Source organism: Oncorhynchus clarkii, chromosome 6 (genome assembly GCF_045791955.1).
Source record: "Oncorhynchus clarkii lewisi isolate Uvic-CL-2024 chromosome 6, UVic_Ocla_1.0, whole genome shotgun sequence".
In the NCBI taxonomy this organism is placed as follows: domain Eukaryota; kingdom Metazoa; phylum Chordata; class Actinopteri; order Salmoniformes; family Salmonidae; genus Oncorhynchus; species Oncorhynchus clarkii.
Window position 1 is genome coordinate 66,108,466 of NC_092152.1, and position 121,108 is coordinate 66,229,573.

Genomic DNA, 121,108 nt, shown 5'->3' on the forward strand with positions numbered 1-121,108 from the left:
CTTGGCGCCAATGTCTTCCGTGTGCGAGGGAAGGGTGTGCGAGGGAAGGGTAGGGAGAGGGCAGGGAAGGGTATTTTACAGGGGAAGAGGAGTGTAGAGCAGGCACCCACCTCTCTGACTGGATGCCGTTCTTCAGGACACCAACGTAACTCTTCTTCTTATCCAGGGCCAGGACGTCCACGTAGCCTCCACCGGCTTGGATCACCCCGGCATGGATGGCTGCCCGGCAGATACTGGAGCGCTGAGGGAGGGGAGATCAGAAGAGAGGGTTCAATATACCTCTCATGATATCAGATACAGCACTCATGGCTTATTATTCCATTTCACTATATCAGTAAAGCTTCTTGTATTAGGTACAGTACAGGCACATACAGTGCACAGAGCTACACGAAATACAGTCAATGTATTCGTTTCCAGAGCATTCCATTTGTACAAATCCTGTACATGTACATTAGCAAGGCCGAAGCCAGGCACATTATTATCAGGATGTAAACTGCTGCCCCACTCTGGATTACAGATGACAGACAGCAGCAGAGAGCTGTACACTCCACACATGGTTCTGAGGCAGGGCATGGTGCCTCCTGTCCCCCAGTCCGAAGCACTGAGTCTGGCTCCAGCATGTCAGACCCTGGGTCCTTATCACTAACCCGGAAGCTCATTCATCATACTCCATCACACTAGTCTAGCCTAACACAGGCCACATTCCCTAGTGTCTGGTGAACCGGACAGGTGTCTGGGGACTTCTGTCATGTCAATATAGGCCTGTACTTCTCCTTCTGCTGTGTTTTTCTCAGTGTTAGTTGGCGCTGTGAGTGTTTAAGTGTTAGAATCAGGCTCTGCCCTGACAAAATACAGTCATTGGGCTCTGTTTGAGATCTCTGGGAAACTGCTGTGTCCAGTTGGACTACATCTAAGTGAAATAATGTTGGTGGAAAACAAGAGTCGTCAAGTTCAATCGAGGCAAGAACACGTAAAACATCAACTTCATGTAACTGGGTCCAAAATGGTTCCCAGGGGAGCATCATTATTTGTTTCACTCCTTTCACCCAATGCAGTCTCACATTAGCTTACACATGCAATTTGCAACTTGATTTTAGAATGACATGGCGTCTCTCCAATGGCATATTATTCTCTATATAGTGCACTCCTTGTCACTAGAGTTGTATGTGTCTCTGGCCAAAGGTAGCGCTCTGTATGGAGTATAGTGTATCACTTGAAATTTGTCCTCGGGTCATTAGGAAGTGATAGAGGTGATCTGACAGGAACTGAGGCGATGTGACAATAATGGAGGTGACAGTGTGTCCCACTGCTCCTCCCTCTCTGAGACTGGTCCTAAAGCCCTCTCCTGACACAGTCCCATGCCTCAGGCCTCAGGCATGCAATCTCTGGGCCAGTTAAGAGTCAGTTAGTCAGCCAGCCAGGACTGAGCAGCTGTGTGTGGTCGAACTCAGCACTGGGAGAGACATTACTGGCGACCATTACCAGGCCTGCATCACCAGTGCTCCCATTCCAACTATGTTCACACCGCTATTCAGAAGTTGCTCGTGGTCGCCTCAGGCCACAGTCTCTTAAGTGCTCAACGGGGCTAGACCGCTCTCATCTGCTGTCCAACATAAATCAGGTCAGTGTTCCAGTCAGATACAGTTCTCTGGGGAACAGACACACTGAGGTGTATCTGTCTGGCAGGCCCAGTGGGGACAAACTTTTTGTCCTCTGTCAGTATGACCTCTCAGCATGGTCAGGAGGATAGGACAGGCATGGTGAGGCCCTTCTGGTATACCCAGTGACTAGGTCCAGTACTTACCTCTGTGTAGAAGCTGTTCCCAACCACCGGAGCCCAGTAGGATGGCTCATTCTTGCAGTTGGCCGGACAGAACACTCTGAGGGAGAGACACATTGAGATTGCACTATTACTGACAAATACAATTGAATGGGCAGACCCATGGTTTATGTTGCAACAATGAGAAATGCAGGATTTATGCACGAATTTGCCATTTAGCTAAATGTAATGTATGTCATGTTATGAATAACCCTGACACATTTTCCATAGAACTTCTGTAGAACAGAGGAAAGACTGACGCTTCCTTCTAGCAGAGTCTGCATGTTTAGGAGATTCCAGTGGTTTTGTTCTGAAGGTTTAAAGAATTTGGCCCAGAGCAGGAATCTGACTCTAATTAGATTTGGCTTACAAAGCAAAGCCCTTAATTCACAAGTCATCACTTCTTGTTGTGCGTGTGAAACATGGTGGGGGGAGAGGAGCTAGGCACCTTGGGCAGTTGGAGTAGGGCTTCTTGAAGGGGCAGATCTCCGCCACTGTTGCATAGCAGTCCACTGATTGTCCTGTGGTACAGAGAGGAGACATATGCCATCAACAGCTGCAAAAGTCATCAGGTGAAGAAGCTAAAAACAAGGGTGTGCATGCTCCACTTATTCTGGAAAAAGTTTGACTTACTTTCCACTTTGGACACCACAAATGCATTGCCGGCTTTGTATTTACTGTGAAGATATCAAAGTCAGGCATTAGAAGACCATTACATTTCAGGAAATCATTCATTTCACAAACCATGAATGAGCATAGCAGGCAGAATGACGACAGAAAAGAAAGACTGCCAGAAATATCTACCTGAATGACTCAATGCCGTTCTTTGTTGCCTTGACGAAGAATGGCAACTTGTCTTTCCTCGTAGTGTCCACCAGACCACCATTGTTATTGATGATGCCATAGTGCATAGCAGCACGACAGATACTTGATTGCTGGAAAAATAGAAACAGAATCCTTAGAAACACATTCAGGCATACTAACTGTAGTATGAAATGTTGGACTTCAGTGTGAGACTCACCACATCATAGAAGAGCGTCCCCCACACTTTCCCTTTCTTGTTCTGGCAGTTAGCAGGGCAGTTGAATCTGTTGCAGGTTGCTCCCTTGCACTTGTCACGCATTTTGGTCTCACACTTGATGTTTTGGGCTGTGGACGACAAATCAATTACTGGTCAATTAGGGATCTCAGTGGCATTCCTTCCCAAACAGTACATTCAAACAGTCAACTCTTAAAGTCCCCACCACGATTCCCACTAGTCAAACTCACCCAGGAAAGTGCTGGTGGGAGCCTTGGGAGTGGAAGGCTTGGGAGCGGAGGGCTTCTTGGGAGCAGCAGGCTTGGGTTGGGGTCTGTGGACAGGCTTGGTGGTGGTGCGGGGTGACATGGGAATCTGAGCTTTCTCCACCTCGTTCATGTCCTCAGTCTCAGAACGCTGAGAGTCCCCCTTGAAGCAAAGGTTGTCCCTGCAGCTTCCTCCATAGCTAGGAGGGCACTGGGAGCATGGGCGGCCATGTTGGTAAGGGGCCTCTCCGATCCAGTTTCCCCTGGGGAGGAGGAAGGAGCACAGTGGTCAGGATGACTGTCTGGAAACTAATCAGCACTCAGCCGTCACGGCACATGGCCTAGTAATTATTCACGTGTTCTTTGCACATTATCACACACTCTTAAAATCTTGAGTCCAGCTGGATAATGAAAACACACACGCTGTCCCTCTGGAAATGAAACGAAGTCTGTCTGGAACATTCTGCTTAGGACCTGTTTCTCTTTCCCCTTCCTTTATTATTTGTATATTTGAACTTCTGCTGGAATTTCAGAATTGGCCTCAATGTGTCATGAAATACTTCTTAGACAGACACTTTAACTGTAACATTAGACAGAACAATTCATACCCTGACATGTGCCCTCAAAAGCGTTTGGTATTAGGTAAACACCCCATGTGGTGGTAAGAAGTGTGTAAAACTGAACACTGGAGACGTGATGTGTGAATGAGTGGGGAAATGAGAGTAACGTTAGTGAGTTGGTCTTACTTGGGGGAGTAGTTACAGACGAGGTAAACAGCGTTCTCCCAGATCTCCCCCCACACGTTCATCCTGGGACACACGTGCACTGCACACCCCACACGACTAGTGGTGGCCCAGACCAGCTGCAGAGAAGACAACACTTCCATTAACATTGTTATTATAAAAGGATATTTGCATTGCTGACTCGTTGTTCTTTCTATGACCACACATCCATCTCCACTGATACAGTTCCTCAGCTCCACATAAAAGTGCAGACAACTCTACGAGCTGAAATTATTTGATCTGGAGCCCTGCAGCCTTTGAAAGGGCCTGACATGGGTGGCTATGGAGGTCAGAGACAGAGCCTCAGGCACATTAGTAGGAAGCACCATGTCACTGTAGACCTCTCTCCTTTTCTCACTCATCACTCTCGACCCTCATAGATCCCTCATTCCTGCCACAGGAAGTGGCTCCCATGCTGGGGTGTTGGAGGCAGATTGATGGGGCCACAGGGGCCCTTAGGAGAGGCTGCTCTTTCATTCGGCCCCAGTCAGAGGGAGATAGAAGTCGAATGTGACCACAGTTTGTTTCCTGCAACATTCTGTGATCATTCACATGATCCAGTTTAATAATGTAAATAAATGATACTGGCAGTGGCTCGGACTGAACAAAGACAACTCTGGACAGGCCCACTTCCTCTGTCAATATGGAGAGGTAGTTCAATCAAATCAAACTTCATTGGTCACATGCACAAGGTACAGTGAAATGCTTGCTAGCTAACTCTCCTCAACAATGCAGTACAATAACAGTATCAATCAAAATTCAAACGCCAAATACAAAAGTGAAAAATAACAAGCATTATAGTAATAGAGTTTTTAAAAACTACTTAAATGTAAAGCTACAGGCTATGGATTTGACAGCCAGGCAGTCCTACTACTGAGAGCTTGTTACATGACTCCAATACCACACTTTCCCCCTGTACCCCTAATTCTCCTTCCTCCTTCTCTCTCTCTGACTCTCACTCCTCTCCCCTCTCTTTCAGGAATGTGTTTCCCTTTCCTGGGCCAGTGAGAGGCCACAGGCAGTATAGACTTAGAGACAATGACTCAGCATAGACACCACACTGCTACACCACTACAGCATACACAGAGATGTGATGATGAGGGCTGGAGCCTGTGGTAAAGCTCTGTGTCATCCCAGAGAGAGACTGTGAGGATACTGACCCGGAGGGGCTAGCATAACCTAGCTTAGCAGTGTTATGGTAGGGATTGGACCCCAACTATGCTACGCTACGCTAGTATGTCTAAAAAAAGAAAGGCAGAAACAAGGAGAGGGTGTTTAGACTTGGCATTGTTCCCCCCATTCCATCTTCAAAGGAATCCAGGTCAAGCACAGAGACGATTGGTGTGTCTGGGAAGTGTTTCCAGATGCTAGCGACCTGGTTTCCCATGTGAAGTATGCAGATGCAGGAGGATGAGTCGGGCTGTTTTCACAAACCCATCCCAGCTACAAAGTAAAGTCTATGAGGAGAGGAGGCCAATTCTCCCTCTTCATCCCCCTCTTGTCCCTCTCTTCCCCTCTGTATATTCCTCTTTCTACCACTTTGTTGCGCCCTTTCTGATGTGATGGTTTAATGGTCCTGAGGCAAGCACATATCTTCCCCCCTGTTTTTAGTTAATGGACACCCAGTGAAGAGGCTGCAGGCAACGCGTTGTTTTACACAGGACCTGAATGCCTGCAGTGGCATCCCCTTTAAAAGTAATGTGCTGTCCATTAGATACTGATGGTAGAAAGGAGACTTATGATCTTGAACACTGCACAGGCTCATGAACTCAAAGCTCCAAATTCAGAACCCCCACCCCCTTTCTCCCCCAGCCAAGACTCACCTGGGTGTAGTGGGTGCACATGGGCCCTGAGCAGCGGTCGGGACACCAGGGATTGCACTCATGTTGGTAGGGGTAGGTGTAGTCCTTCACCTCATCATACCAGGCCTGGACGTGGTAGGCCGGGGAGCGGTACCTGCAGACACAGAGGGAGCAGCATCAGCCTCAGCAGCACAGAGAGCTCATACAGGAGGACCTCCAGCTGCCAGGGCCACATGAGGGATATCTGAGGGGGTTGCCAGGTGCTTTGGCTGGGCTTGAGACGCACTGCACCAGCCTCCCCTCAGGCCTCCACTGATTAGTCCGGTTCTGACCCAGCAGACACACAGACACACTCACAGTCTGTTTCCCACCAACATCGGGGAACATGAGCCATGCTGAGAAAAAATTACAAAAACTAAACACGGCTCCACAGCCTGTCGAATCAATTATGGCCCTTTATTGTAAACATCTCTTTTTACGGTATTGAAAAGTGCTGAGACTACAAAAGCGCAGTGGAGAAGGAGAAAAACAGCCCTAACCGGTGCTGGCATCAGAAGAGAGAGGGGGAGAGAGGGAGAGAGAGAGAGAGGGGGGAGAGAGGGAGAGAGAGAGGGAGAGAGGGGGGCTGTGAGAGAGAGGGGGAGAGGGGGAGAGAGAGAGGGAGAGAGGGGGGATGTGAGAGAGGGGGGAGAGAGGGAGAGAGAGAGAGAGAGAGAGAGGGAGAGAGGGAGGGTGTGAGATAGGGAGAGAGGGGGGCTGTGAGAGAGGGGGGGAGAGGGAGAGAGGGAAGAGAGGGAGGGAGGGGGGCTGTGAGAGAGGGGGGAGAGAGAGAGAGAGAGAGAGGGAGAGAGGGGGGATGAGAGAGAGAGAGAGAGAGAGAGGGAGAGAGGGGGGCTGTGAGAGAGAGGGGGAGAGAGAGAGGGAGAGAGGGGGGCTGTGAGAGAGAGGGAGAGAGGGGGGCTGTGAGAGAGAGGGAGAGAGAGAGGGAGAGAGAGAGGGGCTGTGTGTGTGTGTGTGGGGGAGGGGGGGGGGGCGAGGTGAGGAAGAGGATTATTTAAGATACTGTTTGGAGAGCCTAAAATAATATTTTGTGTCAGCCCAATTGAGACCTAGACAACATCAGTGGATTTATTTCTCTCTTAAGACATGGTTTAAGGTAGTTAAGCAAAATCATTTAGACAGAGGTCAAATTGCTGAGTTGGCCCACATTCGACCCCAGCTTCATCCCTGCAACTCAGGACAGCAGATTTAAACAGTGGATGCAGAAAGGCATCACATCATTCAGTACAATTATAAGGAATGGGGACCTAGAGAACTTCCAGGACATAAGTAAAAAAACATGGCTTGGATAAACAAGATTTTTACAGTTATCTACAAGTTCGGCACTATTTCTTACGGGAGATAAAAGTGATTGACCCTCAAACACCTCAAAACTGTATCCAAGTATTCACTAACGCTTACAAATTGGGGAGTATCAAAAAAACTATTTCCAATCTTTACTTGGGTAATCAATCCTCAAAGAAACAATCTACAAACTATATTAAACAGAAATGGGAGGAGGAACTTAACATTGAAATAACTGATGAAACATGGTTGAACATATTTGAGTCTTAAAAAAGCTCCACCAACTCAAGGTCATGGAGAGAATTCTGTTGGAAGAATGTTATACGTTTCTTCATAACACCTAAACTGAAATCAAAACAGACTGGTTCCCTACACCCTTGATAGTATGCGGACTATGAAGGGTGGATCACTCTCATAGATTTTGGTCCTGCCCCGCAATCAAAACAAACTGGGGAGAGATAAGATCTAACATTGGAAAGATAATGGGTTTTGACATAGAACAAACATTCATTTCTTTGTACTTGGGTGAAATACCTGATAACTTACATACTAGAGAAACGTACCTCTTGAAGGTCCTACTGGCAGCCAGTAAAAAGGCTATCACTAGGAAATGGCTGCAAAAAGACCCTCCCACCGTGACACAATGGATAGACATTGTAGAAATGTATGACCTTTGCTTTAAGAACTCAACAGGAGAGAGGTCAGGAATACTGGGAAAAATGGGTTTCGTACTTGAAAATTGTCTAATTCAAGAATGATGTCAATGTAACTACTCTGATGGACGTATGATGCGCACTGTAACTGACAGATCTTTTTTGTTGTTCTTTTACTTCATTTGTACTTTCTTTGTGTTCCTCAATAAAAACAAAATAACATTTGAAAAAATATACTGTTTGAAGAGGTAGGGTTTCAGATGTTTTCGGAAGATGGGCAGGGACTCCACCATTGGGGTGCCAAGATAGAGAAGGTTGGAGTGGGCTGAGCGGGAGATGCCCTCCCGTAGGCATCCAAAAGTTGGCTAGATGTGATTTGGATGATGGACCATTCTTGATACACACGATAAACTGTTGAGCATGAAAAAAACAGCAGTGATGCAGTTCTTGACACAAACCGGTGCGCCTGGCTCCTACTACCCTACCCCTTTCAAAGTCACTTAAACCTTTTGCCTTGCTCATTCACCCTCTGAATGGCATACATACACAATCTATGTCTTAATTGTCTCAAGGCTTAAAAATACTTCTTTAACTTGTCTTCTCCCTTTCATCTACGCCGATTGAAGTTGATTTAACAAGTGACATAAATAAGGGATCATAGTTTTCACCTGGTCAGTCTATCATGGACAGAGCAGATGTTCGTAATGTTTTGTTCACTCAGTGTACATCCACACACAACAGCCACACTACAGACTCACATACACATACACATACAAGTGTGCATTCGTGTGTGTGTCACATTGTCTTACCTGCCCCAATGAACGGCGAGGTTCTGACCGATGGACATGAGCAGGTCATTAGGTCCATGTTCCCACTGGCATGCCTCTGCCCAGTGAGTGGCTGACCTCTCCAGCTCATCATCCCAGACCTGGAAACACACAAATAACACTGTTAGAACAAAGTTGTAACACTAAAACGCACACATTTCAGTAACATTAATGACAGCAAAGGGGTCCACACTGTGACACACTCCAACATATGATCAGTGAACAGTGAGACAGACCCATCAAAACTACCTGCATCCATGACCATCTCCACAGCTAGACTTACCCCAGCTGCTTTAATATCAGGCCACTAGGTAGATCCCCTTCATATAATAACTCCTCCTCCTGTCTCCTCATAGCTACCTACCTAACCACTAGCTACCTTTGTAGGCCTCTGCTCTCCCTCTTCCTTCCCAGGGAGCTGAAATTGATCTGCATACAAGTAAAACATTAGCTTTAGCCCAGGAAATGTGAGTGGAGCAGCGCCTGGCCCCACTCCACTACAAATCCCCAACAATCACAGCTGAATTAGGCATATTTCCTGAGCGGGTTTCTCTCTCTACCTGTGGAAAAGAGGGTGGAAAGGGGGGGATGCACCTCATCTCTGCCACCACTCTCACCACTAGGATATGGGGGAGGAGGGGGAGGAGGGGACTGGTACAGTGTGGCGCCTCACAGTGTCTCTCCTCAGTATATTTCCAGGCCCTTGGTGGTCACCACCACCACACATACAAATACACACACATACATATGCATGCCCATGACTATGCCAGCTCGGCTATACCCCCAGTCCTGTCCTCAGAACCAAGCTTGTTGGCTGAGGCCTGGCAGAGAACAGAAGAGCAGGGCAGAGGGAGACTTCATGGCCCTTCCTCTCCTGCCAGACCACACCACAGTCACACAGACAAGACATCACACTGTCAGTACTACATCTGTACTACCCCCCCCCCCCCCCCCCCGAGTCTGTCCATCTAAACTATATTAACCTTAAACTCAGCACACCATCTTACCCCGTCACCACATTCCATAAACACTATCCCTCTCAATAACATTCAGTGCTCTCTCTTCTCCACAGTCCCCTTCCCACTCTATCCATCCCTCCATCATGTAGCACTCTGTTTCTTCTCCACTGGCCACTCTGGCCTCCCTCATTCTCTCTGTCCTCCCCTGGCCTACCCTGTCCTCATTCACCCCTCTCTGCAGTGTCTGACTCCCAGCAGGTAGTGTAGAGTCAGTGTAATTATCCTCCCAGTAAGCCAGCTCCTCTCCAGGCTGCCAGCAGTTGACTACCATGAGCTCATCTTTTCCAGGAGAGAAGATTGTTGTCGTGTTGGGCTCTAGCTTGAAAAATATTTATTAATGTTACCATACTAGAACTTATTGATGACTTTACTTGTTTAATTAATGTATATGTTGGGGTCAATGTAGGGTGGATAGAACCTAGGAGTAGGGGAAGTTACTGAGTGAGACAAGGGGGAGTGCAGAAAGTTTACATTCTGTCAAAATATGGTATTGTTAAATATCATGGAGCCTAAGGAGGAAGGCAAAGGGAAAACAGTCTAGTTTCAGTCACTGATAAGGTAGGACAGTTGCGGACCAGGGTGAGGAAGACGGCCCGAGGTCAGGTCAGATGAAGTGAGAAGGAAACAGTCCTATTACACACACATATACTTCCACACCCAGGAAGGTTCTTTCACCAGGCAGGGCCATGGCTACATCAGTGAGAGGAACCAATTAAGTTCCTGACTAGCAACAGAGATGTATTGGCTGTCTAGATGTGCAAGGAGTTGACTGCGCCTAGTAGGAAAGCATAAATATTTGTTCTTGTGTAATCACGTCTTTGTCTTTGCAGCTGTATGAACCAGTGGGTGAATAAACTTGGTTTGAGCTTTTTCTAGATGTCCATGAGTTTTTACTCTGTTTGTTCAGAACCTAACAGTAGTAAAAACCAAAACCCTCCCACTGAAAGCGGAGCCTATAAACACTCACCTACATTATATCCCTGTCGCATAAACATAAGACCTTGGTATTTCCTGAGCAACAGAGACTGATGCTGATGTTTACCTACATCTCTCTGTACTATCTAGTAATAACACATTGGTGGGTGCTTATATTTGTCCTATTTCACACGTGTGAATTGGAAATGTGCTTTTTGCCTATCCCAACTGGGGGGGAGTCACGGCCAGGGTCAGCCAATATCAATGGCAACCCTAGAGAAATTAGGGATTTTTCACCTTAGTACCCGCAAAACACCAGTCTCAACGTCAACAGTGAAGAGGTGACTCTTGGATGCTGGCCTTCTAGGTAGAGTTCCTCTGTCCAGTGTCGGTGTTCTTCTGTCCATCTTAATTTTTTATTGGCCAGTCTGAGATATGGCTTTTTCTTTGCAACTCTGCCTAGAAGGCCAGCATCCCAGAGTCGCCTCTTCACTGCTGACGTTGAGACGAGTGTTTTGCGGGTACTATTTAATGAAGCTGCCAGTTAAGGACTTGTTCTGTGAAGGGATTAGTTCACAGCGTTGTACGAGATCTTCAGTTTCTTGGCAATTTCTCGCATGGAATAGCCTTACTTTCTCAGAACATGAATAGACTGACAAGTTTCAGAAAAGAAAGTCCTTTGTTTCTGGCCATTTTGAGCCTATAATTGAACCCACAAATGCTGATGCTTCAGATACCCAACTAGTCTAAAGGACAGTTTTATTGCTTCTTTAATTAGAACAACAGTTTTCAGCTGTGCTAACATAATTGAAAAAGGCTTTTCTAATGATCAATTAGCCTTTTAAAATGATAAACTTGGATTAGCTGACACAACATGCCATTGGAACACAGGAGTGATGGTTGCTGATAATGGGCCTCTATACGCCTATGTAGATATTGCATTAAAAAAAATCATCAGTTTCCAGCTACAACAGTCATTTACAACATTAACAATATCTACACTGTATTTCTGATCAATTTGATGTTATTTTAAATGGACAAAAAAATGTGCTTTTCTTTAAAAAACAAAGGACATTTCTAAGTGACCCCAAACTTTTGAACGGTAGTGTACATTTCAGGATTGCATGTCTCACCATGTACTCCATGTTGGATGCGGTGGGGTAGACTTGTCCTCTCAGTTTGTTATGCAGTTGTAGAATCTCCCCGCGGTCTGTCCACTGGATGGCCCGTCGGGTCCTACTACCCGCTGTGTTATCGGTGCTGTTCTGGTCATCCTGGTACCGGCTCAGTAGCTGCCGCAGCTCATTGGAGTCAGGCAGGAAAAGGGCAGCTCCTTCCCTGGCAGAGAGGACCAGGAGGTTGAGGGCAAGGGTGAGGGCTGAGAGCCAGAAAGGCATGGCAGCAGTCATCTCCGGTCTCTGGGATGGGTTTCTGGGCATCTGTGTCTAAGGCTCTGGGTAGGCAGACTAAAGTGGGCAGCCTTGTGTGAGCTCTGGTTCTGAGCGCAGCAGAGACAATGCTGTTGGGAGAAAACACATTGTGAGCCAGCCAGCCAACAAAGCAGGCTACAGAGCAAAGCACATGGCCAGACAGACGACTGAGCTAACGCAAGAGAACCCTGGGTTTTGCAATAGAAAACTGTACTAGAGGTATTGATTCATTTTAATTGAGGCATTTTCACTGGTTGCAATACATCAGTCCGGAAATGATATCACAGCAGATCTCACCACATTGAGAACAAGTTGCATAACTATTACCACAAGAACAAGGTGGAGTCCCGAGAGATTTTGCAACAATTATCCACAGTACTGTATTATTCACAGGTGAGGCAATTAAATGAGTGGTATTACTCCATATCCAAGGATACACTCTCTCTACAAGGCTTTCAGTAGTCAAACAATATCTCATCAGTTTAATCTCCACATTGTACCTGATCATCTTCAGCTTGGCCAAATCCTTTCAAAGCTATTTTCAGCTCTATCATAATTCAGCAATTAGCTGGGGATATCCTTTCAGATCCATAATAATGACACATTGTAATCTTACATCGATTGCTCAACACAGTGACTAAGGAAATTCACATTGTTAATTAGTTTCTTCTTTTGTCGGAGTCTTACTCAGCCCCTTTGGAACTATGATCTATCGCTAAACATGACTGCAGATGTTTCATTAAAGCCATCAATTGTCCTTAATGACCCTGTATTCCAGAGTGATATATAATCTGGGTGGAAAGAGAGTAATCAGTCAGGTTCACTCTCCCAGGCAAAGAAGTCCATCATCTCAGTGACCTCTCTCTGATCCTCCTCTGGCTGACCTGCAAAATCACATCCTAAAACAGTAGAGGGGGAGAGGGAGTAGGGAAGAACTACAACAGAAAAGATTATTAGTTAATGAGAAAATGATGGATAGAGAGATGAAAATAGAGTGAGAGAAAGCCAAATAAAGAGAGAGGGGGGAAGAGTCAGATGCAGAGAACATTTTAGTATGAATATGAGGTAGTGTGTGGTTCTCATCCTCCTTTGCCACAGCACACAGGGCTCACAGGGCACAAGGCAGGCTCCCAGCCTCAGCCCCATTGGCCAGGAGAAGACAAACAGCAGGGCTACTAAATCAGCCGGCAGGAGAAGGCATGGCAGAGATGGAGAGAAGTAAAGAGAGAGAGCAGTCATACCACTGCTCCATGCATCCTTCAATTCCTCCTCTCTCTCTCTCAGCCTGGAACGGCGGCTTGAGGTCTGACGGCCGGTCTGTGTCAACACACTGTCACAGAGCCAAGCAGCCACAGCCAGTAATGGGAGCCAGCCGGCAGCCCAACCATCCCACCACACCCCTCCTCTGGCCCTCTCTTTGTGTCCCTGCCTACCTTCTCACACCAAACCTACACCAGCCTTTATTTCTGGGCCTTTCTCATCATTCTCATGAATGTTATACCTGAGTGACAGACAGACAGAGCAGCCAGCCACACACGCCACCCTGCCTACATATACAGGAGCTGGTGAGCTTCCACCTGGTGGCTCTGCAGTAGCTCTTCTGTCCTATACTGCCACCAATGTCAAACCTAGAAGTCTCACACATCAACACAACTCCCATTGGACAAGTTGACAACACATGCTCTGAGGTAAACCTGACTCAAAACAGCTATATTGTTGATATAAGCCATGTTGCACAGTTTTCATTTGACACCTGGGATGACATTATAGCACAGAAGCAGAAATGTGGACAGTGATGATGGCTGGAGCACTGCATGTGTTACAACAATGTTCAAGACAATATTGAAACGTTTAGTATTTCATGACCAGCTAATTCATTTACAACAGCATTGATGAAAGAACATCTATTTAAACAAACAAATGTTAACATATTATCAAATCTGAACATTATAAAAAACGTTTGAACTCAGTGGCACACAAAATCATAGAATTACATGGTGAATAGATGGTGCAGAATACATGTGATTAAATGTAGAAAAACATGCTAACCTCAATCACTGGCAATTATCGGCAATTATCCAAAAGCTTCTGCGCCGGTTGAGTATTTCCCGTTTGCTAAATTGGTGCTGAAGTGGAGCTGTACTCGTTGGCTGCGGTCCTAGAGGGCAGAGTAACTTTGTGACTTTTGATTAACTTTACCACGGCATCGCAGTGCTTTATATAGAGACCCCGCTGAACGGGGGATGAGGGAAACAAATCTTAACTCCTCTTTCTTTAGTCACTCCCACAGCTCCCTCCTCAAGAAGGCTATGTTCTTGGCAAGCATCCTGCGCTCTGACGATTGATGTCGAAAGGAAAACACAAAGTATGTAATTCACTACGAACCAGAGCAATCGAAATGCGTAATAGAGTTTTGTATAACTTTTCTGTTTCTTTTCCAATCCAAAAGCTTTGCCAGAGTTTCTTCAAGACAGTTAATCGATAATTACCATTAGCCTACCAAAGATTATTGCATGATTGTATATCATTATGAGTCAGATACATGCAAATATAATTAATAATTCCACATACGATATTATAATTTGGTTTATTTTGATAGTGATAATGTAATATGTGTAGAACTATTAGTATTAATAATTCTCTATAGCTGTATTATAATATATCCTTCATATGATATGATAGCTGGTATGATATCAGTTTATGGTTGAACAACTATTCACTTGTTGGCTTTTTACTTTGATGCCTTGCTTTGATGCCACTCAAGGTATGTCATGACAGAATGTCCTATTTCCATAGCAGAGTGGAGGGGCAGTTTGGTTCTGAAACAGAACCGTTGTAAATCAAACAGGAATAAAGAATAGGTGGTGCTCTTACTACGCTCTTCTCTTGTCACATGTGCAAACACTCCATACACCTATGTACCAAGTACCCAGTTTGTCAGAGCAGTCTCTTCATCTCCCTCTGGTACAGCTCAGCATGGTCTCCGTGACGATGACCTAACCCATGGGGAACTCACATTTCTACCCCCAGGTATGGAGACCAAGGTGGAACTTTACACACACTGTGATTCACACACTGCATCACTGGCACACCAACCTCTACATCACGCTCCACATGTGAAGTATAACATACATGCCTACATCTTCTGTACTGACCCAGACCTGTGGACGTAAAGGCATGGCACTTGGCATGGTAGTACTCCATCATGATCTGACTATCATCTAAACACACAACCACATGGGACCACAGAGGGAGATGAAAAAGAGATGTCAGCTGGCCTTCATTTGACTCAGCAGCAGCACATGAAAGATGCACTAACAAACATGTTACATAGAAGAAACACAAGTTTATGACACTTGGCACGGGGGGACATGAGGGGTGTTGACCCGCCAGACATGGATTAGGATTGGCACGGTAACACAGAGAAGCAGAGACTTCATGTGCTGCTGAGAAGATGGTTCATCATGTTGTCTCTGTTATTTACCTAGCAGAAGAAAAGCCAGCTGCACAGTGACCTAAATAGATAAAAATGTTCTACCCATAATTTCTCCATTAAGTTGATATTGCTCTGAAAATGTAGGTTGTGAATTTCACAAGGAATGAATCTTCTCAAAAGGGATTTGGAAATGACTTGAGAATTCTGCTCCATTTAACAAAGTCTCTCTCCAATCCTCCACCAGAGCCAAGACAAAGCAAAAGTCATCAGATCAAACCCAGACCACTGATAAACTACCATTTGTAAATGATCTCTGACTGAGAAACGATTTGTTCAAAATACTTTTACCAGAATCCACATTGTATTGCATACAGGTATAATAAACCAGTGAGAGACATCAGAAAGCTGTTGCAGTGGCTTTGTGTTTCTGGGCTTGTCAGTCTTGCACATACACTGAGTAGACAAAACATTAAGAATACCTTCCTAATGTTGAGTGGCACCCCCTTTTGCCATCAGAACAGCCTTAATTTGTCAGGGCATGGACTCTACAAGGGGTAGAAAGCGTTCCACAGGGATGCTGGGCCATGTCGATTCCAATGCTTACCACAGCTGTTCAGTTGGCTGGATGTTCTTTGGGTGGTGGACCATTCTTGATACACACGAGAAACTGTTGAGCGTTAAAAAACCCAGCAGCATTGCAGTTCTTTACACAAATCAGTGCGCCTGGCTCCTACTACCATACCCCTTTCAAAGGCACTTAAATATTTTGTCTTGCTCATTCACCCTCTGAATGGCACACAATTATCTCAATTACCTCATGGCTTAAAAAAAACGCTTCTTTAACTTGTCTCCTCCCCTTCATCTACACTGATGTAAGTGGATTTAACAAGTGACATCAATAAGGGGTTATAGCTTCCACCTAGATTCACTTGGTCATTCTATGTCATGGAAAGAGCAGGTGTTCTTAGTGTTTTGTATACTCAATGTACATGTAAGTATTATGCCCATATGAACAAATCTCCCGTCATTATAGTAGTTCTGGGACGCTTGCCTATAATAAAAGTCATGGGTTTCAGGTGTTCCATGTTTGATGTAGGAGCTCCATGGACTAATATTCTGTCTGGAGACGGACCTGCTTTCATTTCCTCGATGGTTTTTAAAAACAAATAATTCCCTCACCTGTCCTGAAAGAATTTCCCAAAGAGGGTAGGTACCCTGTCCTACCTCTTCTACCCTTCAGAGGGTACCCTGTCCTACCCTTCAGAGGGAAGCCTCGACCTCCTAGCCTCCCATGATTGGCCTGCAGTGCCAGTGCTGCAAAGCTGGAAATATCTACATCCTCCACCACCCTCTTGCTAAGAAACCAGCACATATACTGTATTTACATTACTCCTCAATCATACAAATGTTTGCTTTACCGCTCTGATAAGGCCAAAATAAACAACATTAAGGTAACCAAAGTAACATTACTGGTAAGCAGCAGTGAGAGACGGAACGCTTAATCCGGTGATTGACTTTTTTCTGTGTGAAACCCCTCTGTTGGCCTTTAAGAGGCCACAGTGTGTGCAACTGGCTGAAGGCCTCTTCTTTTTTACTCAAATCACCCGAGAAACCCTCAGTGAAACTCAGCAGTTTAAACACTGTGCCCAGGTGCCCAAGCACTACCACTCGTGTCAACAGACAGCTAGGACAGAGTATGAGAAAATATCTCCCCGCCCCCCCTTCTCTCAGGCATGGGTCCAGTGCTTGGTAAAGATACCAACATGCTACAGGAAATACAGTTAGGATTAATATCATTTATAGTCCTGAGAATAGGCTCACATGTTATGAGAGGCAGAACGACCATTTACACTCAAACCCAGTGTCAGAGGGTTCTTTTTACCATAATGAATGGTGGCATGAAGAAGGCAAAGGCTAAATCTGTTGAAACAATCTCTACAGGCTTGATGGTTGTGTGATATGTCCACCAGAGGGCACTGTTCCCTGAGACCTGTGGGAAGAGATGAGGACAAAGGAAGATCACTTTCAGAATCAAACTTCAGATATAATTTAGGCCTTACAGATTTAATTTAGGGGATTATTCACATCCTAGACTATCTGGGGGTTCAAAGCAAAATGAGAAAGGTGACTCAAACATCCTCCCATCTGTGTCAGTTCGAGCCCTGCTCTTCATTATCATGCAATCCACCATGGACCAGATGATGTCCAGTGTTAACCTAAGCAGTATTTCAGAACACCCTCCCTGCTCCGCTCGTACCCCTACTTTGGAGTTTATTTGTGGGTGAATGAGGGTAATGGGGTACAGACAGTGACTGAAGCCAATGAGACTGGGTGAATATGGGTTGTTCTAATAGAACATGAAAAATGCTCCACATACAGTAAATAGGAAATAAGACATCCATGATAGTTTAGGCTGGGAAATGAAGAACTGGAGCATATAGGACTTGACGGTGAACAAGAGGGTGAGAGTATCACAGAGGGCAAAGTGGCAAGTCTCCTGGGGCTCAGCCATTGGAGAAAGGAGCCAAGGGGGTAATAGGGTGAGGTCTGCGTAGCTGGAGGGCACAGGGACCATCACAGCACCAGAGGGAGTGCATGCCTGGGATTCCAGTCAAGGGCTACAGTTTGTTTGACTGGGCCAGGATAGTCCTGTGCCAACACAGTGGGGGGGGGGGGCGGAAGTAACTGTTACTGCTCATTACCATTCTAACGCAAACTACTTCATTGTGTTTGCCAAACCACGGAAAAATGTTGTAAGGGAAACTATGTGATTCCCCCTCTGAGTTCGCTGGTTACTACAGACAGGAAATGGTTCTCAAATTGCATAGTTTTCTAGAGCCAAGAAAAATGATTCTGAAAATAAGGATTGAGGTGGTTTTGGGAGGCTATGGTGATGATATGGATGTATATAACCACACACATTTTGTCTAGGGGTAGATCAGGTTTCTCTCCTGCAGTGAATCTCTCCATCCACATGCTTCATAAAGAATGGGTGAGTTTGCACTCAGCTGCCATTTAGGAGAGTTCTGAACTTCATGTTCACAATGTTCTAAGCACTTCTGATTCAGCCATCCCTCAATAGACCATCTCTCTCTGACGCGTCAAACCTCTGTGGCACAGGCAATAGTGCTAGTTTTCAAATCGTCACAGGTAATATTAAAGTATCTCCTAGAAGGTTGAAAAGTTACTTTAAAACCCCTACCGACATGTTAAGAGTAGCCCCTGTTTTCAGTGTACATTCATGCCAGGGTTTGCACAGCAACATGCCCATTACAAATTACTGGCTTTTAAAAAATGTGTTCTGGCTATAAACATTCACTCATGCCTTAAAAATGGAAGAATTAAAACAAGCTCCCTTACAACCTATAATTTTCTCAGTGTGGCTAAAAGAGACACTTCTCTGAGTATATAGGTGGTCCATCACTGGGTGCCCCGGGCTGTAATTATCCCCCCAGGCCACGGGCCTATAAAGAGGATCTTTAGCTGTGCTGTGATATTAACAAGAAAAATACCACACCTAATTACATGTTCAAGTCTGAGAGCAAAACCTGAACCCCGCATCCCTGCAAAAGGCCAAATTACAGCAAGAAATACAGAGGGGGGAAAATCCATCACTGGCAAAAATCTGAAATGATGGGCCTGCTTGCATAAATCAAACAGAAGCAAGCTCACTTCCCTGAACCAGGCTGTAGTCCCGACACAGAGGCAGCCAGCTTGACCACAGTCCTGGTCAGGGGGAGAACAGCTACAGCATACTGTAAATACTGCACATCATATACTGTAGGTGAAAACTAAATGAGGAATGAGACCATGGGTGGTTATTTCTAGATACTGGTAGGCTACAATACAGGTGATTATTTCTAGATTGGCTACAATACATGCAATATATACTGTGAGGATCGGTTTCTACTTTATTTCATGTTTTTGTTTGTCCACCTGATCTCAGAGGACTTTGTTTTATTCTGTACTTGAATCAGATACAATCAATTTAGATGAATGTTACGTTAGATATGGTACATAATTTGTGGATGTCCATCACTAATTTCCTATGATATGTTACGAATTTGCAAAATGTTCAATATGCTACGCATTTGCAAAACGTGTTCTAGCTAGGTGGCTAACGTTAGCTAGGCTAGGGGTTAGAGTTAAGTTTATAAGTTAAGGTTAGGGTTGGTTAAAGGGTTAAGCTTAGCTAAAAGGGTTACGTTACGGGTAGGGTTAGCTAACATGCTGCGTAGTTGAAAAGTTGCTTATTAGCTAAATTGAAAAAGTTGTCCATGATGACATTCAAAATCGCAACCTTTGGGTTACTAGATGTACGCGTTACATGCCCACCTATCCACACCGACCAAGCACCCTATTTTCGTTTTTGCCTTAAGTAAACCATCTGTCTTACATAACCATACCAAACATAACATAACATTTTGAGTGTCCCGGATTCACATTTACTATGTTACGTCTAGTCTGTGAGAGCAGGCTGTTATTGTGACATTGTCTGTACTAGGGCAGTTAAAGGTGTGTAGGAGTACTAGAAGAAAGCTAAGCAGTCTTCTGACTACACCATTAGCAAACGGCTTCGGTTTAACACAATCTTTTATTTGAACAATAAACAAAAAGAGTAGAATGCTGGAGGATTGAGATTAAAAGACAGCATATAGTTTTCAGCTTGATATCCCAACACAAGCCCTCAGCAGACATTGAAGCGATACGCCAGCACATATCCTGACCATAATCATAAAAAAAGACTCAGGGATAAAATGTGTACAACAGAAAGCTTTCTGACAGCTTTAGTGTCTGTTTCAAACCATCTTCCAAACATTCTTCAGGGTCTGTTTCAAACCAACATTGTCACAATGAGTGTATCAGATATGACCACATAGCCATCAACACAATTGAACTAACACTTACAAGGAGTTTTATAATGATCTGTACAGATCAGCTCAATTTCCTCATATGGAATGACTGAGCCATGCTGATTAAATGAATCATGAGCTGTGGCAACAGAACTTATGATGCAGAGGTGAAACCCTAAATTAGACAGAAGCATTAGCGCAATTATGAAAGGCAACAGGGTCAATGTGAAGTATCCTTTGGTTTCACTTGGGGGTTAAAAAATGTAAAAAAAACTTTACATACCCATAAGTAATAAGCAAATGACTTGAGGGAACCAAATTCTGCATGGTTTAGATTACGAAATTGCAGTCACTTTAACATAACACATTTTCAGGACAAAATATACAACACTAATTCATGGAAGGGAATTGTATGGGCAATTTAAATGACATTGCTCCAAACTCAAAGTATGCAACACAGAAAATGCACATGGTAAGATAACTGAGTAATGGACAAAGTTTCCAGTCACTTTAAATAAAAGGGGATACAGGTATATTGAATTAGTCTCTGCTACCATCAGTGAGAGAACTACAAAGTGAGAAATGGGATAAAATAAGCTCTTCCTGTAAGATCTAAAATACATGCCCTGCTATTCTGATGTGGGAAAAATGATTTCACACTGCCCCAACCTTCCAGTGGTCAGAAATGGGAAAGTGTGAGAGCCGCCTTACAAAAGGACCCATTCCCAGTTGTGTACCTCGCTTTATCCAATGGCCAAGTGTGTGTGCACGTGAGAAAGTGTATACTGTATGTGAAATATATCTTTAGAAAATAGTCTGCTTTGCCCATTAAGGACAGAGTATACAAAGGTAAACCACAATGCACCAAGCCTTCAGCAAAGTAATGTACCAGTTGTGATTTTTGTAAAGGATTAAATACTGACAGATTTTGACATTGGTTTGCTTGAAATGTCCCTTAAGATTAGACTACGGATCAAACTTAGTGGAGGAAAAATAAAAAATAACAAGAAAATAAAATATGATCAAGCAAACAACTTGTCCAATTTTATTCATTGGTGTGCTTTACCTTGGGTAATTTTGCTCAAATAGTAATTTAGATGCCATGTAGTATAATTCTGGGGAAACGGTCATGGTGTTAATGAACAAATTAAAAACAACAAAATAACATTTAAGCGAAACTCAAAAACACAATCAATGAATAATAATGACGCAAAAAGCAAAGTCTCAAACAAAACATGATTTCCTTTTGTGCGCATTTATTGTGGGGGATTTCATTTCTAGAGCCAAGCAGCAGATGTGATCCCACTTCCCCTCAACATGGACAGTCTCTCTCACTGGAGAGGAACTGCACTCAGCCACAAAAGTTGAAATGCAAATTTAAGGTACATTCCCATAAAACTTTACAGACATTTGACTTACAGTTGTCACACTCACTGGGTTGGACTCGTACATCGAGTGGAGATTTGGATTAGAAAGCCTCGCATAGCGAACCTAAGGCAGCCCCCTTTTTCTGGTGAGTTGGTGGGGTAATGGGTCATGTGGCTGTTGTAACTCTACAAAGGCAGGCCGCCTATACATAGATGGAACCCTTAGACCAGAACAGGGAAAAAATTATAAATGAAGGACGAGGGGGGAAAGGATAGGTATAAAATTAACACGGGCCGGTGCTTGCGGTGGAATCTCAGTCTTCATTGGCATCTCTCCAGTGCTCCAGAGTACTCAAAAAGCCTTAGAACTAACAGCCACCCAGGGAGCCAAACAAGGTGACACTCAACTAGATTCAGATGTCATGTTTTTTTTTTTCTTTTACAGTTTTAAATCTTAAAATATCTGCAAGTGTGCATTAGCACATCCACATCTTGTTATTGATCAGATATATTATACGTGCACAGAAGCTTATTTTTTTAAATCATCATTTAAATCCTAAAGCACATTAAAATTGTTTTAGATCGTCATTCTAATTCCACACCCAGAAACCACAAGGTTCTTTCAAACAAAGCTGTTCAGTTTCAGCACACTGTAGCAGCACCTCTTCTCCTGTCATTTTTTCTATTTTTTGATGGCTCAAGTTTTACCTAGATTTGAAAGCATCAGAAATGTGAGGAAGGTGGAGAAGTAAGAAGAGATGGTGGCCATGAAGAGCATCTTGCCTCTGGAGTTAGAGACTCATCCAATAACGTTTTGTCGTTTGCTGGTGCTGTGCCTTTTTCCGACGAACTCCGGCAAAATTTCAACAGGTGTTTAAACTGCTGCAAATTCATTAGGACAACAACTCCCCTTGCTAAAAGGCAAAACTGATTATTTTATGCCATTTTCAAAAAAAACAAAAAAACATTTGAGTAGATAAACAAAATTACAACTTCTCTCCAGCAGGCCAACCGTCCATCTGCAGCCTCGTGTTGTAGATAGATACTTTACCCACAGGACGAACTACCCACTGTTCCCAGTCTGAACGAGGCTGTAGGTTCAGAGGCGAGTCTCAAAGTCCCCTCCCCTCAGTCCATTCAACAGTCTCTCCTCGCAGCATTAAAAAAAACAGCAGTGGCGCACAGAGAAGAGGAAGCCATCACAGGGAAATTATTTTACAACGCGTCCTTTCCCCCTAATTCTTTCAAAAAAGATAAAAGGAAAAAAGGCATTGTTGGAAAAGCTGGCTCTCTGGAAAAGCAGGGATGAGGGGGAGGAAGAAGAAAATCTTGCAATAGAAGAAGTTGGGCAGTGTTCCTGTTTATTAGTTTGTGTGTGTGTGTGTGTGTGTTTGAATGTATGCATGTGCACTTGAGTGTGTATGTCTGTAGTGGGAGTGTGTATGTGTAGTTGAATGTGTAAAATGAGTGTTCCTCTGTGTGCGTGTGCATGTACGCGTGTGTGGTGTCTACAGCAGGTCGACGCGACGGTAGTACAGCAGGTAGGCAGTGCGCTCAGCAGTCTGCTTCACCACCTGGTACTGGTTGATGACTTTCACTGCCTGGTCGTCAATGCGCAGCCAGCCGTTCAGACCGATGTGGAAGACATCCGTGGTGTAATGGCCGCCTGTAGCGCTGTTCCCATGGTGATAGACAACTGCGAGGGAGACATAAAATAGAAGCTTTTCAGAGGCGGAATTCAAACTGAAATTTGAAGGAAACTATTTGAGACAACCACATGTGCATTTATCTTAAGAGGAATGCACAAACTGGATAAGAGTGTCTGCTAAATAACTAAAATGTCCAAATGAAAAGGCCATTCTGTTATCTGGTTCTGGCTACACAAGGTCAGAGCCAGTAACTAACTACTGATATTAGCAACTTTCTGGAGCAACCTAGGCATGTAGACCAGGGTTGCTAGCCTTACAGAGAGGCCTCCATTTCAGTGTGTAATTGATGTAGGCATTGAATATCATGTTGTACGCATATAGTTCAAACTTATATTACACTTTCACATATCTGATCAAGTGTCATAAGAATTCTTCGCAATGCATCAATCATGACCAAATGTAAAAACCTAAGTAACTACAGCAGGAGAATGTGAAAAGAAAATAACATTGTTCATTCTGTGCCCGTATTTACAAGCTGGCAACATGTATTCCAAATGGACTTAATGCCCTTAAAGTGAAACACTACAATACCATGAAGACCATTTAAGACCGTTTAAAAGTGGGCTTCGGATTTAAGCCACAGTGACAGTTATTACCAGGCAGAAATAAATCATTAAGTTGAGTAAACATGGCAATCTTGTTAGATCCGTTTGATTTGGACACAGAACTAGATGCAGGCGGTAACTCATTCTTTGTATGGAAACCATAAGCTACTATAGGCAAGGAGTAACATCATTACCCCCTCATCTGACAACAGATATGTGCAAACACAACTGAACGGTTGGTTTAACTGGAGGGAAACAAGAAATACCTGTGTGTAGTTGAGACAACTTTTCCCCTAAGTGCTTGATTGCATAGGTTCACCTTTTCACTGGCGCCAGAACATTAAAATTGCATGATTGAAGCTTCCAAAGGCGCTTGCTTATATTACATATTTACTAAACTGTTATCACATTACACGCTGAGTAGCATGTGTAGCATCAAGACTTTCTCCATCCCATGGGCCAGATGGTCAAAGAGAATTTGAAAACTTCTACCTTCAGGATCTTACAGTAAAAGATGAACTGCACCGCTATAGCAACAGTTGCCAGGGGTTACTCTACTAACTGATTTTTGAAAAGTGAGGAAAGCCTTTTTCTGCTCTGAAAGGAAAATAAACGGCTGAAGACAATTTACTTCCAAACTACGGGGAGATTAACAGGACCCCCATATCCAGTGGAGGTTGTCTTTGTTTGAACTTGTCAGTCAGGCGTGAAGGGAGGGGAGGAGGGGGCAGGAGAACTACATGCTGAATGAGCTGCTGGAAATAACAGTTAGCTGAACACTGGCCACTCACACCTACACCAGCACAGTGGAGATGTTTTCATTGAGCATGCAGAGCTTCCTAATGAAGGCCCACTTTTATTCCCTTTGGCCCTGCCAGGGAGGAGGTTATAGGGGTGGAGGGGAGGGGGGATCAGGGCTGTGGTAAAGTCTGGGGTAAGTGAGATCAACACTAGCTACCTCAGGCATCATTCCACAAGGAGCCCACTGGAATCATAGCAACTGAACTCTTCACTGTGCTTTTCCACTGTACCTTTCTCCATAGACAAGTCATAATACTGTCCAGTACATTAAACAGGTATGTTCACACTCTAGAATTTGGTAGAGAATAGAGCAGTTCGCAGAAACAGCATTTTGCACCCACTAAAAGTTTCAAAAACATGATTTGACCAGTTGCTAAGCCCCGCGCCTCTTGTTTACTGTTGCAACCTCGGATAACATTTTCCCAGGAAGCCCAATTCCCCATTAAACCACTGGTGAAATCCCCTCACAATGATCTCAAACTGTGTTTCTAATACACAATGAAATGTAAAAAAAACAGACTACCCCTTGCTAGTCAGGAAACTCTTGGGTCGACTATGTTGTGGTGGACTGTCATTACAATTTCTTCACAGGAACCTGGTAAAATTATGTTTGTAGTGTAGCTAGCCACTAAATGGCTCTGAATTCACTGTCAGCAAGTAGTCAAAGCTATAACCATTTTTGGAGGTAACTAGTGATTTAAAATCTTATCCTGATGTCGACAGCAGATTAGAGGTCGACCGATTATGATTTTTCAACGCCGATACCGATTATTGGGGGGGGGGGGGGGAGCCGATACCGATTAAATCGGCCGATTTTGTTTATTTATTTGTAATAATGACAATTACAACAATAAACACTTAACTTAATATAATACATCAATAAAATCAATTTAGCCTCAAGTAAATAATGAAACATGTTCAATTTGTTTTAAATAATGCAAAAACAAAGTGTTGGAGAAGAAAGTAAAAGTGCAATATGTGCCATGTAAAAAAAGCTAACGTTTAAGTTCTTTGCTCAGAACATGAGAACATATGAAAGCTGGTGGTTCCTTTTAACTTAAGTCTTCAATATTCCAAGGTAAGACGTTTTAGGTTGTAGTTATAGGATTTATAGGACTATTTCCCTCTATACCATTTGTATTTCATTAGACTTTGACTATTTGATGTTCATATAGGCACTTTAGTATTGCTAGTAATAGTATAGCTTCCGTCCCTCTCCTCGTTGTGTTCCTGGTTCGAGCCCTGGGAGGAGCAACAGCCACCCTCGAAGCAGCGTTACCCATGCAGAGCAAGGGGAACAACCACTCCAAGTCTCAGAGCGAGTGACGTTTGAAACGCTATTAGCGCACACCCCGCTAACTAGCTAGCCATTTCACATCGGTTACACCAGCCTCATCTTGGGAGTTGATAGGCTTGAAATCATAAACAGCGCAATGCTTGACGCACAACGAAGAGCTGCTGGCAAAACGCACGAAAGTGCTGTTTGAATGAATGCTTACGAGCCTGCTGCTACCTACCACCGCTCAGTCAGATACTTGTATGCTCAGTCAGATTATATGCAACGCCGGACACGCTTGATAAACCAGTAATATCATCAACCATGTATAGTTAACTAGTGATTATGATTGATTGTTTTTTTATAAGATAAATGTAATGCTAGCTAGCAACTTACCTTGGCTTATTGCATTCGCGTAACAGGCATTCTCCTTGTGGAGTGCAACGAGAGGCAGGTGGTTATAGCGTTGGACTAGTTAACTGCAAGGTTGCAAGATTCGATCCCCCGAGCTGACAAGGTGAACATCTGTCGTTATGCCCCTGAACGAGGCAGTTTACCCACCGTTCCTAGGCTGTCATTGAAAATAAGAATGTGTTCTTAACTGACTTGCCTAGTTAAATAAAGGTGTACATTTATTACAAAAAATATTTAAAATTAAAAATCGGCCAAATCGTTGTCCAAAAATACCGGTTTCCGATTGTTATGAAAACTTGAAATCGGCCCTAATTAAAATCGGCCATTCCGATTAATCGGTCGACCTCTACAGCAGATTCATAACATTGCTAACAAACATACATTAAGTGCCTAGCTAGCTAGCATTAGCAACGTTTGGTGGTCAATGAGACAGAGCTACCCAACCAGCTGAGCAAGCAAACAATGTATCAAAAGCATAATTTCAGATTTGAAAAATAGGCTCTGTATTTCAGGAATCAAAGTACCAAGTATTACTGGTACACTGTTCTATTATTTAGCCATTGTATAAAATAATTAAATTAAAAACTCAATTTTTGCTATAGCACTCACTGGTTTCATGAGATTTAAGCGTGAACTTGTCCAAGGAGTCGGATTTGACAACAATTGCTTTCCAATGGAGTGCTGCAATTGGTTGCAGAAAATTCTGAGGTGTGGCTTAGCGAAGGGTCAATTGAGATTTGTAAAAAAAAAAAATTTAATTCCAGGAGCAAAGCCATGGCTCTGAGAAGTTCAATCGGCTTCTTTTCAAAAACACCGTTTCCGAAGCAAGCCTTCCAAGGTAGCTCAACTCAAGAGTATCAATTTTAATAGTCACTGACTGAGATAGCATGTGGAGTAAACAGAGTATGAAAGGAAACTAGAGGTCGACCGATTAATTAGGGCCGATTTCAAGTTTTCATAAATCGGTCATATTATTAGCAGACGAGGATAGAAAATACTGAAGTTTCTAAAACTGTTTGAATCATGTCTGTGAATATAACAGAGCTTATGTAGCAGGCAAAACCCTGAGGACTAACTGTTCAGAATTATTATTATTATTTTTGCCTCTGACTGCTCCTCAGTTGTCTTTGCCAAGGGATATTTGATAAGAACTATTTTTCAGTTCCTACCACTTCCACTGGATGTCACCAGTCTTTGGAATTTGGTTGAGGTTATTCATTTGTGCAACGAAGAAGAAGCACATCCTGGAACAACGTTACACTATTGAGAGTTGCGCAAGACGTAAAAAGGAGCATGGTTTGTTTACGTGCTGTATTGAATACAGATTGCCCCGTCTACAATTTGATCGATTATTAACGTTTAAAAATACCTAAAGTTGTATTACAAAAGTAGTTTGAAATATTTCGGCAAAGTTTATAGGCAACTTTTGAAATGTTTTGTAGTGAGGTTGTGTTTTTGTAAGCCGTTTTTTTCTGGATCCAACGTGCTTCATAAATGTACATTTTGGGTATATGGATGGAATTAATCGGGAAAAAAGAACCAATTGTGATGTTTATGGGAGATATTGGAGTGCCAACAAAAGAAGCTCGTCAAAGGTAATGCATGTTTTATATTTTATTTCAGCGTTTTGTGTAGCGCCTGCAGGTTTGAAATATGCTACCCTCTTTATTGACATTGTGCTATCATCAGATAATAGCTTCTTAATGCTTTCGCCGAAAAGCTTTTTTAAATCTGACATGTTGGCTTTAATTGAGTATCTTACGTGTGATTTAATGAATGTTTGATTTGACATCATTATTTGATTTTGCCGCGCTGCATTTCTCCTTTTTTTTCCCCAAGTGGGACGCAAGCTTCCCCAAAGAATCGCATTTCTGTGTTAATTATATTATAATTCATTGATGATTTGATAGCGGTGGTAGGCAGAAGCAGGCTCGTAAGCATTAATTCAAACAGCAATTGACTTTGTTTTGCCAGCAGCTCTTTACAATGCTTGAAGCACAGCGCTGTTTGACTTGAAGCCTATCAACTCCCAAGATGAGGCTGGCAATACTAAAGTGCCTATAAGAACATCCAATAGTCAAAGGTCTATGTAATACAAATGGTATAGAAAGAAGTAGTCGACACGTCATAATTCCTATAATAACGACATCCTAAAACAAACTAACTGGGAATTTTGAAGAATCGTGTTAAAAGGAACCACCAGCATTCATATGTTCTCATGTTTTGAGCAAGGAACTTAAAAACGTTAGCTTTTATTTTTTTACATGGCACATATTGCACTTTTACTTCCACTGTTTTTGCATTACTTAACCTCTTGGTGTTAGGGGGCAGTAATTTTCATTTTTGGAAAACAAAACGTTCCCATTTAAAACGGGATATTTTGTCAGGAAAAGATGCTAGAATATGCATATAATTGACAGCTTTGGATAGAAAACACTAACGTTTCCAAAATTGTAAAGATATTGTCTGTGAGTATAACAGAACTGATGTTGCAGGCGAAAGCCTGAGAAAAATCCAATCCGGAAGTGCCCCAGGTTTTGAAAGCGCTGCGTTCCAATGACTCCCTATTCAGCTGTGAATGTACCATCAACGAGCTTACGCTTTCTACGTATTCCCCCAAGGTGTCTACAGCATTGTGACGTAGTTTTACGCATTTCTGTTGAAAAATAGCCATAGGCTATTAGCCACATTGCGTAAGTGGTCACATGGTGGCTCCGAGAGAGATTCTCGCGTAAAATACAGAGGTAGCCATTATTCCAATCGGTCCTAGTGAAAAACGAATTGTCCGGACGGATATATTATCGAATAGATATTAGAAAAACACCTTGAGGATGGATTCTAAACAACGTTTGCCATGTTTGTCGATATTATGGAGCTAATTTGGAATATTTTTCTGCGTTGTGGTGACCGCAATTTCAGGGCGATTTCTCAGCCAAACGTGAAGAACAAACGGAGCTATTTCGCCTACAAAAATAATCTTCTGGGAAAAAATTAACTTTGGCTGTCTACCTGGGAGTCTCGTGAGTGAAAATATCCGAAGTTCAAAGGTAAACGATTTAATTTGATTGCTTTTCTGATTTCCATGACAAGGTTGCCTGCTGCTAGCAAGGCATAATGCTTTGGTAGGCTATGATAAAATTCCACAAATGCTTGTCTAGCGTTGGCTGTAAAGCATATTTTGAAAATCTGAGATGACAAGGTGATTAACAAAAGGCTAAGCTGTGTTCCAATATATTTCACTTGTGATTTTCATGAATAGGAATATTTTCTAGGAAGATTTATGTCCGTTGCGTTATGCTAATTAGTGTCAGATGATGACAACGGTCCCGTTCACGGGATGTCACTACAGGTTAACCTGTTGCGACGAGCAATCCCGTATCCGGAAGCGTAATTATAGCCTCAAGCTCATTAGCATAAGGCAAAGTTAACTATTCATGAAATTCGCAAATGAAATGAAATAAATATATTGGCTCACAAGCTTAGCCTTTTGTTAACAACACTGTCATCTCAGATTTTCAAAAAATGCTTTTCAACCATAGCTACACAAGCATTTGTGTAAGAGTATTGATAGCTAGCATAGCATTAAGCCTAGCATTCAGCAGGCAACATTTTCACAAAAACAAGAAAAGCATTCAAATAAAATAATTCACCTTTGAAGAACTTCGGATGTTTTCAATGAGGAGACTGTTAGATAGCAAATGTTCAGTTTTTCCAAAAATATTATTTGTGTAGGAGAAATCGCTCCGTTTTGTTCATCACGTTTGGCTAAGAAAAAACCCAGAAAATTGTCATTACAGCGGCGAACTTTTTTCCAAATTAACTCCATAATATCGACAGAAACATGGCAAATGTTGTTTAGAATCAATCCTCAAGGTGTTTTTCACATATCTATTCGATGATAAATCACTCGTGGCAGTTTGGTTTCTCCTCTGTTCAAAATGGAAAAATGCACGCACCTGGAGATTACGCAATAGTTGACGGAGGACACCGAGCGGACACCTGGTAAATGTAGTCTCTTATGGTCAATTTTCCAATGATATGCCTACAAATACGTCACAATGCTGCAAACACCTTGGGGAAACGACAGAAAGTGTAGGCTCATTCCTTGCACATTCACAGCCATATAAGGAGACATTGGAACACAGCCAGATTTTGAATGCGCTATCTTCCTGTATGAAATGTCATCTTTGGTTTCGCCTGTAGCATTAGTTCTGTGGCACTCACAGACAATATCTTTGCAGTTTTGGAAACGTCAGGGTTTTCTTTCCAAAGCTGTCAATTATATGCATAGTCGAGCATCTTTTCGTGACAAAATATATTTTTTAAAAAGGGAACATTTCATACAAAAATGAAATACTGCCCCCAGAGGTTCAAGAGGTTAAACCAAATTGAACATGTTTCATTATTTATTTTGTTTATGTATTATATTAAGATAAAACATTTTTTTTAAAGTGTTCATTGTTCATTCAGTATTGTTGTAATTGTCATTACACACACACACAGAAGTCGGAAGTTTACATACACCTTAGCCAAATACATTTAAACTCAGTTTTTCACAATTCCTGACATTTAATCCTAGTAAAAATTCCCTTTTTTAAGTTAGTTAGAATCACCACTTTATTTTAAGAATGTGAAATGTCAGAATAATAGTAGAGGGAATGACTTATTTCAGCTTTTATTTCTTTCATCACATTCCCAGTGGGTCAGAAGTTTACATACACTCAATTAGTATTTGGTAGCATTGCCTTTAAATTGTTTAACTTGGGTCAAATATTTCGGGTAGCCTTCCACAAACTTCCCACAATAAGTTGGGTGAATTTTGGCCCATTCCTCCTGACAGAGCTGGTGTAACCGAGTCAGGTTTGTAGGCCTCCTTGCTCACACACGCCTTTTCAGTTCTGCCCACAAATCTTCTATAGGATTGAGGTCAGGGCTTTGTGATGGTTACTCCAATACCTTGACTTTGTTGTCCTTAAGACATTTTTTATGTTTTGGGTCATTGTCCATTTGGAAGACCCATTTGCGACCAAGCTTTAACTTCCTGACTGATGCCTTGAGATGTTGCTTCAATAAAACCACAATGTTCCTGCCTCATGATGCCATCTATTTTGTGAAGTGCACCAGTCCCTCCTGCAGCAAAGCACCCCCACAACATGCTGCCACCCCCGTGCTTCACGGTTGGGATGGTGTTCTTCGGCTTGCAAGCCTCCCCCCTTTTCCGCCAAACATAACGATGGTCATTATGGACAAACAGTTATATTTTTGTTTCATCAGACCATAGGACATTTCTCCAAAATGTACAATCTTCGTCCCCATGTGCAGTTGCAAACCGTAGTCTGGCTTTTTTATGGCGGTTTTGGAGAAGTGGCTTCTTCCTTGCTGAGCAGCCTTTCAGGTTATGTCAATATAGGACTCGTTTTACTGTGGATATAGATACCTTGTACCTGTTTCCTCCAGCATCTTCACAAGGTTCTTTGCTGTTGTTCTGGGATTGATTTGCACTTTCGCACCAAAGTACATTCATCTCTTGGAGACAGAACGTGCCTCCTTCCTGAGCGGTATGACGGCTGCATGGTCCCATGGTGTTTATACTTGCATACTATTGTTTTTACAGATGAACGTGGTACCTTCATGCATTTGGAAATTGCTCCAAATGATGAACCAGACTTGAAGTCTACAATTTATTGTCTGGAGTCTTTTGATATTCCCATGATGTCAAGCAAATAGGCACTGAGTTTGAAGGTAGGCCTTGAAATACATCCACAAATAGACATCCAATTGACTCAAATTATGTCAATTAGCAGAAGCTTCAGAAGTTCATAAAGCCATGACATTTTCTGGAATTTTACAAGCTTTTTAACTTCTTGTGGCTGGGGGCAGTATTGAGTAGCTTGGATGAATAAGGTGCCCAGAGTAAACTGCCTGCTACTCAGTCCCAGTTGCTAATATATGCATTTTATTAGTATATTTGGATAGAAAACACTGAAGTTTCTAAAACTGTTTGAATGATGTCTGAGTATAACAGAACTCATATGGCAGGCAAAAACCTGAGAAAAAATCCAACCAGGAAGTGGGAAATCTGAGGTTGGTCAATTTTCAACTCATTCCTTGTTGAAGATAGTGGGATAATGGTCATGTTGCACTTCCTAAGGCTTCCACTAGATGTCAACCGTCTTTAGAAACTTGTTTGAGGCTTCTACTGTAAAGGAGGGGCTCATAAGGGCTCTGAGTCAGTGGTCTGGCAGAGTACCACAAACTCGTGACGCTCGTTCATGAGAGAGGTAGCTCCCGTTCCATTGCTTTTCTGAAGACAAAGGAATTTTCCGGTTGGAACGTTATTGAAGATTTATGTTAAAAACATCCTAAAGATGGATTCTATACATCGTTTTACATGTTTCTAAGGACTGTAACGGAACTTGACGTTTTGTCTGCTCCTAGTGAACGCGCTTCGTGACTTAGGATTTGTTTACAAAACAAACACTAACAAAAGTAGCTATTTGGACATAAATGATGGACATTATCGAACAAAACAAACATTTATTGTGGAACTGGGATTCCTGGGAGTGCATTCTGATGAAGATCAAAGGTACTAAGTGAATATTCAATGTTATTTCTGACTTCTGTTGACTGCACAATATATATGTTTTAGCTTGTTGGGTATCCGAGCGCCGTACTCAGAATATTGCATGGTTTGCTTTTTGAAATCTGACACAGCGGTTTCATTAAAGGCACAGTCAACTTAGTGTATGTAAACGTCAGACCCACTGGAATTGTGATACAGTGAATTATAAGTGAAATAATCTGTCTGTAAACAATTATTGGGAAAATTACTTGTGTCATGCACAAAGTAGATGTCCTAACTAACTTCCCAAAACTATAGTTTGTTAACAAGAAATTTGTGGAGTGGTTGAAAAACAAGTTTTAGTTACACCAACCTAAGTGTATGTAAACTTCCGACTTCAAATGCACGCACACACAAAATTGGCCGATTAATCGGTATCGGCTTTTTTGGTCATCCAATAATCGGTATCAGTGTCCAAAAATCATAATTAGGTCGACCTCTAAAGGAAACCTCAGTGCGAGTCTGAACACATCGAAAGAGTCCTATGAACGATTTAACTTAATGTTTGAATACATCTTATGCTTGACTATAAATGTTGTTGCCTGTAGCATAGGGCCAATGCCCTATTACTGCATATAATTGAATGATTATGACCGTTTGTGTAATACTGTGGGTGTAGGAGATGTGTGTAGTTGATCATAAATCGATATAAACATACCTGCAAAGAGCCTGTAGGTTCTTTGGCCTTTGAAAATTTTGCTCCGCACCCCTGAAGAGAGGAGATCTAAGGAGAAGAGACAAATTAATAAAGTACAGCCACCTCACAGAGAGAAACAAAATGTATAAGATATCCCTCAGAGCACCATCAATTATAGTTATTTGGGTCTGTGTGCCATGAAAGCCAGCCTGTCTAAAAAGAAGGTGGCTTTAAAAACACACCAGTGTAGCATTTGGTAAATCGTACGCAGAATGCTGGCAGGCTGCTGCTCATGCCAAACCAAAATAAAATGTAGCCTACTTTCTATAATTTATACACCGCAGGAGACCCAACACACTGGACCCAGTTTACATTGGAACGAGCCAGGGATTCTCTCCACATTCTGATGCTTATTCTGTAAATCTACAGTAGTAATATCCTCAAGCTGCTGGGACTTTGTCTGTGGGGATTTGGAAGACGTGCCTTTAGGACTAGTTACAGAAATCCCATATGGGAGAGATGGCTACAGAGACTCCCTCAGATATTATGGACATGTTGACCTACCTGGCAGAGGAAATCTAAAATTGTGTTTTTTTTAGTGTGTGTGTGTGTGTGTGTGTGTGTGTATGTATGGGGGGGGGGGTCCCTAAATATTTCCTCTGTGTGCTGCTGGTTCAGGGCTTGTAGAGTAGGCTGGGCGGAGCAGTAAACATAGGTAGGCTGGCTGGCCAGCTCAGGACTGATGAGTTGTAAAGCTGTGTGAGGTCGGGTGTTGGGGCTGGATGAGGAGGCCTTTAACGGTATGAGGTCGACCCACAAATCATCTCTCCCTGCTGCTGATGGTGACCTCCCAGCATTTTGCCGGCACCCTCGTTTAAGTGATGTCGGACAAGTGAGCTACACCTGTGTGTCTGTCTAACTAGGACCCAGACTGTGGAAAGACTAGTCCGTACTGGAATATGATCAGATGCTGACTGTGTGAGAAGTGTGTTATGAATGATTGCCTTTCTCACCCAGGATTCAGAGAGCTTAACACACATTCAATTGAGTTAATTCAATAATTGGGGCATGCGTTTTAAATGGGGACTTCACCCAATGGTTTGTGGAAGCGTTTCTGTGATTCACGTACCTTTGCTGATCTCCAGGTCTACAGGGTAATCAATGTTCTTGATCAGTTTCTGACAGCCTCCAGTCTTCTCAAACACAAATCTCTTGAGATGGAGCACCAGCACTGGAGGGAGCTCCTCTAGGGTCACTCTCCGGCTGATCTCAATCTGCAAACACAGGAGAGATTATCAAACTGAGCCAGTGGACTATTGGACACAGTGGCACCACATCAAACAGCTAATATAAACCAGAACAGGATCTCCCAATTTACTCAGGGATTAGACTCTGAACAAAACCAGCACACACTGTCACACAGGCCTACACTAAGAGCCTGCTGTGAGCTTTGATCCAGTCACTTGTGAATCACTGGGGTTTTACACCTTCACTGTCAGAACCAGACTGTGACCCCCAACTACCAGCTACTTCTAAAACGATATCAAGGTACTGTAACAACTGTCTTGTAAAATAAAAGCTGATGGGGTTGGTAAACAACACAGCTGTCCAACAGATGATGCCCTCACCAGATTTGTCTCCATACAGAGGAAGCAGGCAAGGCACATTTGTCTTCTTATACTGTGGCTTTAAAACAATGTGTTTTCACCAGGCAACGCAGTCAGAGAGGACATGAAGAATAAACAATGCTTTAGAATCCGCACGCACAACACAGCCCTCAGTCTATTAAGAGAAACAAGGCCAATGGGAAGACGATCTGTTAGAGTCTGACAACTTCAGCCCATTAGAAGGGGCCCATCAAGGGGAGAGTGCATTGTGTACTAGAGTGCTGCTGAGCATCCCAAATACTCCGTTGAAAGAAACGAGACACCACAGTAACAAATATTCTCATTGTCTAAAAACTACATTTAAAAAAAAGTACTTTTAACTGCCAACATTCCCACATCCTTGTTTCAGATTGCAGAAGAAAAACAACAAAAATCAATTGAGGTTTTCAAAGCAGCATTCAAGTTTGGATCAACATACTTCAACTAATTACATGTGGGGGGAAAAAACCAAGCGACTGAGCATGAAATCAGAATGACCGATATGCAAACACATCCAAGACTTGTAATTGTTTAGTAATAGCATAGGTGTACTGTGTGTAAGACCCTTACCTCCTGCTTGGTTTTAGTGGTGTAGCCCTGAACTGACTCCCGTGCCACCAGGGTCTCCAGGGCCTCCTGAACGGTGCGGATCTTCTCTGACTGGATGTCCAGCTGCAGGGTGAAGAAGGGCTGCAGGGTGGCTGACTCCTTGGAGTTCTGCTGGTACACCACCGACCTGCATAGGACAGAAAGACAAATATACCTCACTTCAGACAATGAAATACAGTAATGGGGTTTTGAGTGTCTCTCAACGACATCTTGACCTCAGAAAACAGCATCACAGCTTTGAAGGAAAGTGGATGGGTCATACTAGTGATTCTCTCTACACATCTCTCCAAACAACACCTTCATGAATCATCTCCTCTCCTTGGCAGAAACTGATCCAAAACGTTCAAATGCCAAAAACAACACCAACATTCATAACACTGACAGCCATATAATCTCTTTAAAATGGTGAAAATAATTTCAAACTTGCTCCAATGATTCCCCTCAGCCAAACCAATTACCCAGGCTCGAGTAGCTGAAAACGTGACTGTAGCTGAACTCAGTGGGTATGCATAGTTCAACCCAGACCTTCCTGAAGGTCTGCCCTTATGTTCCATTTACTTTTACTACTGATTCGGAGAAAAATGATCCTCTGAAGTGATCTGTAACCCAGTCAGGCCAGGCGTGTGCCATAACAGAACCTCAGAGAGCACGTCATTTGGCCCAGTCACACCCTCATAGGTCCTACACTTTCAAAGTTGTTTTGTGATTCTTTCTTTGCGAGTGTGCCCCCCCACACCTGGCTGTCCAGGCCACCAACCACAGGCCGGGCCACAATGGCTGTTATTCTAAAGAGAACTTCTGGAGCAGAGAAAGCCCAGAGCCAGCTGGTGGCAGGCCTGTTTGGGATGGCATTCTCAGCTGAGGTTGGAGCTGGGGGCCAGAGGCAGTGCCAGGGCAACCAGCCCAAGAGGTACCAGATAAAGATGGCACTATACTCTCTCAGTTCTCCTGTTATACCAGGCAACTGCGCCACAGCCAATAAAAAGAAGGGCAAGGACACCACTGGTGCCACAGTTCTACTGCTGGGCTTTAAGAAAAATAAGCTCTGGGCAGGGAGAAAAGAAACTCAGCGGCTGACCATCACTCTGGCTTCATTTGGGAGAGTCAGGTGTCTAGTGAAGTAGTAAAGGCTTTGGGTCCACCAAAACATTGACTTGACTATATCTTCGTGAACAACAATAAGTTTCCATTATAAGCAACACCTCACATGTAAAGAAACTATATGCGAGTTTCCTGACACCTCACAAGTCAACACAAGTCATCAGTGTTACCCTACCGGATGTGCCCTCCGAATATGTCAGTGATAGGGGTGCGGACAAAGTCAGCTTGACGGGTAATGGAGGTCTTGTTTCGGGGGCCCACTTGCTCCCATTCGTCCTCGCTCCCCTCCTCCTTATCAGCAGCAGCATCATCCACACCTGACTGGGACTCTGGGCCGTTGGGTGTGGGGGCTTCTGATCAAGACAGGAGAAGATACAACTGATTTAGAACCACAGCCAATGGCAATCACAGAGTAGATACACCTTGAGCAGTGAGGCCAAAGAACATAAGGAAATTATGTGAAATGAACAGGGACTAGATCAGTTCAGAAGCAGAGAGTACGTGTAAACAGATAACCACGCATGACCTCATGCATCAGATTTAGACCACTGCACTACTTACTCTCTTCCTGAGGGGAGATTAGCTTTTTCAAAGCCAGCATCTCCTCATGCAGTCCGTTGAGGGTGAAACCCAGGTACTCCTCCGCATCCTCCTGTCGACCCTGACAGAGAACGCACAACCATCAGCACTAATGAGACCACGGTGCCAAGAGAGCCTGCGCTCTAATGCAACACCACTGACTCAGCAGACACAGGTCCTGTCCACTGTTACCGAGCTTCAGGACAGGACACGTGAGATACAATCTAAACCACATAGGGAATGCCTGAGTCAGGAGCTAACTACCTCATTCCATTTGGAATAGCTTTTTTAATTGCACCATATCTGGTTATGAAATCAGTAATGAGTCAGCATGTCTCATGCACCAACAGATGGATATTTGTACATGTATCCATGTACTGTACCATCAGACAGGTACAGACTGAACGTCTCTGGTGCATAGACTCAAGTGTACTGATGAGAATGTGGAATTTTACATAAAACCAGTGTCAGGAAACAGGTGATACAAAGTGTTTCAGTTTATTTGCTCCAAGTCCCTGAACACCTGAAAGTGTGGAATGTCTGGATGGTTCAACATTCTAAATAAAAACCCAGCTGAAATGTAAAGAACACATTATTTTTTATTGATGTTATTGATAGTAAGGCCGGGCGATGCGGCCTAAAAAATAAATAAATCACCTTTAGATTATTATTTAAAAAACTTCTCGGCAATTCAAGATATACATCTCAATATGGTTTCCTTTCATTCGCTTTGTTGTACAATTAAAAGGTAAAATGCACTGCATTCAGTGCAAACAGTCTGCAATAATCTAATTCAGGGCTTGTAAAATTATACCTACACTAAATATATAAGCCTTCCACAAGGCTAAGACCCACTAATTAATTATTTTATCAAAATTGTTTGACCTGCTTTTTGTTGTTGTTTGTTGCAATAATCACTGATCTGGCTTTTAAGTCTATGAAAATAACCTGTGTTACAAATTTAACCAGAACCATGTATAATGCACATTCAATAATAATGACGAACTTGTAGCAAGCATTATAGAAAATGAACACAGGTCTCAATCAGTCAAGCAAAAGCGCTAGTGAGTAGCCAGCTAATCTTTAGATTTCAAGTTTAGCCAACTTGGGCCTATTTGCAGGCTAACAAGGTAAAACAGTTCAATTGTTATGAACACACCATTTTGTCTGTCTCCAGCTGTCTGAAAAGCATGCAAGCCGGTCCACTTGGTTCAGATGTTGAAATCATGCAGCCTACCTTATTTCTCAGAATTCCTTATATTTGTGTTTTATGCTTATTGCACATTTATAAAACACAGAATAGACAGCTAGTATAACAGTCTTTGGCTAAAATGCTGAGCATTAATTTTCCAGAACCAATGTTCATTGATACTCCTGTTTTAGTAGTGTCCGCTCTGCGAGCAACTTGAGTTGACAGAAAATGGGAATCGTTAGAAATGTTGACTTCCTCTAATACAGTAAAATAATGTTGCAATGTGTTTCAGTGTCCATATGACCCATTCTTTGGACCAAACCACAAATGGAAGTTGAAGCCACTTGTCAAGTGATCTCTCATCTTTGTTGTTGTTGTGAGTGGCTGAGGGAGGGGCTTGGTGTGTGTGTGTAAATGGGAGCCAAGGAAAACATGACAAGCAGACATAAAAAAGATTGTTACAATATTCCGCTCTAAAACATTAAAATGAAATCAATACACTGGATGCCCAATGGTTTTACCTTCTCCGAGAGACTCGACTTGATGAGGGTGAGGAGTCTGTAGATGTAGTTGGGTTCAAAAGGAGCACCTGGTCGAATGTCTTTTATTATCTTTTCACCAGCAGCTACAGAAAAAGCAACAAGGAACACATCAAATCAACATCAACAGGAAATAAAAGAAACTCCAGCTCTTTTAGAAGATGCTGACAGACAGCTTACCTTGCTGCTTGGCTTTGGATGGCACAGGCATATTGTTGAACTCATTGACAAGCCTTACACTGGAGGGAGTGGAACAAGGTCAGGGAGTTGTAATTAGCAAAGGAAGTACACACCCAACCCAATGCAGTGAGCACACATTTAACACCTACTCTCAATACCCGTAACACAGTTTTACCAATTTAGCTCAGGCAGGAATTTGTCATCGCTGCTCATTTGCACACAAACAAGACCTCCATTGATTGTGAGATCTGACTTTTAAAAAACAGCCAGTCAGCTCCCAGGGAGAGAGGCTACTTACAAGTTGTCCATCATGGGTGTGGAAGTACAGGGTCTCTGGGTGTCATTGAACAGGGGAATGGACTTGAACAGGTGATACATGGGGGGGCAAGCAATCAGGGCCTGCAATGTCTTGGGGGTGGCAGTCAAGGGTAAAATCACCTCATTGGAACACTAAATACAGACATTTAAATGTAACTTTGTTTATGACATGGTGTGATTAAAGCATTTCGCATGCAGCTGAGAAAAGGATACAGCGTTGATATAGCACCAGTTTCCCCTGTTGATCAGTCCTCTTGGTTGCAAAGACACTGGTTTGTGTATCAACTTCACATTCTGAATTAGTTCTGGGGATTCAAACAAGTGCACATGATTTTGAACACAAATCCCTTACTAAATCAAACAACAAGTTAGAAGTTAGTTTGTAAACCTCAGGCAACAAAAAAAAATCAATTTACTCCATACTGTGCTATATAGACTGTGTCCCTTCTACCAACTCTGCATCATGACAGTGGCACACAAGGCTGGTTTGTCAGAACAAGGAGATACTGTGCCACGCCTAGGAAGGAAGACTGTCACTGGCAACACAGCTTCCATGGTAACGTGGACAGACATTCCAACAAAGAAAATATAATAAAACAATAGCACATAATCACAATTTGAAAACAATGGGTTATAAATCGCCAATTTTTTTTGATAGTTCGGCCTACGTACATAGCATATTATGAACAACCTCCAAATTACAGAAACATTGTTTTATAGATAACTGGTTTGCTAAAAATGAAACAGGTCATTCCAGGAGAAGAGAAATATAGTTTGGCTAAACAGTAAATGCACACTCCAGATAAAATCCAGTCCAGAGATAAGATAGTATACGGGGTTGTAATCAAAATGAGACGTGGTAGCGGTGAGACCAGGGTCCTATAAATAGCTTCCTGTTAATTTCCTGACAGAAGCGTGAAAGTCTGAGCACTGTATTGTGGGTACAAAATAAGCTTTTCTACTGGACAGTGAAGGAAACCACGTGGAGCCTGGTTGATTTTTTTTTACAGCCGTTGAGCACAGGAAACCATCAGGTTTATCTAGACAGAAGCACATTAGGCTGCCCAGAACCCCTCTCTCTCATAAATACTTCATAAGGGTGCCGAATAGATGAAAAATCCCAGTTTACTAAAAGGATGACAAAAATCCAGTGTCAACCACAATTTACAAGGAGGCTTAAGTAACCCACTGAGATAAGGCCTCTCTGTATATTTCCTCCAGACACAGGACTATATCCATGAGGCCTGAGGAATCCCAGGGTCATAGCACTAAGTGAGACAAGCAATAATCCCATCAAGACAATAACCACACATTACCCAGACATGGCAATCCTCCCTGTCACAGGCTGTTTAAAACCGCCAGTGTACCCTGTGTGGTCCCAACACCTGGAGGCTGTTGTCCTACATATCCCCTTTAATTAGGCAGCTTACAAGATCAACTCATTATGCAACCTTAGAATTTTATTTTATATTCTGTGTGTGTGTTAGGAGAAAGGGGTGAGGTCAGAGATCTATCCTGCTCTAGTCTACTGCATCTGAAAATCCATCCAGGTTGATGTCATGGTAATGGAATTAATTAGTGCTGCTCATACATTATTGGTAAAGCAGTAGCTCCAGCCCACCCTCTGCCTGTATTCTCATGAATGCAGTTTGGAATAGAGGCCTTCAACATGTATTAGTATTACTGCTATATACAATGACTCTCTGACGCCAGCAAGGCCAGTTGGCTACATGGGAGTCTCCCTGGGGTCACATGGCCTGACATTCATTCCCCAGCTCTATTCATTGGAGCATTATTGGGGAAAATAGGGTGGTGAGGTAAAGCATATCATGGAGATGTGTCATAGCAATCTGGGCCTTCCCAAGCATTGAGTGTTAGCACCATCTGGTGCTCATGTGTATCAGTCTAACTAAATGTCCCAATGTTGACACCAAGTGGACGGTAGGCTGTACTTCAGCACATGCATACAGAACATTTAATGTGCACAAATGAATTACTATTATAATAATCAATGGGTATAATTTTGTCAACACACTCTAGGACTGACCACAATTACTCGACTAGTGAATAGGCTGTTGGACAACCAAGATTTGTTTTAGTTGAGCAGTAGCAAATATATGGCACACGAGACGAGACACCCGTCTTATTCGCGGCCATCTCAGTGAACTAATCCATTGCGGATGCCGCGGGAATGGCACAGTCCAAGAAGGCGAGTGTGGCTGCACAATGCACGTCTCTCTCCATAATGCGCTCTCTCCCGGTAATTTGTGCACATTGATTGTTTCATAACTTTATTGTGTGAATCGTTTGCTTTTGATTGTTAGTGTCTATCAATTCCCCATTACATATATCACCAGTAGTACACACACGGCTAATTCCTAATCTGTTTGGTTACAGTAAAGTCTTAATGCATTCAATATTATTATTATTATTCCAGTCTTTTACTGTTTTCACTGTCAGAGTGGACATGTTATTTGCAGAGCACACAACCTATGCTACACCTGTGAGAAACAAGTTTTGGTTTATTTCATTCCATTTACGAGTTGTCAATTTAGCCATTGTCTTTTGTTTGGAGTGCTCCTGTCAATGTTGAGAAAGGATGCGCACCTGATTACGCATAGAAGTAGGCCTATAGGCTACCTGGCCTGCGCGCAAATGTAGGAATATAAATGTGCCCATTTGGGGATCTGATAGTATTTCTGATTTCATAACGCACCACCACTAATGAGTCGTGGAGCTTCTCAAAGTAATGTTTTCTTCATCTCAAACAGCAAGCAAACAGAGTCTGTTTTTACATCCATTGAGAATGAGAAACGATTGTCAATGTATTTGAAAAATTATAAATGTCATACTCTGATACGTCATAAAATAGGCCTACCTGATTACTTCCTATCCCTAGCACAAATAGCCTACAGCTGTGTGTCCAGAGTTCACTGGCAAGGGAAACTGAGGGCCCAGAATATTTTATACAATGTTGCAAGGAGCTTCAGGCTGGACTCAAGTTAATAGCTGATACAACATTTCAAGTTTGTTACAGACAGGCCATGCGTAGACAACGTGATTTAAAATCAGGATATCTACTACCTGTTGGATGCATTGTTTTCATTTGTTGGCTTTATAGGCTATTTTTACATAGTTACTTTTAGGTTTGTATCATTTTGATTTAGATTTTTGATTAACCACATGACAATGATTTTGAGAACCGAAGATATTATTCTAAATTAAATTAAACTGTTCCACAAAAATAAATTGGCATTCCACATGAGAAAGGTTGCCGAAACACCTTATGTAGCCTATTGCTGGCATCTTCAGGAGAGTAATGGCAGAATCTGCAAAAGCCAGTAGGAGCGGGGGGAGGATGTTCAGGACAGGTTAAGATTATTGTCTTCTGGCTGGGGCCATTTAATCAAACAGTGAGCTTAAAGCATCAGATAAACTCAATGCACATATAGATACTTTTATTAAAACACACAGGGTGTGTCTATATATGGAAAAATAAACTTAAAAAATGTAGACCAATCGATCGGTTTTTCAGTCAACCATGATTATTTATAATATATATATCCTTTTTTGTGTGGTCGGGGACAGCCCTAACACATTCCAAAGGACATAAGGGTTAACCGGTGAGCTCTACTTCCTCACACTGTGGGGCTATCTGTGAGTACACTACCTGCAAGTTTAGGGGCCATGGGATCCTCTGATACATGGACAGGGCTTTCCTTCACCTCCCCAGCCTTCTCATGCTGCTCCACAGCAGCCAGGGAGGGAGCCACGACCTCCACCACATTCTTCACCTCCACATAGGCCTGAGGGCTTCCAGGCAGAGGCTTGGAGTTGTGGAAGAGGCTAGCCCAGGATTTGAGGGGGTTGGCAGCGGGCGCAGCCGGAGGGGCAGACGACTTAGGCTGCTCTGCCACTGCCGGCTGGGCCTCAGAGTCTGGGGAGGAAGCAGGCTCCACTGAGGGAGCTGGGGGCTGCTGCTGGGGCTGCTCCAATGTCTCAGAGGCCTCCTTGTGTCTGTCTGCACTGATGCCAGCATGGGGCTCAGCCAGCCCATTAGCCACCCCACTGTCCCTAGTCTCCCCCACTTCTTCAGTAATAGCAGTAGCAACGGTGGCAGGGGGGCTGGCCACAGCAACCGAGGGGGGAGGGGAGGTGGGGCAGGGGCTGTGCCCACCGCTGCCCAGCAGTTCAGGGCTCTCTGGAGCCATGTTCTCAGGCTGCTGCTCTGCAGTTCTGCCTCCCTCTGCCACCCCACTGCTCTGAGAGGAGGAGGAAGAAGAGGAGGAGGCCGCGTCTTTACCATCTGATAAAGAGGCAGCTCCACTCGTGAAGTCCAAAGACGATTCATCAGGGCTATCACAAGTCCTCTGATTCGCTGCTGCCGTAGCGACAGGGGCTGAGGTGGAAAGTCCGCCCCCTGACAACGCCTTACCAACCATGTCCTGCGACCCGAGGTGAGGGCCGCTAAGAACATGTCCATTCACCAACCCCTTTCCAGGAGGCCCGTCCACTCCCATGCCACCGCTATTGGGACCTGAGCCCTCCAAGTAGTTGTAGTATCCTGGCGGGCGCTTTTTCTTTTTCTTCCTCTCCCGCTGGCCCAGGCTGCCCGGGCCCCCGTCCCCATCCTGGCAGTTCTGGTTGCCGTCCATGGCAGAGGGCTCAGAGTCTGGGCCATCAGGTCCGTCCGGGCCGTCGGGTTCGTCCAGTGAGTTGTATTGTGCTCCGTCTGGGACGTCTGCTGCCGGAGAGAGGGCTGTGGCTGTCTGCGGGACCTTCTGAGACGGCTGGCATCCCAGGATGAACTCTGGAGCCTGGGGGTTCAGCGTGCTGGACACCTTGAAGAGAGGATCCTTCACTCCCACAGGCTCCAAGTCCATCACCTCGTCCACACCAAACTCTATGCGCTGGTAGTCTTCGCCTGCAGAGGAGGATATGTCAGTCAGCTTGGGAACATAAGGCACTACAGTTCTGCCCTGAAGACAAAGGTTCATAAGGTTTACACAACACAAAATACTGTTTTGACCAATTATTCGTCATTACTACTTGGCCAATATCTGGCATCCAAAACAAAATTGGCATCATGAAATACACAACAATTTACAACTTTATTAACTGCCACAAACTCAATTGAATATATCAAACACTGACCTTGAGTACTACACAAATAAAAAGTATCAAGCAATGAAGAGTAAGTTCAATATCGATTAGATTTAACAAGTTTCTAACATTTCAAATTGAAAGATAGGCAGTGAGAGAAACAGCTGAAGGTGAACATAAGGAAAACGTTAGTAAATTCAGATCATCCCAACACTGAAAATGGCAAGGCCGGGCTATATAAAAGACACGACTCGTCATCCATACAAACCAGACACCGGAAACCCTAAGGGGAAATGTAAGGTATGGTTAGAGAGTACGGTCGAGATTCGCCCTTCTCTGTGGATTAAAGTGTCCTTTGTTAGTGTTTTTACCAAAGGGATTTCATTTTAGAGTCATAATGATGAATTGAGAGTGATAAACCCTAGCAAAACAAAATACCTATTGTAATTGTTAGCTTCCATATAAGACCATTACTATGCCCTTATAAGTCCAATTAAAAAGGGTTCTCTCAATCCATCCAGTTAAGTGACGGAGGGGGTATACAAATCAATCACAAGTCAACTTAAAGCACTGCTGCGGTGCCAATGTGTTTAATGCAATAGAGAAGAGATATTTAACGGCATCTAAGCATGCAAAGCCTCACAGATCGTACGGACAAGAATGAGTGTAAATAGGGGCAAGGTTTAGAAAGCCACCAGTTTTTAAGATCTGGGTTTGAGTGCTTCAGCAACAAGTAATAAGCACAGAGTGTCGGACCCAAAACTCACCGCAAACCTGCCGTCTCATAGACTCCGTAATGTAAGGCACAGCAGGAGTGCAGTAACTTCCTGAATAATTCATACAAATCAGAGTAAAAATCAAGTGTTATGAGCAGGGGAGGGGTATGGTTGACAGACTTTGTAACTTGGTGGCTCCAAAATCCCTGTTCTGCAGGTATGTTTGGACATATTTTTACAAGTAAAATCTTATCTTAAAACAATGTCAATTCAGACTTAAACTGTCACTCTCTTACATGCAGTTCAGTCAGGTAGGTCTGGATCCAACTAGCACAGACGGGCAGGCGTATGTTTGACTTTGGTCATAACCATTACATCATGTGGGGGGGGGCAAGAGTGAGGTCAACCCAGAGAGCACTGGCCGGCCTCATGCGGATGACATTCGGAATGTCTACAAGATGAACTTAAATAAATCAGAGCGATCCAGTAGACGTTCTTACCTGAAGACTGACTGACGCAGGAGACTTTGTCATTGAAGGGGGGAAGCTGTCAAAGAGCAGAGAGATTAGATTACAAATTAAAAAGACACTTCTAGTTAAAGTAAATAATCAAACATAGTGTTAACCTCATAGACCACGACTGTTGTCAGTCTGGGCCTTCCTGCTTGATGTGAATCACATCTGTGTAATGTGCACTTCGGAGGGGGGTAGATGACAGTATTGGTGATAAAAACATGTTATTTTGCGCTGTCTTATATTGTTCACACTCACTAAACTGAGAACATGAGAAATAAACCATTGTCTTCTCTGTGTTTTAGACAATGACAGAGTAAATACACACACTGGACTAAATCTATAAACTCAGTGGTTTTCTGTGTTAATGAGCTCCCAAAAGGCCATTCTTAAGAACGACACAGTTAACATTAAGAGCCACCGGCACTCCAACACTTAACACCGTAGACTATATGGTGTCAAAACAGCCATGAGCTGGAGTAAACGTATGTGAATAAATGTTTCATTCAAAACTCATTGTCTTACCTCAACATAACATCGTGGAGTCACGAAGAACTGATTGATCTCATCAGGGCTGAACTCCCCGAAGATGTACTACAGAGAGAGAAAATATATATTTACATAAAACACATGATTCAACATACTGAGGATAAATCACATGCAACCTTTTAAAATCAATATATTATTCTTTAAATGACTACATGGCATATTATTATTAAGATTATGAAAATCTTTATACTCTCTTTGGATAATTCATTCCAATCATTTAAAAGTTAACAGCAGGTATTCTGCATGTAAGTTTAAGTATTTTGATATTACATGGCATCTTCAATATTAACATGTGTAGGAAACATAAGTGTGAAATATTGCTCAAACATCCAAGACCCCATGAGAAATACACTGAAAAAAAATCTGATGAACTGACACAGTTGTAACTAGAGGTAGACCGATTAATTGGAATGGCCGATTAATTAGGGCCGATTTAAAGTTTTCATAACAATTGGAAATTGGTATTTTTGGGCGCCGATTTGCCGTTTTTTTAAAAATAACTTTATTTAACTAGGCAAGTCTGTTAAGAACACATTCTTATTTTCAATGACGGCCTAGGAACGGTGGGTTAACTGCCTCGTTCAGGGGCAGAACGACAGATTTTCACCTTGTCAGCGCGGGGAACCAATCTTGCAACCTTACAGTTAACTAGTCCAACGCTATAACCACCTGCCTCTCTCTCGTTGCACTCCACAAGGGCCTGTTGCCTGTTCTGACTGCCTGTTCTGCGAATGCAGTAAGCCAGGGTAAGTTGCTAGCTAGCATTACACTTATCTTATAAAAATAAAATAAAAATCAATCATAATCACTAGTTAACTACACATGGTTGATGATATTACTAGATATTATCTAGCGTGTCCTGCGTTGCATATAATCTGACTGAGCATACAAGCATCTCAGTATCTGACTGAGCAGCAGTAGGCAGAAGCGTAAACATTCATTCAAACAGCACTTTTGTGCGTTTTGCCAGCAGCTCTTCGTTGTGCGTCAAGCATTGCGCTGTTTATGACTTCAAGCCTATCAACTCCAGAGATGAGGCTGGTGTAACCGAAGTGAAATGGCTAGCTAGTTAGTGCGTGCTAATAGCGTTTCAAACGTCACTCGCTCTGAGCCTTCTAGTAGTTGTTCCCCTTGCTCTGCATGGGCAACGCTGCTTCGATGGTGGCTGTTGTCGGTGTTGCTGGTTTGAGCCCAGGGAGGAGCGAGGAGAGGGACGGAAGCTATACTGTTACACAGGCAATACTAAAGTGCCTATAAGAACATCTAATAGTCAAAGGTTAATGAAATACAAATGGTATAGAAGGAAATATTCCTATAATTCCTTTAATAACTACAACCTAAAACTTATTACCTGGGAATATTGAAGACTCATGTTAAAAGGAACCACCAGCTTTCATACGTTCTCATGTTCTGAGCAAGGAACTGAAACGTTAGTTCTTACATGGCACATATTGCACTTTTACTTTCTTCTCCAGAACTTTGTTTTTGCATTATTTAAACCAAATTGAACATGTTTCATTATTTACTTGAGGCTAAATTGATTTTATTGATGTATTATATTACATTAAGATAAGTGTTCATTCAGTATTGTTGTAATTGTCATTATTACAAATCAAAAAGAATAATTATAATTGTTACATTTTATTTTATAAATCTGCAGATTAATCGGTATCGGCTTTTTTATCCTCCAATAATCGGTATTGGCGTTGAAAAGTAATTATCGGTTGACCTCTAGTTGTGACAGACCCGTTGGAGAGGCTACTGGGAGAGGCCTTTCTTATCAGTCTGCCCAGATTGCGCCATAGGTTTGGGTAAAAGGGGCAACGTGGAAAAGTGACGAGTCATGCAGCATTAGAATGGCAAAATGGCTCCCGGCAGCCCACTTCCCAGAGAACTGAGCCAAATAGAGAGACCTGGCTCACTGGCTTCCGCCAATATGTAGCACATACTAAGGCGGGAATGAACTTCAAACAACTGTACTGTAGGCCATTTTTTGTAATTTCTTCACAAGTGGAGTAAAACAGCACTCCTGAAAATGTAGCTGACATTTGGCTACAATGCATTATTTGATCAATCTTATGTCCCCAAATGTAACAAATTCAAAAATGTTCACACAATGTTCTGGGGAAGGAAAATGTTAATGGCAGTGAAGTATCATTATGTGGTATGCTGGTTTGGACTCAAATCCCATGGGTTCATCCAGCTGGGCTTGATATTAATGATTGCTGGACAATAATAATATAGATTTAAGTTTCCCCAATTGACAAGTAAAAAAATGTAATCACAATATCAAACAATTACTCCAAATCAGAATTGGATCATTGGCCTACATTGGAATAATAATGCACATAGATAGACATGAAAGTGTATGTGATATGCATATTGGCTACAAGCCTCATGTCCAAACCGATGCCGACATGGAGGCGCCAGAAAATGTAGCCAAACTTTAAATGAGAAGTACATAAATATAGGCTTTGTTTGACAAATATAATGAAGGATAACTAACATTAACGTCTGAAGGCTTGATTCTGTCGGCATACTCAAAGCACTTCGTTCAGATCAAATGGTCACAAGACTGGAGAGTGAAGGATAGTGCATGGTGCACACTGCACATCACCCACCTTGAATCTGAGCAGAGGTGGCCAACATTTTTAAACCATTTAATAATGAACGGTCTTTTTTATTGAGCTTATAATATGAAGAAATAAAAATTGATCAACATTTTAAGCAAAAGGGTCTGATAAGATTACAAAAAAAGTTACTGTTTCATTGTTTTTTATTTATTTATCTGCAGTGGTTATGAATTTAGGATCGGTTGTCTCAGAACTGTCCCAGAGTGTTTTAATCTGTAGACATACTAAAGTACAAGGTTGTCATTTTAATGTTGCAGTAATTTATAGGCTACCAAAAGGCGGCCAAACATCCTTCAGGAAAGCGTTAAAGGGGCAGTGTTTTATTTTGAGACAGATATCCAGTCGTCAATAAGGAGTGCAGACAACAATGCCGTCTGATTTTCTTTTCTATGGTAAAAAAAAAAATACAGTAATGCATTTTATTTTGTAGTGGTTCCTTGTAACATACAACGATGTAAAAATTGCATTAAGACTATTTTTCTATTTTTGGACAAGTGACATGTGGTTTGGACAAGTGACATGTGGTTTGGACAAGTGACAAAAAAAGGTTACTGTCAAGCCCTGTCCAGGGATTACGCCTTCTAGCTGCACCTTTTACACAAGGCTCCACACTAATGTGATTAAGCAAATTGAGTTGAGTACTGGCAACACTTTTCACACTACACACAACCAAATTCCCCATAATAATAATTGGAAGTGGGGTGGTCATTCTTATTGTTTGCAGAACCATGCAGTAATAAGTCAATTTTGTTAATTTTCAATGACCCACATCTGAGGTTTCAAATACTCAGAAATATATATCTCCAAATCTCACACACCAAACCCTTCTACCATCATCAATCAGTTTGTAACCTAACTGGACCACGGCCAATCAATGTGTGTTCATCTAAACAGGAATCTTTAGGGAAGGCGTTAAAATGTCGGTACAAACCTGACAAGGCAATCCCCCTCCAGACCAGACACTAACAGTGGGATAGTACTCTAGCCAGCCACGTGCTGGCCACAGCCATACACTACTTTGTAAAGATAATTATAGCCAGCATGGGGAAGGCAGGTCATCTTAATCCCAGTCGCACTGCGTAACTGAAGGTCTCTTGCTGCACACCGACAGCCCTGCATAGTGGGGTGAATTGGTCCTTCAATCGCCTGGCGACATTTCTTGGTTTGGCTCATTACAGAATAGCAGGGGCCAAAAACATATCTTCATAACATTACAGCCTGAAAATACATTTTTTAAGTCTTTCATTAGGCAACAAATAAAAAATTATTTCTAAACAAAACAAGTGTTGGTGGTGCATGGTGAGGGGAAGGTGTCCAATGATATGGAGCAGTAATGAAAAAAGTTGAAACAAGCTTGCTAACCATACAGAATCCTCCCAGCGCATTTAACTGTGGGACATGAAAAGGGAGGCACTGAGAAAAGAAAGTGCAGTTCAAGCATATGTAACTCTTTGCAAATGAGGGCCCAACATTGCTGAAATGGCACTACAAGCGACAAACAGCCAGCTATAATCCAACGGCCTCAGGACAGCTAATACAATCACAACAGAAAGAACTCCCTTTGCCTCTTTCTACAGGCGTGCCACACGTACCACACTAAGCTTCCCTCGCTGTTCGTTTGGATTGAGGATTACCACAAAATGGCCATCTGTATAACTTCAACATGCTCCAGTGAGACGGCATGCACACACACACTTTTAATGAATGTGGTTACAGATCAGGGAGCGGGGCTTACATTCTAAGGTGGGATCCATATGAAATATAAAGCACGATGACATTGTCGCTGATAAAAGGAGCTAAACCAGGTAAACTGAACACATGTCATTTCTAATGTTTATATACTTTACGTCAATAGAGTAGAATGATAATTATATATTGCAGATAGCATTCAATGAGGCTTCTGCTTAACAATTAAACAAAAACACATCCAAAGTTTGCTTTGTGAGGAAGACAGCTTTAAGGAAGTGGATGGCTTAAAGGAGTGGGGGTGTATTAGAACATATGTCAAACAAGAGCCAGTCAAATTGGGGCGGCAGGGTAGCCTAGTGGTTAGAGTGTTGGACTAGTAACCTGAACAGGCAGTTAACCCACTGTTCCTAGGCCGTCATTGAAAATAAGAATTTGTTCTTAACTGACTTGCCTAGCAAAATAAAGGTAAAATAAAAAAATAAAAAACAAGATGTTCCACTGGAATTTCAAGTTACCAGACATTACCAACTCCCACCTGAGGCATAGAATAACAATCCACAACCCCCTATACCTACAAGGACTGGGACGCCCTCATCACTACTACCCAGTGTTCCCTATTGTTTGTAACCCAACTGGACCACGGCCAATCAATGTGTGTTCATCTAAACAGGAATCTTTAGGGACTGGGACTCAGCCAGCCCGGCTCTGCAAGGCCTCACAAATTGGAATGCAGAGTCACTATTAGCAAACTTGGCATAGCATGAATATACAACACTACAAATAAGGTCAAACACGTTTTGAATAAACCGATGATGCATGCCGGGGCTTGCGTATTACATTCTTATGAAGAAAGGTTAAGTATGATGAGCTGGAAGTAAGGAGAAAACGTTAAACACTGAGCAGAGACATGACAGAGAAGAACAATATAATGTATTCATGTAAGAGACACTTTAATACAGGGCGATGTCATTCAAACACTACCAGCAGCTGATTGGATTCTCTGAGGCCATGGTGTTGCAGGACCTTTCATGGGTAAGACAAATGGGAGGCAGCTCTGCTCTCTAAACACTGCTCCACCCTGCTGTTCAGGAAAATACCTAACTAGCCAGGTAACTCTGAGCCTCATGATCCATTTCCATAATGTTGAATCAGGAGCCCACCATTCAAAAAAATGCTTGGAAATTAACCATTTAAAAAAAAAAATGTTTTTACTTTAACACATCATATCTTCACTGTGATAAGAGGTTGCCATCTTTTTCAGTTACAAACCCGTAATTGGGTCTAGGTTTACCCACAACTACCCACTCCTAACCCGCACATTTGTCAGGTGACACTAAGACAATCCAACATTCCCATATCCATGCTGTTCACCAACTGACGAAATGGTCAAAAACTAAAATATGGGCAAATACACAGTACACTATACTTAGGTAGAAACTATACAGGCCCATGAACCATTTTATGCTTGACGTCCACAATACGTGGAAGCATTTACTCAGCTGAAGATTCCTAGCACTCATTTACTAACTTAGAAAATGTTGTGATGGGCCTCCCGGGTGGCGCAGTGGTTAAGGGCGCTGTACTGCAGCGCCAGCTGTGCCATCAGAGTCCTGGGTTCGCGCCCAGGCTCTGTCGTAACCGGCCGCGACCGGGAGGTCCGTGGGGCGACGCACAATTGGCCTAGCGTCGCCCGGGTTAGGGAGGGCTTGGTCGGTAGGGGTGTCCTTGTCTCATCGCGCACCAGCGACTCCCGTGGCGGGCTGGGCGCAGTGTACGCTAGCCAAGGTGGCCAGGTGCACGGTGTTTCCTCCGGCGCATTGGTGCGGCTGGCTTCCGGGTTGGATGTGCGCTGTGTTAAAGAAGCAGCGGCTTGGTTGGTTGTGTATCGGAGGTCGCATGACTTTCAACCTTCGTCTCTCCCGAGCCTGTACGGGAGTTGTAGCGATGAGACAAGATAGTAGCTACTACAACAATTGGATACTACGAAATTGGGGAGAAAAAGGGGTAAAATTAAAAAAATAAAAAATAAATAAAAAATAAAACAAAAATAAAAGAAAATGTTGTGATGATACTTTGGTACGCAACTCTCAGACAACCCACTGCTGTGGTGTGGAACGGTGTCCAACAGCTACCATTCCTCTACCCTTTGGTTCAATCTAGCAACCCTGAGTCATAAAGCAAAGATGTGGCTTCTGCTGCTCCTTGTGCACAACCCATACATCGCAGGTACATTCAATTCTCTGCAATGGGCATTGTCATTCAATCAATTATCTTCTATGCCCCGAGACATTTTATAGTGAATCATAAAATGAGTGTCTAATAATGAAAATTACAACAATACTGAATTAACATTTATTTTAACTTAATATAATACATCAATAAAATCAATTTAGCCTCAAGTAAATAATGAAACATGTTCAATTTGGTTTAAATAATGCAAAAACAAAGTGTTGGAGAAGAAAGTAAAAGTGCAATATGTGCCATGTAAAAAAAACAACAAAAAACATTCAAGATCCTTGCTCAGAACGTATGATAGCTGGTGGTTCCTTTTAACATGAGACTTCAATATTCCAAGGTAAGAGGTTTTAGGTTGTAGTTAATATAGTATTTATAGGACTATTTCTCTCTATACCATTTGTATTTCATATACCGTGACTATTGGATGTTCTTATAGGCAGTTTAGTATTGCCAGTGTAACAGTATAGCTTCCATCCCTCTCCTCGCCCCTACCTGGGCTCGAACCAGGAACACATCGACAACAGCATCGCTCCACAAAAGCCGCGGCCCTTGCAGAGCAAGGGGAACAACTACTCCAAGTCTCAGAGCTAGTGACGTTTGAAACACTGTTAGCGCGCACCCCGCTAACTAGCTAGCCATTTCACATCGGTTACACCAGCCTAATCTCGGGTGTTGATAGGCTTGAAGTCATAAACTGCTCAATGCTTGAAGCACAGCAAAGAGCTGCTGGCAAAACGCACGAAAGTGCTGTTTGAATGAATGCATACGAGCCTGCTGCTGCCTACCACCGCTCAGTCAGACTGCTACACCAAATATCAAATCATAGACTTAATTATAACATAATAACACACAGAAATACGAGCCTTAAGTCATTAATATGGTCAAATCCGGAAACTATCATTTCGAAAACAAAATGTTTATTATTTCAGTGAAATACGGAACCGTTCCATATTTTTTCTAACGGGTGGCATCCATAAGTCTAAATATTGCTGTTACATTGTACAACCTTCAATGTTGTGTCATAATTACGTAAAAGTCAGGCAGCCCAAACTGTTGCATATACCCTGACTCTGCGTGCAATGAACGCAAGAGAAGTGACAATTTCACCTGGTTAATATTGCATGCTAACCTAGATTTTAGCTAAATATGCAGGTTTAAAAATATATACTTCTGTGTATTGATTTTAAGGCATTGTGGTTTATGGTTAGGTACAGTCGCGAAAAAAGCACAATTGTTGCACAAATGCGCTTTTGTTAAATCATCCCCCGTTTGGTGAAGTTGGCTGTCTTCGTTAGGAAGAAATAGTCTTCACACAGTTCGCAATGAGCCAGGCAGCCCAAACTGCTGCATATACCCTGACTCTGTTGCAAGAGAAGTTAACCTTTTCCCTAGTTAAAATACATTAATGTTAGCAGGCAATATTAACTAAATATGCAGGTTTAAAAATATATACTTGTGCATTGATTTTAAGAAAGACATTGATGCTTATGGTTAGGTACGCGTTGGAGCAACGACAGTCCTTTTTTGCGAATGCGCACCGCATTGATTATATGCAACGCAGGACACGCTAGATAAACTAGCAATATCATCAACCATGTGTAGTTAACTAGTGATTATGATTGATTGTTTTTCATAAGATAAGTTTAATGCTAGCTAGCAACTTACCTTGGCTTCTTACTGCATTCGCGTAACAGGCAGGCATCTCGTGAGGCAGGTGGCTAGAGCGTTGGACTAGTTAACTGTAAGTTTGCAAGATTGAATCCCCGAGCTGACATGGTAAAAGTCTGTCGTTCTGCCTCTGAACAAGGCAATTAACCCACCGTTCCTAGGCAGTCATTGAAAATACGAATGTGTTCTTAAAAACCTCTTAATTCTACCCCCTCCTTTTTCGAACATTCTGTTAAAAATCGCGCAACTTTTCAGCGTCCTGCTACTCATGCCAGGAATATAGTATATGCATATGATTAGTATGTGTGGATAGAAAACACTCTGAAGTTTCTAAAACTGGTTAAATCACGGCTGTGACTATAACAGATTGTTTGTTTCATCAAAAAACGCAAGAAAAACTGCTCTCTGAAAGCTAAAAATAATTTCCATGCGTCACTTTCATGGGTTGTTAAAAGGGCACAAAATTAATTATGGATCAGCATGCAATTCCTACAGATTCCATTGTCGTCATTTTCAAGGGACTTTTTTCTTGGTAAATCCAACTAACTGGATTCCATTTCTTCCGGTCTCCACCAGGATGTTTTGAATGTGCACATTGGCAGCCATTGATTTGAAAACAAGGAGCTATTGAATATACATCGCCCTGTAATCATTTTGATAGATTATAAACGTTTACTAATACCTAAAGTTGGATTACAAAAGTATTTCGACGTGTTTTGTGAAAGTTTATCGTTGACTTTTTTTATTTTAAAAAATGACGCAGCGTTTAAAAACGATGTTTTTTTCTGAATGACACAGCTTCCATAGAAAGCTATTTTGGGTATATATGGACCGATTTAAATGAAAAAAAGACCCAATAGTGATGTTTATGGGGCATATAGGAGTGCCAAGAAAGAAGCTCGTCAAAGGTAATGAATGTTTTATATTTTATTTCTGCGTTTTGTGTAGCGCCGGCTAAGCTATATCTTTGTTTACATCGCATTCAGGCATTTTGGGGTGTTGCATGCTATCAGATAATAGCTTCTCATGCTTTCGCCGAAAAGCATTTTAAAAATCTGACTTGTTGGCTAGGTTCACAACGAGTGTAGCTTTAATTCAATACCCTGCATGTGAATTTTGATGAACGTTTGAGTTTTAACGAGTACATTTAGCATTTAGCGTAGCGCATTTGCATTTCCAGGTGTCTACTTGAGACATCTGCGTCTCAAGTAGGAGCAAGAAGTTAAGGACACCAAATTAAATATGGACACGGATGCAATTCCTACAGCTTCCACACGATGTCGCCAAAAACGTAATTTTCATTGACAAAAATCCTTTGAGACATGACCAATAGATCCATCATTCCATCCAGCCTACAACAATCGATTTTGGAAGATTGAAAAATGGACATTTTTTCTTGAGTAGCTGCTATTGAATACAGATCGCCCAGTGATCAATTTGATCGCTTATTAACGTTTACAAATACCTAAAGTTGGGTTACAAAAGTAGGTTGAAGTGTTTTGTCAAAGAATATAGGCAACTTATATAATTTTTAAAAATGACGTTGCGTGTTGGAAGAGAGCTTTTTTCCTGAACCAGACAGGCTATACAAATGGATATTTTGGGCATACATGGACGGATTTAAATTGGGAAAAATACCAATTTGTGATGTTTATGGAACATATAGGAGTGCCAACAAAGAATATCATCAAAGGTAATGAATGTTTTATATTTTATTTCTGCGTTTTTGTGTAGCGCCGGCTACGCTAATTATTTTGTTTACGTCCCCTTCAGGTATATTGGGGTGTTGCATGCTATCAGATAATAGCTTCTCATGCTTTTGCCGAAAAGCATTTTAAAAATCTGATATCTGAATCTGATAGATTCACAACGAGTGTAGCTTTAATTCAATACCCTGCATGTGTATTTTAATGAACGTTTGAGTTTTAACGAGTACATTTAGCATTTAGCGTAGCGCATTTGCATTTCCAGGTGCCTAGTTGAGACGTCTGCGTCTCAAGTAGGATCAAGAGGTTAACGGACTTGCCTAGTTAAATAAAGGTGCAAAAAATAAAAGCCCAAATCGGCGTCCAAAAATACAGATTTCCGATTGTTATGAAAACTTGAAATCGGCCCTAATTAATTGACCCATCCGATTAATCGGTCTACCTCTAGTTAGGACGGCTGTATCTTTACAGTGACTGGGTGTATTGATACAACAGCCAAAGTGTAATAATAACGTCACCATACTTAACTCAAGAAATTTCAGCTTTTCATTTAATGAAAGTAAAAACATAGTTCCACTTTGACATTATGGGGTATTGTGTGTAGGCCAGTGAAATCTCAATACATTTTATATTCAGGCTGTAACACAACAAAATGCGGAACAAGTCAATGGGGTATAAATACTTTGAGGGCACTGTATATTATACCCTCAAATTTGAAACGTCTGCCATTCCTTGTATTGTAAACCAGGGGTTCTAAACTTTTTGCAGCCGGGGCCCCATTTTGTGATAGTAAATTAATGTGGTACTCCCTCATAATCAGAACACAACTCAAATTAGATTTTTTTTAAATAGCTTACAAGGAGTTTAAGACTTCGGTATTGCATGGTCAGATGAAACAAGTCTTGGGCCCTAGGAAGGAAGATTTTTAAAGGGCCGTCTCTTGGCATTGAAGAGAATTTGTCAGTTTAAGCTAATTTCCAGCAATCAACATATTTTGTCATGTGGCAGAGATGTTTGTTGTTGCAACTTGAAAACTAATATCTTAGCGGACCCCACTTTGAGAACCCCTGTTGCAAACTAACAAGCTGCTAGCCAACACTAGTTAGCAAGCAGACATTAGCAACAGAAAGTTGTAATAGTTATGATAGAATATTAGCTCGAAGCGAAACGGTTAGCTTGCTATTATATTTACAACATAGCTAGCTAGTAGTGCTGCACGATTAGTGCGGAGGTCAGTTTTGATTAAAAAACTCACGATCTTCGATAATTCTTTGGGACATTAAATGCACTTTGAATTTTGCAGGTCGAATGCTGTGACAGAATAAAATAAACAATTAATGGAAGTGACTGTGCATTACTACTTATCAAACGGGAAGGTTGCAAGTTCAAACCCTGAGCTGACACGGTACAAATCTGTCGAACTGCCCCTGAACAGGCAGTTAACCCACTGTTCCTAGGCAGTCATTGAAAATAAGAATTTGTTCTTAACTGACTTGCCTAGTTAAATAAAGGTAAAATAAATAATGTATTCAATAAAATACTCAATCCAAGTCATCAATCTCATCTCTAGATCTGCTGCCTATCACTTAGATCATGCATTTTCAGGTAGATACCCCTTGAAAAAAAACGCTTTCCGTGTCTGCTCCACATCGTTTTTATTATAGCTCAGTGCTCTTTTAATATAGCTCAGTGCTCCAAACAGACCGGAAAAGTAGGCTGGCACGCAATAGATTGTCATTGTAGTCAATCAGCACGTTTTCAGCACCAAAGTATGTAGAATATTAGCCTGTTGAAAACCACAACTCCCTACTATGTCACACAGTTCAGACTTGAACTGATTCCTCTACAGAAACTGAGCATTGAGCTAAGAAAAAAACTAAAATTTGAATTAAAATAATTGAACCGACATCGGTCAATTAGTTTAAAAAATGAAGTGCTGGTGGTGTGTTCAGATTTCTATCCCCTGAAACATGCGCAAAACCATGTAAACAATAGCACGAGCTTGGCAAGTATACATGCGTCGCGTGCATGTATATGCATTGTGTTCATGCTTCATGTGAGAAATCTAACACTACCTGCAAAGTTGTTTTAATAATAATTTATTGTGGATATATTATCGTCTCATTCTTGCCCACGCAGACAACTGGTAGAGTAGGTTCAAATGTAATTTTATTGGACATTCCAGCTTGTAATTAGATGACCATTTCCTGAATTAAAAACAGCTGTTCCATAGGTTGGTGGATTTTGAAATTCACCAGTCTGGTCCCCAGCAGGCAAGCTAGCTACATGTATGTATACAGCCATATCTAGCTAGTTGACTAATGTTATTATACCTGGACAGAAGATATAGCTAGCTACCTTTCAATGTAGGATAGATAGCTAGCTTAGTTAGACTTAAGGCCGTGACAAGTCATTACATCTAAACAGATAATGGAAGTCTGTCCACATGAGTCAGCTTCCCTTGAAAGAAGCACAACTAGCTACGTGCTCTAAAGGGGACATCAAAAACGGAGTGCACAATGCACAATGCACAAGTTCCAAACCGTTTGCAGAATCATGAATGGTTCAGATTCGGAAATATACCTAAACCGCCTCTGATCAGGCCCACTGTAGCTAGTAGCTAAGTCATTAGCCACACCACCTGCGTCCGCACGAACTCTGGCTAGTTATCCAGCTAGCTATATTAAGCTAGGTAGCTAGCTGGCCAGACAAATCAATTACAAAGTTTACGTTTGACCATATACAATTTGATGAATACCTTGCTTATAACTCGTCGGCACTTTTACAATTCACTCATATCTAAATGCTAAGCTAGCTAACAAACAGTTATGAAAATCAAACAGGCCTGTCGCATCAGCCAGAGCAGGTGGGCCATGCACATACACGCAGCAATTTAACTACAAATTGTCAAAGGAAAATTACACTTGTTGGGAGTCTCTTGAATGTGGCATTTTCTCAACACAACGTGCACACACGATTTTTGCAAATTTTTAGATTTTCAACTAACCCTACTTCGAGTACTGTTGGCCAATTTGAATGGAGGCTCCTTGGGCCTGTACCATGCTGGTGTTTCAATGGGGAAATAGGCTATTTAGGGCAGCATTAGCAAGCAATTTCATCACACTTTTCAATGACACGAGTTACCACTATATTCGGCCAAGAAACATCTACAAATGTAACATTATTTAAGACTACTTTAACATTAATCTTATGTCACAATGTGAAACATTTAAAAATCCTAGACGTATCAGCGGCGTGAAGAGTTCTAACGTTACCTGGTTAACGTTACTCTGAGAAGCCATGCTCCCTGTGAGATTCTCTTTTCCAATCAGAAGATGGACGTTCTCCGGGGAAGGTGTTAAGTTTTTTTTTTGTAATAATTATTACAAAATACGGCTAATTCGACATCTTTTTCATTTTCTCGACAATGGACTGACATTTGTATTTTTAGGTTGTTTTATTGCTCCATCATATCACGCTGCTTCCCCCGCCGTCGCCGCCATTTCTGTCTCGCTTCTGGCCTGCGCGCGCCGCGGATGGATAGTGTGCTCTGGGAACGCGTGCGTTTACGTCCGGGTAGGAGGGTATAGTAGTGAACGTTTGACAGCTTGAGTAGGAGCTAAAAGAGCTGTCAGCTATGTATTATTTAGGACAGACCGATTGTGTTGTTATTACTAAGATTTACTGCTATTTCAACATTCCATCCATGCACATTTGTTTAAAAAAAGGGGGAAATGTGGGGGTGAAAGGAAATTACAAAGAAAAAAGGAAACACCCCTTCCCACTACTTTGGCACCAACGGAGCCATTGGCCTGGGAACCTGGAACCCTTTCTCTTAAAACCACCTGTAGTTATTCTGCAATAAAATCTAACACACAAAAACTTCTCTGCTGCAGCTACTACAAATTCAATCTTCTGTGATTTACTTTCCATCTGTGCGGCTATGTTATGACCATAACAATAAACACAGAGAAGCCAACCTTACTAAAGCATAAACTGTTCGAATCCCTACTACTCACAGGGATAGCTCCCAGGTGGTGCAGATGGTCTAAGATACTGCGTCATTGCAGCAGTACCTGGTTCAAATCCAGGCTACAACATATCCGGCCGTGATTGGGAGTCCCAGTTGTGACGCACAATTGGCCCAGCGTTGGCTGGGGTAGGCCGTCACTGTAAATAATCATTTGTTCTTAACTGACTTGCCTAGTTATTAAATAAAAAATAAATACATTAAAAAAATACTCTCAGGCTCCCTCACCATCTGCCCACCATCCTATCCTCTACTTTCATCACCGCATCAGCATAAGACACTTGCTGCGCTCCCGGAACAGTCAACCTGTCTCACTTGCACAGGACATGTCTGATCCCCAGTAACATGGCCACTTCCTCCACCGACACTACACTCCCCTTTGTCCCATGCCCTCAAAATGCTGTTTTGGTAGTAGGGGTGGAGTTCTATAGGGCGTACAGGTGAGAGGGAGGAGCTTGGAAATAAAATAAGTGCCAAGATACAGGAAAAGTAGAAGACGTAAAGAATACAATCATTCGCACAAATGAATCCAGATAAGAACCAGAATTAAGAGGTATTGTTCATTTCTTTATTCTATGATTCTTCATTCATCAATTCGTTATCTCAATGTTTGGTTCGCTTCAACCAACAGCATACCTGTGAGCCTTATCATTTGTCACAGGTAACATGAAAATGCATGTATTTTTTCTATCTTCATCAAATATACTAACACTCGTTATTGCCTAGTGCCTACTGCCCTCGAGTCACAACCTGGTCTCAGAGCATTTCGTATTATTCTGTATGTAAATCCGAGACACACCAGTTAGTATGTTATGTTTCGTATGGTATTAATTTGTGGATGTCCATTTCGTATGATATGTTATGACCTTTGGGTTGCTAGACGCTCACGTCATACTTTCGGTTTTGCCATAAGTAACCATCTGTTTTTATGTAACCATACCAAACGTCATACTAAATGGAGTACCTCGGATTTACGTACAGAATAATATGAAATGCTCGGAGACCAGGTTGCGAGTCAGTGTCAGCATTTTTGTTTGACGTTTTAAACCATTATCAGTTTTTCAATGTGTATTCAGTTATGTGCAGAATCATCACAGTATCATTAGAGTTGGGTCTGACAGTGATCCGCATCCTGGGCGGTTCTTACCTGACCAGGTTGGAAACATCCAGGGAAAACACCCCCAAAACCTGCCCCGCTTTCATTTGGCTCCTGGATGCATCTCTTCCTATTGGCTCCAGGCTGCTTCCTCATTCTAAGGGTCGCAGTGAGTCATGGGAAATGCTTCCCACTGGGCAGCTGTATCACAGTGTCGCTGGGTGGTGCTGTGCCCCGTAGAATGACGAAATAGCCACGAGACAAGAAGAAGATAAGCATCCAGGAGCCAATTGAAAGAAGGGTGGGTTTTTGGCGGGGATGAGGGGATGAGAAGGGCTCAGGAGATGACAGGAGGGACAGAGAGAAGGACTACTCTGACCGACAGCGGGATATGACACCCTGCTCTCACAAGGACCCACCACCTGACCACAGAGGCGGTAGTCAAGGACAACAGAGAGCGTAAGAGACCATCTGACTGTCACAGAGTTGCTTCCACTGTTACCATCCTGGGCATGGGCAATTCCACAGTAACAGAATGATACAGAAACTCAGATTTTTCACTTTAGAATATATGCAAAACAAAAACCAATCGTTGTAAAATCATAAAACCATACTGTACAACTCTATGCACAAGGACTACTTAATTTCCTCCTTTACATTTTTTTAAAATACAAAAACACATTTACAGTTTGTGCTGTCATTCTGTTACCAAACTTTGCATCTGCACTGTTCTTCAAGTAAATGTGTTTTTGTCCAATGCAGCCATTTTTATCTCAACATCAAATTTCTGGGTAACAAATTAGAACGTTACTGTGATTGCTAATCTATTTTGAAAACAAAGAGGAGAACTGACAGCTAGCTGTTATACTGTAAACAGGTTTGCTGACAACATTACGGAAATTATACACACGCATCGGTGTAGCCACATGTTATGACTCTGAATGGTCAGATAGCTGGCAACAATGACAAGAAGCTGCTTTGTGGGGAATCGTCGGTGGCTTGTTTCAGCTCATTGTATCTTGTTATTGATACCATGTCTTTTTTTTAAGGTGTTTTGACTGATTTTATGTCTATGCTTATATGGTCAAATTTGCTAGCTAGCTAACCAACAAATGTAATAATGTGTGAGACAAGTACTCATTGTGAAAACGTATTTGTTTTCAATAAACATTTGGAGAAGAAATATAGTTTACATGTTGTCAACAATCTAAGCCAACCTTGTCAGTTTTGCCCCATAGTTGAGCACATTTAAAGGACATTTTATCATCATTTTCACAATTTCACAGTATTATTCCAACCTCAGTGTGGAAATTTACACAGTGTACAAAACAATAGGAACACCTTCCTAATATTGAGTTGCACCCCCTCAATTCATCAGGGCATGGATTCTAGAAGGTGTCTAAAGCATTCCACAGGGAGGCTGGCCTATGTTGACTCCAATGCTTCCCACAGTTGTGTCAAGTTGGCTGGATGTCCTTTGGGTGGTGGATCATTATTGATACACATGGGAAACTTTTGAGCTTGAGAAACCCTGCAGCGTTTATTTGACTTTCCAATCATTGGTTTTTGTTAGGCATACATTTTAAAGTGAAAAATCTGTGTCTGCATCATTCTGTTACAGTCTAATTGCCCGCATATACTGTACAGCCTGAGAAGGCTCCGGTTTCACTGGTGTCATGAAGTTGGCCTGGGGGTAGGTTTGTGATAAATACCTCTCCCCCCCTTTTTCCTCTCTCTACCCTACTGATGTTACATTTGCAAAACCCTTGGTTAACATAGAGATTCTGGGAACATCAGGTGGGAAAGGAACTATATTCTGGTAATCCGAACAATTGAACATATGCGGTGGTACTTAATGAATATGATGTCAGTTCGGTTGTCATCTGAGACAGACATTCTCATCAATGATAAGATGACAAACTCTACAGTGGAAAGTCTACACATCAGAGTTATCGGATTAACATGGAATTGTTGTTGAATTTAAATGTTTGAATATGAAATTATTTGTGATGGGATGAAATGTGATTTTAGCTTCTAAAATGTGAGATTTGGGTTTTCATAAGATAGGGCTCTGCTCAATCAGTGGCCCACCCCTGTGAAGGGACATGGGCTATAAAACTTTTCAAACACGCCCTCCTCTCCCTTCCTATATAAAGCCTTGACGACAATATAACCTCCTGTTCCGAGGATGTGAGGACGACGGTCCGATGTCAGAATGGTTCAGATAATAACTACAGAACGAAGCCAACATCAGCGTGAGCTTTGGTTGCGAATTGTATGAACTTTGAATTCTTATTCACTACAGAAGTGATACCTCCTAGCCGTTGAGTTAGCAACTGCAAACGCAGGTTAGGAAGGAACAGACAAAGTATCCCATCTACCACACAATGACGTTACTACAACGTATCCAATTGACCACCAGAGACATTCTTCAAAGGACTCGGTTTGGCAATACGGCATTCCATCTACCACCAACCTACCGAAGCGCAGCTCAGAGTAAATATTTATTGCATTTTCCTTTTCCAAATGGGTGGTAATTTAGAATGCATAAGATATTGTGTTTACGATAGCACAGCTTTGCCCTTTGTTCCTCAGTCTTCCCGCTCTTTCACTCAAACCCAGCCCCCTTTCTTTTGTGTAACAAGCGGTCATATCTGTTCTGCCTGCTAGGGACGTTTTCCTTTATGACGTAATTTGTACTCAAGTTATGATTAATTGTGTATGTGTAATGAGTTAGGTATTTAGTAAATAAATAATTAAACCCAATTTAGTACTGCTGATTCAACTTGTTAGCCAGGGTTCATGCAGATAACCAAGAATTTACAACTTTCAGATGAGACTGAATTAAGGTGACGATTAATATTGACTGCTATTGATGTAAAATATTACTAGGTCTTTAAGAGTTTATTCGGAAGATAACAGCTCTATAAATATTATTTAGTGGTTCCCTGACTCTAGTTAATTACATTTACATGATTAGCTCAATCAAGTAATATTAATTACTGAGAAATTATTTTATAGAATAGCATGTCATATCACTTAATCCGATATAGCCAAAGACACGACACTGGTTTGGGATTGACTCCTTGTAATGTCTGTCTGCTAGTGTTTGAATGGCACATTGATTCTTGGGGTGCCCAAAGTAAATATGAACCCCTGGAATACAAAGCCTGCTCTCTGCCATGGAGGGATGTTGTGTGGTGGGTTTATGTGGTGTAGTTTCAATGTCAGATTTGGCAGACGTCAACTTCAGATTTTTTCTTTGCAGGTATACAGAAGCCTCCACGTCTCCCTCTGTGGGTGAAATACTATCCGACTCTGTACAAGCTCAGATATGCCTTAACAGCCAGAGGCAAGTCATGTTTAAATTAAAGAATAAACAGCAACAACCTACACCTGAAATGTTGTAGTGGTAAAATTGTTTGTGGGTGAATCTCGCTGGTATGGTGTAGTAGGCGTTGTTTTGTTTGATTGGTCCTGGGATTTATTCACTAGGAACCAAACAGAACCAACTGGGGAGGGACCTACCTGAATTTGTCCAAAAGAAACTCGTTTTCGTTGGGCGTAAACGATTGTCGTTGCAAAACGTTTTGGACTAATGATTACACCCCTGTAGTAGGAATGTAGTTGGGTAGGTTACGAATGACCTAACCAACCACATGACCACCCTCTCGGAGGGTACAGGGTATTTATGAGGGGATTGGAGTTTTGAGTTATAATATCTGTATTACTTAACGTTTAGTTTAGTTTTTGGTTTCTTTCTCCAAATTGGTTGTTCATCCATGATGTATGTTTAATTCACACTATGGCATACTGTATGTTCTATCTCCCTCTGAGGTGGAATTTCCACTGAAATTAGCCATCACTCCATTAGGCAGTGTTGGTTGAACTCAGATCAACCTCAATTTAGCTGCATTGTTGCATAATCCTCCCTCTCTTGTGAAATGTATAACTTGACCTTCACCTCAGCTCGCTTTCTCCCTGAGACTCTTACTGGATGATAAGTAATGAATTTAGCTATTTTTTTATCTGTTCTATTCAGGTCTATGCCATATAATGGAGGTTTTTGTAAACCTGCTGATAGTCATCTGTTGAGGAGTGTCCTACAGTAACTCCGGGGGTTATCGGGACCTGGCCAACCTCTGGGGTCTCTACCAGTACTACTATGGAGGACAGGCTTTCACCGGCGCCTACAAAGACAGGGTCAAGGAGCTGGACAAACTGTTCCACCAGCTCAAGCTACCTCCATACATCTTCAGCATGGCCTGTGGAGGGGCTCTGATGGTTTATGCCTGCATCACTCTAGGTTTAGGGGTCCTGAGAGTCCCTTACCGCTAGACCCCTATGCTGCTGGGTGAGGCCCTGGTGAACCTCCTGATCGGCCTGGGCTACATCCCTGCCCTGGCCTTCTACTTCATCAAGCTGCAGGAGACCTACGACAAGCCCATCTGTACGGAGAAGGAAGTGCTCTACAAGAGCAAAGGGCATCAGGGCTTTGCGTGTGCACTCAATGAAGCAGACATCGCTGGAGGCCTCTTCGGGGTGCTTGGAGTCACTGATTTCATCTTCAGAATGGTCTTGGCCATCTGTGCTTTCAGGGCAGTGCGTGAGATGAAGAGACCGAGAGAAATGGAAGATGGTAACTTATAACAGGTTTGCTCACCCCCCACTGTGAATATAAAGGATACAAATGTAGGGTTGAGATCAAATTCAGTCAAACAGCTATACATATTAGTGCATTTTTTATGAACTGTGATTGATTTAAAAAAAAAAAGTGTTTAACTGTAAAAAGAGCAATTTTGTACATTTGACTTTTGTTCTAAGTTTTATAAACTTTAAAAACACACACTTGTTTTACTAAATGTTACAGATGTGAGACATCTAGTGTCAAAAACATTCTTTACTAATAAAAATCTTAAACAGATATATTTCTCTTCCTCATGAACCCTCTTGCCTAGAATACCTTCATCTTACCTTGAAGAATAGTTGTCTGTGGGACTGAAAACAAATCTTTATTGGTGTGGAGTAAAGCAAAGAGATCAGGGGTGTATTCATTCCGCCGATTCTGTTGCAAAAAGCTTCTTAAAACGGAAGCGAACGGGAAGGGATCTACCTGAATTGATCCAATAAAGATCTAATTTTTCTTCCATTTGGTTTTGAATCGGTTTCCATAGTGCAGCTCAGAAGCAAATCCATGGTGTTTCTGAGGACAGTGTCTGGCCAACGCTATCATCAGAAAGACAACCGAGGGGAGCAGAAGGTAGGGAAACGATAGAAATGCACCAAGGCCCAGGTTTTTCACAGTATAAATTTTTATTGCTACTTGGCTGAAAGTTAATTAAAAATACAGCTTTTCTGCTCAAAACTAGTCATAGCAGCATCTCAAATGAAATAATAAACCATCGCCCACTCAATTTTAAGGAGTACAATTCTGGCAGACAAACAGCAAAAGTGCTCATGGTTAGTCCTTTTCCTAAATTATAAAACACAAGGTATCCTGAAACTATGTAGCAGTTTTCTGCATGCTAAAATATAAACAAAAATATTAGATATGCTCCAGATATTCAAAACAATGTCTTGGCTTACAAACAATGTTAACATCATGTACAAAGTAATCACATAGGACTGTATATATTTTATATTTATATGCATTTATATATGGCATGCTTCAGACATTAAATACATGAATTATTATCTTAAATAAAAATACAATAATCTGTGACAATATACTATAGAAACCCTTTATTCTAGATTCTGTAGTGGAGAAGGACCTATACATTTGCATGAAACAATGTACAAAAATAAACCTCAGCTTCTTGGCATTGAGAGAAAATATTCAAGCATCTCTAGAAAAGAAAGTACAGAAAGAAAGGTGAGATCAAACAATGTTTACTTTGGTCACATGCTAAACAATTGGAACGTCCTCAATATCGGAACGTCCTCAATATCAGATTCTTTCCAGAGTTCACCATAATCATTCAACAGAATGGAGATTCATTCTGTTAAATATAATAGCAACACATGCATGCACGTGTGCATACTTTCTCACTCGGACCACAATGACAAACAGGCAGGCAGCATGTTCTCCCTCTGTGAAGAGAAATAAAACCTATAATGTGTTTACAGAGATTGGATTAACTGAATCAGAAAAGCATTGACACCATAACCTACTTAAAGATGCATTCCGTCACACACACACTCCGCTGTATTTACATAGGATTATGGTGCACTCAGATCATGAACAGTAGTTGATCTCCTCTACTAAATAATTAAAGGGAATACTTTGCCATCCTTGTGATATCACCTCGATCTGTTACTCTGTGCCCCATCTTCCTGTAGCAATACGTACGGTTTGCATATGTACAGGCACATTTATTTCTCTATCTAGGTTAATGACCTTCTCAATCAATATTGTTTCTAGCTCTTGTTAGCAGGAGTCCATTTTTTGGTTCTTTACACAAACAAGGGAGAGTTGACTAAATAAAATGGCAAATAATACTTGGCTAAGGATCTGCAGATGCATGTTCTGACATACGGCTGCTAGAGCACGTAGCATGGGTGCATTTGGGATGCACAGAGCTTAGTAGTGTTTTGCTGGCCCTCACTTGGCAAACTAGGGCCCAATTATGGAGCCTCTTGATCAACTTTTCTACATGGATCACTGTGCAGAAAGAGAGTTGACAAAAGGTCAAAACGCACACGATGGCAGAACACTGCACTTCGTGATTCACACACACATGCATACGCACACACAGACAAGAATGTTCAGTTACTACTCATTTTCATAGTTAAGAAAAAAGGATCCTCCTATTTTTAGGTCAGGTGTGTAACCTGTTAGTAATATGTACAGGTGACACTTTGCATATTTGATGTGATCGAATTCATGTTCATTATCATCTACATTGTGTAGTGTATTTGAAGTCCAACTTCCTGTTCATTAAAAGGATTATGAGAACTTTGAATTCTCTTGTTCCTCCAACCACATCAAAGACAATCACCTCTTCATACTGTTCTTATGTTCTCAACTTAAATGCCATATGAAAATATCAAATGTGTGCAAGCTCAAATCTGTTTCTTTAGTCTGTCCTGAAATGCAATTTTTGTTTTCAGGGTGGAGGGCAAACCCACACCTGTGGTGCTGACATGTACCTGTTTTGCCACCTGAGGCACAGCAGGTGGCTTTCATTAGCAAACAAAGCAATATTCAAATGCTTTCTGCCACTTATCATCCCTAGAATGAGCCAACCTTTTACCCCTCAACACCAGCTGCTGTTCCTCTCATGGAAGCAGAATGACACAATACAAAAAAGCCTTAAGACTTGAACAAGGAAGAACAATGCCTATCTTTGTGCTAAAAGACAAACTTGCATCCACCAGAAAAAGCAGTTTTTTAATTCTCTCACACTTCACAATTATTAGCACTTCTATTGGATACTTTCTCTTAGAGAAGACATGATACGTTTGGCTGACAGAAGCCACAACAACGACAACTCAAGCCCTATGAGTTAATGTGCATTTTTGATAAATATCTCACATAATACTCAAATATCAATCTTTGAATATATTCATCTCCCTATGTACAAAGTGCTTTAAACAGTGTTCGATCCTTTGAAGAGCAGATTTTGTCTGAAGTTGGGACAGAATAAGTGAATTAGACTTAGGTAATACATCTCATATTATAAGCACGCAGGCTTTAGAAAGGCAAATTCACCAATCATTCCAGTTGATAACGTTAAGAATGTAAATAGCCATTTCGAAGCCGCTGTGAGGTTTTTGAGCATCTAAAATACTGCCAATTCTACTAAACCTTTAGAATCCACCCCTCTGGTCCCAAGCCTTGTTCTACTGGACTGAAATTTTACCTTGCTCCCTCTACAATTTGGAGAAAAGAATGCAAAATATTGGATTTTTAGGTGTTCTATGCTCCTGACCTTGCCACGTAAGGTCAAAGGGCAAAACCAGCTCCACTAAAGGAAATAAAACCAACAGAAAAAGACAGTCCCCATCATCATTAGGACTGGCAGCGCTGCAATAAGGCTATGAACAAGCATAGAGAGGGTTGTAGCTAGCTAAGCAGCTATGGTAAGTACAACACTAGAACCATGCCACTAGCCTTTTCACAGTGGCATCTAGGAACACATCCTGGTCATTCTCTAGTCAGACCACAAGCCCCCTCTTACTAAGTCAGACTGTTGTCCTCTCTAGAATGGGTTAGGCAGTTTGGCACAAGGGGGAAGGGGGATAGATTTTGGTCTGCAGCTTTGTAAAATCAATGATGAGTCAATTAGCAGTATCTTATCCTCTAACATCGCCGGAGCACAAGTGCAACTTTATAGAAATGTCATATTCAGTCTACTGACCCATATTATGCGGATGCCTTTATTCAAAGCAATGTCCATAACTGACATATTTCACCATGTCTGTGACAGATAAAAGCCAGGGCCATACTGTGGACCACTCCATACCTCAGCAACACTAAAACCATTAGCAAATGCCCCAAATAAAGTCTGAACTCAAATTCTGATGCAAAATGAATGGCTTACACGCAATACTTTTTTTCACTCTTCCCATGACACAAAAGTGCTTTGCTCATTGTGATGTCATCACTTCATTATCCAGTGAGGTGGATATGTAATGTCTCATTGACCCAATACATAAGAATACCTGTGTTTTTATTTTGTGTGTCAAAATAGTCAATACTTGAACCCACATCTGCATTATCCCAGGACACAAATTTGAGATGGATGCAATCATTAGCTCCGGTGAGTTGATTTGTAGATTAGAGTATTGTATATTGTAGATTTTTGCTAAAATTCCACATAAAATGGGTTTATCAGATTATGTTTCTCATTGGTTGGATGGTATTAACCAAAGGTCCTCTGACAGCTATGGAACATATGGAGCAGACAAAGGCTTGTCTCCACAATGTGAAAGAAGAGTAAGATAACGTCCTCCTCAGCATTAGGTCAGGTGTCCTACATGCCCCTTGAACCGTTGTTCCTTCACAATACCCCATCTACTTGCCTCTAGCATACACCTGTTGAATTGATTTGGTGTTGCCACTCATGTGAGCTTCACACCACCCCTCTTACTCAAACTAGCACTTATTGTCACCAAGACAACAATGAGCTTTTCTGTCCTGCCAACCAAAACACACTGTGCTTGTTCTGAATCTGTTATACAGTAGGTGGTAGTGGTCGTAGAGTACACTGGTGATATTCACTGATATATAACTAACATCTAAGGCAATTCATAGTTATCACCACCAGATGTCCCACAAACCCTTATTGAATCTGTCACTAGATCTATGAGAATGAAATCAAATGATTTCAATGAGTAAATCATTATTTTTACTCTCTCTCTCTCTGGTCACTGACTTAAATTGAAGAGCATCAACCAGATATATCTATAGGCTCCAAAGGAATTATGCAAACTATCTTTGTATCAAATAGTACACATACATTTCACAACATACATACTTTAAATATACATGTAAAATAATATACCATGTTAGTACACTACTCATGGATATTTTGTTCAGTTGACTGTGAAGCTAATGGAATGATGGGAACAGAATGATTCTCAAACCTTAAAAAACACTTTCAATATGTTGGTCGCTGCAGAGATTTTGCACAATTTCCTGGGTACAACAAACGTGAAACTAGAAAAACTAAAGAAAAAAGGGGCTACACACCTCACAGTATCTGGACTCCTTAAATGATGGCACTCTGTGGGAAGAACATGTTTTTTCACCCATCATATGTAATGATTACTGTACAGTATCTAGTGTGCATTGTAGCGTCTTTGAGATATGAACACTGTAAACGATTGTTTTGCCTTTGTCGTCACCACTCATGTTGCCCATAAAACATAATTAATATAACTTTTTCTGTTAAAATTTGCTGACCATGCACTGTCACCGATACAGTGTTACAATAAGGGTTTTGAAGCAGTATCCCATATTGGTTCTGTACAGGTGAGCAATGCACTGTCATGTTATTTTGAGTTTGCCTTTTTATGAGAGCTTGATGCTATTTTTGAACGTTATTTTCTGTATTATTCCTCCCAGCAAGGCTTCAATGGTTTCCAAATGGATACGCATCCTGATGCTGGGACTAGGCCAAGCTGGCCTTGTGATTACACCACTATGTGGTTCTGCACTACACTGCTCAGACTAAATGTGTATATAGATACTAACTGTATTTCCCATATAGATGATTATGGTGTAGATAGAAAGGGTCACATCTTAGTTTTTTTAGTAAATGAAAATTCTGTTAGTTTTTTATCATCTGCTGTTATGTTCCTACTTGCCTCTAGCATACACAGTCTGAATCCTCCTACCACAGAGTAAGGCCAGTCAGCCCAGTTTCCAGTCCTGACAGCCATGTCGTCTGCCATTGTGCAGTCAGATAGCGAGAGCGAGAGCAAGCACAAGAGAGCGAGAGCGAGATCGAGAGAGATATATATAGAGAGAAGTGGCTGTACCATTGGTGGCCCCTGGAGGACGCTGTCACACAGTGATGTCCTCCTCCAGGGTTAATACTGATGTCCCCACCCCAACCCCCCTCCCCTCCATACACACACACAGGCAGGGAGGCAGGGACATCTGGGGCTGAGTCATCTACAGTAGGCACTTTACCACCTTTTGGTCGCAGGACTTGTCCCTGGGATCTAGGAGCCCCTGCAGCCCCCAGCAATGGAATGATAACACACTCAAAGTGATTCTTCTACGGTTTCATTACTTGACCTTCCTTCCAAGTAAAGGGAAATGTTGCAAACAAGTTCTGCAGTCTAAAACGCATGAGGTATTCTAGTTCAGGCTGGGGTATTTTGGCCTCCGGTGGCCCCCTTCTTTTCACAACCTCTTCATGGGTGGTGATTTCAGTGCCTGTTCAGCTCTGATACTCAGACAGTTCCACCAGGTTCATCAGACAGTTAGCTAAGCACCTCTCTATGTCTAACGTGACGTAACGCATTCATGTGTGAACAGTCAAGGCCCCACATGTCCATCTGGTCTTCATGACAGAGCTGAATGGAAACTTGAACTGGAATATCCCACCTGTGCCAGAGAGACCTCCTCTGCCCCCCTGGTATGGCACTGTCACAGGACTACCACAGGGTTGCACTGTGCTCTGGCCCCCTCTAGAGGGCAGTATCATAGACTTCCTGCTGTAGGCCAGGGATAGGGTTGGGGGCGAGGTCCCGCTGGGGCAGCATGGGAGCAGGGGGGTGGGGGTGGTCCCACACAGGGTCTCTGATGGAGGGGGGTGTGAAAGGATGTGGAGGTCCAGGGACCATAGGGCTCTGGCCCCTCAGCTGTTCCCTAACATCCTGCTCTAGACTGGGAGGCACTACCAGCTGGTCCTCGGGGTCCTGCTGGGCAGGGGCAGTGAAGTAACCCGACTTCTTCTTAGGGGCCTCCACGGCTACCTCGATGAGGTTGTGGCTATCTTCCGGGGCCACCACGGAGCCGTTGGAGAGCTTCTTCCCAAAGAGGCTGGAGGTGGAGGGGGACTTCTTCAGGTCGGAGATCTCCCTGCCACACACGGCCAGCAGGCAGCCATTAGTGGCTGACACCACCACACTGTTCTGACGACGCATCTTTCCGTTGGGGTAGTCTGAGCGTGTCTTGTCCAGGTTGTGGTCCTTTGGGCTCGCGGCTGGCCCAGAACGGATCTGGAAAGCACAGCAGTGGATGTCCACCTCCACCTCCAGCTTGCTCCCGTTGGAGATGACCCCCTCTAGTGGAGCCTCATCATCACTGTCCAGCCCATTGTCAGACTGGTTACTGGAGAAGGTGGTACAGGAGGGCTGGCGCTGGAACAGGACTTGGTGGGGCCCCCCTACCCCAGCTGAGCCAGGTCCCGCAGGGGCACAGAGCGTGGCTGCAGGGTGGAGGCTACAGCGCCTCTCAGGTCGGACCGTGGGGCCAGAGGGGTGCTCGTCAGAGGCCGTGGAGCCCGCCTCACTCCCCACCTCCGAGGCCGAAGTCTCGCTGTTGAACTCTGAAGCGATGCCACTGCTGGAGGAGGGCGTGGCCGGGTCCCCTGGGGGAGCAGTGACGGGGAGGGGTGTTGGAGGGGGTCCCCGGGGTTCAGTACCAGTATTGGCGTGAGGGGTCTCACAGGTACAGCTGTCCTCCCCGATGTGCAGGGACACCACCACCGCCCCCACATTGTCCCGGCAGCCGTAGCTCTGGGCCAGCGTGCAGAGCTTCTTGGCAGCTGCGCGGGGGTCCCTCACGGCCTGCACGGTGCACACAGCCTCCTGGTAGGACACCTTCTCAAACAGTGCCCGGTTCCCCAGGATCAGGAAGTCATCTTGGGAACACAGGGGCTCAGTGCGCACACAGGGCTTGGGCAGCACCCAGGGAGACAGATAAGAGCATCCCAACAGGCGAGAGCAGCATGTCACTCCACTCACCTTGTTATCCTGCAACACAATAACACAGGAGGGGACTCAGCTCTGCATTTTGAATACCTCTGAGCACAAGGCATCACATCAAACATTAACTAACAAGTAGATCTTAATGAACACAAAGGCCCTCACAAAGATGTGCATTCACACACGTCTGACTCCCCACAGTACCTCAGTGATGATCGCCTTGCTGAGTTTGACCCTGTCCATCTCTTCAGTGCTCTGCTCCAGGCTGAAGACCTTGGAAAGGGGCAGGGGCTGGCCGTCTCGACACAGCACCGCCTGGCAGCTGCCCACGTTGGCCACCGTCAGGCTGAAGTAGCTGCCCAGCTCCGACGGCTCGTGGTGGATGTAGCAGAGCAGGGCAGATGCACCCAGCTTCTGACCAGCCATGCCCAGTTTCCTGCATCATACAACATACATCACAGAATGCAACTATCAGCACATGCCCTGCAATTAGCTAGCTTCTTTGTTAAATAAACATTAAAAGTAGACCATTATGAATATTCATTACGTTGTTATTTGCATATGTTAATTACTAGCTAATGTAGTTGTGAATTAAGTTAATCAAATGTAAATGAACACGGGATAGTACAATTGTAGGCTTGTCTTCCCTAAGAGGCAACAGTAATTCATAGCACGGGCACAACTTTCATTGGGACAGAGGGGGACATGTCCCCCCACATTCTGAAATTGCATTTTTGTCCCCCCCCCAGTCTTATCTTTGGAATGTTAAAAACGAGGCAATAGTGTGCTTTAGGACCATGCGGACGCCTGGAGCGGTCGGGTAGGTTGTTTGGAGTGTTTATCCAACTGGATAAAAAAAAAATATTATTAATAATAATGATACACACCACCCCCCCCCCCCCCCCCCTCACACTTCAAAAACCAAAGTTACGCCCCTGATTCATAGAATACTGAAATTTGCCTACATTTGGGTGTAGGGGGGGGGGCAAAATGCAAGCAAAATGGGTGTGTGTCTGTGTATGCATGATGCTCATACCTGTGTGAGGTGAGGAAGGTGTTACTCATGTACACACTGTCTACATTGGAATGCAGCAGCTCCTCCGACAGCACATCTCCCATGGTACACTGCAGCAGACGAGGAACTTCCTCATTGCGGTCTCCGTCGAAGACGCCATAGGCCGCCTCAACACTATCCCCAAAGCGGTCCACTGCCAGCACAGACACACACAACCTGTCCCCAAGGAAGAGAATACCGTATGTATAGATAAGATAAACACAAAAAGTGTAAACAAAATGTGTTTACATTTTTTGTGTGTAAATCCCGTTATACAATTTTGCTCAAATTCAAGCCAAACAGGAATAACTCATCTATACTTGAACACAGTGAGACAGAGCCCTTTTCCTACGGAGGCAGCAGGGGCTGAGTGTGACACCAGACACGGCCCCCTGTGACACTGTGGTGGTCATGACCCTGTGAGGCCCTGTTAGGGCAGCAGCCAGGCAAACTGGGCCCCCATCAATGATGCAGCGGACACTGCTTTATACCCATTGTATCCACAGGAAGTATTAGGCTTCACCGCCTTCCCTACTATTAAACAAGATCCGCTGCCCAGGGGCCTAGATGCCAGGCCCAACAGACGTTCACCCAGGCAGTGGAAGATGTGCTGGGGCTGTACAGTTAGATAACTAAGTAACTCCTCCATACATGCATATGATAGCCCTGGGTAGGGTTTAAAATAGGATCCCAGCCAAGAGGCAGAGCAGAAAAGAAACGGGCTGATATGGACTATGAGAAGCACATCCTCTTCTCAGACCATTTAATGTAGTGCTGCTCACAGCGATTCCCTGAAAAAGGAAATGCTTCTTAAAGACGCTCTAAAACCACACGTGATCTCATAATCCCATTTATACCCTCTCATCAGATTGTCATGAATTAGAGCTTCACTCAGGCAAAATACACTTTATGATGCTCTCTCGCATACATGCTCACTCACTGTCTCATAATGTAATTCTCTCCCTCAGCCCTCCTCCCTCCCTCCCTTCTGCTCACTTGTTCCTCTGTCCACTCATCTCAGAGTAGCCATGGTTCCACAGGGTGGAGGAGCCCAGGGAGTCCCCGGCCGTCATGGCTGGCTTCTGGTCCAGCTTCAGGGTGGTGATATGACTGAGGAGAGACACACAAAGAGATGGGGGGCATTACCTCATTACGCACTGAACAGAACCATAATTCACACCGTAGCACAGGTAATATTATTTATCACATATCTTATCTAAGTACACCAGCGGCCTGATACTATATTGTGCAATGTGACACTGTGGTCTCTGTGTGTCACCTGAACAGGTTGAGTGTTTTGTGCTCCAGCAAGAGGCTGCTGTTGCCAGTCAGGTCCAGTTCGTGCAGGGTGGCCGTTAGAGAGTCTGGCAGTAGGATCTCAGTCAGCTCATTACAGCTCAAGTCCACCAGCTACACACACACACACACACACACACACACACAGTGGAGGGAGAAGATAACACACTGTTACACGGTATAACATTGTAATAAAGACATACACATCTAAAAGACATATGCATAAACAAAACACAAACTAGGACTGACGCCGTTTAGTCGACTGGTCGATTGTTGGTTGACCGAGATTTCTTTAGTCGAACAGTGCACAAGACACCTGTCTCAGTGGACTAATCCATTGCGGAGGCCACGGGGATGGTACAGTCCATCACTCTAAGACATGTGATACTGAAATTGTATATGGTTATAGTATGTAAAAATAACGGTACAACACTAATAAATCGAATATTATTTAATAACAAATGCGCTTTATCCCGCATTGGATATGGTCGCTGTCCGCGGTTCTGAAACATAACCTTCAGTGCGCCATAGAATTGACACCTTTCCCTATGTTGCTATGTGCATAATAGCAAAGTTAACCAGCATATTGGGATTGAAAACAATGTGGCGGAGCCAGCAGAAGCAGAGATGAGGAAACAGCCCTTGCTTAAGCCTAATTGTCAAAAAACTATTTGAGGAGAAAGGAAACCACATCTTACCTGTCAAATCTCTTTACAAATCATCCATATACACTACCGTTCAAAAGTTTGGGATCACTTAGAAATGTCCTTGTTTTTTAAAGAAAAGCTACTTTTTTGTCGACTCTGGGATGCTGGCCTTCTAGGCAGAGTTGCAAAGAAAAGCCATATCTCAGACTGGCCAATAAAAATAAAAGATTAAGATGGGCAAAAGAACACAGACACTGGACAGAGGAACTCTGCCTAGAAGGCCAGCATCCCGGAGTCGCCTCTTCACTGTTGACGTTGAGACTGGTGTTTTGCAGGTACTATTTAATGAAGCTGCCAGTTGAGGACTTGTGAGGCGTCTGTTTCTCAAACTAGACACTAATTCACTTGTCCTCTTTCTCAGTTGTGCACCGGGGCCTCCCACTCCTCTTTCTATTCTGGTTAGAGCCAGTTTGTGCTGTTCTGTGAAGGGAGTAGTACACAGGTCTTCAGTTCCTTGGCTATTTTTTGCATGGAATAGCCTTCATTTCTCAGAACAAAAATAGACTGACGTGTTTCAGAAGAAAGTTCTTTGTTTCTCATCTAGTCTAAAGAAGGCCAGTTGTATTGCTTCTTTAATCAGCTGTGCTAACAATTGCAAAATGGTTTTCTAATGATCAATTAGCCTTTTAAAATGATAAACTTGGATTAGCTAACACAACGTGCCATTGGAACACAGGAGTGATGGTTGCTGATAATGGGCCTCTGTACGCCTATGTAGATATTCCAGCTACAATAGACATTTACAACATTAACAAATGTCTACACTGTATTTCTGATCAATTTGATGTTATTTTAAATTGACAAAAAAGTTGGTTTTCTTTCAAAAGCAAGGACAATTTCTAAGTGACCCCAAACTTTTGAACGGTAGTGTATATCTACAGAAATAAGACAGATCCTGCGCGTGTTGCGTGTTTGAGTGTTTGTTTAACAGCCTACTGATTCTGTGAACACCAAGCCTCATGCAACAGCAAAATGTATGATAAAGCAATTTCACAGATTCGTCTGTTTTCAATCTTTGCTATGCTGTAATTTAGGCTTTACAATTTTGTGGGGTTAGTACAGACCGGTATTACTTAATGTATTTAGTGTTGTTTACGTTGTTCCAAACAGGCAGAACAATTATATTGTAATCTAACAGCACCTGTTTGTCACACACAATATGCACCTAGCTCTCGCTCCTATACCCTCCTTGCTTTCCTTCTTATTGTTATAATTATCATTATGATTATCATTATAAAAACAAGTAATGTCGTTGTCTTTAGTAGGCTTGGTATAGTAGCCTTGTATATCCACCATCGAGCTGTAGGCCTAAGAGTCCTGGTTAGTCTTAATACCGTAACTTAGGTAGCCTATATTTCAATATATAGGCTACTGTACCAATAAATCCATCATCAATTCGTTCATGCCATCACACAGCATATGTGATCACACAGCAAATACTGTAATTTAAACAGCAACTGTTTGGCACACAACCAGTAATAACCAATTTATTGATGTGATTATGATAGGCTATCGGTCAGGCCCTATTGGTCACATGTGATGAATGCATGTTTCACGTAAAGAGAGAAGGGTTGAAGGAATAGGGAATGTTTTTCCTAAACAAATTAGAAATCTCGGTAACAGAACTTTTCAGTCAGAAACAGGTAATGGCTGTAATTATGTTGCAGCTTCAGCATGGACAGCATGGGCAGCATGGGCAGCATGGACAGCATGGACAGCATGGACAATAAACACTTGCTGTGCTGTGGTGCCTTTTTGCTGCACAGGATCTCGCTGTCATTTCTTTTTGACACAGTGTGACCATCGGGATCTTTCTTGAGTCATTTGTGTGTCTTAATTATTTAATCAAACAGTGGGCTTAAAGCAACATACAAGCTCAGTGCAAATGTAGTTGATTTTATTAGGGTGTGTCTGTCTATATATGGAAAAATATATATATTTTTTCAATATTTCAACCAATCGATTGGTTGAAAGAACAGGACGACTCTCGGTCAACCAATATTTTTTTTTAGTCGGGGACAGCCCTAATATAAACAGATATGAGTGAAACTGACCTTGATCTCTGGCAGGTTGAGGATCTCGGGGAACACACTGATGTGGTTGGAGTGTGCTATGAGGGTGTGTAGCCTCTTACAGCTGGAAACAGTGGAGGGGATGGTCTTCAGCTTGTTCCCACTCAGATTCAGCTCCTCTAGCAGCTCCAGTTTACTCAGTTTACTGCACACACAGAGCAGTATAGAGACGTCTCCACCACAGAACAATAGCTCATATCAGATCTAGAGAATAGCTACAGTATATTAGGAGCAATAGAAAACATTTTATGTCTAGAGACGCAATCTCTAAAGCAGTGGTTAACTCCCTGTGTAGAATATGTCCACTGATTGAAGGCATTTCCATTCTTGATAGGTACTGTATGAAGGCAGTATACCTGGGTTTGGAGTTGGTTACCTGGCAGGGAAAGAGAGCAGCTGGTTGTAGGCCATGTGCAGGACTCTGAGGTTCTGGTGTCCCACCAGCAGGGCAGCGCAGTTCTCATTCAGTTTGTTCCCCGTCAGGTACAGTTCTTGGAGAGTGCTGAGGCTCTCCTCTGATTGGCTGCTGGGGGGAATTATCTCCAGGGCATTGGCTGACACATTCAGGTACTTTAGGCTAGGAGGAGGAGCAGAGAGCGATGTATGTAAATAGGAAAGAACCCATAATTAATTGCCAGTGATACAAGTGATGTAAATGTGTAATATCAAGTCAACATCAGATGATTTAGACAGAACTTCCTCTTAAAGCTGTTATGACAGAGGATAGTTAAATGCTCTTGTTACCAACACTCTGTCCATAAATTTCCTTTAACAAAACAGATTCAGATAAAGGATGACAGGGAGAAAATCAATGAGAATACATCTTCTAATGGTGGCTCTTCTAAAACACTGAGAAACAAAATCTTGTTGACCAATGAGGCACTTTACAGCCGTCATACTGGCGCTCGATGTCTCAGCACGGGAGACAGAGTAGAGTAGCCCAGGCCTAATGGGTGCCCAGGAAACGGTAGAGCGGCAGGCTGTTGGTGGAGGGGGGGGGGCTCACGTTACAGTCCGACTCTGACTGGTCCACAGAGCCACACCCTCCAGAGCCTGGCAGACACAGCCCAGGGGACCCAGTCAGTCCACCTCTACTGGAGCAGCTAACCAGGGCCATCACATGCCTACGTGAAGTAAGACATCTCTTACAGACTGCAAACCAATTTAAGCTAGATACATCAACCCCATCAAATATTTATACTGTATTTCTACTGCATGATGTAAGGAGGATGTACTGTAGGGCAGTGTTTCATTTTAATATGTTTTGCCCTTTAATTGGTTGTTGTGGTTGAATACAGGCACAGGGCCACTGCTGCTCTGGGGTTTAAAGCAGCAGTAGTAGCGTCCTCGGGCCCAGGGGAGACGGAGCCTCAGTTGCAGCCTTCAAAACACCTGTCAGGAATGGAGAGAGAGGCAGAGAGAGGGAGAGAGAGGACAAGCACCAAAGAGAAGGGTAGGAGAGAGGGTGGTGTGAAGAGAGAGGGGAAGGGGGATTGACCCACTTTAAGGCCTTGTAGAAGAGGCTCTCCGGGAGCTCGCCTAGCTTGTTGTGCTGGAGGTCGAGTACTTCCAGGGGGACGTGGTCAAGTAGGTCAGGCAGTCTCTGGAGCCTATTGTTCCCAGCCAGCAGCTTCCTCAGACTCAGGCTGCTGAGTAGTCTAGCGGAGAGGGAGATGAAAAAAGAGAGAAAGAGCAAAAGAGAGAGAACATCTTCTGCTGTGAATTTGATCACTTCTGAAACTGGGGGAAATCTTGAGGTAGAGAAACTCCACAGCCAACAAATCCATCAACGTCTTTTTCAACTTGGCAGCCTAAAGATACCAACACAGCACAATTTACTCCAGAAAGAATAACAGAGGTCTCATCTGCAGCTACGCCGTCAAGACAAATATTATCTTGTTTGCAACGGCTTTGGTCTATTCAAATGCAAATATAGTTGTGTTAAAGGGTAACGTTAAATGATGGTTGCTTTGAGCGGAGTGCTCCAGCACCGTCATACTGAGATCACAGTCTGCTGACAGAAAGACGACAAGCCGTACGTTGGCTTCACACAGCCAATTCAATCCTCACATCAGCTGACTGTCAACACATCTGCTGATGTTTTAGGGACAGTTATTTCTGGCCGGACATTGGCTAAATGATGCCCAATGTTAATCAGATTAATATGGTGCTCATCCTAATAATAATTTCAGAATGTTTAAAAGCCAAATCCGGATGATAATGAGGTGGACAGGTTAAACATATAGCACAACATGATGGACAAAGTAACAGCCTTTAATCTACCTTAACAAATATGCATGTTTAGAACATCTTTATATGAATAACTAGATGAGTTGGAAGTGAGGAGTTGGAGAAGGATGAACTAGTCCTCGTAGGGAGACTAACCTGGCTGGTAGTTCAGACAGGAAGTTGTGTGTAACGTCCAGCACCTCCACCTTTCTACTGTCACACACCCAGTCTGGAAGGTACTCCAGCAGGTTCCTTTTCACAGAGGTCACAGTCAACACAGTGGTCAGAGGGCATATAAGACCTTTTTACCTCCAACTGTACGTATACAGTGCATTTGGAAAGTATTCAGACCCCTTGACTTTTTCCACATTTTGTTACGTTACAGCCTTATTCTAAAATTGGTTAAATTGTTTTTTTCCCCCTCATCAATATGCACGCAACACCCCATAAAGACAGCAAAAAACGTATTCAGACCTTTTACTCAGTACTTTGCTGAAGCACTTTTGGCAGCAATTACAGCCTCAAGTCTTCTTAGGTATGACGCTACAAGCTTGGCACACCTGTATTTGCGGAGTTTCTCCTATTCTTCTCTGCAGATCCTCTCAAGCTCTGTCAGGTTGGGTGTGGAGCGTTGCTGCACAGCTATTTTCAGGTTTCTCCAGAGATGTTTGATCAGGTTCAAGTGTGGGCTCTGGCTGGGCCACTCAAGGACATTCATAGACTTATCCGAAGCCACTCCTGCGTTGCCTTGGCTGTGTGCTTAGTGTCATTGTCCTGTTGGAAGGTGAACCTTGACCCCAGCCTGTGGTCCAGATTGCTCTGGAGCAGGTTTTCATCAAGGATCTCTCTGTACTTTGCTCCGTTCATCTTTCCCTCGATCTTGACTAGTGTCCAAGTCCCTGCCGCTGAAAAACATCCCCACAGCATGATGCTGCCACCACCACGCTTCACCGTAGGGATGGTGCCGGGTTACCTCCAGACATGATGCTGCCACCACCACGCTTCACCGTAGGGATGGTGCCGGGTTACCTCCAGACATGATGCTGCCACCACCACGCTTCACCGTAGGGATGGTGCCGGGTTACCTCCAGACATGATGCTGCCACCACCACGCTTCACCGTAGGGATGGTGCCGGGTTACCTCCAGACATGATGCTTGGCATTCAGGCCAATTTTTTTTTTATTATCTTGGTTTCATCAGACAAGAGAATCTTGTTTTTAATGGTCAGAGTCCTTTAGGTTCCTTTTGGCAAACTCCAAGCTGGCTGTCATGTGCCTTTTACTAAGGAGTGGCTTTCATCTGGCCACTCTACCATAAAGGCCTGATGGGTGGAGTGCTGCAGGGATGGTTGTCCTTCTGGAAGGTTCTCTCATCTCCACAGAGGAACTCCGGAGCACTTTCAGAGTGACCATTGGGTTATTGGTCACCTCCCTTACCAAGGCCCTTCTCCCCAGATTGCTCAGATTGGCCGGGCAGCCAGCTCTATGGGGAGTCTTGGTGGTTCCAAACTTCTTCCATTTAAGAATGATGGAGGCCACCGTGTTCTTGGGGACATTCAATGCGGTAGTAATGTTTTGGTACCCTTCCCCCTCGACACAATCCTGTCTCGGAGCTCTATCTACAATTCTTTCGACCTCACAGCTTAGTTTTTGCTATAACATGCACTGTCAACTGTGGGACCTTATATAGACAGGTGTGTCTTTCCAAATCATGTCCAATAAATTGAATTTACCACAGGTGGACTCCAATCAAGTTGTAGAAACATCTCAAGGATGATCAATGGAAACAGGGTGCACCAGAGTTTCTAAAAACCTGCTTTTGCTTTGTCATTATGGGGTATTGTATGTAGATTGATGAAGATTTTTTTTTATTTAATCAATTTTAGAATAAGGCTGTAATGTAACAAAATGTGGAAAAGTGAAAAAGGGTCTGGAAACTTCCCGAAAGCACCGTATATGAAAAAAGGTACCAATATACCAAGTTCATGACAAGAAGAATGTTGATGGATTAATAACATTATTAACACCTCTTCCTTACTGATTGGCCCTGGCCAGACAGCACTCACCGTGATAAGTCCATCTGTGTCAGCTGGTTGGGTACTGGGTAGATGTTGACTGTGGTCAGGCCTGTGAGTAGAGGAAAAGCAGTGATCAGCAGCCAAGCTAGTGATGGCTATATGCATTATGTAACAGTGGTAGAGGGCCTGGAGAGACAGGACCAGGGAGGGAGGTGCTCCACTCACGGTTGCTGCTAGCGTGGAGCGTGCGCAGGGTGAAGCCACTCAGCGTTAGCGCCCTCAGCTGGTTTCTCTGACAGTGCAGGATTTCCAGGCTGCAGATGGAGCTCAGGTCCAGGGTGGCCAAGTGGTTGTCCCTCAGGTCTAGCTGGGTCACCTGCTTCACTGCCTCCAGGGCCTCACTCTTCACCCAGCGCAGACCGTTCAGCCTGCATACAGTACACAGCATTAACACCCAGGCCTCATACAGTACACAGCATTAACACCCAGGGCCTCATACGGTACACAGCATTAACACCCAGGTCTCATACAGTACACAGCATTAACACCCAGGCCTCATACAGTACACAGCATTAACACCCAGGCCTCATACAGTACACAGCATTAACACCCAGGGCCTCATACAGTACACAGCATTAACACCCAGGTCTCATTCAGTACACAGCATTAACACCCAGGGCCTCATACGGTACACAGCATTAACACCCAGGGCCTCATACGGTACACAGCATTAACACCCAGGGCCTCATACGGTACACAGCATTAACACCCAGGGCCTCATACGGTACACAGCATTAACACCCAGGGCCTCATACAGTACGTAAGGGAAAATCAACAAGGGGCTATGCATTCACGATGTGGAAGGTGTGTTCCAACACGACGCGCTAGCGGAGTGGAACCGACCTTCCAAGGAGTTGTATTTTCCAGAGAACACAGAGCCCCGAGTTTATTAGCCCTTTTATACCACAATAATACTGTAATTTAACACATTTACCACTAGAAGTGTTAATTTAACAATGTCAATAATGTTCTCAATTTGACTTTGCTTTCAAAAGCAGCTCAAACATAGAACATGTATGAACTATAGCCATTTAATTCTACCCTGCTGATATACTGTGCGTTATAGGGAAATAATGCACACTTTAGAATGCCCTTCAAGCCAATCAGAAATGAGTATTCAACAATACCATGGTATAAACAGCATTATAAACTGGGTGGTTCGAGCCCTGAATGCTGATTGGTTGACAGCGGTGGTATACCACAGGTATGACAAAACATGTATTTTTACTGCTTTAACTATGATCGTAACCAGTTTATAATAGCAATAAGGCACCTCGGGATGTGTGGTATATGGCCAATATACCACGGCTAAGGTCTGTATCCAATGAGTCGTGCCTAAGAACAGCCCTTAGCCGTGGTATATTGGCCATATATACCCCCTCGAACCTTATTGCTTAATTAACACACAGGTCTCATACACATAGAATTGAGATATTAGCCACAACATGATGTTAAAGCACTGGCTTCAGACAAACAGAACACTGGGTTAGAATGCTGACCGCAGACAGACAAAACAGAATATAGTCAGCAACTAGAAAAAAGGTATTGGTGCTCCTCCTCCAAACCAGAGGCCAGTTCAGGTGAGGAGAGGAGTAGAGCAGTAGTCCATCCTCTTTGCCTGGCTGATGAGTTCCAGACTGGCCCTGTGTGTCTCCCTTATCTGATCTCACTCTGCAGTACCTCTCCTCTCCCTTTTATGAACCCAATTGGCCTCCTAATCCTGCAGGCACCCAGCCCCCATAAATCTAGCCCATCCCTCCACCCAATAACTAATTCTCAAGGTGAGGCAGAGAAAGAGAGAGGGCGCAAGAGAGAGGCAGGGAGGGAGTGAGAGAGGAAGGAAGCGAGAGAGGTAGAAAGATGGGAGGAAGCGAGAGAGGTAGAAAGATGGGAAGAGAGAGATGAATAACGACTAAACTTTAAAACAGTGACAGGGAATCAAGGGGGTGACACTGCAGGTTTTTAGGGGATCAACCTCACTATCAATGGCTGCATGAGAGCTGGATAGAGAGATGAGAAGGCATTTTATATGAAAATGGCTAGGTGAGGCTGGGTCAGGCATCGGGGTGTGGGGAATTTGGGGGGGGGGGGGGGGAACGGACATTGAACTGCTGCTGCCAACTCTGAGATTTACTAACAGGGGAGCTCTTGTTACCATTGTGTACTGATCCTGCATTATGCATGCTGTGACTGGTGAGTAGAGTGTATACTGAGGGAGAGAGTGAGAAAGAGAGACAGTGAGCGAGAAATAGGAATAGAAAGAAAGACGGGGGCCCCGTACGACGACAGTGTACAGACTGGTCTAGTTCCTCACCGCAGGTCGATGTTCTTGAGGTGGCTCATTCTGGCAAGGATCCCCAGCTCCAGGGTCTCCACCCTGTTCCCAGCCATGGCTAGCCTGTCCATGCCACTCAGCCTATCCAGCACACCAGGGATGTGGGGGAAGTTGTTGAAGGAAAGCCCCAGGCTGCTGAGCTGAGCTAGGCCGCCAAGCTCTTCGGGAAGGAAGTTCAACTGATTGCCATCCAGAGACAGGGTCTGCAGACTGGGGGACAGAAACAGACATATACATTTCTTTCATCTCTGTTTTCTGAGGATACACAACTGTTTGGCATTCCATAAGAGGTGAAAACGTCAGTGTTTGTATATTTGAAAATCATGCTGCAGTAAGTGAGCTGAGAGCATGAAAACTGGCCTGATTTTAAATCTTTATTTAATCTCATTGCATAACAACAAACAGCTGAACTTAATGCATTGGTTCAATAAATTCAAAACACACACACACACACACAGCTATAACATGCTCAATAATGATTCATTGCTATGAGGAGCATGTGGGCTCATGTGGCCAGAAAGGGGCTAATGTGGAGAGGCGAGCAGCGGGGCGAGTGGAGTGTACTGCACCTAACAGCACAAAATGTCCAACCCAACATCCAGTACATAGAGGAACTGATACTCATACTCATATTGACCACCATGGAATTACACCCTACCTAACACAGCTAGAGTGGGAATGTTAGAATGTACTCTATACCAAACTGAATAGAAGATACGATATGTGTTAAGTCAGAAGTTTACATACACCTTAGACAAATACATTTAAACAATTCCTGACATTTAATCCTAGTAAAAATTCCCTGTATTAGGTCAGTTAGGATCACCACTTTATTTTAAGAATATGAAATGTCAGAATAATAGTAGAGAGAATTATTTATTTCAGCGTTTATTTATTTCATCACATTCCCAGTGGGTCAGATGTTTACATACACTCAATTCGTATTTGGTAGCATTGCCATTAAATTGTTTAACTTGGGTCAAACGTTACAGGTAGCCTTCCACAAGAGCTTCCCACAATAAGTTGGGTGAATTTTGGCCTATTCTTCCTGACAGAGCTGGTGTAACTGAATCAGGTTTGTAGGCCTCCTTGCTCGCACACACTTTTTCAGTTCTACCCACAAATTTTCTATAGGATTGAGGTCAGGGTTTGTGAAGGCCACAACAATACCTTGACTTTGTTGTCCTTAAGCTATTTTGCCACAACTTTGTTAGTATGCTTGGGGTCATTGCCCATTTGGAAGACCCATTTGCGACCAAGCTTTTAACTTCCTGACTGAAGTCTTGAGATGTTGCTTCAATATATCAACATAGTGAAGTGCACCAGTCCCTCCTGCAAACATAACGAGGGTCATTATGGCCAAACAGTTCTATTTTTGTTTCATCAGACCAGAGAACATTTCTCTAAAAAGTACAATCTTTCTCCCCATGTGCAGTTGCAAACCATAGTCTGGCTTTTTATGGCGGATTTGGAGCAGTGGCTTCTTCCTTGCTGAGCGACCTTTCAGGTTGTGTCGATATAGGACTCGTTTTACTGTGGATATAGATACCTTTGTACCCGTTTCCTCCAGCATCTTCACAAGGCCCTTTGCTGTTGTTCTGGGATTGATTTACACTCGTATCAAAGTACTTTCATCTCTAGGAGACAGAACGCGTCTCCTTCCTGAGCGGTATGACAGCTGAGTGGTCCCATGGTGTTTATACTTGTGTACTATTGTTTGGGCAGATGAACGTGGTACCGTCAGGCGTTTGGAAATTGCTCCCAAGGATGAACCTGACTTGTGGAGGTGTTTTTTTTCCCTGAGGTCTATTCTGATGTCTGATTTCTTTTGATTTTCCCATGATGTCAAGCAAATAGGCACTGAGTTTGAAGGTAGGCCTAGGAATACATCCACAGGTCACCTCCAATTGACTCACATTATGTCAATTAGCCTATCAGAAGCTTCTAAAGTCATAACATAATTTTCTGGAATTTTCCAAGCTGTTTAAAGGCACAGTCAATTTAGTGTGTGTAAACTTCTGACACACTGGAATTGTGATAGTGAATTATAAGTGAAATAATCTGTCTGTAAACAATTGTTGGAAAAATTACTTGTGTTATGCACAAAGTAGATGTCCTAACCAACTTAACAAACTATAGTTTTGGCAACAAGAAATTTGCGGACTGGTTGAAAAACGAGTTTTAATGACTCCAACCTAAGTGTATGTAAACTTCCGACTTCAACTGTAGATTTTTGGCGGACTGATATAGGGTTATATGTGTGACTGTCTTACCTCTGGAGGTTGCCTATCTGTGCAGGGACAGTGTTCATGCCGTTACAGGAGAGGTTGAGCTCTGTCAGGGTGAGGATCTCACAGACAGACTCTGGAAACACTCCCAGGCGGTTATGTGAAAGGTTCAGGCTCTTCAGCTGGGAAAACCTGGAGAGAAGGAGAGTGTTTGAAAGACTGGACCTGGCTTTTCTGACATGTTCATTGAATGACCAAAAATAAATATTTTCTTCTTGTTGCAACGCTTTGATGATTGCGACAAGTCTGATTATAAAAAGAGATGTATTTTGTGGGCTCATTGCGTTGGTTCAGGTAGTCTCGTTCATCTTAATCGCTTCATTGGAATTTGTGTCCTTGTTACTACGGGCTGCTGACATTTTACATTTTCGCATCGAGTCCTCTTCATGGACCGGTGGGTATCATATCCTTATCAAACCAAAATCCCACCTCTCACACACATGCACACACATAAAGTAGCAATACAAGCATTTTTGTGAATGACGTGATGCAGAACGGGTGGGGGATGGAGGTGGCCGTTGTGAGTCACAACACGTTAGAGCACAGACCACATTCGAGAAGAACCACCCCACCCCCTCCTCCATCAGCCTCCCTCACTCTCCAAGCCCTGCTCTGACTCTAAATATACAGATAGAGGAAGTGACAGAAACACACACAGAGAGAGAGAGACAGATAGACAAGACACAGAGAGAGAGATGCAGTGATGTGTACATTTTATTCCTCTCAGCTACCCGGCACAGTAGATCCTCTAGAATGTGTTAATTCCACAGCCCTTCACACACGTACACCACTTATTCCATCGCAGGCCTTCCTGCTTGCCTTACAACAGGAAATACTACAGAGTGTAGTAGATCATTAACATTTAATAGCATTATCTCTTTTGAGAATGCCAGCTTGTTCAAATATGCTCCAGTTGTACCATAGGAGTGGACACTGAGCTAAGCGCCCCTCCACAAGACGATGTACCACGGTCTCTGAGCATCGACCACAAACGAGAGATACACAGTCAGGACAACTTTTCAGCACCGACTAGACCATAAAACAAGATCTGTGATAAACAACGTACGTACTTGTAGAACATCATATGACATGCTTACATAATGCATTTGGGTAAAACGGTCAGACTGTGTTGTAACACTACCAGACATTGCACTGTAACAGTGAGGACAAGTTGATCTGCCGACAGATTAGGATTTAGTATTGCGGTAAGGGTGTTACTGGGCAGGTTGAGTTGGTAGATTTGGCAGGATTGGTATTGGGCTACAGGTTTTGCGTGGCATGTTTGGACTTAGTATTAGGTAGGGTTTTCCTGAGTAAGGTGTGTCAGTGGCTGGGTACTGAGTGTATTTACCTGGGGAGGTTGAGCAGTCCTCCGGGGCCCTGCAGGGACATGAAGTTGTGTCGGAGGTTGAGATGGGTGAGGTCCTGGCTGTAGAACAGGTACTCTGGCACCTCCTCCAGACTGTAGCATGACAGATCCACCAGGCTGATGGTCTGAGAAACCACCTGCAAACACAGGACATGTCTGTTTACTGCTCCCAAATAGTTTTTTTAATTGAAGCTTTTTGATAATAGAACAAGGTTTTGACCAGCATGGTCATAAATCAGGTTGACCAGAAACCACCTGCATGGAGCAAATGAGGTTTGCACACAAAAACACACAGAGTAACGGGCAACTTTAATTTAAAAAAGGTTGAGTCGGTTCAATAATGATTCAATCACAGAAGGGAAGTTAGTGTATGATTCTGTCTTCAGCATTACAGAATGATTTATGGAGCATTATAAACAAAGGAATACTGATAAGGTCATGTTGTGAGTCCATAACAAAACAGGATGTTCACACAGCTCTAGTGTTGTGGTCTAGTAGAGTTGGCAGCATGAACTCCACAGAGGTGTGTGGTACTTAATCATGATCCTCACAGTGAGTGCTGTGTATATCCAGAGGTGAAAGTAGATTTAATTTCTTCCCGGAATGGACCTTCTATGTGTGATATATATATATATATGGATGGTGTAATCATTTTTTGAAAGGGGGTGTGGAAATAAAACTATTCAAGCCTCAATTTAGATATTTTTCTGCTTATAATTTCCTACATTTGGTCGGCTACTTGTAAGCCACGGTGTCTATAATTAGATACATGCAGCTTCTCGTCATTACGTGATGCTTGTCTAGAAGACTAAATAAAGACTTGCTCACCAGAATGATGTCATAAATCATCAACAATCTACACTGAACAGAAATATATACGCAACAAGTGTTGGTCCCATGTTTCATAAGTCAAAATAAAAGATCCCAGAAATATTCCATTCGCACAAATAGCGTATCTCTCAAATTTTATGCACAAATTTGTTTACATCCCTGTTAGTGAGCATTTTATTCTGTGTCAAGATAATGCATCCAACTGACAGGTGTGGCATATCAAGAAGCTGATTGGACAGCATAATCATTACACAGGTGCGCCTTGTGCTAGGGACAATAAAAGGCAACTCTAAAATGTGCAGTTGTGTCACAACACAATGGCATAGATGTCTCAAGTTTTGAGGGAGCGTGCAATTGCAGGAAAGTCCACCAGAGAATTGAATGTTAATTTCTCTACTATAAGCCGCTTCCACCATCATTTCAGAGAATTTGGCAGTACATCCTACTGGCCTCAACTGCAGACCACGTGTAACCATGCCAGCTCAGGACCTCCACATCTGGCTTCTTCACCTGCAGGATCATCAGATCATCAACAAAATCTTTGAAAATAATTGAAAAGCTGTCAAAGGATCCAACATGTTTCTGAGAGTATTTCAATGAGTCTTTGATGGATATTTTGTATGGTTGAATATTGAATACTTTCAGCTTTTACGTCGCTGATAGAAATGGCACTTTTAGGCTACACAGCATGGTCTCTAAATGCTAGAGGTCGACCAATTAATCGACATGGGCAAATAATTAGGGCCGATTTCAAGTTTTCATAACAATCGGTAATCTGCATTTTTGGACGCCGATTATGGCCGATTACATTGCATTCTACGAGGAAACTGCGTGGCAGGATGACCACCTGTTACGCGAGTGCAGCAACAAGCCATGGTAAGTTGCTAGCTAGCATTAAACTTATCTTATAACAACAAAAGAAAAATCAAATCTTCACATAATCACTAGTTAACCTAGTAATATCATCACGTGTAGTTAACTAACTTGTCCTGCGGTGCATATAATCAATGCGGTGCCTGTTAATTTATCGTCGAATCACAGCCTACTTCGCCAAACGGGGATGATTTAAGTGCATTCGCGAAAGAAGCACAATCGTTGCACGAATGTACCTAACCATAAACATCAATGCCTTTCTTAAAATCAATACACGGAAGTATTTTTTTTTAACCCAAATATTAAGTTAGTTAATATTGCCAGCTAACATTAATTTCTTAAGGAAATTGTGTCACTTCTCTTGCGTTCATTGCACGCTCAGTCAGGGTATATGCAACCTTTTGGGCCACCTGGCTTGTTGCAAACTAATTTGCCAGAATTCCACATAATTATGACATAACATTGGTTGTGCAATATAACAGCAATATTTAAACTTAGGGTTGCCACCCGTTCGATAAAATACGGAATGGTTCTGTATTTCACTGAAAGAATAAACGTTTTGTTTTCAAAATGATCGTTTCCGGAATTGACCATATTAATGACCAAAGGCTCATATATCTGTGTTTATTATATTATAATTAAGTATCTGATTTGATATTTGATAGAGCAGTCTGACTGACCGGTGGTTGGCGGCAGCAGGCTCAAACTTTACTGCGTTTTGCCTTCAGCTCTTAGCAATCATTGATTCAAGCCTATCAACTCCTGAGATTAGGCAGGCAATACTAAAGTGCCTATAAGAACATCCAATAGTCAAAGGTATATGAAATACAAATGGTATAGAGAGAAATAGTCAATGCATAATTCCTATAATAACTACAACCTAAAACTTCTTAACTGGGAATATTGAACCACCAGCTTTCATATGTTCTCGTGTTCTGAGCAAGGAACCAAAACGTTAGCTTTTTTACATGGAACATATTGCGCTTTTACTTTCTTCTCCAACACTGTGTTTTTGCATTACTTAAACCAAATTGAGCATATTTTATTATTTGAGACTAAGTAGATTTTATTAATGTAATATATTAAGTTAAAATAAAAGTGTTCATTCAGTATTGTTGTAATTGTCATTATTACACATATATATGTAAATGTATATATGTAAATGTGTGTATACACACACACACACACACACACACACACACACACACACACACACACATTATAGTAGTCTACATATGAAGCCTACATTCAGTGTCCAGACTTCTGTTACTATTCCAAATATTCTGGCATCCATACAGTGTACTGTGCACCCGCCATTTGATAAATGCCAAGAGACATCAGTTATAAAACACTAAAGTATTTGTCCTTCATTAGGCCTACAAGTCTTGTAACCTGAATTGATGTGTCCACTCTGTCCGTGCGCGTCTCGGTCTTGGCCACTCATCTCTGCCTTGGCAACATTTCAGTGCTATCGTCGAACCAAACAGCACTATTCCACACCTCTTCAAGTCTATTCGCAAATCTTTCACATGACTAATGATAAATAGTGTAATAGCCTACAGTTTTAATTAATTATTAATTATTATGACAGGCTCATGTTTTACTGGTACGGTGTACCCTTCCTATTTATTTTGCCAGGACTCCACTCTGGCTTACTTTCACCCCCGACTGACTATATCGGATTTCAGTCTAGATTTTTTGCATTGTTCAGCACTCCCTGTCCCGACACTGCGTTTCATTGGCTGTGCTCATACAGTCATTGCTCACTTATCTACATGTGCAGAATGCAGCTGAACAGCATTTCCTTCAGCTCTGAAAAGATAGACTGTATAGTTGTCAGCACAGGGAGGACACTGTCTGTCTGGGGGTTGTAGCTTAATACATTTCTCAGTCTGAAAACATGCTCGCTTCAATCCACCACAGGACTGCATACTGTGCAACACCCCAGAAAATAGATTGGTTGCTCAGCAGAGCATGTCGTCACATCATTGCTTTTAGGGATAAACAAACACAAAATCTTAGAGTACTCATCATCTAGCTTTTAAAAAGACCATTGAGCGCTGGTCAGAGAGAGACAGATGAAGACAGAGTTGAGAGAAGAGAGAGAAAGAGATTTGTAGAAATGAGAGAGAATAGAAATTGAAATAGACAGAGAGAAAGGCTGGGGAAGTGACCTGCATGTTGACTGGCCTGAGAGAGTAGAGCAGCCTGTGGGGTAGAGGCTAGCTAGGCAGCAGTGGGAGCCATTGATGCCCAGTGTGTGTGGCTGTGGAAGATGACCCCTCCTCCCTGTATGCATTCAGACAGCCTCCAAGCCTTTCTGTCTGGGAGGAACTGGGCATGCCACAAGGCCACTCACCAGGCTCACCTACAGGCCACTGTCAGAGCAAGGAGCCATTAGCCAGCCAGCACAGCCCCCATCACACAGCAAACACCATAACAACCCCCTCCCCGATTCAGAAACGCACACAAACACTAAAACAAGAGTTTGATTGTGTCCAAGCCTGGCATGAGGATTGCCCCAAATCCACCATCTCATCCACCCTTCCTCTAATTCTTCTCCTCTCATCTCTTTCTGCCCCTTCAGTTCTCTCGATCTCAATTCTCCCCTCCATCTGAAGCACCACCCCTCTCTGCTTCTCCATACCCGTCTTCTCTCTCACTCCTACATCTCTCTCTATTTCTCCCTCTCTTCTTCAGCCTGCCCTCCCCTCTCTCTGTCTTCATCTCCAGGCAATCATGTCGCCATAGGAACCTCTGATGTCTAACTCTCCTAAACTGCTCCCGTAGTAACAGGGCCACTCCAGCTCAGTGATCCGCCCCACAGTGGTAGGTAGGTAGGAGAGAGAGAGAGGGAGAGAAAGCTCCTTGACTTAGCATGGATCTACTATTAATTGGATTTTCATTTTCAGTTGCCTTTTTTTCTCCACGGCTCATTGTGTGCCTGCTCTGCCTGGATGGAGGCATTCACAGAGCTCGTTAGGGCCCAGTAAGGGGCTGGGATACAATGGCCATTAATTCAGAAATTAGAGGCACAACAAGAGGAGCAGAGCAGCCAAGAGGAACAGAGAAAGGGGCTGAGGATACTAACTTCATATAGTTATACTGAGACCCATGTTCAAGCACAGACAGTACACACAGACACGCAGTACACACATACACAATCAATGACCCATGCACCCTCCTAGCGAGTTGTTTAATCAAAGCCAGACACTGCTGGTTCTCTGTCGCTGCAGAGCCAATCACCGAGGTCACCTGTGTTCCACAGCAGGACTATGATTGGATGATAGACCAGGTAGTGGGCACTGTGTAACTCTGCCCTCTCAGCATACTGTACACTGATTCCCAGCCCAGATGAACCAACCAGGACCACCCCTCACTGTGTTTCCTGACAGAGACCTTGCATAATTGATCAGAGAAAACATACACAAAGCTTTGGCACACAGATTGTCCTACATATCAACTCTGACAGGTAAACACACTTACTTTTGAAGCCTGCCGATGCCACCTCTGATAGTCTGCCAGTGTGTCGAAGTTAACAAAGTATGTCTGGGCCTGAGGTCCGGCTGAGCTGAACATCAGACAGTGCTGTCTCCTCTTCACCTCCTCCACCTGAACGTACAGAACAGAGATGTTGAGGAGGACAGACACAGACACTGATGTTCCCAAGAAACTACTATAAGGCATTATGGTGCCTACTGGCTCCATCCATATAAGGCAGAGACACATGTGCTTAAATGTGCATGTCTATGGCTGCATTTACACAGGCAGCACAGTTCTGATCTTTTTTAAACAAATTGATTGTTTGACCAATCAAATCAGCTCTTTTGCCAATAATTGGGCAAAAGATCAGAATTGAGCTGTCTGTGTAAGCACAGTGTGTATTTAAGCCATTCTCATTGTGCTGTACAGTGCATCCCCTATGTCCGTCTGTCAGTCCCAGCTGTGTTGTTGTATCTGTGATCTGCTGTCGTCTCTGTCTCTCTTTGAACCCTGGGGAATGTGTGGGTTTGGAAAACAACATCTCTCCAACACCTGACCTCTAACCCCTCACCTTTCCCCCCACCAGGGGCAGGATGTGCATCTTCCCCGTCAGGCTGTCTTTGACGGAGGCCACAATCAGACAGGTGCCACACAGGAGGACCTGGCGCTCTGCCCACTTGTGCAGCTGGGTCTTCCCCTTCCTGACGCTGAACACGCCCGTCAGCAGGGTTCGCTCCTGCTGGTCCGCGTTCACTGGACACTCTGGGGAGGAGAGGGGTTAGTTAGAGAACATGGTCACATACACTTCATTCAGAAAGTATTCAGACCTAGACTTTTCCCACATTTTGTTACGTTACAGCCTTATTCTAAAATGTATAAAATTGTCTTCCTCATCAATCTACACACAATACCCCATAATGACAAAATTAAAACAGGTTTAGACATTTTTGCAAATGTATTCAAAAGAAAAAAACAGAAATACCTTATTTACATAAGTTTTCAGACCCTTTGCTATGAGACTCGAAATTGGGCTCAGGTGCATCCTGTTTTCATTGATCATCATTGAGATGTTTCTACAGCTGTATTGGAGTCCACCTGTGATAAATTCAATTGACTGGACATGATTTGGAAAGGCACACACACCTGTCTATATAAGGTCCCACAGTTGACAGTGCATGTCAGAGCAAAAAACACGAGATAGAAGGAATTGTAGATAGAACTCCGAGACAGGGTTGTGTCGAGGGGGAAGGGTACCAAAACATTACTGCTGCATTGAATGTGCCCAAGAACACAGTGGCCTCCATCATTCTTAAATGGAAGTTTGGAACCACAAAATACTCTTCCTAGAGCAGGCTGCTCAGCCAAACTGAGCCACCAAGGGAGAAGGGCCTTGGTCAGGGAGATCCTTAAAGAAAACCTGCACCAGAGTGCCCAGGACCTCAGACTGGGGCGAAGGTTCACCTTCCAACAGGACAAGACCCTAAGCACACAGCCAAGAAAAGGCAGAAGTGGCTTCTGCACAAGTCCCTGAATGTCCTTCTGGCCCAGCCAGAACCCAGACTTGAACCCGCTTGAACATTTCTGACACTCCCCATGAGCATTTGCAAAAATGTCTAAAAACGTGTTCTTGCTTTGTCATTATTGGGTATTGTGTGCAGATTGATGAGGGGGGGAAAACAATTCAATCGATTTTAGAACAAGGCTGTAACGTAACAAAATGTGGAAAATGTCGAGGGGTCTGAATACTTTCTGAATACACCGTATCACACACATACTGTACGTACACAGTGCACATACATCCCACCCACACCCTGTACACAATCTTTACATTACGTTAATTAATACCATATGTTCTCAAAAGGGGTAGTGTGATCAAGAGACAAAGACAAGGAGAGGGCTAGACGCTGCCAGAACATGAAGTCACACTGATATCAACAGTTCACGATGATGTCACCTATGCATTAGTCAATGAATAGGACATCTCTTCCTGGAAGTGTTCTTATGTCAGCAGATCAACCCAGCTTATAGTCTCATTATCCTCCACATAGAGAGCTGATATCTCTAGAGCATGCTTAACATCTGCTATGACACACTGTAATAACGTATTAAAACCAATTTATTCGATGGATGGAATCTAAAGATAGTTTGAAGGCTTTAAAATCTATGGCTCATCCATGGTAGATATCAACAGTGTGAGTGTCACTCCCTCTAACATCTGATCAGAGATCACGGGGCTCTGCATGTCTAGGCTGCTGACAAGGTTGATCAAAACACCAGGTGATACAGGTGAGCATTCAGTGGCCCAACTCGAGGTGTCCCTAGCGTTTGATCAGTCTCCCCTTTTCATTAACACACACACACGACTTTGCAATTGTTCTCAGAGATGCTCTAACCCTGATGCATCAGTCAGGTTGATGAATGAGTCAGGCTTTTGTCACATTAAAACCCTTGTTCAATCTAACTATGTAGCAGGGAGGTGAGGCTAGTGTTGCAGCCTGAGTATGCTGCTTCTGAAGGACACAAACAGCTGGCCTCCCTCCCTCTGCTCCGCCAGGCATCAAGTACACTCAGGTTAAAGGCCGGTCAAATAAGCACAAAGGGCACAGAACAGCTTTTTTTTCTCCTCTGTTGTCAATTTCCCTTGAAATAACAAGGTCTGCGTTTTTCTTAATACCACCTCCTTGTCTCCAACTCCCAGAGGCAGGCAGACATGTCCTCGCTCTCTCTGCCCTTTTCTTCTCTTTCACGTCTAAGGAGTGGCGGCCAGGGATCAAAATGAAGTCAGGCTGCTTGACTTTGTGCTGTCTGGAAAACCCATAATGAACAAGACAAGGGCATTTGACAGCAAAACTGGGCCGCTGGTGCTGGCTGGGGATCAATAGAGGTTTCTGATCCCCAGGCTTCCTCTCTGTCAGAGAAGAGGACCAGAGTACCTCACTTCCAGCACAAAGGCGTACCTCACTTCCAGCACAAAGGCCCAAGGGGCCAAGGGCAGCCAGCCTTAGAAGGAGAGGGAGAGGGGAAGAGCAATCGATAGGGAAAGAGGGATAGAGAGAGAGGGGGGAGAGCTGCATCATTGCCCTGTCCTCCATGTGTCTGTGTCAGTGAGGTTGAAGGAGGCTGACCTGTCAAAGACAGACTTGTAGCCTGTAGGGGCTCCACATACAGCCAGGAAGACACGGGCAGACAGGACGCTCTCTCCCACTGGCCCCACAGCAAATACACCACAAACAGCCACATTCCTCCCTCAACCACACACTCATCCCATTCTATCCCCCAATGAACTGCTGGTTACCAGCCCCCTCCCCACAAATCTCTTTCTCACTTTCATATCTCGCCTTCCAACTGAATTAAACACCTAATAATCACCTCCCTGTTCTTTCCACCTCTCCGTGAAATGATGCAAGAACACAGCACGCCAATACAATCTCAGACTACTGACTCAGAGTCCCACTGAGCATTCTCACCTCCAACATCACACACAGGAAAAACACTGCCTCATTATTATAAATAGTGTTGACTCTGGTGCAGTGGGTTGTGAGAGGGAATGGTTGATAGTGTTTGTAGCTAGCGCACAGTGATGACCCAAGCTGGAACAACCCCCAGAAACACTACAGATATAAGCCCGCTCTGAACAATGGAACCAGAGGGCCAGACTGAAAATGCCACATCTAACTAGAGTTAACGTTTTCTACAGCAATAAGAGGAATGTGAAAGTCACTCAATATTTGGGGGTTTGATTGCATTTTGAGAGACGGCAGCAGAATGTAGCTCAAGGACAATACAGTGCTATTTTAAATCAAAGCGTAGCCTTAAAAAGCCCTTCAAATCAAATCTACTTCGAGATCTTCTGACTATTATGCAAGATGTCAACAAGCGTTTCTAAATTGGACATCCCCCTGGACTCAACTCCAAATCTGAGGAGCAGGCCTCTGCACAGAGCAGCATCAAGCTGAAAAAATTGAATGCAGAGACACTGAGCTGTGCTCTGCTCTCCCTGCTCTGGCCATGGAAAAATGCCACCCCCATTAACATGGTTGTGTGTAAATACCCACAGCCTATACTGTTGCATTGCTACAGGGTGATGGCAAGTACATACTTTATGGATCTCATGCTATCAAAATGACGGGGAATACAAGATCATACTTCCGCAATAAGGCCTGAGGGGGTGGTATATGGCCAATAAGGGCTGTTTCTTATTTTTTACCCCCTTTTTCTCCCCAATTTCGTGGTATCCAATTGTTAGTAAACACTATCTTGTCTCATCGCTGCAACTCCCGTACGGGCTCGGGAGAGACAAAGGTCGAAAGCCATGCATCCTCCGAAACACAACCCAACCAAGCCGCACTGCTTCTTAACACAGCGCGCATCCGACCTGGAAGCCAGCCGCACCAATGTGTCGGAGGATTAGCGCGCACTGCCCCAGAGGGGCTTTATTGCGATTATAAACTGGTTACCAACTTAATTAGAGCAGTAAAAATAAATGTTTGGCCATACCCATGGTATGCGGTCTGATATACCACAGCTGTCAGCCAATCAGAATTCAGGGCTCAAACTACCCAGTTTATAATTGATAATATAGGCTAATGACATTCGCAGTATCTCAGATGTGGCCTCATCCCCAATGGTACACAATTACCACACAACTTTCTCCCACTGTTGCATTAGGCTCTAATGTGCAACAATTTACAGCAGTCAGCACAGCTCAAACACCCAGCCAACAGACCTGAAACGGTCACAAAAACATACTCGAAGATTCTTCGTTCATTTTTAATGAAAGACAACCCCACTAATGTTTGCAGTGTGCCCGGGATAGCGAGAACACTGACACTTCAACTTCCAACACAACAATAACACTTTCTGCCAATCACTCTCTCATTCAATCACAATGAAAACAAGTCTCAGCCATTCACGGCAAACTGCTGCACCCAAAACAAACACGCATGCTTTCCCACCATGTCAGAGTTGCCAGGGAAACGTTGAGTACCTTGGAACACAAGTCTGCTCCAGGCTGGTACATCTGCACCATGTACAATCCCCTGCATATTTATTTGAATAGTGAAGCTATAACTTTTAAGTTTGGCTCTATACTCCAGCATTTTGGATTTGAAATGACTTTTCATTTCAGGTAACAGTACAGAATGTTACCTTTTATTCGAGGGAATTTTCATACAGATCTGTTTTACTGTTTAGAAATGAAAGCAATCTATGTGTCTAGTCCCCTCATTTGAAGGTGTTATAAGTATTTGGAAAAATGTACTTGTGAATTAAAGTAGTCAGTCAAAAGCTTAGTATTTGGTTTATTCCTAGCACACAATGATAGCATCACGCTAGATACGATACAATCTTTTGGATGCATTTTTAGTTTGTTTTCATTCGGTTACAGATTATGTTGCTCCCAATAGAGATGAATGGTAAATAATGTATTGTGTGTCATTTGAGTCTCTTTTATTGTAAATAAGAACAAAATATGTTTCTAAACACTTCTACATTAATGTGGAAGCTACCATGATTACGGACAATCATGAATGAATCGGGAATAATGTGGAGTGAGAAAGTTAGGCACAAAGATCATACCCCAAAGACATGCTAACCTCTCATCATTACCATTTACAGGGGAGGTTAGCATTTGAGTGGTATGAACCAAATTAAGTTTTAGCTTCAGTATAGAGCCAAATTAAAAGTTTGAGCTTCATTGTCCAAATAAATACAGGTATGTCGGGGAGTGCATAATTACCCCTTCACCCCTGAGCATTAGTCAGCCACTCCCACACCAGTAATTTATGATATGGACCAATCTCATTGGTCATAAAATGTGAACAGGTCTGGCAGAGCGGCAGATGTTGTTTAACTCTGTTCTCTCTCTCAGGCTGGACTCAAGCAGCAGTTCCAATAGCAGCAGGGTGGGAGTCCTCGGGAGGACATGCCTAATCACTAAACATAGTCCCACTTCCGCTGCTCAGTCACTGCCAAGCCACAGGGACAGTGACAAATCACAGTGCATGTCCTGGGTGAACCCCCCTCACACCCCTGCCCTCTGTCCCTCAGCTCTAATGTCCCTGTCTCCTGTTGATGGCAGTCTTGGCGACAGTGGTCAAGTCTTTCTTCAACATTCACCAGATGGGCAGGGGAGTGAGGTAGGTCAAACTGTCTCCCCTGTGGCATTGAAACTACCATACAGAGACACAGAATAAGAGAGAGAGCGAGAGTCAAAGGAGGTGGTAATGGGCCAAATGCATTCTGTAGGCCCAACACTTGTACATCAACTTTCCCTATGGAGTATCAGCACCTGAGAATTAGAGGTCGACCGATTAATCGGAATGGCCGATTAATTAGGGCCGATTTCAAGTTTTCATAACAATCGGAAAAAAGGTATTTCTGGACACCGATTTGGCGTTTTTTTTTTTTTTACACCCTTATTTTACCTTTAACTAGGCAAGTCAGTTAAGAACACATTCTTATTTTCAAAGACGGCCTAGGAACGGAGGTTAACTGCCTCGTTCAGGGGCAGAATGACAGATTTTCACCTTGTCAGCTCGGGGGATCCAATCTTGCAGCCTTACAGTTAAGTAGTCCAACGCTACAACCACCTGCCTCTCGTTGCACTCCACAAGGAGTTACGCGAATGTGGTAAGTTGCTAGCTAGCATTAAACTTATCTTGTAAAAAACTATCAATTATAATCACTAGTTAACTACACGTTTGATGATATTACTAGTTTATCTAGCGTGTCCTGCGTTGCATATAATCTGACTGAGCATACAAGCATCTGACTGAGCGGTGGTAGGTAGCAGCAGGCTCGTAAGCATTCATTCAAACAAATCAAATCTGACTGAGCGGTGGTAGGCAGAAGCGTAAACATTCATTCAAACAGCACTTTTGTGCGTTTTGCCAGCAGCTCTTCGTTGTGCTTCAAGCATTGTGCTGTTTATGACTTCAAGCCTATCAACTCCCGAGATGAGGCTGGTGTAACCAAAGTGAAATGGCTAGCTAGTTAGCGCACGCTAGTAGCAGTTCAAACGTCACTCGCTCTGAGCCTTCTAGTAGTTGTTCCCCTTGCTCTGCATGGGTAACGCTGCTTTGATGGTGGCTGTTGTCGTTGTGTTGCTGGTTCGAGCCCAGGGAGGAGCGAGGAGAGGGACGGAAGCTATACTGTTACACAGGCAATACTAAAGTGCCTATAAGAACATCCAATAATCAAAGGTTAATGAAATACAAATGGTAGAGGGAAATAGTCCTATAATTCCTATAATAACTACAACCTAAAACTTCTTACCTGGGAATATTGAAGACTCATGTTAAAAGGAACCACCAGCTTTCATATGTTCTCATGTTCTGAGCAAGGAACTGAAACGTTAGTGCAATATGTGCTATATAAGAAAGCTTTTACTTTCTTCTCCAAAACTTTGTTTTTGCATTATTTAAACCAAATTGAACATGTTTCATTATTTACTTGAGGCTAAATTGATATATTAAATTAAAATAAGTGTTCATTCAGTATTGTTGTTATTGTCATTATTCCAAATAAACAGTCAGATTTAAAATCGGTATCGGCTTTTTTGGTCCTCCAATAAATTGGTATCGGCGTTGAAAAATCATTAAATCGGTCGACCTCTACTGAGAATCCCCCAAACCAGACCACGTTTCAGCTGTCAGCCAGACATGACTCCAGACAGCCCCGTCCGTCCATCCAGACTGAACAACTGCCTTGATGTTCTGTCTCCAACAGGGAGAACTAGAAGAATATTGCATAGATTAGGTTCGTTTGCAGTGGGGGGCCAGTGGAGGCAGAAACACAGGCTTATTGCAGCCCAGGATCAGAACAGCAGGTAATTTTTGGCAATAACATCAAATCAGAGCCGCACAGGCCCCCTCCGTGACCTATTCTTACTGTGAGAAATGCAATTCATAAAGTCCTTAAGCTTGCTTCCATACTAGGGAAATCAAATGAAATGAAAAGTGCTCATGTCTCATGAGTAGGAGCACTATTCCTCTCCCCCTGGTCGTGCCATCCCACGCTTACCCCCTCCTCCTCTCCCTCCCTATTATTCAGTTCATCAGTTAGTGACACCAGGAAGTAGTGTACTGTAATCCCGCTCCGTCTGCTCTCTGCTGACCTGTCCCTCCAGGCACTGACAATTACAGATGGGTCAGTCTGTAATAGGGACCCAGCAGACCCCTGTGTGAGCAGCAGCCCAGTGGGCTCTATGGCCTGGCTGCTGGACCCCCTACGGTTTTCTCTGGCCCCTGTCAGCTCAGCTTAGGGCCTCCACGCTGTTTACTTAGTTTTCATTGGTATTTTCTGATAAGATCCTGGCAGATCAATAACTCATTAGTTGACTAAACTTGGGTCAGCCCTCATATGATTAACTCCCCTCTGCTGAGACACTAAGGCTCCCAGGCTGGATATGAACTCCAGAGCAGAACCAGGTCCAGACCGGCCGAGGTGAAGCCAGACCCAGTGGACCAGCGCCAGGACTCACATGCCCCCTCAGAGCTGCAGCTGTACGTCCCCCCCAGGTCTCTGGAGCGCTGTTTTCATAGAGGGCTTTATTAAGTCAGCATTTATTCATGTTTACTCCCCCCTCCATGTTTGTTTTCATCTCATTGGAGTGCCACAGCAGGCTGTTGTGAGTGGGCAACAGGGCTGTGGTTCGGGGGGGTTCGGAGATTAGATTCCTGTACAAATAGAGCCGTGTGTATTTTAAGAACTCACACAATGTTCCCTTATCAACACCTCTCGGACATGGAAAGAGAGAAGGAAGTCATAAACCTGCGCTTAGCAAAACCCTTCAACACCTCTGCAGTGTGAATACAAACACATTTTAGAAAGGTGTGCACAGCGCAGCCCTTGCACAGGCATGTGCACCAACATACAGCACAGTGAATGCAGGATTCATGGTCACACCTTAACAGCAACACACTTTATTACGTATAAAGGTGAACTATTTAAGGGTGATAAGAAGTGCTTTGTCATGTGTCAACTGATCACCCTTATTCCACCCTCTATATAGAATGGCATATGCTTATAACGACTGATTTGTGAAGCCTTTACGTAGGCCTTAGAAAGGGTTTACAAAGACATCATTAAGTGTGAACATACTGACAAACCCTTCCTATGATGGCTGTACGGTTTACAGCTGCAGCAGAGATCCCCTCATCAGCTCAATCAGGAGGTTAGGTTACCCCTGACAACAGCTGCCAGGCACCTGAGAAAGAGCTATGTACAGCACAGGGCTGTTAACACAGCCCATCTATTTCATCACCACTGTGTGGGTGGAGAGTTCTTTAACAACCCCTTAGATGTGTGGGTGGAAAGACTTGTTACCCCATGACTGTATGGGTTGAGAGTGGAGACATTTTACCATAGTTCTGTATGAGTCCTCATCTGATCCAATCCAGCCACCCTAGATAGGTTGCCAGGGTGCCAGTGTTCCCTGTGTTTTCCCACAAGCAGCTAATAAAAGGTGAGGGAGATCTCTCCCAGGGCTTGGCCAACCTCCGGGCCACAGGTCTGCTCTGCTCTGCTCTGCTCAATAACACCACAGCACAGCACAGCCAGCTCTCACAGGATTGGGCCGAGCAGGGGAGAGACCAGCGCTGTTCTGTTCCTACTGTAGCCTATGCACTGTGACTGAGAATGAGGCCTGCAACGCGCTGGAGAGCCGACAGCAAGACAGAGTGACAGCACTGAGAACCAACCAGACAGACAAGAGGGGCATGCTTTATTCTCAATACAAAATACACATCCACTAACTGTAGTTTTAGTCTATTTTAGTACATAGTGACAGTACATGCACTGAAACAGCCTGAGTATGTTCAGAAGGATTTCTCTGAGAGGTATCGCGAGGCTGTGTGGTGAATGCCTGAGCACGTGCAGTCAGTGGATGGGGAGGGAGGGGCTCTTTCACTGCGTGTGCGTGACAGGGTGTGAGAAGGCTTTGCCAGCCAGAGATTGTGGTCACGCTTTCTTCCCCTCTCGCTCTAGTTCCCTCTAGTTTTCGTTCTCTCGCTCTTTCATTCTCACTGTCTCTCACCACAGCATGGGCGCGGCCACAGCCCCAGCCAGTGACACTGACTCAGCAATACAGTGCTAGGCCCAGCCAGTCTCAGCCTGGTTATTAATAGGAGACATCACAGAACATCAGGTCTTCGCTCCTCTTCCCCTTACAGCAAAGCCTATCAGGACTGATAAGAGGATCATTAGACCTGCCACTACCACACATAATCACAAAGAGGGAGGAGTGTGAGAGAGAGAGACTGACTCAATGATATGGACACATCGCACCATTGTAAATACATCTCCCAGGGTGTTAAAATGAACCAGCCACATCCATCCTGTATCTGGTGCCAAACATCACAGTGACTCAGGGATAGTTACTGTTGGGGCTGTGACAGAGCAGTGACGCTGCCAGCCAGGCCCGCAGGTTGACGTTTATTGTCATGAGTCTTGTCCTGGGGGCTAAACTGAGCAATTTCCCCTTAGTTTGGCCAGCTGCATAGTCAAAATTGGCTATATTGAAAAATTCATGAAACAAAAATTTGATTTTTGTTCTTAAATAAAGCTTAATAAAACATTAACTAGGCAAGTCAGTTAAGAACAAATTCTTATTTACAATGATTGCCTAGGAACAGTGGGTTAACTGCCTTGTTCAGGGGTAGAACGACAGATTTTTACCTTGTCAGCTTAGAGATTCGATCTAGCAACCTTTCGGTTACTGGCCCAATACTAACCACTAGGCTACCTGCTGCCCCAAAATGTCATTTATTTAATTTAAAATCTGATTTTATTACTTTTTGGCTGTGCCAGCTAGTGACCACTGCAGAGTTGCCTAAAGAACAAGATTAATTGCAAACAACGCTAACCTGCACCAGGCCCAGGGAAGAAGGTTGGTCAGTCTGGGACCACGCAGCCCTGATGTATGGCTGTTTGGGCTGCGTCCTGGCCTCAGAGTAATGAAGGTTACCCACGCCCAGGGTCGCGTCTGACACACATCACTCACAGGCCTGAACTTAAAACCCCTTCCCAGGGGAGAAGGCAGCCACTTATGGGCCCTCATCTTGAGGATGTGGGATTAAACTGTTGTAGTAGCAACCCAAACCACAATACAACCCGGTTCAAACAATGGAAACATTAAACAGAGGTCACCTCAGCCCTATACTACAAACCCAGTTTGAGGACTTAGCAAGGTATCTTTGGTCAACTCGAGTAACTTGGGATAACTGGTACCACAAACATGGCTCACCTTTTACCCAGGTGAATTTCTATGGCAACAAATCCTTCAGCTCTAACCTTCTCCGGGCAGGCTATCTCCTGACTACATTGATCCTGAGTGTCTGAGCCATAAGTTGAGGACCAATGAAAGCAGATTCCTGCCCTCTCGCAAAGATTGAGTCATCATTCCAGTTCATTTGAAGACAAACTGATTAAATATTTTATTAATCAAATGTGTTGTGTGTTAAAAAAATAGTCATGCTAAAATACCGATCACATTACACATTTCGTAATGACAAATGCATATGAAACTTCACGCACAGTAAAGCTTTTGTATGACCCAATACAACTATTTTATAATTGGAGGGAAAAGGTGCTTGTGCATTGATAATAACCGTAATAAAATAAAGACAGCACTTCTAAAAGTCTATTTCATATGATAGCCTGCTGAATTTTCAAGTTAACTATACTTTCACTGGGTGGCGTAGTGGTCTTAGGCACTGCATCGCAGAGCTAGAGGCGTCACTACAGCCCCGAGTTCGATCCGGGGAGACCCATGAGGTAGTGCACAATTGCCCAGCGTCGTCCGGCTCGGGGAGGGTTTGGCTGGCTGGATGTCCTTGACCAATCGCACTCTAGAGAGTCCTTGTGGCGGGCCGGGTGCATGCACGCTAACGCTAACAGTGCGACTGGACAAGGTTGCGTTTCGGAGGACGCATTGCTCTTGACCTTCACCTCTCCCGAGTCCGTACGGGAGTTTCAGCGATGGGACAAGACTAACTACTAATTGGATATCACGAAATTGGGGAGAAAATGGGTAAGTACAAAAAAATCTATAAATACAAAAATAAATGTGGCACTGACTTGCCCATGGATTGATGTTTCAGCATTGTCTTGGGCAACAGGTAGCCTAGTGGTTAGAGCATTGGACTAGTAACCGAAAAGTTGCTAGATCGAATCCCTGAGCTGACAAGGTAAAAATCTGTCGTTCTGCCCCTGAACAAGGCAGTTAACCCACCGTTCCTAGGCCTCCATTGAAAGAAAGAATTTGTTCTTAACTGACTTGCCTAGTTAAATAAAGGTTAAAAAATAATAATTAAATGAAGAGTTTGAGACAAGCCACGTGCTAGAGTTATCGGCAGGCAGACTAGCAGCATTATTGAAGTACGGATGACGCCTGAGCTGGAATGGAAAGCTAACTGAAGCTGGCTACCTTTAGAAAACCCTGAGTAGATCTAGCTTGCTTCGTAGTTTACCACTCGGGCCCTGATAAACCAGCCTGATTCCTCTTAAAGTACTAGACAGATTGAAACTAGCTGGGTGCTGAAGCTAGGACAGAGTCTTCACTCAGGTGGTAGTGTAGAGAGGCGCAGACAGAGAAAGCATAATATTTTAAGTGGAAAACATGAATTCTTCTAAGTACAAAATGCTGCTCCACAATCTCTGACAGACCGATCTGCCAGCGTGATCAGAGGTGTGTCTTGCTGCCATTATGAAAGCTAAAGTACAACAAGCCCAGGCTGCTTGGCTCCTGCAAACAGACAGTATACAGACCCAGACACACTAGAAAGGGTACAATTTAGAGAGCACAAAAATACTAGAAAGAGTACAATTTAGAGAGCACAAAAATACTAGAAAGAGTACAATTTAGAGAGCACAAAAATACTAGAAAGAGTACAATTTAGAGAGTACAAAAATACTAGAAAGAGTAAAAATTTTCCCCCAAGTTACAAAGACTTATATGCATAAAAAGGTTACGCAAAAATAAACCCCAATCCAGGTGAGTGAAGCCTACTTCATTAAGTCAGGGTAGTGCTAACAGCCCTGCAGCCGGGAGAGTAGTGGAAAGACACACGTCGTCACAAAAACACTGACACACACACTATGGACCAGAAAAACAAGCCCCATCCCAGAAGCTGACAGTTTAGACTGCTCCATAACCAACAGAGCCAGGTCCATTGACAGGGCTCCAGGCCTGGTTCCAGCAGAACAGGCTGAGCCCAGTCAGAGCCCAGTGAAGGAGAGCCTTGACAGGCCCCTGGGTCACTACTCACCACTGTAGAAGCGGATCATGCAGCTGAGGTCCGAGTTGGCCGCCTCTCTCTGAACCCGCAGAGGGTCCTGGTAGCCTATAGCAGCCAGGTAGTCATACACCATCTGGAGAGGGCGCTCAGAGGGGTCCAGCCTCCTACAGTGACAGAAATAGAAACCGTCAGGATATATGCCAATCACAATCAATACCCTTAACAGGCCCCCAGATTCTCCTCGACACGTATAATTACATTTGAACATCTTTGCCTCCACGCTTGGAATCCAACCAAAGGGGCATCGTTCAACCATTTCTGGCACACATTTGCATGCGCGCAAGCACACACACACACACACACACTCACACACAAGCAGAGACATTCCAAGCCATCATTCCCTGTGTTATGACAGGTAAGGTCCAGAGGACAGCTGTCATGCCAATCAGCAGAGCTGGACACAGGTGTTTCACTTTCAGACTTGGGGAATTGATGAGGCTCCTCTATCAAAACATTTACAGAGTCCGACTCCGTGCCGGATGTCACTCAAGCAGAGAGAGAAACTATATCCTCACAGGTATCAAGTCCAAAGTTCATAGTCAGATATGGAGGAAGAACATCATCAATCATATGAAGCACCTGCTAATGACCAAACTGCACTCTAATAACAATAGCCCATCTAAATTATGCGTCTGAATGGTATGGTGATGGAACCCCTTTCTTTTTATGCCCTGTGTGAGTCCTCTGCTTTATTGCCCGAATGAAATCATCAGCTCATTCCATGGCTAATCCTGTTAAGGGCCTCTCATGCTGCTATCAAACATGAGGTCTGCTGTGCCCGCAATCTGTGAGCCCCAGCCTGTCACTGGCAATGGCACGCCTACAACAACTCTGATCTGCACCTGAACACACCAAGGATATCTGCGACAGAACCACCGTGAAGACATTACAGCCAGAACCACTGTGACCCACTGTCTATGGAAGCCCCATCTTTGCCCAATATAATTCAGAATATGCTGTAAATCAATATGGCACTCTTTGTGCATACAGTGTGTGATTATGTTGCTTATTCTAACGCATTTGTAACGCAGGTCAAATAATGTTGAATTCTTATCGTTGCTAGTGAGATTCCAGTAACCAATCATATTATACTATTGATATGTTTAAATTGACAGCTGTTTATTTTGAGCCAATGAAAACTAAATACTCTTAGTCCCTTTCCTAACCTCACGTAAAAACACCAGTTGGCACCAACAAGAAAAATAACTAAAAGAGCTAGAACGGAACGTGAAGAGCTACCGCCATTGGATGGAAGAAAAACAGTTTCAAATGGTTGAGAAGTGGTATAAAACTGAACTAACTGAACCAAGCCATTAACATTTAGACTAGCTCAGATATCGATCAATTGAAATAGCAAACGTTAAGTGATCATGCTTGGCAAACTATTTTAGTTTTCATACTTTTATAAAAATGTGACTAAATAGCATACATCCATTTTGGTACACTTATGTTTTAGATGACTTTATAAGAAATGACGTGTAGGTGTAAGCACTAGTACTTTTCATTTCCCCAGGCTAGTTATTGTTCAGTCCACGTGAGCCTAGTGCTATAGTTAGTGTAAAGCATTTTGACTAAGTTTCATTTTCTTATTCCTGTTAGAGATTAAAGATAAGCATTATATTAATGGTTATATGAAAGGTACTGATTGTATATATATTGTGGGATCCTGTTTGTAAAACAGGTCAGGTTTTTTGAGTATGGATTCAGTTCCACCAAGGATGCCTGAACCCAGGACATCAATACGATTTGCATGCAAAGATTTATTTTCCTTGGAAAACACTGAATTTACACTGCCATACTACGGTGTGGTAGGATTTTTCTTACAAGGCATCATTCATTGCATTGGGATTGTTATAAGCACATGCTACACTTAAACACCTTTCAGTGTTTTTTGATAGGCACAGTCACTCACATTCGATTCCATGTCATAGTGGTTTATAAGTCAGTATTTGTGAATTGAGTGGATTCATGTTTATTGTATTGCTATTGAACTTTGAAATCGGAGAGACCCTCAGATTAAGACAGAGTTGGGTGCACCCTAGTAAACTATAGGCAGGATATATGGCCGATATCTATTGTACCATTGATGTTCTTCATTCATATTTGAGCTCATTGTACATCAGTATTTACTCAAGGTGATAAATCTTTTTGTAAGTATTTTTATTTACAAGCCAGCATTCTTTTCCTAAATGATTCAGTAGTCTGGTTTTCATTTCTCCCTACTGCTCCAGTAGCAAACCTAACTGGTCCATTACAGTTTCATCGTATACAGTAGCCCACATTACCACTTTAGAAGAAGTCATCATTGGTTCTCTCCATACATTCTAAGAGAGAGACCCACCCTAGTCGGTACGCAGGTCCTCTATGTTCTGTAGTTTAGGATTACCATGATGCTAAGGCAGAAGTGACTAGTTTCCAGCCACAGCCCTTGTCACAACAGGGCGATGGTGAGGTGACACAGCGTCTGGTGGCTGCTGTGGCATTTCCCTGCCCACACTCCCTCTGCCAGCGGGGTCTAACAATCAGGATCATGTCTGCTGGTCACACACAGTCGTGGCCCCAGCACCTCACACAGGATTTAGACAGAACCCTGGTAGGCTCGGAGGGATGACTGTCTGTACAGGACTGCCTGTAGACCATTCACACAAGCTCTGAGAGCATGTACATTTATTCACAAATCCACTTGCCTCGTGGCCACGAGTACAGGAGGCTCTAAAATCTACAGTCGCTTAATCTCTGTCAAAAGACACCAAAAAGCTCCTTTCCTTCATTTGGGTGGCTAGATACTTTCCCTTAATGTGTTGTGTATCCGTGGGTGATCTGTTAGACATTATCCAGAATTTTGGTGAAGTATATATCTATTTTAAACCTAGCGCTTTGCGCTAGATGTGTCAAAGTGTAGTTCACACATGTATAATCTATGAGCAGAATTGCTGTTTTACCTCAATTAGCTACAACATTTTACTGGAAGCTGTGCAGCGCCATTTCCCCCATTTCCCCCCACGTATGGCCAGCCCCTTAGCAATTTGAGTTTCAGCCAATGAGCTTTAGTTCCTCTGCATTTGAGTGACAGCTAGCAAGATGCACACACAGCAGAGAGAGAAGAGAGAGCGAGAAATAACGTGAAGCACACATCTACACATTTTCTGGGACCATTTTTGGCTTCTGAGAACTACTGGCTAAAAAGTTTACTAAGTACTGGAAAATCTCTTACTATGGGCCTTGAAATTGTAATAACAAGGATACAACAAACACTAATAATAAAATCAAAAGGTACATGAAATTACTCAGTGTTGACACTTCCCCCAGGCAGCACAGTTATCCAACAGTCTTCAGGGTGTGGGAGGAGACAAAATGGCACTACCGAGATAAATCTGACATTGTATCACCTGTATGTGAAATGACTTTGATCAGAGTTCCCTTAAGGGGAGTGAGGAGAAGCCTAGGTGGTTACAGAACCAAACCGGAGAGGGTTTCAGGCTCAAATAAGAAAGAGACATGCCTGTGCTGATCCAGTCTTTTCAGGAAAGCACTTTACCAGCATAGTGCTAAACTGCCAGTGCATATCCAGCTGTATTAATAGAATGTAGAAATGTAATTCACGTGGTAGAGGTCTCCAGCTGTATTAATAGAATGTAGAAATGTAATTCACGTGGTAGAGGTCTCCAGCTGTATTAATAGAATGTAGAAATGTAATTCACGTGGTAGAGGGCTCCAGCTGTATTAATAGAATGTAGAAAGGTAATTCACGTGGTACAGGGCTCCAGCTGTATTAATAGAATGTAGAAAGGTAATTCACGTGGTACAGGGCTCCAGCTGTATTAATAGAATGTAGAAATGTAATTCACGTGGTAGAGGTCTCCAGCTGTATTAATAGAATGTAGAAATGTAATTCACGTGGTAGAGGTCTCCAGCTGTATTAATAGAATGTAGAAATGTAATTCACGTGGTAGAGGTCTCCAGCTGTATTAATATAATTTAGAAATGTAATTAACGTGGTAGAGGTCTCCAGCTGTATTAATAGAATGTAGAAATGTAATTCACGTGGTAGAGGGCTCCAGCTGTATTAATAGAATGTAGAAATGTAATTCACGTGGTAGAGGTCTCCAGCTGTATTAATAGAATGTAGAAATGTAATTCACGTGGTACAGGGCTCCAGCTGTATTAATAGAATGTAGAAATGTAATTCACGTGGTAGAGGTCTCCAGCTGTATTAATAGAATGTAGAAATGTAATTCACGTGGTAGAGGTCTCCAGCTGTATTAATAGAATGTAGAAATGTAATTCACGTGGTAGAGGTCTCCAGCTGTATTAACAGAATGTAGAAATGTAATTCACGTGGTAGAGGGCTCCAGCTGTATTAATAGAATGTAGAAATGTAATTAACGTGGTAGAGGTCTCCATCTGTATTAATAGAATGTAGAAATGTAATTCACGTGGTAGAGGGCTCCAGCTGGTAAAATCAATACCATGGGGGGAGGTAAAGAGTATCCTACAGCAAGGTGTGTAATTCACTACAAATCTCAGTCATGTTATACCTTGTTTTTCTTCTGTACCACATGACCCATTTAGTGCATCCTGCTGAGCGTTTAACCAAAAATAGTCTTAGAGGGAGTAAAAAGCATTCCCTTGCCTGGCCTGACCAAAAAAAGCCAAGAGGAGAGCAAGTGGGCGTAACCAGATTATAGCCTGTGTCAGAGGCATCATCATGAGGAGTGAAAATGGAAAAGTGCTGTCATAAACAGCTGTCAAGTCACTATACGTGTCTGAATACCCGTACTTGCGTTTCTAAATAGTAGGCGTTTTGGGTATGCGAAACAATAATGTTTTAAAGTATGTGCATGTTCGAAAATGTTGTATGCTTTAAATGTCAGGATGTCATTCTCCTTTTGGCTTTTCATCTTGTAGAATTCGCTGCACACTATTGAGGAAGAGAATGGTCTTTCGAGACTCACATGTGTTTGACAACAGCTGATGAATCAGGTGAGGGAACGTGCTGTATCAAAATGAACGAATAGCGGTAATCAATGCAATTGTGCATTACATGACGCATTCTAATTAGAAGGAGCCTAATACACTGATATTTGTTGCTTACTGCATTATTTTATACTAAACAATATGTTCTAAATAGCATGTAGTACGATTATTACACAGAATGCAGTTTAAGTAAGTTGTAGTACGATTATTACACAGAATGCAGTTTAAGTAAGTTGTAGTACGATTATTACACAGAATGCAGTTTAAGTAAGTTGTAGTACGATTATTACACAGACACGGCCACCGGGAACGTGCAGAATTGTGGGCCACATAGGTCAGTCAAAGTCTAGATCTATGAGCCTACTCCTGTTCTAGACAAGCAGTATAGTTCTCATAAGCACAAACCTGGTACAACGTGTAAAAATAGAATGGAGGAATCGGCAGTACCAGAATGAGATAATTTGTAACTACAACAGCATGAATAGGTTTGAGACTGATGTAACTTTGAGGCTAGGTGAATAAAGCACAAAGATGTGATATTGAACATGAATGGGATAATTTAGAATTGTAATATAACACTGTCTTGCAATAAATAGAACCAATGTCACTATGAGAATGCCATCTAACATCTTCAAGAGTTGTGAACACAACACTGTGGTACTAGACGTGAGTGGGAGAGGAGAGTTGTGGAGGTGAGTATTACCTGAGCAGGTCTCCATGGAGCTGCAGGTATAGTCCCTCTACTTCTCTCTGGGCACACAGCTCCTCCACTGTGGTAGTGGTGGAGCATAACACCAGCCGCAGGTCTGCCTGGAGGGTGGAGGAGGCCTGTGGGCCCGAGGCTGGGGGCTGGGGGTCAACTGTTCCCCCGTACAGACACACACAGCCCCGCTGGGCATCCCCCTTCAGCCAGTCCCGCTCCCGCGATCCAAAGCGGGTCTTCCTGGTAACACAGCCTCTGCTCCCATTCCTCTTCATGTTGCGCTGGAGAAATAAACATCAGATGAAAAGACTGCCACCACAGATACACTGTAAATGTATTGGGTGTTTAAGAGAAGATAACTCGTCTTGCAGCAGCCTTGCTCTGAATAAAGAAGATCTCAAGCTGCATCATGTTCCAACACATCCAGAGGACAAATTCAATTTAGTCAATTTGTCAGGTTGGCAAAACTGAAAGTTCAAATGAGATTACCTGCAGAAAGCTCATGGCCGAATCGCTGGCCTTATTTTCAAATCTGGAGAAGCTCGGAACAAATATTTACACAGGGCAAGAACGGCGCTGTGTGAACTGGACCCTGGCTTTTGAGACTGGTGACCAGGCATTAGGTCATTAGTCAGACACTGATGAAGTCATCCTTCCACGATACCGTGCATCCCCACAGCTGCCCGGCACAGGCAGGCAGCTGCTGGCATCCACACTACACTGCACCGCAGCACACACACACACAGACAGAGAGAGGCAACAGAGGAGACAGCAGGGCCCCGAGCCGCAGCTCTTCAGCACGACAGCTCCAAAGATGCACACAACAGGCCTCAATGTGCAATGACAACACACACAGCTCAATGGGTGACAGGCAACATATGCACACACTCTCTCCCAAAGGCAGAGAACCTCACTATGTGCAATGACAGCATACACATCAATGGCGACAGGCGACAGGCAACAAAGGCACACACCACAGGTCTCTCTATGTGAGTCTACAAGACGGGCAAACTCATTCACAGAGAGGCTGCCACGGCCCCTGAGCATCGACCATTGCCCAGACAGTCATTGCCCTCATTTCACCCCGTCACCCGTCCAAGGCCAGAGGGCAAAAAAAGTCTGTCAAATAAAGCTCCAACAACAAGATCAATTAACAAACCATGTTCTGAGATGTCAAACAGGGATAAACATACAGTGCAGACTAGAGGTCGACCGATTATGATTTTTCAAAGCCGATACCGATTATTGGAGGACCAAAAAAGCCGATACCAATTAATCGGACAATTTTTTAAAATGTATTTGTAATAATGACAATTACAACAATACTGAATGAACACTTATTTTAATTTAATATAATACAACCATAAAATCAATTTAGCCTCAAGTAAATAATGAAACATGTTCAATTTGGTTTAAATAATGCAAAAACAAAGTTCTGGAGAAGAAAGTAAAAGTGCAATATGTGCCATGTAAGAAAGCTAACGTTTAAGTTCCTTGCTCAGAACATAAGAACATATGAAAGCTGGTGGTTACTTTTAACATGAATCTTCAATATTACCAGGTAAGAAGTTTTAGGTTGTAGTTATTATAGGAATTATAGGACTATTTCCCTCTGTACCATTTGTATTTAATTAACCTTTGATTATTGGATGTTCTTATTGGCACTTTAGTATTGCCAGTGTAACAGTATAGCTTCCGTCCCTCTCCTCGCTCCTCCCTGGGCTCGAACCAGCAACACAACAGCCACCCTCGAAGCAGCGTTACCCATGCAGAGCAAGGGGAACAACTACTAGAAGGCTCAGAGCGAATTACGTTTGAAACGCTATTAGCTCACGCTAAATAGCTAGCCATTTCACTTCGGTTACACCAGCATCATCTCGGGAGTTGATATGCTTTAAGTCATAAACAGCGCAATGCTTGACACACAACGAAGAGCTGCTGGCAAAACGCACAAAAGTGCTGTTCGAATGAATGTTTACGCTTCTGCCTACCACCGCTCAGTCAGATACTTAGATGCTTGTATACTCAGATTATATGCAACACAGGACACGCTAGATAATACCTAGTAATATCATCAACCATGTGTAGTTAACTAGTGATTATGATTGTTTTTTATAAGATAAGTTTAATGCTAGCTAGCAACTTACCTTGGCTTACTGCATTTGCGTGTAACAGGCAGTCTCCTTGTGGAGTGCAACGAGAGAGAGGCAGGTCGTTATTGTGTTGGACGAGTTAACTGTAAGGTTGCAAGATTGGATCCCCGAGCTGACAAGGTGAAAATCTGTAGTTCTGCCCCTGAACGAGGCAGTTAACCCACCGTTCCTAGGCCGTCATTGAAAATAAGAATGTGTTCTTAACTGACTTGCCTAGTTAAATAAAGGTCTAAAAAATAAAATAATAATAATAATCATTACAACATTTTTTTTTTAAACGGCAAATCGGCGCCCAAAAATACAGATTTCCGATTGTTTTGAAAACTTGAAATCGGCCATTCCAATTAATTGGTCTACCTCTAGTGCAGACCCCTCGACTTTCCACATTTTGTTATGTTACAGCCTTATTCTGAAATACAGCCTCATCAATCTACACACACACACACACAATACCCCATAATCACAAAACAGGTTTAGAATTATTTGCAAATGTATAAAAAAAAAAAAAATTTAAACAGACACCATATTTACATAACATTCAGACCCTTTGCTATGAAACTTGAAATTGAGCTCAGGTGCATCCTGTTTCCACTGATCATCCTTGAGATGTTTCTACAACTTGATTGGAGTCCACCTTTGGTAAATTCAATTGATTGAACATGATTTGGAAAGGCATATGTGTCTATAGAAAGGTCCCACAGTTGACGGTGAAGGTCAGAGCAAAAACCAAGCCATGAGGTCAAAAGAATTGTCCAGCTCTGAGACAGGATTGTGTCGAGGCACAGATCTGGAGAAGGCTACAAAAAAAATGTATGCAGCATTGAAGGTCCCCAAGAACCCAGTGGCCGCCATCATTCTTAAATGGAAGAAGTTTGAAATCCCCTAGAGCTAACTCTTCCTAGAGCTGGCCACCCGGTCAAACTGAGCAATCAGGGGAGAAGGGCCATGGTCAAGGAGGTGACCAAGAACCCGATGGATACTCTGAAAGTGCTCCAGAGTTCCTCTGTGGAGATGGGAGAACCTTCCAAAAGGCCAACCATCTCTGCAGCACTCCACCAAATCAGGCCTTTATGGCAGAGTGGCCAGACAGAAGCAACTCCTCAGTAAAAAGGCACAACAGCCCACTTGGAGTTTGCCAAGAAGGCACCTAAAGGACTCAGACCATGAGAAACTAAATTATCTGGTCTGATGAAACCAAGATTTCAAATCAAATCAAATTTTATTTTATTGAACTCTTTGGCCTGAATACCAAGCGTCACATCTGGAGGAAATCAGGCACCGCTCATCACCTGGCCAATACCATCCCTACGGTGAAGTATGGTGGTGGTAGCATCATGCTGTGGGGATGTTTTTCAGTGGCAGGGACTGGGAGACTAGTCAGGACCGAGGGAAATATGAACAGAGCAAAGTACAGAGATCCGTGATGAAAACCTGCTCCAGAGCACTCAGGACCTCAGATTGGGGCGAAGGTTCACCTTCCAACAGGACAATGACCTAAGCACACAGCCAAGACAACGCAGGAGTGGCTTTGGTACAAGTCACTGAATGTTCTTGAGTGGCCCAGCCAGAGCCCGGACTTGAACCCGAGTAAAGGGTCTGAATACTTATGTCAATTGTAATATTGACCATTTTTGTTTGATAAATGTACAAACATTTAACCTGTTTTTGCTTTGTCATTAAGGGGGTATTGTGTGTGGATTGAGGGAAATAAACTATTTAATCCATTTTATAATAAGGCTGTAACGCAACAAAAATTTTGAAAAAGTCAAGGGGTCTGAATACTGTGAGAATGCACTATATCTGAATTTGTCCAATAGAAACTCTAATTTGCAAACGTTGGACTAAAGATTACAACCTAGATCAGCTAAATGCAGGCAAGAATATGCAAGGCGGTTTTGAATGCGTCACGGTCACCTTGATTACTAAAAAGTATCTCGACATGTGCACCTGCCATGTAAACTTTCATTCATAGGCTAGTTTAACGAACCTCATGGTGGGTAGGTACAGGGAAAGTATCATGGAGTAGCCTAAACCTATTGAGGTTACATTGAGCTGGGTGAATAGAATATGAATGACAGTCATCCAATATGCTGTAATAGAAATAGGGCAATGCTTATTAAAAACAATTACCATCCTCCATCATCATAATGGCACCAACCGCCACTGATGTGTATAAACTCCACACTCATTGGTTTACATCTTGGTTGGTTGAATATAAGGCTACTGTTAGCTGCAGCAGCAGCCATTCATGATTCAATGAACATAAAATGTAATGGTCCTTTCAATGAAGTTGTCTTTTGGATATTTATTATTAGAGCAATTGTAACTGGAATGTGTCATTCTCCATGACAGTATCACATGAGAGATTGGTGAGGTAAGCAGTCTATGCCATTTATTTTCTAAATTATTATGCATGGGGTTAATTGGCACAAGCCATTATGTTTTATGTAAATGGACCTAATGGGTTCATGAGTGACATAATGGCGGAAGAACTGCACACGGATGAGTAAGGAAACAGTTAATCACGTCGTCAATTGTGCTTGCTAACAGGGCTCGAAACTACTGAACAATCTCAGTCCAAGATTTCGATGGGGCCTACCGGTGGTCCGTTAGCCTATGCAAAACCGAGGCAATAGGCTATTTATGAATTTCAATATGGATTTTATCCAATGACAAACATGTAGCCTAAATAGCGAAACACATTGATAAGTTTACAAATGTTACTCTATCCATAATAGTTTAAGCTATTCATTTTCATCAATAAACAGCAAGTTAAAACATGTGTTTTGACATGTTCTGATCTATAGCCTAGGCTATACTGTTGTTATATTTGCAAATGATACACAACAGCAAATATAGCATATGAAACATTTACAGTAGGATAGACTAACAGCTTAGCACGGCAATATGTAGCAACATCTCGAACGACTGCCTGCCTACTGGATCAGTTCAGTCAAATGTTTTTGTTACAATCTAGAAAGAGCTACAGTGAAAGGAAGCGGCTCTCTGGCGATGTGGTTCGACACATTGTTGCACTCAACGCTATACTTTCAAAGCCAACATAATTATCACTATATAAGAGATCAATGATGCTCAAACTGTATGACGCGTGAGTATAATTTCACACGCACTTCGGCCCTGTTAGAACCGAGAACTGTGCGATTGAAGTATTTTGATAAACCTTCAAATTTGACCTGCTTGATAGTTACCTTTAGAACGCGTATCCCTGTTCCGACACGGTTTCCTGTACCATTGCGGTCGCCACGACCTGCAGCTTGGTTAGATCCCGCTTCGTAGACCAGTGTGTCCGTACAACCCCTGCTATCTTCGACACCACCTTTTTTTCGCTCCATGACGGTGCCCGGTATATTATCTTCTTCCTTCATTTGCATGTGTATATTTAACTAGAAAACCCCCAAAAGAACGTGGAACATGACTGGTAAATTCCAATACATGCGGCAGCTGAAAAATACCATTCTCGCTCGGTGCGACGCCATAACGACTCTGAACTTCACCGCTGTCAGATAGACCCAATCAATAAACATTAGAGAGGCAGGGTAACATATTATTCATAAGGCACTGCCCATTTCAGAGTAGAGGCGTACTGAATTATTCATTAGGTTTCCTATACACCTATTACACGTGTGCTTTACCGCATTAACTGTCTTGCGATTTTGATTTAAATGAATGACATTGTAATTTCACTCAATGTACAGTCGTGGCCAAAAGTTTTGAGAATGACACAAATATTAATTTCCACAAAGTTTGCTGCTTCGGTGTCTTTAGATATTTTGTCAGATGTTACTTTGGAATACTGAAGTATAATTACAAGCATTTCATAAGTGTCAAATGCTTTTATTTACAATTACATGAAGTTGATGCAAAGAGTCAATATTTGCAGTGTTGACCCTTCTTTTTCAAGACCTCTGCAATCCACCCTGGCATGCTGTCAATTATCTTCTGGGCCACATCCTGACTGATGGCAGCCCATTCTTGCATAATCAATGCTTGGAGTTTGTCAGAATTTGTGGGTTTTTGTTTGTCCACCCGCCTCTTGAGGATTGACCACAAGTTCTCAATGGGGTTAAGGTCTGGGGAGTTTCCTGGCCATGAACCCAAAATATCGATGTTTTGTTCACCGAGCCACTTAGTTATCACTTTTGCCTTATGGCAAGGGGCTCCATCATGCTGGAAAAGGCATTGTTCGTCACCAAACTGTTCCTGGATGGTTGGGAGAAGTTGCTCTCGGAGGATGTGTTGGTTCCATTCTTTATTCATGGCTGTGTTCTTAGGCCAAATTGTGAGTGAGCCCACTCCCTTGTCTGAGAAACAACCCCACACAGGAATGGTCTCAGGATGCTTTACTGTTGGCATGACAGAGGACTGATGGTAGCGCTCACCTTGTCTTCTCCGGACAAGCTTTTTTCCGGATGCCCCAAACAATTGGAAAGGGGTTTCATCAGAGAAAACGACTTTACCCCAGTCCTCAGCAGTCCAATCCCTGTACCGTATGCAGAATATCAGTCTGTCCCTGATCTTTTTCCTGGAGAGAAGTGGCTTCTTTGCTGCCATTCTTGACACCAGGCCATCCTCCAAAAGTCTTCACCTCTCTGTGCGTGCAGATGCACTCACACCTGCCTGCTGCCATTCCTGAGCAAGCTCTGTACTGGTGGTGCTCCGATCCCGCAGCTGAATCAACTTTAGGAGGAGACGGTCCTGGCGCTTGCTGGACTTTCTTTGGAGCCCTGAAGCCTTCTTCACAACAATTGAACCGCTCTCCTTGAAGTTCTTGATGATCCGATAAATGGTTGATTTAGGTGCAATCTTACTGGCAGCAATATCCTTGCCTGTGAAGCCCTCTTTGTGCAAAGTAATGATGATGGCACGTGTTTCCTTGCAGGTAACCATGGTTGACAGAGGAAGAACATGATTCCAAGCTCCACCCTACTTTTGAAGCTTCCAGTCTGTTATTCAAGCTCAATCAGCATGACAGAGTGATCTCCAGCCTTGTCCTCGTCAACACTCACACCTGTGTTAACGAGAGAATCACTGACATGATGTCAGCTGGTACTTATGTGGCAGGTCTGAAATGCAGTGAAATATTTTTTGGGGATTCAGTTCATGTGCATGGCAAAGAGGGACTTTGCAATTAATTGCAATTCATCTGATCACTCTTCATAACATTCTGGAGTATATGCAAATTGCCATCATACAAACTGAGGCAGCAGACTTGGTGAAAATGAATATTTGTGTCATTGTCAAAACTTTTGGCCACGACTGTAGGCTGTTTCTTATAATTGCCCTAGAGGCTCATGATACTTACATTTTGAAAAATGGTA

At 43.0% G+C, this 121,108-nt stretch overlaps 3 protein-coding genes and 1 pseudogene across 4 annotated transcripts in view; 1 reads left to right on the forward strand and 3 right to left on the reverse strand.

Moving 5' to 3' along the window:
- LOC139411457 (cysteine-rich secretory protein LCCL domain-containing 2-like) overlaps nt 1–14,147 on the reverse strand; it is a 16,832-nt gene extending 2,685 nt beyond the window's left edge. Inside the window, exons 1-12 of the mRNA XM_071157857.1 lie at nt 13,925–14,147; nt 11,579–11,964; nt 8,494–8,612; nt 5,709–5,841; nt 3,850–3,965; nt 3,089–3,366; nt 2,841–2,968; nt 2,624–2,754; nt 2,453–2,496; nt 2,268–2,340; nt 1,805–1,880; nt 111–241 (exon numbers count right to left, since the gene is read on the reverse strand). Of these exons, the coding sequence (XP_071013958.1) occupies nt 111–241; nt 1,805–1,880; nt 2,268–2,340; nt 2,453–2,496; nt 2,624–2,754; nt 2,841–2,968; nt 3,089–3,366; nt 3,850–3,965; nt 5,709–5,841; nt 8,494–8,612; nt 11,579–11,884 (1,535 nt within the window). The 5' untranslated portion in view covers nt 11,885–11,964; nt 13,925–14,147. The remainder of the gene's footprint in view (nt 1–110; nt 242–1,804; nt 1,881–2,267; nt 2,341–2,452; nt 2,497–2,623; nt 2,755–2,840; nt 2,969–3,088; nt 3,367–3,849; nt 3,966–5,708; nt 5,842–8,493; nt 8,613–11,578; nt 11,965–13,924) is intronic.
- A 5,739-nt stretch (nt 14,148–19,886) lies between these two features.
- On the reverse strand, nt 19,887–60,065 carry LOC139411458 (ubiquitin carboxyl-terminal hydrolase 10-like). 2 transcript variants are annotated; one of them, XM_071157858.1, is made up of 15 exons: nt 59,789–60,065; nt 46,556–46,624; nt 46,019–46,064; nt 45,570–45,629; nt 43,370–44,623; nt 39,913–40,004; nt 39,680–39,789; nt 39,382–39,440; nt 39,184–39,287; nt 37,453–37,552; nt 37,067–37,244; nt 35,752–35,917; nt 34,665–34,809; nt 33,557–33,622; nt 19,887–23,227 (listed from the first exon to the last, which is right to left on the reverse strand). In XM_071157858.1, the coding sequence occupies exons 1-15, from the start codon at nt 59,813–59,815 to the stop codon at nt 23,040–23,042; spliced, it is 2,664 nt and encodes an 887-aa protein (XP_071013959.1). In that variant the 5' UTR covers nt 59,816–60,065; the 3' UTR covers nt 19,887–23,039. The 2 variants fall into 2 exon arrangements, with proteins under 2 accessions (XP_071013959.1, XP_071013960.1); XM_071157859.1 differs by lacking the exon at nt 45,570–45,629 and having other exon boundaries at nt 59,789–60,024.
- Nucleotides 60,066–61,621: 1,556 nt separating this feature from the next.
- On the forward strand, nt 61,622–66,289 carry LOC139412426 (MARVEL domain-containing protein 3-like; annotated as a pseudogene).
- A 650-nt stretch (nt 66,290–66,939) lies between these two features.
- Nucleotides 66,940–119,263, reverse strand: LOC139411459 (PH domain leucine-rich repeat-containing protein phosphatase 2-like). The gene is made up of 19 exons (XM_071157861.1): nt 118,979–119,263; nt 113,617–113,897; nt 107,907–108,040; nt 95,210–95,400; nt 94,642–94,767; nt 89,434–89,588; nt 88,068–88,214; nt 85,774–86,004; nt 83,625–83,827; nt 83,448–83,508; nt 81,538–81,633; nt 80,655–80,810; nt 79,529–79,729; nt 79,135–79,297; nt 76,357–76,487; nt 76,074–76,187; nt 75,060–75,254; nt 74,228–74,459; nt 66,940–74,071 (listed from the first exon to the last, which is right to left on the reverse strand). Exons 1-19 carry the CDS (start codon nt 119,159–119,161, stop codon nt 72,782–72,784), a joined length of 4,290 nt encoding a protein of 1,429 aa, XP_071013962.1. The 5' UTR covers nt 119,162–119,263; the 3' UTR covers nt 66,940–72,781.
- Nucleotides 119,264–121,108: the final 1,845 nt, after the last annotated feature.

Excerpts from the sequence above, each read along its gene's own strand:
- LOC139411458 (XM_071157858.1), bottom strand. The coding sequence starts at position 59,815 with ATGGCTTCTCAGAGTAACGTTAACCAG. Across the intron at positions 39,441-39,679 it reads ACACCCATGATGGACAACTT|TGTAAGGCTTGTCAATGAGT; the intron begins GTAAGTAGCCTC and ends CACTCCCTCCAG. Across the intron at positions 37,245-37,452 it reads AATCTCCCCTCAGGAAGAGA|AAGCCCCCACACCCAACGGC; the intron begins GTAAGTAGTGCA and ends TGTCTTGATCAG.
- LOC139411459 (XM_071157861.1), bottom strand. The coding sequence starts at position 119,161 with ATGCAAATGAAGGAAGAAGATAATATACCGGGCACCGTCATGGAGCGA. Across the intron at positions 83,509-83,624 it reads GCTCCACGCTAGCAGCAACC|GCCTGACCACAGTCAACATC; the intron begins GTGAGTGGAGCA and ends CTCTACTCACAG. Across the intron at positions 75,255-76,073 it reads ATGAGTGGACAGAGGAACAA|GTTGTGTGTGTCTGTGCTGG; the intron begins GTGAGCAGAAGG and ends CCTTGGGGACAG.